Below are 144,179 nucleotides of genomic sequence, written 5' to 3'. Positions count from 1 at the left end.
GGGAGATGCGATACTGCGTGAAGAGTTTGACAGAGCACTGAAAGACCTGAGTCGAAACAAGGCCCCGGGAGTAGAAAACATTCCATTAGAACTACTTTTGGCCTTGGGAGAGCCAGTCCTGACAAAACTCTACCATCTGGTGAGCAAGATGTATGAGACAGGCGAAATACCCTCAGACTTCAAGAAGAATATAATAATTCCGGTCCCAAAGAAAGCAGGTGCTGACAGATGTGAAAATTACCGAACAATCAGTTTAATAAGTCACGGATGCAAAATTCTAACACGTATTCTCTACAGACGAATGGAAAAACTGGTAGAAGCCGACCTCAGGGAAGATCAGTTTGGATTCCGTAGAAATATTGGAATACATGAGGCAATACTGACCCTAAGACTTATCTTAGAAGCTAGGTTAAGGAAAGGCAAACCTACAGATCTAGCATTTGTATACTTAGAGAAAGCTTTTGACAATGTTGACTGGAATACTCTCTTTCAAATTCTGAAGGTGGCAGGGGTAAAACATAGGGAGCGAAAGGCTATTTACAATTTGTATAGAAACCAAATGGCAGTTATAAGAGTTGAGGGGCATGAAAGGGAAGCATTGATTGGGAATGGAGTGAGACAGGGTTGTAGCCTCTCCCCAATGTTATTCAATCTGTATATTGAGCAGGCAGTGAAGGAAACAAAAGAAAAGTTCGGAGTAGGTATTAAAATCCATGGGGAAGAAATAAAAACTTTGAGGTTCGCCGATGCCATTGGATTCTGTCAGAGACAGCAAAGGAATTGGAGGTGCAGTTGAACGGAATGGATAGTGTCTTGAAGCTAGGGTATAAGATGAGCATCAATAAAAGCAAAACAAGGGTAATGGAATGTAGTCGAATAAAGTCGGGTGATTCTGAGGGAATTAGATTAGGAAATGAGACACTTAAAGTAGTAAAGGAATTTTGCTATTTGGGGAGCAAAATAACTGATGATGGTCGAAGTAGAGTGGATATAAAAAGTAAACTGGCTATGGCAAGGAAATCGTTTCTGAAGAAGAGAAATTTGTTAACATCGAGTATAGATTTAAGTGTCAGGGAGTCATTTCTGAAAGTATTTGTGTGGAGTGAAGCCATGTATGGAAGTGAAACATGGACGATAACAAGAAGAGAATGGAAGCTTTCGAAATGTGGTGCTACAGAAGAATGCTGAAGATTATATGGGTAGATCATATAACCAATGAGGAGGTATTGAATAGGATTGGGGAGAAGAGGAGCTTGAGGCACAACTTAACTAGAAGAAGGAATCGGTTGGTAGGACATGTTCTGAGGCATCAAGTGATCACCAGTTTAGTATTGGAGGGCACCGTGGAGGGTAAAAATCGTAGAGGGAGACCAAAAGATGAATACGCTAAACAGGCTCAGAAGGATGTAGGTTGCAGTAGGTACTGGGAGATGAAGAAGCTTGCACAGGAGTGTAGCATGGAGAGCTGCATCAAACCAGCCTCAGGACTGAAGACCACAACAACAACAACAACAGCGACGCGCCACTGAGAACGCTACGTATCTTGACCACTTCCACTAGAACCGAGTACGGCTGCAGATAGAAGGCGACAGAAGTCGTTGACGCCGACGAAAAAGACGTTCTGAAGATAATTGGCACTTGTGAATTCGCTTACAGCCGGGATGGCATCTTCGATCTGACACCCTTTCCACTGCAGTGATTCTATTTTTCTACAAAGCGGTACTCGTGCAATAAGTTCGACCTACGTGCCTCTAGCAGCCTCTTATTTCCCTGAACTCGACGAAAGTAGGGCAGCCTTTTTTTTTTGTCATCAGTCTACTTTACTGTGCTAACCTCTTCTTCTCGGAGTAGCACTTGCAACCTATGTCCTCAATTATTTGCTTGACGTATTCCAATCTCTGTCTTCCTCTACAGTTTTTGCTCTCTACAGCTCCCTCTAGTACCATGGAAGTCATTCCCTCATGTCTTAGCAGATGTCCTATCATCCTGTCCCTTCTCCTTATCGGTGTTTTCCACATATTCCTTTCCTCTCCGATTCTGCGTAGAATCTCCTCATTCCTTACCTTATAAGTCCACCTAATTTTCAAAATTCGTCTGTAGCACCACATCTCAAATGCTTCGATTCTCTTCTGTTCTGGTTTTCCGACAGTCTATGTTTCACTACCATACAATGCTGTACTCCAGACGTACATCCTCAGAAATTTCTTCCTCAAATTAAGGCCGGTATTTGATATTAGTAGACTTCTCTTGGCCAGAAATGCCTTTTTTGCCATAGCGAGTCTGCTTTTGATGTCCTCCTTGCTCTGTCCGTCATTGGTTATTTTACTGCCTTGGTAGCAGAATTCCTTAACTTCCTTGACTTCGTGACCATCAATCCTGATGTTAAGTTTCTCGCTGTTCTCGTTTCTACTACTTCTCATTACCTTCGTCTTTCTCCAATTTACTCTCAAACCATACTGTGTACTCATTAGACTCTTCATTCCGTTCAACAGATCATTTAATTCTTCTTCACTTTCACTCAGGATAGCAATGTCATCAGCGAATCGTATCATTGATATCCTTTCACCTTGAATTTTAATTCCACTTCTGAACCTTTCTTTTATTTCCATCATTGCTTCCTCGATGTACAGATTGAAGAGTAGGGGCGAAAGGCTACAGCCTTGTCTTACACCCTTCTTAATACGAGCACTTCGTTCTTGATCACCCTCTCTTATTATTTCCTCTTGGTTGTTGTACGTATTGTATTTGACCCGTCTCTCCCTATAGCTTACCCCTCCTTTTTTTTAGAATAACAGCTTGCACCATTTTATACTGTCGAACGCTTTTTCTAGGTCGACAAATCCTATGAACGTGTCTTGATTTTTCTTTAGCCTTGCTTCCATTATTAGCCGTAACGTCACAATTGCCTCTCTCGTGCCTTTACTTTTCCTAAAGCCAAACTGATCGTCACCTAGCGCATTCTCCATTTTCTTTTCCATTCTTCTGTATATTATTCTTGTAAGCAGCTTCGATGCATGAGCTGTTAAGCTGATTGTGCGATAATTCTCGCACTTGTCAGCTCTTGCCGTCTTCGGAATTGTGTGGATGATGCTTTTCCGAAAGTCAGATGGTATGTCGCCAGACTCATATATTCTACACAACAACGTGAATAGTCGTTTTGTTGCCACTTCCCCTAATGATTTTAGAAATTCTGAGGGAATGTTATCTATCCCCTCTGCCTTATTTGACCGTAAGTCCTCCAAAGCTCTTTTAAATTCCGATTCTAATCCCCTATCTCTTCTAAATCGACTCCTGTTTCTTCTTCTATCACATCAGACAAATCTTCACCCTCATAGAGGCTTTCAATGTATTCGCAAACATTTTGGTGGAGGTATATTAAAATCCTTTGCGGCTATTTTCTTGCCCATAGCCGACTTCTGAAATATACCGTTATCAGACTCTTTTCCGTAAGCGCCGACATCAACGCTAATGAATTTACAATTTGCTTCTACAATAGCCAGGAGAACAACTGAAAAAAATCTTTGTAATTAAAAAACAGAGATCCACTTTTCTCTGGTGCCCTTATGCGAACATGTTTTCCATCTATAGCGCCTACACAATTAGGTATATTGCATTTAAGCCAAAATTCTTCTTCAATACGTCTGAAATCTGTTTCAGTAGAAGGTGGCATCAACATGGGCAGCAGCCTTATTCTTAATATCTTCAAAACATTTTTAACAACTATTGATATGTAAGATGGTGATATACGATAGGCAAATGATAAAGACCGGTAACTTTCGCCTTTGGCCAAGAATCTGAAACAAACGAAAACATACAGCTAATATAATTTCCATTTACAGGTGATGACTGAAAGAAGAAGTGGAAATTTTTAAGGTTACCAGAGGTTCAAGAAGAAAAGCTAATTAGGAACGGGATCTGCTGCCTCAAAAAATTCAAAAACAAAACGACACAAACAGCTATCGTTCCTTGACAGTGTTGCACAACACAGATCTGGAAGAACAAGTATTACATTGACATCATCACAGACAACAATACAAGGAAGCCGAGAAGACAGTGGAGATCGAACTCGTCAACTGGACCTTTCGGCATCACAGGAAGAAGATACGGCAGAAACACATACAATAGGAAATAGTGATGAAACATCTGTGGTAACAAACGATGAACGTTATGTGCCAGCACGGAAAAGAAAGCGCAGTAAAGTTCGTAGTAATGATGATACAATATTAAAAATGTGGAAAGAAAGGGACGAAATTAGGCAAAATTTACTAAAAACGTTTATGGAACACAAAGATGATGATATTGACTTATTTTTCTGTCACATCAGCACAGTTGTAAGGAGTTTACCTCCAGTTTATAAGGCAGAAGCCAAAAGAAAAATTAGTATGACCGTTTCTGATTATGAAATAATGGCTGCACAGTGCAACACACATCAGCCAAGTGATAACAGCAGCCCTTCAACCTCCACAACTCTCTCACAGTCTTGGAACTGCTTCACAATCTAATAATGTATAACATTTTGTAGAGTTACCTCAGCTTCAAATATAATTTCTCTTCTGCACTTATTGCGTTTCTTAGAAACTGTGGCATTATGTCATCTTTAATAAATCTTAGCACGTAATTAAACAGTCTTTTATTTAAACGACAGTAGCTCCTGCAGATATTGTCGTCACCTAACAAATGTCTTTTCATGTGTTGTGTAACTATCTTCTGCAGTTCTACTTTTATATAAAGGTATTACCAGCTTTCATCTTTTCCTGGAATTCAACAATAAAATCTCATCGTCTTCCTCTTCCAACAACAGCGCAATAACAGCGGTGGTGTTAACAGACATGTCGCCTCGCGCAGTTGTTCCCGGCAACTGCATACCTTGTCTGTCGCTGCCTTCCGCAACGCACCGACTGCTGCCGGCAGCGTTGCCATCTGTCTTCTGCAGCCGCGGTCGGTCGCTGTCGCCGTGTTCGGAATCGCATCTTTATACACTTCGTGTAACGCTGTTCTAATTTGTTGATCCCTTCCGAATAATAGGAATTGTGCAAGTCTCCAAAGTAGCTATTAGTTGCTGCAATCACCTCCTCATTTGAATGAAACCTTTGTCCCGCCAGCCATTTCTTCAAATTGGGGAACAAATAGTAGTCCGAGGGAGCCACGTCTGGAGAACAGAGGGGATTTTAACCAAGTTGGAAATCTATTTCCAATAATTTTGCGACCACAAGTGCTGAGGTGTGTGCTGGTGCATTGTCGTGGTGGAAAAGGACTTTTTTGCGGTCCAATCGCCGGCGGTTTTCTTGCAGCTCGGTTTTCAAACGGTCCAATAACGATGAATAATATGCACCTGTATTAGTTTTACACTTTTCCATATAGTCGATGAGGATTATCCCTTGCGAATCCCAAAAGACAGTCGCCATAACCTTTCCGGCCGAAGGAATGGTCTTTGCCTTTTTTGGTGCAGATTCTCACTTGGTAACCCATTATTTAGATTGCTGCTTGGTCTCAGGAATATAGTAACGTATCCATGTTTCATCCACAGTGACGAAACGACGCTTGAAGTCGTGCGGATTCTTCCTGAACAGCTGCAAACCATCCTTGCAACACTTCACACGATTCCGTTTTTGGTCGAGCGTGAACAATCGCGGAACCCATCTTGCATAAAGCTTTCTCATGTTCAAATGTTTATGCAAAATAGAGGGTGATTCAAAAAGAATACCACAACTTTAAAAATGTGTATTTAATGAAAGAAACATAATATAACCTTCTGTTATACATCATTACAAAGAGTATTTAAAAAGGTTTTTTTCACTCAAAAACAAGTTCAGAGATGTTCAATGTGGCCCCCTCCAGACACTCGAGCAATATCAACCCGATACTCCAACTCGTTCCACACCCTCTGTAGCATATCAGGCGTAACAGTTTGGATAGCTGCTGTTATTTCTCGTTTCAAATCATCAACGGTGGTCGGGAGAGGTGGCCGAAACACCATATCCTTAATATACCCCCATAAGAACAAATCGCAGGGGGTAAGATCAGGGCTTCTTGGAGGCCAGTGATGAAGTGCTCTGTCACGGGCTGCCTGGCAGCCGATCCATCGCCTCGGGTAGTTGACGTTCAGGTAGTTACGGACAGATAAGTGCCAATGTGGTGGCGCTCCATCCTGCTGAAATATGAATTGATGTGCTTCTTGTTCGAGCTGAGGGAACAGCCAATTCTCTAACATCTCCAGATCTGTAGTCCAGTTACAGTAGCACCTTCGAAGAAAAAGGGACCAAAAACTTTATTGGCTGAAATGACACAGAAAACGTTCACCTTAGGCGAGTAACGTTCATACTGAGTTGTTTCCCGCGGATTCTCAGTGCCCCATATACAGAAATTGTGACCGTTGACTTTCCCGTTAGTGTGGAAAGTTGCTTCATCACTAAACACAATCTTTGAAACGAAAGATTCATCTGTTTCCATTTGAGCAAGGATAAAATCACAGAAATCGATTCTTTTAATCGTATCAGCTGCAGACAGTGCTTGAACCAATTTCAGACGATAAGGTTTCATAACTAACCTTTTTATTAGGACTCTCCATACAGTTGACTGTGGAATTTGCAGCTCTCTGCTAGCTCTGCGAGTCGATTTTCCTGGGCTGCGAACAAATGCTTGCTAGATGCGTGCTACATTTTCATCACTCGTTCTCGGCCGTCCAGAACTTTTCCCTTTGCACAAACACCCATTCTCTGTAAACCGTTTATACCAACGTTTAATTAATACACCACCTATCAGGAGGTTTAACACCATACTTCGTTCGAAATGCACGCTGAACAACTGTCGTCGATTCACTTCTGCCGTACTCAATAACACAAAAAGCTTTCTGTTGAGCGGTCGCCATCTTAGCATCAACTGACGCTGACGCCTAGTCAACAGCGCCTCAAGCGAACAAATGTACAACTAAATGAAACTTTATAGCTCCCTTAATTCGCCGACAGATAGTGCTTATCCCTGCCTTTTGTCGTTGCAGAGTTTTAAATTCCTAAAGTTGTGGTATTCTTTTTGAATTACCCTGTATTATGTACCCGTTCATTCGAGGTGCCCACAGTGCTAGCAATCTCACGCACCGTAACTCTACTTTCATTCATCACCATATCATGGATTTCATCAATGATTTCTGGAGACGTAACCTCCACATGGCGTTAGAATGTTCAACATCATTTGTGCCCATATGGCCACTCCGAAAATTTTGAAACCACGTACAAACTGTTCTAATCGAAGTTGCAGAGTCACCGTAATGTTCATCAAGCTTCTCTCTAGTGTCCTGAGGCGTTTGCCTTTCATAAAGTAATGTTTAACCACCAAACGAAATTATTTTTCGTCCATTTTTTGACAATCACTCGACATCCTAGATTCACACGAATGCTAAACACAAAGAAATAGGCCAATATGGCTGAAACTTGATGTGCTTTTCTTTCCAAAGATGCTACTAACTCAACATGCCCTCGATACGCGCCGATGGTGCCATCTCTCGGACTTTGCACCGAATTTTCAAACGCCCCTCGTATATCTATTAGAGTTGTGGATTTGAGAGTCTATTGATAGGGGCTCGCTTTTTATGTGAGAATAGAAACAGAGACGTCGAAAAAGAGGACTTTATAGTGCACACCCGAAATAGGGGGTTTCAGGAAGGGAATCGGCTATGGTCTTATCAGTGGAACCATTCCGGCTTTTGCCTTTGCCGCTTTTTGGACTTGAAACATCTCTCTTCCTTAGTGCAAGTCCAGTATCTTACCGCTGGGTCTGCTAGCTCTGTTCTAACAGTTGAGACCTGGCCACTCGCCTGCGTTTTATACTCAGCGGGAGGTAATGCATCAGACCACCTGTTTGCTGGAAGCGTGGTGCCAGACTTCTTGCTTTTTTGCAGTATACCGGATCTGGGCACATCTGTCAACAGCCACTGCTAGATGATCGATTACTGGCACATTGGGGTTGTGTGCGGACAGCAGCAGTATTTGGAGAGCTTAGCAGTTTCCTCAATGAGACACGCAATTGCGATTAAGGGCGACCGCCTCACAACAACACCAACGGCACAACCCACAAACTGAGAATGCTTTTACAAACTGTTGGCAGAGAGCACTCAATTCAAGACACCGCAATGCCCACAATCTCAGCCATATACACTGGTGAAAGATTCATACGACTGTATCTCCTACGAATAAGAAAGTAAGCAAAGAAATTAAAAGCGCTAACCACTCCAAAAGCTAACTACGTTTCACTCCCACGCATAAGAACATAAGAAGTATCTAAACTAATCACGTCCACAATCTTAGTTCTGCTGTCATTGCACGTGTTCTGCAAAGTAACTAATGCCAACTTGTTGAGGGCTCACATGCTACAATTACTTCACAGTCAAAGGTTAAAAACTGGATCAGGTAACAATGGCGTTTATACAGAGACATTCGATTAAATCTTAAAGTCAAATACGTGTTAAACTACCTCCTGCTAATACAAAAAAATGGAACTGAAAAAAGTAATAACAACAGTAATAAACACGAGTCAAAAACTACTTGCTTTCATACTCAGAAGCAGGGTTCATATCTCATACAGGTATGCCAATTTATGTTTTTTTTTTTCTTGTTCTGTAGGTCACTGGAACAGAAAGTCAAAGAGCTGGTAGAAGAAAACCAGTTAAACTTTCGAGAAGGTAAAGACACCGGAGAGGCATTTAGAATACAGCGGCTGGCAATGACAAGAAGCCTTAAGAAAAATCAAGACATGTTCATCCGATTTGACGATCTGGAAAAGAGCGTTAAGCAATGTGACACAGTCCAAGAGGTCAGAAATTCTGAGAAAAATGGAAGTAAATTTTGAAGAGAGAGAAGAGTAATATCCAATATATACACGAACCAAGAGGTAAGAACAAGGACGGATTTAAAAGTGTGTAAGACAGGGATGTAGAATTTCGCCCAACTGTTCAGTCTGTGTGTCGATGATGATGATGTTTGGTTTATGGGGTGCTCAACTGCACAGTCATCAGCACCCATACAAAGTTCCAATTTTCACACAGTACTATTTTTTTCACATTCTAATCTACCCACTATCAGGAATGATGATGATGAAAGGATGAGAACAACACAAACACCCAGTACCCGGGCAGAGAAAGTCCCCAACCCGACTGGGAATCGAACCGCGAACAACGCGATTTAGAGGCAGCAAGGAATCTGTACGTCGAAGACGCAATGATGGAAATCCGGGGGAGGGGGCGGGGGAGGAGGGGGGGGGGGGGACAAAAACGCAGGCCGGCCGCTGTGATTCTAGGCGCTTCAGTCCGGAACTGCGGTGCTGCTACGGTCGCATGTTCGAATCCTGCCTCGGGCATGAATGTGCGTGATGTCCTTAGGTTAGTTAGGTTTAAGTAGTTCTAAGCTAGGAGACTGATGACCTCAAATGTTTAGTCCCATAGGAGCCACTTGAACCATTTTGAAAAACATAGAAACACCACAATCACAACTCATTGCCATGCTTCATACGGTGCAGGAAAATTGTTGGCATTCAAAACAGCTTCCAGTAGTGTAGGAATGGATAAACACAGGCGCTATATGGTTTTCAAGGGAATCGTATACCACTCTTCCTACAAGTAGTGGCAAGCTGAAGTAATGATGAAGGAGGTTGATAGCCATCACACACCCTTCTCTCCAAAGTATACCACAAACAGTAATATCGAGTGACACCTAAGTCTTTCGCGACGGCTTTGTATAAAAAGTTCTCTGACTTCTTGCCGAGTCATTTCAGGGTAAAATCTCGAGCTCTGGACGATTTCCACCATAGTCATCGCTGCTGTGGTGGCCTTGTATAGCCAAAAGAAGGCTTCTGATTGGACGGTAGTTCGTCGTGCTGTCGTAGACGAAGTCAGCGCGTGCGCTGGTGGCGCCACCGCTCCCCCCGTAGTGTAAACATTGCGATGAATATCTCTACCTCTTCTCTGCATGGAGAGCTCGCTTCCACGCGCAGCTAAGATTACATCAGCCGTCACGGTTGAAGATTTTCTCACTATTATTGGTACCTGGTGTGAATGTTACCGAACTATCAATTCAATAAGTCACGGCTGCAAAACACTGACACGAATTCTTTACAGACGAACGAAAAAACTGGTAGAAGCCAATGTCGGGAAAGATCAGTTTGGATTCCATAGAAATGTTGGAACACATTAGGCAATACTGACCCTACGACTTATCTTATAAGATAGATTAAGGAAAGGCAAATCTACGTTTCTAGCATCTGTATACTTAGAGAAAGCTTTTGACAATGTTGACTGGAATAACCTCTTTCAAATTCTGAAGGTGGCAGGGGTCAAATAAAGGGAGCGAATGGCTATTTACATTTTGTACAGGAACCAAATGACAGGTATAAGGTATGAAAGGGAAGCAGTGGTTGGGAATGGAGTGAGACAGGATTGTAGCCTACCCACGATGTATACATTGAGCAAGCTGTAAAGGAAACAAAAGAAAAATTTGGAGTAGGAATTAAAATCCCTATAGAAGAAATAAAAGATTTGAGGTTTGCCGATGACATTGTAATTCTATCACAGGCAGCAAAGGACTTGGAAGAGCAGTTGAACGGAATGGACAGTGTCTTGAAAGGAGGCTATAAGGCGAACATCAACAAAAGCAAAACAAAGATAATGGAATGTAGTCTAACTAAATCAAATGATGCTGTGGGAATTAGATTAAGAAATGAGACACTTGTATTATATCAGTTTCGCTATTTGGGGAGCAATATAACTGATGATGGTCGAAAGAGGGAGGATATGAAATGTAGACTGACAATGGCAGGGAAAGAGTTTCTGAAGAAGAGAAATTTGTTGACATCGAGTATAGATTTGTGTGCCAGGAAGTCTTTACTCAAAGCATTTGTATGGAGTGTAGCCATATGGATGTGAAATGTGGACGATAAATAGTTTATCTAAGCAGAGAATAGAAGCTTTCGAAATGTGCTACAGAATAATGTTAAAGATTAGATGGGTAGATCATATAACCAACGAGGAGGTAATAAATAGAACTGGGGAGAAGAGGAATTTATGACACAACTTGACTAAAAGAAGGGATCGGTTGGTAGAACATGTTCCGAGACCAAGAGATGAATACACTAAGCGGATTTAGATGGATGTAGGTTGCAGTAGTTACTTGGAAATGGAGAAGCTTGCACACGATAGAGTAGCATGGAGAGCTGCATCAAAAAGGTCTCGGACTGAAGATCACAACAACAACATTACTTCTATTCCCTCTTTAACTACACAGTCCCAGTATGTGGGAGGCTGGGACAAAACTTTTTGTTACATCAAACAGTATTTTATATTTGATTGTGAGGGTGTGCTCAGCAACTGCTTGTTACTCCAGATAAGGATTTTAAATGTATCATTGATGTTGTGTACAGCAGTCGGACAGGGTACAGATGGACTGACCGATGTTATTGCTTTCGAATTGACATAGGATGTTGTAAATTTCAGGAATCCTGAGCCCGAGATGCCCTTTTACGGGGCGTCGCATCTGCTGTATCTACTTAGGAGGTCGGAAAACAGAACTTCCCAGGACTCTGCCTTGTTTGCCGGATGTAGCGCCGCAGAAGGGAAGGAATGAAACTGGTGGCTCTTCACATGAATGTTCAACATTTTCACGCTTGCCTTTCTTGGGGAATGCTGACTAGATATCACGTGACCTACAGCCGTTCTTCCAGAACACATACTTCAGATGACTGATTTCGGAATCCAACTGGTCTTCCTCAGAAACGGTGTTTTCTGTGTGTACCAGTGTGCTTAAAACCGTTCTCTTCTATACTGGATGGTGAAAACTCTGAGCGCTCAAATACAAATCAGTGATCGTCGGCTTGCGGCACACAAAGTGGCCGAAACGTACACCCAATTTTCGTCGTACCAGAACATCTAACAACGGCAGCCTTCCCTGTTTCTCTGTCTCGACGTTGAAATGGATGTTTGGATGCATGCTGTTCATATGTTCCTGTAAGTGCTCAAGATCTCCTACACCGTGTCGTCAATAAACGATAAATTAAAGATCGTTACGCAACGGCTGGAGCGATGGCGCCACCAGTGCAGACGTTGACGCCATCTGTGACAGCATGTCGTAACTCCCGACCAATCAGAAGTCATCTTTGGGCTACATAAGTCCATCACAGAAGGGATTTTGACAATTAGTTGCTCCTGGTGATGACGGTGAAAATCGTCGAAAGCTCGAGATTTTATCTTGGACTGACGCGGGAAGAAGTCTGAGAATGTTTTGTACAACAATAATACTGAGATCCGCTGATTGTGGCGGCCGGGGATGGCATCACAATTCACACGCGTGTTCACAAAACCAGCCCTTGACTATGCGAGCTGTGTGAACAAGGGTCTTGTCGTCTCGGAAAACATCATTACCACTTGGGAACAAATATTCTACCATGGGATGGACCTGTTGCATAGAAATGGCCACCTAATCAATGGTAGTAATGCAGTCTTGCAGAGTAAGCATGGAACCCATGGAATAGCACGATATGACGCTCCAAATCATTACCGGAAGCTCGCCATGTTTCACTGTTCGCACCAAGCAGTGTGCATCGTAGGCTTGGGACAGTCTATGACAGACGTACACTCGGCCAGAAGATGGAAACAGTGTGAAAGAAGACTAATCCGACCAAATGACTCTCTTCAGTTGTTCCATGGTGCAGGTTTTGTGGCTTTGGCACTACGTTCTCCTGTTCCGGGCATCTGCAGCTGATGTGTGGTTTTGGAATTGCAATTCCAAGCTTATGGACTTCCCTTTGTACTATTATGGGGCTGACATGGTTCCTGAGCGCGACATTTAGTTCCACTTTGGCTTCTACAGCTTTCTTCCTGATTGCTTTTGCCATAATCCTCTTCCAGGAATATCTGTCACGATTATTAAATGCACATTTTCATTGGCATTGTGACTTAGCTACTTATAATTTCCGTTTCCTCTATATCTTTCTTCCTCTTAGTTTTTGCCATACCCTCTTCAATGACTATCTGCCACGATTAGTCAACGTACACTTTCGTTTACATTTGTATAGTCACTTGCATGATAACGGTCTTGTAACGTCCCTGCATAATGTAATATTATTGTAATATTCCAGCTGCGAGTACCAGCGACGATGCGCTACCGTAATTGAGACGACAACGCTCTTTGCGGTGAAAAAAGAGCATCTATGCTTTTTTGTAATTGGTGGAGGTAATGAATGCCGATTGAACATTGTTTTTTTTGGGGGGGGGGTCAGAAAAGCTTGCATATAGACGTATTTTGAAGTACAGAGGAAAAACTACTTGTAATCGTAGTTATCAAGAACAACAAATTTAGTTTGTGAAAAAGAAGGTAAATATCGTCTACGAATTTTTATTCTATGTTGCGTACTCGGACCTTCATAAAACGATTATTGTGTTTAGCAGTCCAATGCAGAACGATTTCTTCACAAAGTAACAATACTGGGCGAATCTGCTGCTGTCACGGTCCGAACGATGCGAAATATTTCGCCATCAGCTTGTTTGTTAAAGACGTTCCCTAAGCGACTAGTTTGTTAGTAAGAAGATATCATTCCGTTTTCTCCAACTGTGCCTGGCGTTCTCTGAGAACCGGAGAAGAGGAAACCTCCGACCGCCAACTCCTCCTGTACGTAAGCCGTGCTCTCCTTACGGCAGTCACGAAGAAACATATTTTATCTGTAGTCAAATTTTTTCACAGACTTTTTTATTAGACAGGTGAAATTTTTTAAAATCTATGCATCTAGGCAAAAAAATCAAAAGAGAGTAAACGCAGTATCCGTCTTACCTGTGTCAAAGACAAAGGTCAAGTTAATTAATTTTTCTTTACGACGTAGCAGTTCATTATACTGTGAGACCTGAGTTTCTTCTGGCGTATACAATTTCCAAATAACTACCGGGAATTCAGCCAGGTAACACTTTCAGTGACTTCACCCCGCCATTTTCAAGGCAAACTGCAACGGACAGGCGGCGTACATGCAAATTTAAAACCTCGGTTCTCGGACTGAAGCAGGAAAGGTGACACTGAACACGAGTGCCACCAAAGATGACCAAAGCCAGAGCTATCGATAGTGAGACTATGAATTCTCAGGTGAGGCAGCATTGACTCTGTCCCTCTGTTTTTGACAAGAGAGAGAGCCGGATTCCAAACAGAGTTTAACCAGAACCCTCCACCCCTATTAACGAGGTTGCTCGCTAATTTAATCTCAACTGCCTCACTAATAACACTGTCCAAATAGCTGGACGTGCATGCCAATATCTCGGTGTTATTATATAACATGGGGTGACTAGTATCCAAGCAATGTCCGGCAATAGCAAATCTACTTGGGTGCTGTAATCGTGTGTGCCGTTTATGCTCAGTACATCGGTCCTCCACGGTCCTGATAGTTTGACCAATATATGCCACGCCACAGCTACAAGGAATACGACGTACACCCGCCTTACGCAGTCCAAGATCATCCTTAACGGAACTCAAAAGTCATCTAATTTTAGACACTGACAAGAAGAAGAGACAAAATGATATTACACAGGGCACCAGGGAATAGCTTCCATGGTACTAGAGGGAACTGTAGAGGCTAAGAACTGCAACGGAAGACAGTGACTGAAATACTTACAACAAATAATTAAGTAAGCATTGTGCAGGTGCTACTCCGAGACGAAGAGTTTAGCACAAGAGGGGAATTCATGGCGGGAAGATGATTCAAAAAAGAGCTTAAGGTGAATACCGAGATAGTGCTTTAGAAGAGGTTATCGATGATTTACTCCCCTTTCGTTACCCTGAGCGCATTTGCGCTGTGTCTGTAAAAACAGCATCATCGGTAATTTCGTAATCTTCCTTCTTTCGTAACCACTGGCCGTAATCAAATTAGGGAGCTTCAGTAAATGGTTGGTTTCATCCACTAAACGAAAGTATGTGTGTTAAAAGAAGCAAAATAGTCTGATGATAAAATTTTACGCATGTAGAAAACTATATAAACAATTAGTTCATTCTGAGAGAAAGTGTTTGTATATCCTTGTGTCAGACACTAATAAAGGCTATTCGAAAATGACGCAGAGACATAACAGACAAATCATAACACGTTTTGTTTGGGAAACTATTCTAATAGTGACGCAACAGGCAATCAGTGACAAAGCGCGACGCGATAAAAAATTCAGAAATGCTGGCTACAATATTTTCAACGAAGTGAAGCTTTCAGCTTAATAGAACTAATGCAGCTCGTTCGATTTTTCACTGCCCCTGCGCAGTGTAATCTGCTGTAAAGTGAATAACACGATTTGTATTAAAAAATCGATTCTATTACAAATGAAGGACTTGCTGAGAAGAGGCCTACTAGAACTTAAATAATGTATGACACGTATACAAAAATTTACATGTCTTGCAGAAACGTATTATAGAAAGGTGACGAAGATCTCCATTTTATTGTCATTTCAATACTATCCTTAATACCAAAGTAAAACGACCAGAAACCGATTTTTTCTTATTATTTAAAGTTAAAACATCGTTTTAGTAGGGCTTGCAATTCTCAGCTTTGTAAGTGTATCTTTTATTAAAGCATTTTCTATTTTTCCTAGACTGTTCTTTTTTCAGATGTCTCAATGAATTTCAATTTTTTTCAGATTGACATGTCTCACGTTTGATGTGATGCACTACAACGCTGTAAAATCTGTCACGAGAAAAGCTGAGGGTATCCACTCTGAGTGGCGTATTTAGTGCATAAATCTGACATACAAGGAGTTTATTCGCAGTAAGTCAATAAACAAACATGTTTATGTTAGTTAAATTAGTCAAACTCAGAAATCAACACTAGTTGACTAGAACTACATCGTCAAAATCTGAAGTAATGCAAGACCTCTTCAGAGATGTATCATCATCATCACCATCATCATTTAAGACTGATTATGCCTTTCAGCGTTTAGTCTGGAGCATAGCCCGCCTTATAAAATTCCTCCATGATCCCCTATTCAGTGCTAACATTGGAGCCTGTTCTGATGTTAAACCTATTACTTCAAAATCATTCTTAACCGAATCCAGTTACCTTCTCCTTGGTCTGCCCCGACTCCTCCTACCCTCTACTGCTGAACCCATGAGTCTCTTGGGTAATCTTGCTTCTCCCATGCCTGTAACATGACCCCACCATCTAAGTCTGTTCGCCCTGACTGCTACATCTATAGAGTTCATTCCCAGTTTTTCTTTGAATTCCTCATTGTGGGCACCTTCCTGCCATTGTTCCCATCTACTGGTACCTGCAATCATCCTAGCTACTTTCATATCCGTAACCTCAACCTTGTTGATGTGGTAACCTGAATCTACCCAGCTTTCGCTCCCATACAACAAAGTTGGTCAGAGATGTGTGAGAGAGTCATTTCGGCTACCTGTAAGAGCCAGATACCGAACTTTTATTTAAATCAGGTCTTGTCCTCCTCAGTAACTTATAATTACCGTATTGGAAAAATGTTGACATGATTACAGGTCACGGCAATCCAACGTAATTTACAACAAAAGTAGCAGTGCAAATCAAAGTATATTATGTTTTTAATTCAGGCTCTCATGACATCTGCAATTTTTGTCTGAGAACGGTCTACAGGAGCGAAACAGGCAGCCAGAATGAAAAATAATGCTTACTGCGACCTGGACTGGTAGTTTTGTTAAATGAAAATAAACTGCTTATTTCATATTTCATATTATTTTGGCCTTCCAGTTTGAGAAACAGTTTTTAGACTCTCTTCAACTGCTGATTTATAAAATTATATATTTTTTATATCAGATTATTAATACGAAGTTTATAAGAAATATTTTTCAAAACTATGGGTGATAATTCCTCATAGCAAAACAAAAGTCCCGAGAAACTTCTGTCCTAAGATTCTTCCTTTTATTAGTTATTGGGCGAAATTTACATTCAACACATTTATAGATAAGCTACGCTCATAATAACTTCCATAACTGTTGTATAATACCTTGTTTCTTCATGCTACAAGCCACAGTTACGGTACACAAAAGATTCTCTTGACACCTATTCCTTATTTACGGCAACTTGCAAGTTCTCCTATATCTGCCAATTCCATGTCCAGTAGGAACTGAGTGACCGCGATCGCGGCTTACCTGTGACTGTAAATCTTTTACACTGTGGCACTTCGCGTCAGCTACTGCGTAACCCAAAACCAGAGGCAGAATCTAAGACAAGAATAGAAAGTACTTCAATCCAAACATGGAAGTTACGGTGGCGCAAGGTAAAAGTAGCCCTTGAAGACCCCAATGAGTTTACAACGTTTCCACCTACTCTACTAAATATGCAACGAGGACCTATTTCGTCAATTCAAAAAAACACACTGGCACATTAAAAATTTCCCTCGCCACCATCCCATTCCGCTATTCACACGAACGCCTGCCACTACTGGCCAGTGGCTATACTTACCAGAAGCACAAACCAGTAGTTACAGAACTTCCATGTGCATTTTGCGCATGCATGCTGCCATGTAGTCTGCTATATGTGGAGCTCAGAAGTGTTCACTCTCTCTCTCCCGATGGCTCCACCTGACCACAATTCTCACACAGTGACGCTTTGCAATCATGATGTGGTACTGCTCGCAAGTCACTTCAGATTCAAACCAACTCCTCTGTTCTCAGAGCCGTGTGATAGGTTATCTCCCTGCCAGATTAATGATGGAAGTTGTGGCTATCTGCCAGATGTTGGGGTAACCATTCTCTCTTTCCTCGACATCTCACCGGGTAGTCTACATAGGAATGTGTCCAGAGCGTGTCGCTCGCATTCTTGGACTGCTATCTGATCCACTTATACATTTCCTCATAAGGAGTGTATTTATTAGCTTTGCGAATATGGCCTGCAAATTCGGTATCCTTTCCTATGATTTATCAAGATGTTTAAGTAATTGCCTGTGTAGCTTAGTGTTGCATTTTGATTGATAGTGTCCAGGCAATCCACTTTTTAAATCCACGGTAGTTTCCACATCACTTAGCTATTCTAGATACTACACGTACACACGCGCATCGCCTATAGAGTTTAACCATAGTAGACTTTGTAATTGGTCCTCCAACCATTTAACCAAGATCTCAGCTCCTTTCAAAGAAAAAGCCCGATGTCTTCTCTGGGTTTCTTACGAAACAGTGAGACCAAAATTGACACAGGAAGGTCCAGTAGTGGAGTAGATGGACTAGCAGCGATGAGGTTTCTGCCCTTCTGGCAACCCTCAACTCATTTTGTTCTTCGCTCAAACTAAAATTATCCTCTCACAACCGTACGATAGTAGAGGGAGCTGAGTGCTTTCTGTCAGAAACAGTCGAGTATTTTTCTCATGTACGCAATGACAAGGCATTAGGCCTTATGTAAGGAAATCAGGCACATGTTCTCTTCCTGATATAAATAGTGACATCCCCCCTATGTTTATGCAAGTGTAATTTATGACTCCAATGTAAATAAACCATCCACCAGTGGTCTAGTTATTTTTTTTATTTTACTAGCGGATGTATATCCGTCTTACCTCTTTCTGTTGACACCTCGAGCCTCCCCTCCAACGGGTCTTCTCCATTTCTCTTTTCTTATTGGTTGAAAAAAAAATTAAGGGAAATTCAAAGGCGGAATTATCCTATGGCCTAACGCCTAAGGTGGTCACCTATAATTTACGACCCACTTAGCTAATGATTATAATTTATGTTATCTGTATATTAATTAATATTACTTATAAAACAGAATATTTTCCCACTTACCTTAATTAATACACTGATGGAAAAAAGATCGTAACACCAAGAAGTTGCGTGACATAAACGACAGTTGGCAGGGGTGTTTCTACATCTGAAAAATGATGTTTAATCAAATTTCGCGCCAGTAGCATAAGAGTGGTGCCTCTGTGAGGATGTGAATTAGTTTTCCTTTAAATACACGCTGTAACGGTCGTTATCATTAGTTACCTCTGAGGTTCGACTTAAGAGTTGATGTTAGTGGAGAATGCCTGTAAGGCGACAAAGGCAGCATTATCAACGCCTCACCAAGTTTGAACGAGGTTGCGTAATAGAGCTACGAGAAGCTGAATGTTCCTTCTGTGACACTGCAGAAAGACTTAACAGGACTGAAGCTACTGTAGATTACTGCTGGCAGCGGTGGTCACGTGAAGGCATTGTCAGAAGAAGAGGGCTCGATGGCCACGTGACACTATCAAGAAGGATGACCACAGGTTTTGCGTATGGCTCTAACCCATCATATTGCATCTACAACAGCAATAACAGCGGCAGTTGGCATCACACTGATACAACGAACTGTTACAAATCGGTTACCTCAAAGACAGCTCTGAGCCAGAAGCCTTGTAGCCTTCATTCCACTGACCCCAAACCACCGCCATTTGCGATTTCAGTGGTGTCAAGCAAGAGCTCATTATAGGGTAGGGTGGAGGTCTGTTGCGTTTTCTGATTAAATCTAGTTCTGCTTCGGTGCCACTCACGGTCGTGTGTTAGCTAGAAGGAGGTCAATTGAGGACCTGCAACTAACCTGTTTCTGTGCTAGACACATTGGACCTACACTTGGAGTTATGATGTGGGGTGCGAATTCTTGTGACAGCAGGGGCACTCTTGTGGTTAACCCACGCACCCTGGCTGCAAAACTATATGTTAATCTGGCGATTCGACCTCTTGAGCTGCCATTTCTGAACAGCTTTCCACTGGGTGTTTCCCAACAGGACACCGCTCGCCCGCATAGTTCTGTTGTAACTCAGCATCCTATACAGTGTGTCAATATGTTGCGTTGGCCTGCTTGATCACCAGATATCTCTTCAATCGAGCACACACGGGACATCATCGGACGAAAACTCCAGTGTCATCTCAACCTGCATTGGCCATCCCTGTATTGACCGACAAAGTGCAACGGGCATGGAACTCCATCCCACAAACTGGCAGCCGTCAGGTGTACAACACAAAGCACGCACTCTTGCGTGTTTGCACTGAACGTTCTGTCAGTTTCATGGATTATTAATGTACCAGCATTCCATATTTGCAATGGCTTGACTCGCACTTACATTAACCTGTGATTTTACAATGTTAATCATTTAAATATGTTGCTTAGACTATTATATTCCCAAAATTTTCTTGCTCCACATTAACTGTTTTTTTATGTTGCTATTTTTTTCTGTCAGTGATTAACTTTATGACCACTATCAAAACACAGCTGCTTCTATATTTACATCACTCATATTATTAAACATGATTTATTACCCACTGTCAAAATATGGCTGCGCCTATATTAATTACTATAGTTGATATCCCAAAAACGAGGTCTTGGTTGCCCAGGACTTTAACTTTGAAACTTGATTGCACGTCCAAGTCCCATTGCTATTTGTGGCAATGTTTCACAGTTTTGGGGCCAATTTGATACAATTTTGTCACTTTTCTTCTAATATTCTAACTGCCCACATTTCTAGACCATCATTATGACTGTGTTAAAAACAATGGCTGACGCACTATGACATCGCCTAAAAGGAATTCAACACTTTGACATTACTATGGAACGTGTAAAAGCAGCAGGAAATCAGTGTAGGGGTGTTACTACAGACATTTATGCACACATATAAAACTTCACAAAGTCCGCTAATATCCAACCCTTGCGCTGTCTAACACCACTACACACAAAAAAGCCAAGCAGATGTGCTGTGGCTGCAAGGTCGACCCTCCCGGTAGTGGCCACAGGGTTTCCAGAGCTGCAAAATGATTCAAATGGCTCTGAGCACTATGGGGACATAACATCTGAGGTCATCAGTCCCCTAGAACGTAGAACTATTTTAACCTAACTAACTTAAGGACATCACACACATCCATGCCCGAGGCAGGATTCGAACCTGCGACCATAGCAGTTGCGCGTTTCCGAACTGAAGCGCCTAGAACCTCTCGGCCACAACGGCAGGCGCGTGAACCATTCAACGAAACATCATCGATATGGGCTTTCGGAGCCGAAGGCCCACTCGTGTACCCTTGATGACTGCACGACTCAAACCTTTACGACTTGCCTGGGTCTGTCGACGCCGACATTGGACTGGTGATGACTAGAAATATGTTACCTGTTCGGACGAATCACGTTTCAAATTGTATCTACCGGATGGACGAGTATGGATATGGAGACAACCTCATGAATCAATGGACCCCGCATGTCGGCAGGAGACTTCAAGCTGGTGGAGGCTCTGTAATGGGGTGGGGCGTGTGCAGCTGGATTGGACTGAATTGGGGGAAGACACCAAACAGCGAGGTAATCGGTCTCATTGGATTAGGGAAGGATGGTGAAGGAAGTCGGCCGTGCCCTGCCAAAGTAATCATCCCGGCATGTGGCTGAAACGATTTAGGGAAATCATGGTAAACCTAAATTAGGATGGCCGGACGCGGGATTGAACATCCGTCCTCCAGAATGCGAGTCCAGTGTGCTAACCAGTGCGACACCTCGCCTGGCGTGCAGCTGGAGTGATAGGGAACCCCTGACACGTCTAGATACAACTCTGACAGGTGACACGTCCGTAACCATCCTGTCTGATCAGTTGCATCCAACTCTTCTGAGTTTAAACACTTCCACTGACCACCAAACATTATTGAACATGACTGGGATGCCTTGCAACATACTGTTCAAAAGAGATTTTCGCCCCCTCGTACTGATACTGATTTAAGGACAGCCTTGCAGGATTCATTGTGTCAGTTCCATCCAGCACTACTCCAGACATTGGTTGAGTCCATGTCACGTCTTGTTGTGGCTCTTCTGCTTGCTCGTGGAGGCTCTCCACGTTATTAGGCAGGTGTACCAGTTTCTTGGGTTTTTCAGTGTATTTTAAGAAACCTTTCCACTGACAATAAATCGGTTTCCGCACATCTTACAGTCTGATATGTTCTCTTGGTATAGGACTGATTTTATTTTTCCTATTAATCGTAGTTACAGCGCTGCATCACATTAATTAGTGCATTGCACACTCTTTTAAAGGGTTTACAGAGGTAAAAACGCATTGCGTAAACGTTACGTATGGTTCATTGTATCTCATACATTGAAGTATATAAAATGTGGGTAAGCTATCGCAATTTTATTTAAAATTGAGAAAAGAATGTTACCTCATTTCGTTCTAGAGACATTGATTTTTATACCCGATGAACAGTGGCACGCAACGCGTCCGTATCCGTCCCTGGGAATGACGAGTTATGTGGTCGTGACAATCGTCAAATTTCATGAACGGTTCAAGATATCGAAACCAGGTTTCTTGCAAATTATAACACGCAAAGAGACCCAGACGTTGTATAATAAATGCTCGAAACTTCCTTGTTCACCATGGTATGGAAGTGATTCGTCAGCAGCATTGAGAGGTCGGCGGCTCAGGACACAGACAGACGTCAACAGCACTGTAGAAAAACCCAAGCGGTGCATCTATCCACGTCGACCGAACCTGGAGAAAGTCGGAGCAGGATGTATATACACTCCTGGAAATGGAAAAAAGAACACATTGACACCGGTGTGTCAGACCCACCATACTTGCTCCGGACACTGCGAGAGCGCTGTACAAGCAATGATCACACGCATGGCACAGCGGACACACCAGGAACCGCGGTGTTGGCCGTCGAATGGCGCTAGCTGCGCAGCATTTGTGCACCGCCGCCGTCAGTGTCAGCCAGTTTGCCGTGGCATACGGAGCTGCATCGCAGTCTTTAACACTGGTAGCATGCCGCGACAGCGTGGACGTGAACCGTATGTGCAGTTGACGGACTTTGAGCGAGGGCGTATAGTGGGCATGCGGGAGGCCGGGTGGACATACCGCCGAATTGCTCAACACGTGGGGCGTGAGGTCTCCACAGTACATCGATGTTGTCGCCAGTGGTCGGCGGAAGGTGCACGTGCCCGTCGACCTGGGACCGGACCGCAGCGACGCACGGATGCACGCCAAGACCGTAGGATCCTACGCAGTGCCGTAGGGGACCGCACCGCCACTTCCCAGCAAATTAGGGACACTGTTGCTCCTGGGGTATCGGCGAGGACCATTCGCAACCGTCTCCACGAAGCTGGGCTACAGTCCCGCACACCGTTAGGCCGTCTTCCGCTCACGCCCCAACATCGTGCAGCCCGTCTCCAGTGGTGTCGCGACAGGCATGAATGGAGGGACGGATGGAGACGTGTCGTCTTCAGCGATGAGAGTCGCATCTGCCTTGGTGCCAATGATGGTCGTATGCGTGTTTGGCGCCGTGCAGGTGAGTGCCACAATCAGGACTGCATACGACCGAGGAACACAAGGCCAACACCCGGCATCATGGTGTGGGGAGCGATCTCCTACACTGGCCGTACACCTCTGGTGATCGTCGAGGGGACACTGAATAGTGCACGGTACATCCAAACCGTCATCGAACCCATCGTTCTACCATTCCTAGACCGGCAAGGGAACTTGCTGTTCCAACAGGACAATGCACGTCCGCATGTATCCCATGCCACCCAACGTGCTCTAGAAGGTGTAAGTCAACTACCCTGGCCAGCAAGATCTCCGGATCTGTCCCCCATTGAGCATGTTTGGGACTGGATGAAGCGTCGTCTCACGCGGTCTGCACGTTCAGCACGAACGCTGGTCCAAGTGAGGCGCCAGGTGGAAATGGCATGGCAAGCCGTTCCACAGGACTACATCCAGCATCTATACGATCGTCTCCATGGGAGAATAGCAGCCTGCATTGCTGCGAAAGGTGGATATACACTGTACTAGTGCCGACATTGTGCATGCTCTGTTGCCTGTGTCTATGTGCCTGTGGTTCTGTCAGTGTGATCATGTGATGTATCTGACCCCAGGAATGTGTCAATAAAGTTTCCCCTTCCTGGGACAATGAATTCACGGTGTTCTTATTTCAATTTCCAGGAGTGTAGACGTACACGTGACCAGTTGACTGCAACATAATATAGTGTTCACGATAAAATAATCCGTTTTTATTGCTGAGTGCCACGCGAAGCACAATTCGCGGCAAACTTGCTCTGAGCTGCTTGCACGAGTATTTAAGACTGTTTTGGCAAAACCTACAGAAAACTCTGCAACGCAAGACTTAGTGGGAAAATGGTGCAAAATGGGATCTGTAGCGGCTAAAACGGGTGATATGCATTAGCAAAGGACGATCGCACTCACTCTTGTTGTAAACCATTATCACAGCTAGTTTAATTTTGCCCACCAAGTATAATTATATTTTTATGTTGGTGACCAGGTGCTGGTCTTAGTAGCAAGTGGTGGTCATACACTGAAGCGTCAAAGAAACTGGTACGCATACTCAAATACAGAGATATGTAAACAGGCAGAATACGGCACTGCAGCCGGCAACTTCTATAATAAAACAAATGTCTGGAGCAGTTGTTAGATCGGTTGCTGCTACAATGGCAGGTTGTCCCACTCATCTACGGCGATTCGGACTAGATACCTCAGAGAGGTTAGTGGGTCACGTCGTCCACAAACAGACCTGTTCAATCTATCCCAGGCATGTTCGACAGGGGTCATACCTGCAGAACATCCAGGCCACTCTAGTCGAGTGGTGTCGTTATCCTGAAGGAAGTCATTCACAGGGTGTGCACGATGGGGGCGCGAATTGTCGTCCGTGAAGACATATGCCTAGACATTTTTTTTTTTTTTTGGTCATCAGTCTACTGACTGGTTTGATGCGGCCCGCCACGAATTCCTTTCCTGTGCTAACCTCTTCATCTCAGAGTAGCACTTGCAACCTAAGTCCTCAATTATTTGCTTGACGTATTCCAATCTCTGTCTTCCTCTACAGTTTTTGCCCTCTGCAGCTCCCTCTAGTACCATGGAAGTCATTCCCTCATGTCTTAGCAGATGTCCTATCATCCTGTCCCTTCTCCTTATCAGTGTTTTCCCCTTATTCTTTTCCTCTCCGATTCTGCGTAGAATCTCCTCATTCCTTACCTTATCAGTCCACCTAATTTTCAACATTCGTCTATAGCACCACATCTCAAATGCTTCGATTCTATTCTGTTCCAGTTTTCCCACAGTACATGTTTCACTACCATACAATGCTGTACTCCAGACGTACATCCTCAGAAATTTCTTCCTCAAATTAAGGGCGGTATTTGATATTATTAGACTTCTCTTGGGCAGAAATGCCTTTTTTGCCACAGCGAGTCTGCTTTTGATGTCCTCCTTGCTCCGTCTGTCATTGGTTATTTTACTGCCTAGGTAGCAGAATTCCTTAACTTCATTGACTTCGTGACCATCAATCCTGATGTTAAGTTTCTCGCTGTTCTCATTTCTACTACTTCTCATTACCTTCGTGTTTCTCCAATTTACTCTCAAACCATACTGTGTACTCGTTAGACTGTTTATTCCGTTCAGCAGATCATTTAATTCTTCTTCACTTTCACTCAGGATAGCAATGTCATCAGCGAATCGTATCATTGATATCCTTTCACCTTGAATTTTAATTCCACTCCTGAACCTTTCTTTTATTTCCATATTTGCTTCCGCGATGTACAGATTGAAGAGTAGGGGCGAAAGGCTACAGCCTTGTATTACACCCTTGTTAATACGAGCACTTCGTTCTTGATCGTCCACTCTTATTATTCCCTCTCGGTTGTTGTATATGACCCGTCTCTCCCTATAGCTTACCCCTACTTTTTTCAGTATTACGAACAGCTTGCACCATTTTATATTGTCGAACGCTTTTTCCAGGTCGACAAACCCTATGAACGTGTCTTGATTTTTGTTTAGCCTTGCTTGCATTATTAGCCGTAACGTCAGAATTGCCTCTCTCGTGCCTTTACTTTTCCTAAAGCCAAACTGATCGTCACCTAGCGCATTCTCAATTTTCTTTTCCATTCTTCTGTATATTATTCTTGTAAGCAGCTTCGATGCATGAGCTGTTAAGCTGATTGTGCGATAATTCTCGCATTTGTCAGCTCTTGCCGTCTTCGGAATTGTGTGGATGATGCTTTTCCGAAAGTCAGATGGCATGTCGCCAGACTCATATATTCTACACACCAACGTGAATAGTCGTTTTGTTGCCACTTCCCCTAATGATTTTAGAAATTCTGATGGAATGTTATCTATCCCTTCTGCCTTATTTGACCGTAAGTTCTCCAAAGCTCTTTTAAATTCCGATTCTAATACTGGATCCCCAATCTCTTCTAAATCGACACCTGTTTCTTCTTCTATCACATCAGACAAATCTTCACCCTCATAGAGGCTTTCAATGTATTCTTTCCACCTATCGGCTCTCTCCTCTGCATTTAACAGTGGTATTCCCGTTGCACTCTTAATGTTACCACCGTTGCTTTTAATGTCACCAAAGGTTGTTTTGACTTTCTTGTATGCTGAGTCTGTCCTTCCGACAATCATATCTTTTTCGATGTCTTCTCATTTTTCCTGCAGCCAGGTTAACAAGATTTAAGTGAGCCTGAACGTTGTGTTATAGTATGCTAACGAGCGATGGCACTCAGTATCGCTGACGTAGCGATGAAGTGGGGATTTTTCCGTACGTCCATTTCACGAGTGCACCGAGATTCAAGGCTCCGGTAAAACATCAGATATCCGACATCGCTGCGGCCGGAAAAGGTCCTGCAAGAACGGGACCAACGACTATTGGAGCAATCGTGCAACCTGACAGAAGTGCAACCCTTCCGCAAATTGCTGCCGATTTCAGTGCTGGGCCATCAGAAAATGTCAGCGTGCGAACCATTCAACGAAACATCATCGATACGGGATTTCGGAGCTGGAAGCCCACTCGTGGACCCTTGATGACTGTACAACATAGAGCTTTAGGCCCCACCTGTGCTAGTCAACACTTACATCGGACTGCTGATGACTGGAAACATGTTGCCTGGTCGGACGAGTCTCGTTTCGAATTGTATCGAATGGATGGACGTGTATGGGTATGGAGATAACCTCATGAATCCATGGACCCTTCATGTCAGCAGTGGATTGTTCGACCTGGTGTAGGCTCTTTAATAGTTGGTGTGATATAAGAACACTAACATATCTAGATATGACTGACAGGGGACACGTACGACACCTGCATTCATTCATGTCCATTGTGCATTCCGACGAACTAGGACATTTCCAGCATGACCCCACACGCAGACTAGCTGCAGTGTGGCTCCAGGAACACTCTTCTGAGTTTAAACACTTCCGATGGCCACCAAACTCCAGATATATGTGAAAATATCTGGGATGCCTTGCAACGTTCTGTTCAGAAGAGATCTCCATCCTCTCGTACTCCTACGGATTTATGGACAACCCTGCAGGATTCATGGTGTCAGTTCCTCCCAGCACTACTTCGGACATTAGTTGAGTCCATGCACTTCTGCGTGCTCGCGGTGGCCCTACACGATATTAGGCAGGTGTACCCGCTGCTTTGGCTCGTTAGTGTATTTACGTCCTCAGTCTGGTAAGAGTTTCATATTAATTGGATCTACCTTTGTACAGTTGCATCACATGCAGGAAGGTCAAGGAGCTACTAACATAGTCCAGCAGGTCAATGTGTAATGTAAACAGTAATGGCCTATTTACAGATTGTCAAGAATGTTGCCCACTGCGTCTGTTTGTAATGATGTCTCTCAATCAAGAAAGGCGTACTGGGTTCTGTTTTCCAGTCTGCAGACTAATTCTATCGATAGACTTCTGTCCCTCATGAACGACCAGAGCTTGGTGAGTTTCACACTATCGGTACTTGCATCAGACGAGACATTATCCAACCTGGTTGAACACAAATGAGCTTAACGGGCTACGACGACGTCATAGCAGAGACTTCTTGCAACAATAAAACTTTCTTCCCAGCTTTATTCTGTTTGGGGTTGAACTTTCTTTTAGTGTGGACGATTACTTGTGTAACAGAAACTGCGCCATATTACTATACACTGTGATGTTTTTCTATTGTTGTTGGTGCAATATGTAAGTGTATTGCATCATTACATGCGTCAAACAATTCGGTCTGTCTGCGCCACTAGCTTCTCAGTGGACGTGCCTCTGAAGGTCTCACCTCACAGATCAATTATCTATCGTTGCCTCATAATTGCGATACAGTGTCTCACTTATCTTATTTCACCAAATGAGGTGGCAGAGTAGTTAGAATATTGCACTCGTATTCGGGAGGACGATTGTTCAAATCCCTGTCTGGCCACCCAGACTTAGGTTTTCCGTGATTTCTTAAGTCGCATAACGCGAATGCCGTGATTCTTTCGTTGAAAGGGCACAGCCAGTTACCTTCTCTGTCCTTCCATTACTGTACTTCATCTCTGGTGACGTTGTCGACGTCCTGTTTTACTCTAACCTTCCTTTCGTCTTATCTATGCCCTAGAGGTACTTGCACATAAAAGAAAAACAATCTTAAACTTCCACTCTGTGGCTGCTGTCATCTTCTATAATGCTTATTATTTTTATATTTTACATGTTTAGTGTATTCTTCTTTTAATTTCCCCTTTTATTACGTGTATGCAATACAGACATATTTACATCCGTTGATATTATTGTAGTTCGTTCACAACGTCCTGAACGAATTCTCAGGGGGTTGTGGCGCGACACCCAGCACATCAGTAGCTGAAGGGGTAAAGAGTTGCAACGGGAAGAAGACACACTTCCGTCGGATAGAGCTGGTACTATGCATGTGCTTAGTGCTTTGGCAATGTGTGACTCGACAGCCACCTCGTAACGGCTATGGTGTGCATGGGTACTTATTAAATCGCCAATGTTGGCAACGGAGGGACACGAAACGTTAGCGACCGAAGGCGACCGACTTCTGCCGATCCAGAACCAGTAATCCCTGTTCACGACGTTGTGAACAAATAGCGGTAATACACAATGTTTGTATTATTATGTAATCATGTTGTTGTCGCATTATTATCACTAGAAGCCCACTAGTGAAACAGAACCTTGTTACCAGTCAGACCACGTAACAAAGTTTAAACATCTTGCAAACATGATCTGTAATGTGAATAACAGGCCCACAGACAGCAAACAAATACAAGTCTGCCTCAGATTGAAACTACCCGGCTCCAGACGTTTGTGTCAATACACAGTAGATGTTAAGAAAAAGAGACTTCCTTTTGTTATTGTTAATATTTTTCTCTGAAAATTAACGTGAACGGCTCGCCATTTTACTCTCTCAAACGGTGAGGCACAATCTGGTTACTTTTCCCAGTTACGCTTCGTTATATATCTCAGTGTTTCTGTTAGTGGCGACAGATAATTTTTTTCTTCGTTTCTTCGTAAGTTGTTTTCTGCGTATTTCCTATCTGTATCTGCCTCACTCCCACCTCTTCTCTTATATCTATTACCGCCACGACTTACCGCTATCGTCTAACTCTTACTTCCTGTGGATTATCTCTCTTATTTTCCTTCACAAGCAAATATAACTGTTTACTCCATTAGATCTATTCCAATTTTCCTGTTTATATCATAAATATTTGTAAGATTAGATCTCATACTAAATGTAAGGCAGCTTGTACCATGTGTCTTGATGAATGTAGTAATAAATTATGAAGTATCGTTAGGTACATATGAGGAAAGCATTAATCTTGTCAGCATAAATACACAAAGCAATCCAACTGCACAACTCGGTAAATGTGCATTATAAGCGGCAGGCTTTGTGTGTATTCCGTTGTGAAGTTTAATGGTGTTATTTCTTTCTCTTCTTTAACAGGGCATGCAGACTATAGGAAGAATCATGATTGCTGGAGTTTTTCTGCTTTCTGCACCATCGCTGATCGAAGCCAAAATATTCTGGCCCCCACGCGCACACTTCATGGAACTGGAACACGGAAGAAGTACAACGCAACTATTATTGCAGACAGTGAAAAAAATTTCTACGAGATTCTTCAACAAACACAGTCACGTTCTTTTAATGAGACAAGGCTTGAACAATAGCCAGATAGCTAGCCGTATCATTTCTCATATTACTAACGGTTTCAACAGCAATGCGTCATTGACAGTTACGTATTTACCGCCGGATTCAGAAATTATTCCTTTGGTGAACTCCAGCGAAAACCAAGCTAATTATTCAAAGCCAGATGTTTACATATTAACTGCTGAAGATTTTTCGGAAAGTGTGTTCAATGAATGTTTCCAATTATTACAACATATGTCACTTTGGAACCCAGCTGCAAAGTTCCTTCTGGTTGGTGACGATGTATGTTCTCTTAACTTTAAGGAAGACATTGCAGAAATTTTTAAACTCTGCTGGAAAAAGAAAATTTTAAACGTCGTCGCGGCAGTCACATGTAGAGAAATGAACTATTCATCTACAAGTGTTCTGACTTATGATCCCTTTTTGGTTAAAGACAGCATATGGAGCGACTCTTACACCCCAACACTACTAGAGATCGAAGACATGGATGACATTTATTACGAAAAATTCATGAATCTTAATGGAAACGATGTACGCGCCTCAATGTTTACTGTAAACCCCAGCGCGATAGAAGACAATACCACCGTTTCTAAATTTCGTGGCTGCGACGCCCAGATGACAGAAACGTTGGCGAAATATATGAATGCAACTCTTGTTATGTTGCCAAATGACGGGTCAGGCTTTGGGAAATGGAACGGTACTGTTAATACCGGAACGGATGGCGACGTCATGTTTGAAAGAGCAGATATAGCACCAAATACTCGGTACATAATTGTTGAGAGACTGAAAGTCCACGGGTACACTTATCCTCACGACAAAGAAGACCTGTGCATTCTTGTGAATAAGTCATCTCGTATTCCTCAGTACCTCAACATTATTCTGCCGTTTGCCATAATAGCCTGGATGACAATTCTTTTAAGTATGCCATTTACAGCTTTCTTCTGGAGTTTAATTCGTCGCTTTGGCAAAGGCTCATCAAGGGCGGAAAAGTTCGCGTGCGTGTACATTACTAGCTTTCTTAAAATATTTTCTGTGTTTCTGTCAGTAGCTGTGCCATCGCTTCCATCCGTTGGTCGTGAGCGCATACTGTTCGTCATGTGGACGTTCTTCAGTCTTATAATCACTAACACGTTTCAGGGATCGCTGACGAGCTACCTCACAATTCCAAAGTACATGCCAGACATCGATACGATGGAACAGTTGTCCAGATCGGGCTTAAAGATCCTCATACACCCGGAGCTGCTGCCCGTTTTCAAACTAGACACGGGCAACCCCGTGATAGACGCCCTCAACAGGAATCTCATACCAGACATTGACATGGAAGGATACCCAGAGAAAATCCAGAGTGATGGCGGCACGTGTGCTTTGGTAAACGCATACGTCGGCCAATTTTTGATACGAAGTAGACATTACGTGAGAAACGGTTTCCCTTTACTGCATTTGACGAAGGAGTGTCCCCTGCCTGCAGTTGTCGCTTTTGCTACTCAGAAGTATTCCCCGCTACAGCCTAGATTCGACTCGCTGATAAGGCGCATCGTAGAAGCCGGGCTTTACAAAAAATGGCAGAAAAATACGCTGGACGAATCGATAGCAGCGGGAGACCTCCTCCTCATTAGTAACCGTGAAGGTAAAGCTGATACGGAACGCATTACTATGTCCCATCTTCAGATGCCATTTTACTTACTGTTCCTTGGTTACTTCCTAAGTTCTGCCCTCTTCTTCACCGAGTACGTAAGAATGAAAGTGAACATTGATAGCACAAAAAATGAAGGAAACAGAAAACTTGGGAGACGTAGGAGTTATCAAACTTCGGAACACGGCAGTGGCAGTTCATTTCAAGATCCGTAGAAGAGACTTTCGACTTTCACGTGCAAATTGTTAAATTGTTATTGCAGCATTTTATTTTTCATTTCTTTATGGTAATAATTTGGAGAATCTAATTGCAACTGCTTTAATATTTAGAATCACTGCAGAGTCTCTAATTATTTGAATTTACATGTACGGAAAAAAAACTGAAAACATGCAGAACAACACGAACGTTTCGCAGGAATGTAACAAATGCTCTGTGATGATCCTATGACAAGAATTTACATAAAGAAAAGTTTTGCAGAAAAGTAACAAATGCCCTTCGATGATCCTATGACAAGAACTTACGTAAAGAAACGCAGAATGAGCGCAATTTAGTATGTGAGAAAATACAAATTATTCTGTCAGACACTTTTAAAAAAACCTTAAGAGACGCTAAAATAATAATGATTACTTGACCCAAAAGCAAATATATTTGTAATTATTCTAAAAGTAATGGATTATATGAACAATTTTTGCGTGTCTTCCGTGATATTGTACCCTCTGTATTTCCGACATTCCTTTGGATCATATCCCGCTTGCATTAAAAATGATAACAAATTGATTTAATGTTTCACTAAAGTTATAAACAAGCTAAGAAATATGAAAAAAATTGTATGTAAAGGAATATATTATGTAGTGCGTGTCTTCTCTGAAATAGTTTGCTGCAATTTTTAACACCTTTATAGGAGGCTCAAATAGCTACCGTAAGATTATGCTTCTCTCTCACTTTAAGTGCTCGTGTACGTGTATATATACAGATTTGTCATCCATTATTGCTGTAATAACTGTAGTATTTTGCCAGGAATTCATGAAACTTATCGTTACATACCAGATCAAGAAGAAATTATTGCATTTGTATTCAAGTAAAGCAACAAATAATGTAAAACACAATGTAATCGACAGATTGCGATGCTTCATTATTGTGTAATAAATCGAATAAAATTGAGTGTGACACTGAACATTGTTTTATTTATATAACTTTGTCTAAAACTGAAAATTTACTCAGTTTAGTACCAGCTAAATGAAGTGTAATTTGTGTTACATGATTTGTATAAAAATGAATTACCTAACTGAGTACTGTGGATGAGAATGGTAGTGTAGAGCTTCTTGAAAACGAAGTGTAACCCTGCTTCATTAGAGGCATATTTTTAAAACTCTGATTCCTGGACTACAACAAACGCCTCTAGACGATGATATGATCTGTCAGTCAATATCGTAAGTAAAAGGAACCTCTTCAACTACTGATGACGAGTTACTGGACTTTAATTTGATAATACGTTATCGCCATATGGCATGGAACATGCCAGTTACTTCCCGCAGAGTCTTATAGAAGATAGAAGCTGCACCGTGAAAGGATTGCGTAAGGGGAAAGCCACCTACTTTAAATGCTATAGGAACATTTTATAGGTAAATTTGGCACTTATTATAGAGGAATCTCAGAGAAACGCACTTTTTGTAACATTGCAAAGAAATTTTATTTATAAAAATAATTTTCCACAGTACTAGATTAGATACTTTAAGTGGTCTGTTGTCGTTGACTATTAAACGAATCGATGAGTAAAATAATACATGGCAGATAGAACAGCAATAGTGGGGAGAGCCAGCTGTAGTCGTGTCTTGGACAAAATGTGACGGTGATCGGTTGGCTTGCCTGAGGAAGTCTGGGTCAGAGCAAGTGGTCCCCTTTTGAAAATAAGAAATTTTGAGGAAGAATAGCTAAGAATTTAAACTTTATTGGAGGGAAGATTTTTGGAATTTGATTCTGAAGCAGAAACGACTCATCGACCGAAATATATTTGTCGCATTGATTTGCGAGCATTAAGCGAATATTGTAATTTACTGATTTTTAAAGTTCCGTGATTGCGACTGTTAGGTAAAGCAGACGATTTATTACTCACATGTCCAATGCATGTCTCTTAGCCAAAAGGAGATTTGCATTTTATAATTTAAAAGTAAAACTGATAGCAATTTCATACTTCAGTAATACTTGGTATCTATGATAGGGTTAAAAGGGATAAGTATTTTTTTTAAATGAATTTAAATGCTAGATTTGCTATTTTGAGAAAATTAAATAAATTCCGTTTCCATTTTATGTTTCATTTGTAATCTCTCTCTCCATTTTCTTAAATGACATACATTTTGAAGACATCCAATGAGAACTAAGTGCATCGTTAACAAGTGAGTATAATGACAAGTGGATAGGGTGTTCTTTTCCTTGATAAACGTTAAATTATACCACGCATCGCAGCGCTTTTCTCTTTCAGCTTCTTACGTCGCAACAGCATTGCCATTGGCTGTCACACCGACACAGAACAGAAAAGAACGTCCATTGCAGGTAAGACATCATTACGGCCTAATTGCAGAACTCATCAGGAAAGAGATTTATTTGCTGCATGCAGTGAAATAAATTGGACGTGAACACGTTCTCGACACGTAATGATAGCCACCATGAGTGAGCATTTCTGTCACAAGGTTATTTTCATTTAATATTGTCAACGTTCAAAGTTCCTTTCATAGAAAATTTCCAGAATAAATAATTTTCTTTTTATTAAATACTTTCGCAATTTTACGCAATTAAACATTAATCACTAGATATTTTCAACCAAAGAACCTTGCACTTTGCTCCAATACACAGAAACCTCTTCATTGACACTGCACCGGTGTATGGCGTATGCGTTATGGATTTAAAATGCTGTTGTTGTAATGTACTTGCACTGTGGAAACCAGCAGTCGGAGATCTTATTTGTACTGCTCAGACACAACTGACCTCTACCTGTCTCTTCACCTCTGTGCCCTGTAGCAGAGCGTATACACCCAATACTCTGCATACAGAATGTGCAACAATATCATCATAAGAACGCAAAGTTCACTATCTAGTTCCAGCCCCCGAAGAAACACAGCTGTGCCAGGATAAGACTGTTTTTCTAATTATCACACCCTGAATACAATACATTTTGATTAACTTTCCGGAAGCACTATTTGCACTTTGAAACAGAATTAAAGGACAAACTTTATCGGAGCCCCATAATCGTCACCCTCGCAAAATCATAAATTTGAAATTTTGCTGAAAGGTGCGTACAACCTTACTCTGTATTGTCCAAAAGCGTGGCTCATTGCGACGTCACCATTGAGTTCGTCAAAGCATCAGACAACAAGATACACGCAGAGAAAAGAACATAACTCAGAAGTTTATGTGTAGTGCGAAGTGAAATAGTGAAGTAAAAACGGCAAACATGTTCATCACAGTTCTGTCAGACAGTAACGCAGCTAGCGTTTCTCTACATGCCCAGTTATAAATCCAAAGTTGTACACATAACAAGCAAACAGTGGTCGCTCTAAGCCACACCCAGGCTTACTCAAACTGCTGAACTCAGTATCTGAGTCAGCTTGGCACCGCTTGCGACTGTGTCAGTAGGTCCTTATAACAAACTATGCCTGCTCTTGCAGACACTAGCCATAACTTAAAATCAAATGCACTGTAATAGTAAAGTGCGCTATAAGCTACTTCAGTCACCACCAGGTGAGTATAATTCTTGGAATAGGACTTCACAGCAGAAACGCAAGGTTCGCCACTGAGAGACGAGGACGACAGCGACAACAAATATATGTACGTTGTTTCTTAGTGTTACACAAGGTCATCTAAATAACTGTGGAGACGCCCGCAAAAAACAACACGAACGAGCGTAAAACACGTTCATGCAATGGGCCACATAGTCAGTGCATTTTTAAAAGCAGTCAACATGCACAACAACTCTGAGATCACACGTCAATCAAAAACAAGTCAGCCTCAATTTACAACGGGGCCACACCAATGTAAAGAAACACGAAGACGACACCCTTAAACATACCATCGTACTTATAAGCATTAAAAACAAGATCATAGCAAACAAAAAATCCAACCATACAAAGAGAGTAGTGTGCTGGACAAAGCTCTCACAAACCCGTTCACAGATCCCGTCACTAAGTGGACATCTGACCAACAGTGATATCTCCAGTCTTAATTTAGTGACTGGTATTGTGCTTAGAGGGGTTGGGTTGGGTTGTTCAGGGCAGGAGACCAGACAGCGAGGTCATGGGTGTCATCGGATCATCGGTCTCATCGGACTAGGGAAGGACGGGGAAGGAAGTCAGCCGTGCCCTTTCAAAGAAACCATCCCGGCATTTGCCTGGAGCGATTTAGGGAAATTACGGAAAACCTAAATCAGGGTGGCCAGACACGAGATTGAACCGTCGTCCTCCCGAATGCGAGTCCACTGTGCTAGTCACTGCGCCACCTTGCTCGGTATATTGTGCTTAGACCCACACGCGATACCTCCAGGTCATCCTCTCGGGAAGGAGCAAATTATTTCGCCTTAAATAAACACAACTCGTTTCCTGTCACTAAGAGACTGATTAAACCAGATTTCAGAGAGTAGCTACACTATCTTAAATTAATACAGCACAGCAGACAGTGAAATCACATGATACTATCTCCCACATGGTTGAAATAGCAAACACATATGACATACACTCCTGGAAATGGAAAAAAGAACACATTGACACCGGTGTGTCAGACCCACCATAATTGCTCCGGACACTGCGAGAGGGCTGTACAAGCAATGATCACACGCACGGCACAGCGGACACACCAGGAACCGCGGTGTTGGCCGTCGAATGGCGCTAGCTGCGCAGCATTTGTGCACCGCCGCCGTCAGTGTCAGCCAGTTTGCCGTGGCATACGGAGCTCCATCGCAGTCTTTGACACAGGTAGCATGCCGCGACAGCGTGGACGTGAACCGTATGTGCAGTTGACGGACTTTGAGCGAGGGCGTATAGTGGGCATGCGGGAGGCCGGGTGGACGTACCGCCGAATTGCTCAACACGTGGGGCGTGAGGTCTCCACAGTACATCGATGTTGTCGCCAGTGGTCGGCGGAAGGTGCACGTGCCCGTCGACCTGGGACCGGACCGCAGCGACGCACGGATGCACGCCAAGACCGTAGGATCCTACGCAGTGCCGTAGGGGACCGCACCGCCACTTCCCAGCAAATTAGGGACACTGTTGCTCCTGGGGTATCGGAGAGGACCATTCGCAACCGTCTCCATGAAGCTGGGCTACGGTCCCGCACACCGTTAGGCCGTCTTCCGCTCACGCCCCAACATCGTGCAGCCCGCCTCCAGTGGTGTCGCGACAGGCGTGAATGGAGGGACGAATGGAGACGTGTCGTCTTCAGCGATGAGAGTCGCTCCTGCCTTGGTGCCAATGATGGTCGTATGCGTGTATGGCGCCGTGCAGGTGAGCGCCACAATCAGGACTGCATACGACCGAGGCACACAGGGCCAACACCCGGCAACATGGTGTGGGGAGCGATCTCCTACACTGGCCGTACACCTCTGGTGATCGTCGAGGGGACACTGAATAGTGCACGGTACATCCAAACCGTCATCGTTCTACCATTCCTAGACCGGCAAGGGAACTTGCTGTTCCAACAGGACACTGCACGTCCGCATGTATCCCGTGCCACCCAATATGCTCTAGAAGGTGTAAGTCAACTACCCTGGCCAGCAAGATCTCCGGATCTGTCCCCCATTGAGCATGTTTGGGACTGGATGAAGCGTCGTCTCACGCGGTCTGCACGTCCAGCACGAACGCTGGTCCAACTGAGGCTCCAGGTGGATATGGCATGGCAAGCCGTTCCACAGGACTACATCCAGCATCTCTACGATCGTCTCCATGGGAGAATAGCAGCCTCCATTGCTGCGAAAGGTGGATATACACTGTACTAGTGCCGACATTGTGCATGCTGTGTTGCCTGTGTCTATGTGCCTGTGGTTCTGTCAGTGTGATCATGTGATGTATCTGACCCCAGGAATGTGTCAATAAAGTTTCCCCTTCCTGGGACAATGAATTCACGGTGTTCTTATTTCAATTTGCAGGAGTGTATGTACATAATCCCTGCTTGCAGGTCACAGCGGAACCACTCCTCATGGAGCTATGCTCGATTCTCGATTCACAACACGAAATAGACCAGGAACACATCAGCCCTTTACTCTTCCTGCATAAGCACACTGACAAGTGCATGTGACTTGCCAGCCACCAGCAACAACTGTAATCTGGTGCTGCTAGACGCTACCCAAAGCTACACAGTACTTCCAAATTTCGAAAGAAGTCAGCAGACATAGCAACTGAACATCACTTCCGCGCTACATTGCCCATAATGTTGTAATACTATTCCCGTCACACGAGCAGCTAAATTCAGCTCTACTGCCTCGACGACACTGCAAGAGGCGGCCAAGGCTACCAGATAGTTCCGTACTAAAACACGTTCCACACGAGAAGCCCCTATGGAAGGTTGTGGGATTTTTCAAATGGGCGCAAGGCGGGGTCTCACGGCACAGCAAGGCTGGGGGTCCTGACATCGCCACCCGACACCGTGTTCCAGCCGCGCACCTCGACTCTGCAGCGACGTGTTCCAGACGGCGTAGCAGAACACCTTCGACGACGAAGACGAACCACCGCAGTCTGCGACAAACACAAAAAACCACTAGCAAAATACGCAAGTAAAACTTAAATTCATAATTTCGCTTTTTTAAATTATTAGAGGTCACGTATCAGTTTTTGATCAGAAAAATTGTATTTTGTGTGACATGAATGACTGATTCAAAAATTTTTTCATTCTTGTACGAGCAAACTGATGTAAACGATTCTGCACGAACTAATAATGTAATCTAACTTCTGAACTCTGACCAAGACTGAACACTCTCGTATGAGAAAACTTATGTAAACGTTTATGTACGAACTAATAATGTAATCTAACTTCTGAACCCTGACCAAGACTGAACACTAAAGCCGGCTGAAGTGGCCGAGCGGTTATTGGCGCTTCAGTCTGGAACCGACGACCGCTGCGGTCGCAGTTTCAAATCCTGCCTCGGGCATGGATGTGTGTGATGTCCTTAGGTTAGCTGGGTTTAACTAGTTCTGTTCTAGGGGACTGATGACCTCAGAAGTTAAGTTCCATAGTGCACAGAGCTATTTGAACCTGAACACTAAAGCTGCGAAACTAATAGACATTTGTTTCTTCAATAGCACTGATTGTAATAACTGTTATAGCTATTTAAAAATGTAAAAATATTACGAAATATTACGTATTTCTAAATGTTGTGAATAACTGAAACATGTACAGTCTGAAAATTAAATTGGGGCAGCCTGTTGCTCGGTCCTTTTTTCACATTTGGTTTTCCTGTTTTCTAGCCCAACAAAGCCAACATCAAGCCCAACGAAGAATATGATGATGCAGACTATACCGGCAGTTGCTATAAAGCAAAGATAAGCTGCAAATAAGCGAAGCACATATGCAGCCAGCGTGTCAAGTAAATATGATGAAAAAACTTATAAATGTATATTTGTGTAATGATGCCATTATCTACACTGAAGGAAAAAAAAATCGCCCCACCAAAATATAGAGCACCCCAGACCATAACTTCAGGTGTAGGTTCAGTACGTATAGGGCACAGACAGGTTAGTTAAAAGCGCTCACCTGGCTTCATAACTAACACACAGCCATTACTGGCTTCGAGACAGAATCAGCTTTCATCAGAAAACACAAATCTCCATTCCGCCCTCCAACGAGCTCTCGCTTAACACCACTGAAGTAGAAATGGCCGTGGTTTATGGTCAGTGGAATAAACGCAACAGAACATCTGGTTCGGAGCTGTACTTAAAATAACAAACGTGTAACAGTTCATTGAGTTACAATGTGCCAACTGGCGCTCAAATTGCTGCTTTAGATGCACCAGATGCGCCACACTCATATACCGAACACGCTGGTCTTCCCCCTCGGTAGTGCCACGTGGCCGCCCTTTTTCTTTTCTTTTTTATATAGAGGTGGAGCCCCTCCACGCCCACACCGGCATAATGGCCAGCTCACAAGGTCTACTGCCATCTCTGCATAAGGGTTAGTTTTCACTAAAGTGAGGTTACGCAGGATGTGGGTACTGCGATGTTTGAGTACGTCTGGTTAAGATTAACCATTAATACGCGCTCATCTGCAGATAGTTTGGGTCTAAGTCGAACGGGTTTGAAGGGCAGAGGAAAAACAGTGCCAAGGCAAGAGCCAGGGGAAAGAAACCTCTGCGATAGTTAGGTCGGGTGGTAAGAGCAGTAGCGGATGTCTTGCTGCCTGCGATAGGTCGTGCAAGGGTAGGCTTTGTTAGTCGTGGGTATCATGCATGTCGATAGCTTTGGCGTTGTGCGGTGGTGTTGCTCGGAGACTGCCGCTGGGTGCCGGTGTAGCTCTTGTTCAGCGTCAGCAACCTGCAACAGTTACGTTTACTATCGTTTTTGTGTCCTTCAGTGGGCGAACTCGTCGGTGTCCCTGCTGGTGGCCTGTTGGTCGGCTGTAATAGCAGCTGGTAATTACCAGTCAGTGTTGCTGATATGCAGGGGCTTGCCGACGTTTGTCGCTTGTTAGTGTATGTTAGTTTACCATATGCCGTAGCTAGCAGTGTCTTTGGCCGCTTGTGCTTCCACCTATGGTTGTGATCGTAGTTTCCCAGAGTGAGGGTGAAAGGATTGTTCGAGTGTCTCGAGTTCCTGTGTAGTCGTGTGGCGTGTTTTTTGAATACTTCCTTGAGGGTTTCAAGGCCTTATTCTTGGTGAAGATCCACGGTGCGTGTGTAGCGTGGAGAGTTGCTAATGATTCGTCACACTTCGTTCTGTATGATCTGCAGGCGGCGCAGTCGTGCAGGAGCTGCATATCCCCAGACGGGAGCTGCATACGTCATTAGAGGTCTATTCAGTGTCATGTATATGGACCTCGACACCCTCCTGTTCAGTGTGCTTTCCCTGTTGAGCATTGGGTAGAGCTGTTAGAGCCTACCGTGCACTCGGTTGTCAACGTACTCAATGTGGTCCCCCATGTAAGTTTCCGGTCCAGCTAGACACCAAGGTACCTGAATTTCCCTCGGAAACGTATTGGGCGTCTATGTAGTGCTATTGGTCTACAGTGTTGATGTTTTCGCAGTAGTTTCGGTCTACGTGTGAGCAGAACTGCTTCGCACTTGTCGACGTTTACTTTAATACGCCATCGCTCCAACCAAGGCTCAGCTGTTCTGAGTGCTGTCTGTTATCGTGAATTAATATTCGACGGTTTCCAATCTTGCGCAAGGATGACGGGTCAGCCACGTAGATGGCTAACGTCGTTTTTTGTGTTGCTGGTAAGTCGTTAAGGTACCGGTTGAACAAGATGGTCCCTAGGATGCTTCCTTGGGATACTCCAGCTTGGATAGAATGTAGTGTTGATTGTTTACATTGCACGTTAGTGTTGAAACACCTGTTCGTGAGATATGAGTGTATGAGACGTACGAGTCCGTCCGGGAAACCAGCTTCGCTTAGTTTGCGTGTGAGGCCCTTGTGCCTGAGACGGTCGAAAGCTTTTTCGATGTCCAGGAACACGGCCCCTGTGGCTTTGTTCATGTTGTAACCGTGTGTTGTATGTTCGATTACGCGGAGGAGTTGTTTTCTTGTCGAGCGGTGATTCCTAAAGTTGAATTGTTCCGGTCTTAGGGTGTCATTGGCAATGCAGTGCCTTGTGATACGTTTTAATATTACCTTCGCAATAATCTTGCTGAGCGAACACAGCAGACTGATGGGTCGGTAATTTTGTGGGAGGGAGTGGTCTTTCCCTGGCTTCCTGAACATCAGGACCTTGGCAGCCTTCCAAAAGTCAGGGAAGTGTTTGTGTTTCAGGATGGCATTCGTTAAGTGTGTAAGGTATTCTACGGCTTTATCCGTGAACTCCTGGAGGACACGGATTTGAATGACATCAGGCCCAGCGGCTTTCGTAGTGTTGGTGTGCTTGATAGCCCATGTGATTTCATTAGTGCTAGTGCGTTTAATTTCGTTGCGCGAGGGCTGGGCTACAAGTCGTGGCTTATGAATGAAAATGTAATAGATACGCTAGAGGGGAATGCTAGTAACAAACATTATTAATATTTGATCCTACATACGAATGTAAGTCTGCAGTAATATAATATTTTGTAGTAGAGACAGCCCAGCGGTTGCAAAGAATTTTATAGCCGAATTGACCATGGTATAGACTCCTAAAGTAGGGGAGTCTTCATCAGAATTTATATTACGTACGTAAAAAGTCGAGCATCACGTGGCCTTTTTCGTTTTAAAATCGCTGTAATGCTCAACCTTTTACGTATGTAATATAAATTCTGATGAAGACTTCCTTAGTTTAGGAGTCGAAACGATGGTCAGTTCGACTATAAAATCCATTGCAGCCAGTGGGCTGTCTTTACTACAAAAATATTTTCACGGTTGGTGCACACAGCTATGTTTAAAGTTGCAATAATATAATATCCTAAACGCAGAACAGTGAGAAACATGGGTCGCATATGAATATTTTTTTTCAATACGTGTTACGACAAGACTGCAATAAACGCAATTTATCTCAGAATAATTGAAAATAAATTGTAATTAAGCAGGTAAAGAATAAATAGTATGTCGTAATGTCTGTGGATAGTAAATTGTGCAATGAATTCTGATGTATTTTTATTACAATGCTGAACAAGAGCGGATGTTAGAGTAATACTTCTTCTTTGGATGTACGTGGCTGAGGCTTAACATTAGCGCTGCTGTATACAGGTCTGTATTGTAAGAATATTTGCATTAAGCATTACTTTTCTGGCTGTTTGTGTAGTAATAGTATCCTCCATGTCAAATATATATGCATTTTCAGATTTTACTTAACACTGCAGGTTCGACAAATAACATCGCCGGTGCGCAACAATACGGCACCACTACGCTGCAGATTAAATTGTTACACAGGCGCGCACTCCCACGGAAAGTAAATTATACATTCAGATTTTGAGCGTATTAACGAATGAGAGTAACATAAGCAAAAGTCAGTTTTTAGTTTATTCATGAGTGTTTCTGCAGTAGGCTGTGGCCTGTAGTTACACAGCTATAGAAATAATTTCATTAAGAATTTTGTTCATTAACCTTATTCGAGGGTCTACGGTATTAAATGTAAGACAGAAAAAAACTGAAATGCAAAGATTTTGAATACAATTATTTCTTTTCGTTTTCGCTATTGCTTAAACGTCTCTCTATTAAGTATGTGCACATACATAAGGCATGAAAAGTCATTTTAAAACGTAAAAGCAAAAGGATTTAAATAGTTGATAATAGTAGAGGGATAATACACAAGTGCGAATCGAATGTGAGCCTTCAGACTGCCTCGAATTACCTGCGATCAGCTACCGATCGCTCCGATATGCCCACACAAGTGCGATCTACGAAGCAATCGATCGCCCATGCGACGGATTTCTGCCATCCGTCGCTCGTGTGTGGAGGTTCTTAGCGATGGACGTCTCTTCGGTAGTGGTCGTTTCGTCATGATGATACGTGGATGACACTGCAGGAATGACACTGGGACAACATCTTACGTTTACAGTCACGGGCTGGGGGAAAGAATCAGTATTGTAGGCGCAAAATACGAAAGCGAGGAGTCGGAGAACTCACTTATCTTCGCCGTTAATTCTTAAATAGCCTTACTTTTTTTCACTTTTTGTCTTCGCTCTTGGCCCGTGCCGTAAGTAGCGGCGTATTTCGGCAGCACATCTCAATGGTCCTGCTTACAAGTTCTTAAGTATGAAACGAGTCGAGGTGGTTAGTAACTGCTGATGTGAAACTGTCGTAGTTAGGAATCTCTGAAATACTTGCTGCTTCCAAGTCGCACTGGCCGTGCAAGAGTTGCAGTTGTTTGTCTGGCTAGAGCCTCGTGGGGAGCAATTTGATTTTCGGTTCACTACCTAAAAATACCCAGTGGTGGAATGGGGTACAACCGGCAGGGGAGAACAATTAAAACATTTGAATGAGCTCCGGCAGCCGTTTTTACCTATCTGGCCCTTCAAAGTGATTGTGCCACAATATGTCTACGAATATGCTACGAGTTTTTTGTAAAATGCGAATAACCTAGACCGCTTCTTTTTTCTCATCATCACGATACTTTAACGTAGGAACGCACCCACACAATCAGTAGCGGTCTTGCGGTATACCGCCAAACCACCTGTCTGACAAACGAGAGGTCGTGAGGTCAAAATCTGCTTGGAACACGGATTTGTCAGTGTGCGTTATTACCTAACATTCGCCTTTCAAGAATATGGAGAATCATCTAAAACGACGCTTGGTTCGGATTCCGCGTTAAACTGTAGGTCTCCTTTACCCGGTTGGATAAGAGACACGGATGTAGCCGAAGTGTCGTCAAGTTCAAAGACTTACACCCGGATACTGAGTCACACGAAATACAGTAATTATAATGATTATGCCGTCTGTAAAGCGGAGAGGTTTTCTGCGGCTGCACGCCAATCTGTGAAGACGTAATCCTCGCAGGTTTATCCCATTCATGCCGCACGTCACAGGTGGCGCCGTTCCCAAGGCCCTCAGTGACGTCATCTTTACGAGCAGCTACAATGCCACACAGCGTCTCCAGCGCTTTACCTGCAGCCTCTTGTCAAATTTCCATGTTCCCTGGACTGACTACTGCGTACAGACTGACAGGTTACAGTTACACTTGTAAGTAGGCTGTTTAGGTTTTCTTATTGGTAACGCCACGTAGCGCTCCGTATGAAAATCACTGCCTGTGCTGTGTGCAGTCAGTGGCTGGTTGGCATTGTTGTAATACTCGCCATTGTAGTGTTGGGCAGCACGTAGGGTTGCGCAGTTGGAGGTGAGCAGCCAGCAGTGGTGGACATGGGGAGAGAGATGGCGGAGTTTTCAAATTTGTAAGAATTGATGTCATGAACTGACATATATATTATGACTATTAAGGTAAATACATTGTTTGTTCTCTATTAAAATCTTTCATTTGCTAACTGTGCCTATCACTAGTTAGTGACTTCCGTAGTTAGAATCTTTTAGTTAGTTGACAGTAGTGGGGATCGCTGTATTGCAGTAGTTCGAGTAACGAAGATTTTTGGATAGGTAAGTGATTTGTGAAAAGTATAGGTTAATGTTAGTCAGGGCCATTCTGTTGTAGGGATTATTGAAAGTCAGATTGCGTTGCGCTAAAAATATTGCGTGTCAGTTTAAGCACAGTCGTGTATAATTGTTTTAAGGGGACGTTTCATATGGCGACCCTGCCACGTTACGAACCTGGAATCTAAGGGAAATGTCTATTTGTGCTCTCTTTTCTAAGAAAGTACATCATAAAATGATTCTTTACTGGGTCTGTAGACAGAAAATAGTGATATTAGTACATCTATTAAATTTTATTTTAACCAATGCTGCAGTGCAGATAGAAACTGGATATTAAACAAAATGAGCAATCTCTCAGCTAGAAAGACAATAGATATAAAATGTTTCTCATCATTTCATTTAAGTAAATATCATAAATTAAGAGCTTCACAGTGTAATCGTATGTTTTCAAGTTTGGGTGTGTCGTATTTGCGATGCTTTCTACAAAGGAATGTCAATAGCGAGGTTAATGGCCTCCTTTTTTCTCCACCTGTGCCTCTGAAAGACATACACTAATGACTTTTTCTCAAGGTGGCTCGCACACCTGGCTGCTCACAATGCATTACGTCACAGTCACTTACCTTTTTTACCGAAATATTTACGACAGCAGTTTCCGCTACAGTGACAGTCTCATGTACAAATATTTTCACAGGTTGAGAATTTGCGTTACAAACGAGTAGAAAATAAAATCCTATAAATATAAAAGTGTCCAAAAAATTTTCGACAGCATTGTAATACATTCACGCATGTACACACATTTCATAACTCTTAAAGTACGATTCTTGATTTCCAACACCCTTTTTCACAAACCAGAGTCCCTAACCACTACTCATTATTCCTTACCTTATTCGTCGACACTTCTTCAATATTTCATTATAACAGATACGTAGCATAATCAAATAACTCATATAGCATCAGCTTATTGATAATAAACATACCGCAACAGCATAATACACATAGTCATCGTAATAATAACATCATAACACCTCAGTCAACTCTCAGAATAGTCGTAGCTTCCTCCAATAATTTCAAAACCTAAAAAAATTCTCTGCTCATGTCAAAAGTGTCATCTGCCTCAAACGTACTTTAAAAATCATGATCCCATACCAAATACATCATTCAAAGCTCTCATAGTATCACAGTGGTTTCGAAAAAATATGAACATTTCACAAAGTACAGACAAAATACAATGTCGTAAGTGTGAAGTTATTCAACTGTGTAATTACGTAAACATCTGTCACTGATGTAGTAAAATGAATGTTTGTCACTCCCAGTTAAATGATCAGATAGCTGTGTAATTAATGTGTTAGAGAAATATGGTACCGCTGTTAAAGTTGTATAAGCAAATACCATATTAGCTAGGGCTCCTTGTGCTTGCCAGGCACATGGTACACAAAGTGAGCGTGTACCCCCCGGACGTTTCACACTGATCAGCCAAAACATTGTGACCAGCTAACTAATACACGGTATGTGCACCTTTGGAACGGATAACAGCGGCAGTTGTCTTGGCGTGGAAGTAGTGAGACCTTGATAGGTCGCTGGAGGGAGTTGGCACCACATCTGCACACACAACTCACCCAATTCTTGTAAATTCCAGGGAGGGGGACAATTAGCTCTGACGCTACGTTCAGTCACATTCCAGATGTGTTCGATCGGGTTCAAATCTGACGAGCTGGGGGACCAGCACATTAACTGTACCTATATTTAGCTACAAAATAGCAGGTCAGCAGCTGGAAGTCGTTAATTCCATAAATTATCTGGGAGTACGCATTAGGAGTGATTTAAAATGGAATGATCATATAAAGTTGATCGTCGGTAAAGCAGATGCCAGACTGAGATTCATTGGAAGAATCCTAAGGAAATGCAATACGAAAACAAAGGAAGTAGGTTACAGTACGCTTGCTCGAAGACTGCTTGAATACTGCTCGGCAGTGTGGGATCCGTACCATATAGGGTTGATAGAAGAGATGGAGAAGTTCCAACGGAGAGTAGCGCGCTTCGTTACAGTATCATTTAGGAATCGCGAAAGCGTTACGGAGATGATAGATAAACTCCAGTGGAAGACTCTGCAGGAGAGAGGCTCAGTAGCTCGGTACCTTCACCGAGGAGTCAACCAGTATATTGCTCTCCCCTAGGTATATCTCGCGAAAAGACCATGAGGATAAAATCAGAGAGATTAGAGCCCACAAGAGGCATACCGACAAACCTTCTTTCCACTAACAATACGAGACTGGAATAGAAGGGAGAACCGATAGAGGTACTCAAGGTACCCTCCACCACACACCGTCAGGTGGCTTGCGGAGTGTAAATGTAGATGTAGAACTCGCCACTGTGTTCCTTGAACCATTCCGTCACACTCCTAGCCTTGTGACATGGCGCATTATCTTGTTACAAAATGCCACATGACCTTCAATGAAGGGGTGTACGTGGTCTGCTACCAGTGTACGATACTCCTTGGCTGTCATAGCGCTTTGTACGAGCTCCACTAGAGCTATGGATGCCGACGTGTATGTTCCCCGGAGCACAATGGAGCCACTGCCAGTTTGTCTCCGTCCCGCAGTACAGGTGTCAAGGATCTTGAAACACCCCCGTTATGGTCCGTTACTGGGTTATGCGTGATGTACCAAAGACGCCAAACAGGTAATTATTATTGTTATATGACCGTGTGCTTAATGGATGAAGGCTATCGGTTTTTCTGCTGCGGTTTCGGGGGCATTTCAAGCGAGTGCGGCTGTTCTGAGACTGAATAGTGGAATGATTGAAAGTGTATTATTAAGGACCACAAAGGTTGCGCTGCAGAAACTGATATGAATTTTCTACTAATACACAAATTCTGAGGCAGTTGCTACCTTAATTACTGTTATATCTTTTAATTGGTTGCTGATTTCAAGTACTTTGTCACAGACAATGATGATGGTTAACATTCACAACAATCCTCACTGCTATCCATGGTTGCTGCTGGCCGATGCGGTTGACGCGAAGCACCTGATTGGGCGCTTGTCACTTTTGGTTTTATATCACTTGCGAATCGGTATCGATGAGGGTCAACCCCACGACGATCAGGGGGAACCGCTCATTTGTCATACTCCGGTGAATTAACCGTTTACTACTCACTCTACCACCGTTCTTGCCCGTCTCTCCAGAATTACTTCGCACTCAACACTCTCCAGTACTACTGCTCCTCACTCGACACTAGTCTCACTGCCTCCTGCAGCGCTCGACAATCGACTCCTGTGCACTATCGACCTGGACATCTGACACTAATATCTATGTTCGCGGGATCACGGATCCCTTAACAATCTGTTCCCCTGAAAGGCGACGGATTCACGCCCTCCTATCGGCATGTTGAAGAAGATATCGGGATTCATCAGACCATGGAACGCTCTGCCACTGCACAAACGTCGAACGGTCAGATGTCCATTTCAGTCCTAGCTGCCGATGTCGTGATGTTGACATTCGCACTTGCGTGGGCCGTCGGCAGCGGAGGACCATCGTTAGGAGTTTCCAGTGTGCTCTTTGTTCAGACAGACTTGTACTGTGAACAGCAGTAAAGTCTACTGTTAGTTCCGCCACTGTTCGCCGCCTGTCCTGTTTTACCAGTCTGTCCAGGCTACGACGTCCGATGTCTGTAATGAGGTGTGGCCGCCCAACCCCGCGACGTCTGGAAGTGGTTGGTGTCGTCACGTGTTGAGCACACTGACCGCAGCACTCCTCGAACACCCGACAAGTCGTGATGTTTCTGACATGCCCGCGCCGAGCCTCCGGGCATTCTACACACAGACAGAACACTCACTGATATACTTTGCACCTTGCTTGCGCCTGACTAGCAGTCATTCCTTGCCAGATGACGCTGCTGTCACCTGGGCGGATTTATATCGATAGTAGGTCGGTGGTTATAATTTTTTGGCTGATCAGTGTACTTCCCGTTGTAATAGCGAAGTAGCAAGACTTCCCCCGGTATTTCGGCTCCACTGTTATTATTAAATACAATTACTGCTTGGCCAGATGTATGATGAGGTCAAAATTGAAATAAGAGAAGAAAAGAAAAATATTCATGGTGTTTTCCCAAATTCGAAGGATAAGAATGACACTGTAATTTAGTAAAAGTCTCTCAGAAACACGATTTAAATACATAGAGTTTGTTCCCACCAACTGCAGCATTAGAGTGGAATGACGATAACGAAAATTTGTGTCTGGCTGGCATTCGAACCCTAATTTCCCGCTTTACGCGGGTGGTTACCTGAACTGCTTCCTCTCATTGTCTCTCTTCTCTCTCTCTCTATTTCCCGCTTATGGAGAGCGGTCGACTTAACCACATTGTTTCATATTTTTTATAAGTTAGTGGACTCGAGCAGTCCTAAGAATAGTGAACATAGCAAAATTACTGTACAAAATGCAACCTCTGTGATTTTATTTTATTCCTAAGCAATGCAAAGGACAATACAATGAAATTGAGAATACCCTACCGGTAATACAACAAAAACACGGCGACTGCTCGAAAACGTCAGAAAGTAAAGGCTGCCCGTTCCCAACTTTCTGCAGTGGAGGATCGAGTTCATCTTAAATACCCTCTTGTTCAACGGTCCATTTCGAGATTTAGATCAGTGTTCCACTACAATCAACTTATCTTATGCTGAACTTCCTCGGGAGGGGGTCCCTGAATAAACTGTTTAAGTTATTAGCAAAAGTCTGACGATGTCTGGAACAATACTGCAGTGAATCCTGTCATTCCTGAAATAAATTCCAAAAGTCAAGTAAATATTATAGATTCTTCCGAAAAATGTACAGAAAGTCCTTTTTTCCACCGCTTCGATTATCCGAGAACGACTAATGGTTGGATCCAAACAACGATATCTCGTCGTCCATGTATCATACCTGTACTCGTAAACATCATTAATGCTAATCCCAGACATGAGAGACATCTTATTTCAGAATGAGATTTTCACGCTGCAGCGGAGTGTGCGCTGATATGAAACTTTCTGGCAGATTAAAACTTTGTGTCGGACCGAGGCTTCTTTCTTTCAGGAGTGCAAATTCTGCATGGTTCGCAGGAGAGCTTCTGTAAAGTTTGGAAGGTAAGAGACGAGGTACTGTCAGAAGTAAAGCTGTGAGGACGGGACGTGAGTCGTGTTTGGGTAGCTCAGCTGGTGGAGCACTTTCCCGCGAAAGGCAAAGGTCCCGAGCTCGAGTCTCGGCCCGGCACACAGTTTTAATCTATCAGAAAGTTTGACATCTTATCTGTTAGTCGCAGGCCCGGTATTGGCTAATAAATACGAAACTGTAGTGCTGGTGTTGTGAGGAAATACAATGCAGTTTTCTTCGGACATGCATGCATTTCGTGTTAACAAAATCTACTCGGATCTAAAGACGTGTCTTATAGTTAAAACCAGTAACCCCATCTCCTATTTTCTAAGGGATCGAATTCTCATGTTTTAACAAGAGCTAGTTTTTCACTACTTCAATATTTGTATCATGATACCTTCTGAAATGTGTGCTGTACAATGTTGTAATTAATACAGATGCGTTCAGTGGTAGATAACATCTGCAAAATCTGTTGCGAAAACAGTTAGTATCATTGAAGTAAGATCAAAACGTCATGCCTGATTATTAAGTTTTACTAAATGAACAGCGAAAATGCAATAAGGGATAAAATTATTTCCTTTCAATCTTTTACCTGGCCTGTCTGAAAGAAAAAGTTTCGCAAATGTTGCAAATTATGTGTAAAGTTCGTTGGGAGTCGCTAAGTGCTGTCATTCCCAAATATTTGACGAATACCAGTGTGGGTAATTTGCGCACCATGACTTACCTTGCCTCAAGCCGTGTACACAGTTTCTAACTTTAATATTTGATTTACCATGTTAAACCTGTAACCTAAGGTACGATTATACATCGTAATGAAAAGCAAGTATGTTAATTTTTTAAATATGGTCAATAATCACATGACAAACTGAAAATCAATTTTTTTTTGCCCTTGGAATCCGTTACTGAGGCAACCTGGAACTGGAACTGTATGACTGTTTCCCACATTTACTAATACAGAGCAAAGAGCCTTTGGCACAGTCCATCCAAGCAGTTCTCGTGTAATGAAGTAATTGTTCTTGTACACCAGATGCGAATTATGAAAAACTAATTAAAAAAGCAGAGTATATCTCATGAGAAGAATGTCGGAAAATTTGCGTAACAAGACATGACATTTGGCACGTAGGGCTTACAGTGTCCAAGAAAAGGAACTAGGAAAGTTCCCAAATCCAAGATGGACCCAAAAGAAAGAAATAAAGAAGAAAGAAAAAAATCGGTGCAACACAAAGGAATTATCCGAACGGGGTGGAATCAGCAAATGTGAAGTTCATATACAAACAAAAAATAGTTGCTATTTCAGAGCAATTTGATAATATATTCTAGAGAAAGAGCTTCATAAACTGGACATGGCACTGATTGACACAGGTGTTCGATGTCATCCTAATGAATATCGTGTTAGATCTCCAGTTGGAGAGCCCTGCTCATAACGCTCCAAACGTTCTCAACTCTCAACTGGAGAGAGATTCGGTGACCTTGCTGGCTGAGGCAGGGTTTGGCAAGTACGAGGATAATCAGTAGAAACTCTCGCCTTCGGCAGGTGGACAGTGAGATACGAATATCAGCGCAGGAGGGCTTACTGTGAAAGGCAACACAACGGGGCATAGAATATTATCACGTACCTCTGTGTTAAGAATGGAAAAGAAGATTGAGAATGCGCTAGGCGACGGTCAGTTTGGCTTTAGGAAAAGTAAAGGCACGAGAGAGGCAATTCTGACGTTACGGCTAATAATGGAAGCAAGGCTGAAGAAAAATCAAGACACGTTCATAGTATTTGTCGACCTGGAAAAAGCGTTCGACAATATAAAATGGTGCAAGCTGTTCGAGATTCTGAAAAAAGTAGGGGAAAGTTATAGGGAGAGACGAGTCATATACAATATGTACAACTACCAAGAGGGAATAATAAGAGTGGACGATCAAGAACAAAGTGCTCGTATTAAGAAGGGTGTAAGACAAGGCTTTAGCCTTTCGCCCCTACTCTTCAATTTGTATGTCGAGGAAGCAATGATGGAAATAAAAGAAAGGTTCAGGAGTTGAATTAAAATACAAGGTGAAAGGATATCAATGATACGATTCGCTGATGACATTGCTATCCTGAGTAACAGTGAAGAAGAATTAAATGATCTGCTGAACGGAATGAACAGTCTAATGAGTACACAACATGGTTTGAGAGTAAATCGGAAAAAGACGAAGGTAATGAGAAGTAGTAGAAATGAGAACAGCAAGAAACTTAACATCAGGATTGATGGTCACGAAGTCAATGAAGTTAAGGAATTCTGCTACCTAGGGAGTAAAATAACCAATGACGGACGGAGCAAGGAGGACATCAAAAGCAGACTCGCTATGGCAAAAAAGACATTTCTGGCCAAGAGAAGTCTACTAATATCAAATACCGCCCTTAATTTGAGGAAGAAATTTCTGAGGATGTACGTCTGGAGTACAGCATTCTATGGTAGTGAAACATGGACTGTGGGAAAACCGGAACAGGAGAGAATCGAAGCATTTGAGATGTGGTGCTATAGACGAATGTTGAAAATTAGGTGGACTGATAAGGTAAGGAATGAGGAGGTTCTACGCAGAATCGGAGAGGAAAGGAATATGTGGAAAACACTGATAAGGAGAAGGGACAGGATGATAGGACATCTGCTAAGACATGAGGGAATGACTTCCATGGTACTAGAGGGAGCTGTAGAGGGCAAAAACTGTAGAGGAAGACAGAGATTGGAATACGTCAAGCAAATTATTGAGGACTTAGGTTGCAAATGCTACTCTGAGATAAAGAGGTTGGCACAGGGGAGGAATTCGTGGCGGGTCGCATCAAACCAGTCAGTAGACTGAAGGAAAAAAAACCCTCTGTGTTGTGAGAGTGCTGCACATGTCTACCAAACGGAGCCTGCTATGAAAAAAAATCCCTTGATCGTCACTCCTGGTTGTTGGGTCATATTGCAGGCCAAAGTAAGTTTGGTATCCCACCAGTGTCTGAGGAATCTCCAGATACATCCTTGTTCGGTTGTAGGGTTCATTTCGAAGGGGCACTCATTGTTGAAGACAATTCTACTCCAGTCAGAGAGATTCCTGGCCGAAGACGAGTCTGGAGTCTCCCTGACGCCCGCCATAAGGCCCAACAATCAGGAGTGATGGTCTGCAGTGCCATTTCTTATCATAGCAGAACAGTGGTACGTCGATGATATTCTACGCCCAATTTTGTTGCCATTAATGGCAAACCATCCTAGGTTCGCACTTCAGGAAGAAAACTCCCAGCCGCATACGGCGAGGGTTTGTACTACTTGTCATCTTGCTTGCAAAACCCTGCCTTGACCCGCAAGGTCGGCTGTTGAGTAAGTTTGGAGCATTATGGGCAGGGTCCTCCAACCAGCTCGGAATTTTGGTAATCTAGCGTACCAACTGAACAGAACTTGGCACAATACCACTTATATCAATTCCATGCCGAATAACTGCTTACATAAGAACCAAAGGTGGACCAGCGCATTGTTGACTTGCTCGACTTTCTTTTTATTACATCATCTAATTTTTCTGAAATTGTAGTCATGTGTTTATCTGTACATGTAAATCATAGCTGCTGACTTCCGTTCCTCTCGGATAATTCCTTCGTGGTCCGTCGTATATTGTGTAAGGTGTACATCACATTTTTCAAAAACAGTAACAGAAGCGCAGAAAATTTCTTCCACAACAGAAAAACCTTTAATATGGTGACGTAATCTCTAGGAAAATTTAAGCAGGTGTCCGATGTCATTCCTGACAAGGCTGTGAGGGGCCTTGGAAACGTGATGGGTGGTAGCTTATGAGCTGTAGTACGCCTGCACAATGCATGTGTACTAGCTTAGAAGTCTACATCCACACCAAGTATTCACCTTTATTCCACGAGACACATTATACGCTGTGCGGCGCAGTTTACATTAACCATCCCTCTACCACAACTCAACCCGCTCTCCTTCCATTTCATCACCGCCTCCCTGCCACTCTCTTTCCACTCTTGGCTCTCTCCTGAACTAAATGCTCCTCCCACTGCCCCATCTCCCCCCCCCCCCCCCCCCCATATGGCGCAGGCTAGAAACGTTTTCGGTACACCCCAGTGTACCGAGTCAAAGAGATTTCGAGACTCATCAATAAAAAATAGAAAAATTTTAATTTGGTAAACCCTCGTCGCCAGTTTTGTAAGGGCCTCTGCGCTACTGCTGTGGGGGACCGAGGTGCCACTGTTGTTACGAAAACCGAGTTTGTGCTTCTGGTGTAGTCCACCGCTAAGACAATTTCTGCCTGCCACTACTGCACAGCTACCCCGCAGGGTCAGGTAACAGGATAGGACATCGAAGACTCTACAACATTCCAACTAATTAGTAACAAAGTCACACAAACGAGTTAAAAAGGTTTACTTATCTTTGTGACTTGTTGAGTAATGAAGTCTGCAACATTGCATGAAATGTAACACAAAAAGGCCCTGCAAATAAGCGTAGGTAAACTTCACAGGACATAGCAAATGCAGTTTACTATAACTGTCTGTTCACTTGTAAGAGTTCACTAAACCACGTTCCCTATCTAAGTCAGCCCTGTACGATGATCGATAACCAAGCAGGCGAGAGCTGCTCTTGTGTCTTCCGAGTAGGCTTCTCTCCGTTGTCGTCCGGTCATTGGTGGATTGTACTCGTCTGGTAATTGGCCGAGGCGAAGTCGATGTCTCCATCCTCAGCGCCGCCCGTGGCGCTAGTGGAACTCTATGGCACTGGTATCAACTCGCATCTTTGCGCCTGGCTGTGCAATTACGATGGTGGTTTTAATGCTTCGGTTGTTCTACACAATCCCCCTCACTTGAGTACAATGCACAGGACGTTCATACAGCCACGTGAAATTGTCGAAAAGTTCTTCTTTTGGCTGTTGCTCACCTCGCGCATCAAATTGTCATGAATATCAGTTATGTATCCAAAGGGTTGGACCCTTCACATTAATTTCCGTACTTTGTCGTTCTGTGGACGGTTCGTCTTGCTAATACCAAATCTAGTCACCAGCGATGGTTTTTACGACAAAAGAACTGTCCGCTGTTTGCACTTCAATCAAGTCACGGTTAAGTGTCCACGCATCGTTGGGTTCGGAAGTCAAGGTGTGCAGGACAAACCTTGCAAACAATTTTCTCTTTTTAAAAACATTCTGGAGAACATCTTGACGAACTGATTTAGAGATGTTGCTGCAGTGCGATATGTGACCAACATCGCTGATACGAACGGCCTTGCCGTCCGTTGTGGCCGAGCGGTTCTAGGCGCTTCAGTCCGGAACCGCACTGCTGCTACGGTCGCAGGTTCGAATCCTGCCTCCGGCATGGATGTGTGTGATGTTCTTAGATTAGTTAGGTTTAAGTAGCTGTAAGTCTAGGAGACTGAAGACCTCAGATGCTAAGTCGCACAATTCTCAGAGGCATTTGAACCGTCGAACACTACTCACAGCTAACTGGTCGGATGCACATCTGTTGTTTGTTTACATTTGTTAGTTCAAGCTGCCACCGTAGATGCTTAACTGACCGGTTGGTCCCGGAGGAGGTTCGACTCCTCCCTCGGGCATGGTTGTGTGTGTTTGTCCTTAGGATAATTTAGGTTCAGTAGTGTGCAAGCTTAGAGACTGATGACCTTAACTGTTAAGTCCCATAGATTTCACACACACATGAACACTTAACTGACGGCGCTTATACGCTCGGAGTAATGTGGACTCTGGACTTTCTGGACGGACGGTGTATGCATGTATTTTCAAAATTCGGAAACGTGTTATTAGAAACTTTAGAGTTTCGAGACTGGTTTGGAATGTCAGCTCTTGGAATTCTGAGAGGAAACTTTCCTGCGGTGCACAACGCTTGTTCTCAAGGTGATTCATACGAAAGGGTTTCCGAGGTGATTACGGCCGCACGACGGGAACAGCCGAATAATAGTTGAAGCTAGACGCATGGGACACTCCGTTTCAGAAACCGTTGGGGAATTCAGCATTTCGAGATCCACAGTGTCAATAGTGTACTCAGTATACTAAATTTCAAGCATTACGTCTCATCGCAGACAACGCAGTGGCCGACGGTCTTCAATTAACGACCAAGAACAATGCAGTTTGCGTGGAGTTATCAGTGCTAACAGGAAAGCAACAATGCGTGTCAAAACCGCTTAAATCAGTGTGGGATGTTCGACGACTACGGAAGTGTGCGGCGAAATTTGTCTGTAAAGGGCTATGGCAGCAGATGACTGACGCGAGTGCCTTTGCTAACAGCACATCGCCCGCAGCGGCTCTTCTTGGCTCATGACCAGATCGGTTGGACGTTAGACGACTAGAATGTAAGATGAGTGCCGAGTTCATTTGGTAAAAGCTGATGGTAGGTTTCGAATGTGGCGCAGACCCCAAGAAGCCATGGATTTAAGTTGTCAACAAGACACTGTACTAGCTGTTGGTGGCTTCATTATGGTGTGGGCTGTGTTTACATGGGAAAGACTGGGTCCTTTGGTCCATCTGAACCGATCATTAACTGGAAATGGCTATGTTCTGCTACTTGGAGACCATTGTCATCCATTCACAGACTTCAAGTTCCCAAACAGAGATGGAATATTTATGGATGAGAGTGCGTCATGTCACCAGGCCACAATTGTTCGCGACTGGTTTGAAGAACATTCTGGACAGTTCGAGCGAATGATTGGGCCACCCAGTTCGCGGGTCTTGGATCCAGTCGAAAATTTATGGGACATAAACATGAGTTCGTTTACAAACTCCTGCATAGGCAACACTTTCATAATTACGGATGACTATAGAGTCAGCATAGCTCAATATTTCTGCAGGGGACTTCAAGCGACTTGTTGCGTCCATGTCAAGTCGAGTAGCTTCAGTACACGAGGCAAAAGGAGGTCCGAAACGAAATTAGGAGGTACCGTATGACTCAGTGTGTGTGCGGTTGCGGTTGCGTATCCGAGCATGCCAATTTGATGTTTGTTACATGCCCCTTGATGATTATACACTCATGCTCACAAATTAAGGATAATGCTGGTACATGGTGAAACAGCGCTCTGGTGATCGGTTTGCGGGCTTAAATCACCTCGGGGTATGGCCATGTGGCACATTTGACGTGCGGTCGTCGCACGGTGGCGCTGGCAGCAGTCCACATACGCAGAGGTGTGTTGTGCATGTCAGAGTACGGTGCAGCGAGTGAGTGTGCAGACCTTTTCGCACGTGCTAGTGGTGACCGTGTTGAAAATGGCGCTAAGAACACATACATATCGATGACGTTATGAGGGGTAGAATACTAGGCCGACTGGGGGTTGGCCAAACACAGCAGGTCGTAGCACGGAACCTCCGTCTGTCACAAAGTGTGAAGATTGTGGCAACGATTCCAGCAGACAGGAAACGTGTCCAGGCGCTACAGTACGGGACGTCCACAGTGTGCAACACCACAAGAAGACCGATATCTCACCATCAGTGCCCGCAGACGACCACGGAGTGCTGCAGGTAGCCTTGATCGGGACCTTACCACAGCCACAGGAACAGTTGTCCCCCGGCACACGGTCTACAGACGACAGAACATACATGGTTTATTCGCCCGGTGACCTGCAAGCTCCATTCCACTGACCCCTGGTCACAGGAGAGCCCGTAAAGCCTGGTGTCAAGGACACAATACATGGTCATTCGAGCAATGGTCCCACGCCACATTCACGGACGAGTCCAGGTATAATCTGAACAGTGTTTGTCGTCGGGTTTTCACCTGGCGTGAACCAGGAACTAGATACCAATCCCTTAATGTCCTTTAAAGGGACCTGTATGGAGGTCGTGGTTTGATGGTGTGGTGTGGGATCATGATTAGTGCACGTACGGCCCTGCATGTCTTTGACAGAGGAACTGTAACAGGTCAGGTGTATCGGGATGTCATTTTGCAGCAGTATGTCCGCCTTTTCAGGGGTGCATTGGGTCTCACTTTCTCCTGTTGGATGACAACGCAAGGCCCCACCGAGCTGCCACCGTGGAGGACTATCTTGAAACAGAAGATATCAGGTGAATGGAGTGGCCTGCCTGTTCTCCAGACCTAAACTCCATTGAGCATGTCTAGGATACCCTCGGTCGACGTATCGCCGCACCTCTTCAAACCCCTACGACACTTCAGGAGCTCCGACAGGCACAGGTGCAAGAATGGAAGGCATCACCCCAGCAGCTGCTCGACCACCTGAATCAGAGCATGCCAACCCGTTGTGCGGCCTGTGTACGTGTGCATAGTGACCATATCCCATACTGATGTCGGGGTACATGCGCAGGAAACAGTGGCGTTTTGTAGCACGCGTGTTTCGGGACGGTTTTCTCAACTTATCACCAATACCGTGGACTTACAGATCTATGTCGTGTGTGTTCACTATGTGCCTATGCTATCAGCGCCAGTTTTGTTTAGTGTCACGTTGTGTGGCAGCACATTCTGCAATTATCCTTAATTTATAGCCGGCGGTTGGTGGCCGAGTGGTTCTAGGTGCTACAGTCTGGAACTGCGCGACTGCTACGGTCGCTGGTTCGAATCCTGCCTCGGGCATGGATGTGTGTGCTGTCCTTAGGCTAATTAGGTTTAAGTAGTTCTATGTTCTGATGACCTTAGAATTTAAGTCCCACAGTGCTCAGAGCCATTTGAACCACTTGAACCTTAATTTATGAGCATGAGTGTATTTTAATGGCCGGTAGTGTAGATCGTGAATCTGTGAAAAAATGTTCAATTCAGTCATAAGCTTCTGTTATAAGTGCTAGAAGAACAATTAATTACTGTTAGCAGTGATAAAAGACGACTGAGGAGTAGACCAAACCACGTTATGGATTATGTGCTAGGAAAAACATAATCTAAGAAACAGAGTGATTTAGTATTGTAGTGACTTCGCAAGACAAGATTAATCACGTTTTGAATGTGCCGACGCCCTTCAAGTGTCCTAACACCCAGTGACGGTCGGCGACAACGTCAACTCGTAACTACGCAAACAGACAAACAGAGAAGACGCAGATCAACATCGAAAAGAACAGTCGAAGCCAGACTGGTAACTGAGCTACGGAGAACCCCAGTGGGTACATAGTGCGCAGCAGGAGGAGCTAGTGTCCTGAAGTAACCTTGGAAAGCGACGCAGTGGGAGGAGAAAGAGCCGGTGCATCCAAACACCGCGCGGCGTGCCAATCAGTGAAGTTTGCCAAGGTCGGCGGCGTGTGATGCTGCAGCGGGAGGCGAGAAGAAAGCAGCGGCGACGCGCCGCGGGCCAACCAGGCGACAGAGTCCCACAGCCGATCACGCCTCCCACGCCAGGTCCGGCTGCCGCTCTCACCCTGCAGCTGGCATAATAACTCGCCTTGCTCCCTGCTGCCACTATGACAAACTCTCTCTCCAGATTCATAATGTCAGGGGACAATCAAGGAGATACATGACTATTTTTACTTTTGGCGGTCACAGAACATGCTTTTAATCATTGTCATATTTCGCCATACATAGATAATCTTCAGACACTGAAAATCTTTCAGATCTTTAAAACGCTTAAAATTTAGCACGTAATATTTAAGGGAGCCTTAAAGTAAGGTTCAAAAGCATGCTATTCGTAAGCACACTGGACAAAAGAATTAGTCTACCCCAGGAGACACCAAATCTAGTCTCAACAGTGAGGGAGGATGTCATCAACTTTCATAGCGTATGCCATATCCAGCTCAAACTACTTATTGACATATCCCATAGAAAAACGACAGTGCAAAGATGTTTACACCTACATTTCACCTGTTGTTTCAATTAGTACCATGCACGTTCTATGGTGATTTAGCGGTAGAATCGAGTTGCTACAGAGGAGTAATGGCCCACCCCAATCAGTCCCGTATGCATGCAGACCTTGTGAACACCTGAATGTTGAAACTTACTGGCAGACAAACACTTTGTTTGACCAGGACTCAAGCCTCCGACCTTTACATTTCGTGGGCAAGTGCAGTACTGACTGAGCTGTCGAAGTCCTTACTTCCATCAGTACCTCTTTTCCTGCCTTCCAGATCAACAGAAGTTCCCTGAATACCTTAGTTAATAAATTAAGTAAGGCTGTGAGGAGGGTTGTGAGTCGTGTTTGGATAGATCAAACATTTCCGCGGATAGCAAAGTCTCAAGTACGAATTCTAGTAAGGCAAACAGTTTTAATCAGCCGGAAAGCTTTAAATTAGCGCACATTCCACTGTAGAGTGAAAATTCATTCAGGAAACAATTTCCTAGGCTGTGGCTAAGTCATTTCTCCGCAACATACTTTCGACCAGAGTGCTAGTCCAACAAAATATTCAGAAGAGCTGTGAAGTTTGGAAAGTAAGAGATGAGGTACTGCTGGAAGTATGGCTGTGACGGTGCATTGCGAGTCGTGCTTGCACAGCTTAGTCACTTGGCCAAAAAGCCAGACAACCCAGTTTTTTTATTTGCTAGGAAGTTTCATATCAGCAAACAATCCTTTGCAGAGTAAATATTTAAATCTGACACTTCTGTGTTTCTGAAAACCCAAAAATGTCCAGACATACATCATGAGGTTGTCGGAAAAACGCTACCCTTCAATCGTGTTCATGGTAATCTCAAGAAGTGGGTCCAAGTCGCAAAAAAAAGAAAAAAAATCACAAAGAGACACTTCCAGTCTGAACTACACCCTAAACATACTGCAGGTTAAATGCTCCAATAGGGCCAATAATGCACTCGATGCCCTGAATCATTTGGGAAGAGGCAAAATTACGACTCGTAATTCCACTCTAATAACTCCAGTCAGTGTACTGCTGCGCCCCAGAATAGTACCCCAGGAGAACACTAAAAACTGGTTAAACTCCTTCACTGGCGGCGCCAGAAGTCAAGCATCCTGCGTCAATGATTAACAGACTGCCCACTAGAGGAGGACAACGTGACTGCGGAGGCAATTGTGACATGTAGGTCTGCCCATGTAGCAAAATCTAAACGAAGCACAAAGGCATCGTGACAAGAGAAAGATGCCACCATAATCGCGCCAGAATAGAGTGACCAGATACGACGCAACAGTGACCCTTGAGTCACTGACACAGCAGAAAAGAGCGTCTGAAGAATGAAGTTACTAAAGCCTGAAGCTACCAGGAGAGCTCACCAAACAGGGGAATTATTACACACGATTTCATTACCGCAACCACCACACTAGATACTATACCTTTCTTAATCAATGATATCAGCTGAAGCTGTCCTTCGTGACTCGACCCTCTGCTAGTCTCCCTCGTTGAGCTGGTGTTCATCATTGTCCAGTGTGGGCAGAGCCAGCTACGATACCAGAGGACATACGCATCTGCCCATTACGTAATTGCTATGACATGAGTCATCCACTGCAACAGCAGTACTTTTAGACATGTCCTGGCTACTGCTGAATTGGTCCACATACCAAGGGCCGAGTGAGCTGCCAGCATTGTGGGAAGACAATTCTGTATTTTTGAACAACAAATATATTACTGTGAATAAGATTTTTTTGGTTCTCTCAAGCGCAGATTCTGGGATCCCTATATCTGGTGTCGGTAAGCAGTTGCCAGCGGTATAGACATTTATACCTGGTGCCACACCCATTTGTCCCCAGTTGCCAGCATTGTGGGAAGATAATTCTGTATTTTTGAACAACAAATATATTACTGTGAATAAGATTTTTTTGGTTCTCTGAAGGACAGATTCTGGGACCCCTATATCTGGTATCAGTAAGCAGTTGCTAGCGGCAGAGACATTTATACCTGGTGCCACACTCATCTGTCTGCAGCAGGAGCAGCTGACATCGTAAGCCACTCACTTTAGTCAGTAGCTATTGATTGAACTTCGGGACAATGCAATGTAGTATGGTGAGTGACTGACATTTGTTGGCTTGTTCAAACTATTTTAATAGTGTCGTTTGACAGACTGCAAGAACCTGCGCATTTGTCTTACTGTGGGAATACTGTGGTGGTTTAGGTTTTTTTTTTTTTGGGTTGTGCAACTGCTGGTCGGCTGATGGAGCTTACACAAATACACAGACACTCGGGCAGCAACTTTGAAAAAAACAGTGGAAGCTCTTACGGCGAAGATTGCCATGTTGTTTGAGACTTGAGATCAGCATAAGCAAGACATTGATGTAGTGCGTAAGAGGGGAGAGGAATTGGAAGCCGCTTGTTGACAAGTATGTTCTGATTCAGGGGAGACCAAAACCGCCTTCAGTGAACCTACCCTTTCCGTTGATCCCACAGCAGCTAACCTTATACCGCCATTTTCTGGAGAAGCAACCGAGAATGTATTTGTATTTACGTGAAGCCTGCCGCCGATTTGAGGAAATGATCAGAGAAAACGACCTTAAATATGACTAATTGCTGTTAGTAGGCGACGCGAAAACATACGTGATGGGCCACAAGACTCATAGTAAGGCTTCAAAATTTGATGAGCTGACTGATGGTCGCTATCGTAAGCAGAATAGCGCAAGATCTTTCAGAGAGAAACTCAGTGTACTGTTGCAGGAAGACGGCGAATCAGTAGAGCCTTCTCTGACAGAATTAGGAAAAGGAATGTACAAACATGCAAGCTAATGAAAGGTGCAGAGGCTGGCAATCATCCTCCATGAGGTAGAGAATAGTGCTGTGGGTGTGTTTATAAGGAGTATTTCTGCTGGCATGTCGAGTAGAGTCGGAATGAAGAACCCAAGTGATTTATCTGCCGCTGTTAGGATCGGCACACAACTAGAGGATATTGACACGGTTACAAGGCGGAAGAGTGCCTCTGGTGTTTTCTCATCAGAGTTGATTGTTGGGGGTCAGGCCACATAAGGAAGCTATGTCTTCAGCGATATTGCTACGGATGTGGGGAGACAGCCCATAAAAATGTGATTTCTGGAAGAAAATATGGGACTACCAACACCTGAATAACTGGACATTAAACGGGAACGCGGCAAAGTGGACCGTAAGCAAAACAGCTCGTGTGGTGGGCGTCAGTCTCGATCTCTTTGACTGAGGTCCCCACAGTACAGGATGCATATGGAGTGGTTGACAATGACGTGAGGTCATTGGGGACGACACTGCTGTTTTCGTGTGGGAACTAAGCATTTTTGGCAGCATATGGAAGTGTTGTCACATGTTGGTGAAGGGCCATGAGCGAACTCGGGACTCTCTTGTCGAATATCACTCAAATGTTGACTTTTCACAGTGTACAAGTGTAGTTGGACGTTGTTTCCTCTAGGGACAACAGCTGCAAGTGTTACAATGTCGCAAAATTCACAATTTATGAAGGAGGCACCAGGTAAACTATGGACACAGACATTAAAGACCAGTTCCCGTGATACAAAACTGCAAGATACAGGGTTCAAATGGTTCAAATGGCGCTGAGCACTATGGGACTTAACATCTGAGGTCAGCAGTCCCCTAGAACTTAGAACTACTTCAACGTAACTAACCTAAGGACATCACACACATCCATACCCAAGGCATGATTCAAACCTTCGACCGTAGCGGTCGCGCCTTGAACCGCACGGCCACAGCGGCCGGCCAAGATAGAGGGATTAGCATAAGTCTGGTCTTACTCAAGCGTTTGTTGTGCACTGTATAGCCACTGGATACAAAGGACGAATTGGATAAGTCACACTGTTTTGTATGCAGAAGTACAGTACACGTCATTGATATGGCTGGAGATTTTATGGTTCGAGTCAGTCTCGATGATTTTGGCATTGATGAAGTGAGTCTGAGAAGGGTTTGTTGATTTCTAGTTTTGATGTTTTAGTGGAAGACGACATAGGTTATTGGGGACCTCTGCCGCAAGCAAACTATCAACATATCTACATTATGGGAAAAAGTAAAACATTTACAAGGGAATGACGGTAAGTGATGGAAACCTTGTTACTGCAGTTCACGGATTTATTTAAAATGAGTAATCCATTGCCAGCAACGCCAGTTACGCAGCACAGGATGCCAAATGGGAATAGTGCTCCAGTGTATCAGAAACGACACAGAAGTCCGAAGTGCATGCAGCCAATAAGGGAAGAATTTAGCGAGTAACAGCTAGCAGATGGTATTACTGAGTGCAGTGACAGCCTATGGCCAGCACCTCTCATTTTGGTCCCAAAGACGTAATGCAATGGCACTAGAAAATACAGATTTTGCTCTGACTACCAAGACCAAGGAAGTACAAAAATGTCCAAGGAAATTCAGGACCCCGGAAATACAAGCTACGTAGGAACCAAATAAGTGAGAAGTGTAGGAAAGCTAAGGCGAAATGGTTGCATGAAAAATGTGAAGAAATGATTTTCGGAAGGACTGGCTCAGCAAACAGCAAAATCAAAACAACCTTCACTGAAGCTAAAAGCAAAGGCGGTAAGCGGTAACATTATGAGTGCCATGGGAATTCCACTGTTGAAATGCAGAAGAGAGAGCAGATAGGTGGAAAGAACGCCCTGACACCTCGATGAGGGGGAGGACTTGTCAGTTGACGTAATGGAAGAAGGTGGAGGAGAAGGCTATGTAGAAGAGACAGGTGACCAGTATAAGAATTTGAAAGAGCTTTGGGAAACTCAAGGTCGAATAAGGCATAAGGGATCAATAACATTGAATCCGAATTTCTGAAATCATTGGGGAAAGTGGCAACAAAAAGATTATTCACGCTGGTGTGTATAATATATGAGTCTGGCGACATAACATCTGACTTTCGAAGAAACATTAACCACACAATTCCGAAGATAGTAAGAGCGGACCAGTGCGAGAATTATAGCACAATCAGATTAACAGCTCATGCATCCAGGCTGTTGACAAAAATAATATACAGAAGAATACAAAATAACACTGAGGATCTCTTCAGGAAACTTAAAGGCACCTGAGAAAAAGCGTTCGACAATTTTAAATGCTGCAAGATGATCGAAATTCTGAGAAAAATGGGCATAACCTACAGGGAAAGACGGTTACTGTACAATATGTACAAGAACGAAGAGGGAACAGTAAGAGTGGAAGACCAAGAAAGAAGCACTCGGATTAAAATGAGTGGAAGAGAGCTGTGTAGTCTTCCGCCGCTACTGTTCAACCTATATTTCGACGATGGAGTGATGTAAATAAAAGAAAGTTTCAAGAGTGGAATTAAAACTTAAGGTGACAGGATTTCAATGATAAGATTCTCTGATGACATTGCTATCCTCAGGGAAAGTGAAGAAGAATTACAGGATCTGCTGAATGGAAAGAACAGTCTGATGAGTGTAGAATATGGACTGAGAGTAAATCAAAAAGCGACGAAAGTAATGAGAAGTAGTAGAAATGGGAACAGGAGAAACTAAACATTAGGATTGTTGATCACGAAGTTGATGAAGTTAAGTAATTCTGCTACCTAGGCAGTGCAACAACGCATGACGAACGCAACAAGGACGGCATGAAAAGCAGTGTAGACCCGCTGGCAAAAAGGGCAGTCCTGGCCAAGGGAAATCTACTAGTGTCAAATACAGGTCTTAATTTGAGGAAGAGCTTTCTGAGAATATACGTCTGAACCACAGCATTGTATGGTAGTGAGACAAGAACTGTGTTAGAACTGGAAAAGAAGAGATAAGAAGCATTTCAGCTGCAGAGGAATTTTAAAAGTTAGGCGGGCTGATACGGTAAGAAATGGAGATGTTCTCTGAAGAGTCAGCGAGGAAAGGAATATGTGGAAAACATTGACAAGAAGAAGGGACAGGGTGGTAGGACACCAGTTAAGAAATCAGAAAGCAACTCTCTCGGTACTAGAGAGTAGGTAAAAATTGTAGAGGATGACAGAGAGTGCAATATATCCAGGAAATAATTGAAGATATAGGTTGCAAATGCTACTCCGCGATGAAGAGTCTGGTACAGGAGAGAAATTTGTAGCAGGCCGGATTAAACGAGTCAGAAGACTGATGGCACAGTTCTCTGGAGCCATTTTCAGTACTGTCGAATACCGTTCGGCTCAAGAAACAACCACCTCTCTGGAGTGAGTTTTTGAGGACTGATGCGAACGCTGTGTATGGCCTACCTTAATGGCATCATTGTGTTCTCAAAGGATATGGAAGGACATGTACGTGGTGCAAGTGTTTCCGTCAGCCGAAGACGTACACAACTGTGTTCACGTTCGCTTTCTGCCATACTTTGCATCACCGACGGCACGCGCTCTGTCGTTGCGTCCTATGGCGGCAGATGTTTTCTCCTGCGGCATTCGCCTTTGTGCTGTTGATGTCACCTTATATTGCGCATCGAAACGTCGTAATGTATGCACTTCTCTCCTTCCCTGATCATGCGGAAGTGCAGCCGTACCAGACCGTGATTCTAATAGAGCAATCCGCTGATGCTTGCTGGACATCTTTTGCCAGCTTATTCTGCTGTGAGGTGATCCGAGTCTACTCTTCTTTAACCTCTGATATTTCTACCTGTTTGTTCTCCATCTGTTCGATGCGCTTTATGTTGTCGCTAATTTTTTTTTGTGGTTCCTGGACGATCCTCCTTCACCGTTTTTAGAACGTGACAAGAACCTTTATGGTTTCGCACATTTCGGTTTTGGCCTGATTTACTTGTTCTTTAGCTAACAAAGCTTCCTACTAGTCTTGCCACCCTGTCATCGCGTTTTGCCTCGTTCGCCACCTCCCGCGCCTCTGTCGATGTTTTCTCGACGGCTCTCTACCTCTAACACCTATGACTTCCTTCTCAACCTGTTCTATACTTCCAATAAGCTGTTTACCTAATATCCGTATGTCCTTCATTTCATTAGTGCTTAATTCTCTCATCTTTTCGGTGCCTATCTTCTCTCTCTCCTGCCTTTTCTGGTCCGCTTGAATAGCGTAAGACCCTCAGACTGAGATTCTCCTCTAGTACCTCCATCCCATTGCTCTGCGACGTTCTGTTCGTGACTCTGCTCCCCCACTCTCACTAACGGTGCATCGTACCACGCCTGCATATTCTACATGGCATTCTGGTGCGGGTTCACCTTCGCTCTCGTTCACTGGCTGAATTACCTCGTCGTAATCAGAAAATCTTGCGCTCGACATATCCGCAAGGTCAGCTACTACATTCGACTGAGAATTCTCCACAACTTTCACTTTATCAATGCTACCAGTCTGACACTGAAGTATTCGTGACGAGATTCGAATATTCTAACTACTCTGGAGCAAAAGTGCCTTGGTTCTAGTGAGCGTGCATTCGGGTTTGTACTCCCGAGAGATTTCAATTGCTCCTCATCGCAGTGCCACACAATTCTACTCTGTATGCTGTTCTGGAGCCCCACTGGTTCTAAACTACTGACAACGCATATCACATAAAAACAACTCTGATCAACGATAACATGACAAACCACAAAGAATCTACCATTCCACACGTTAACACAACGCCGTTCTCCGTTAGGAACAATCAACAAGTGACACAAAAATCTGAACAACAAATAAATCAAAATACAAACAAACAACTCACACAAATTTACACATCATCAAGGTATTCAGCGCCAGCAATTTTTATGGTTATGCAAAAATAATTTATCTCAGTCCACCAACTGAATTTCAGCATGGAAAAACAGAGACCCTGTAGCGATAATCGCATCTGACAGCCACAGAAGGTGTCATAAATTCTGCCAGCCGTCGCCAAACTGCAAGACTACTCTGATCTTGCTGCAGGCGATTACGTTTCTACACCTTGACAGCAATCGCACTAACTAGTTAGTCTTCCACTTGCCTACCTGGCCCATGCGCCTATTAAATTGATTTTGGCAGCAGCTGTTGGTGTCAGCTGCATTGGAAGTTATCAGTTTCATCAGAATCTAATGAAACTGAAACAATTTAATGAAATGGTGGCCCTGTCGTTATTGTAGTCAATTATTTATGGTTGATTAATATATCAACATGAGATTGATCTTTTATTAAAAAAAATTATGCCAAAGTTTATTGATCATAAAACTGGACAAGCAACACAAGATAAGCGAGACGAAAAACGATTTGCTGGCAATTGTTGGCAACACACAAAGACGCAACAAATCGTTAGCACTCTACTAGGAGGTCGTTGTTTGGCGAAGACTTAAGTTTGTCTGATTAATCTATTTAGACTGTCTCAAAACAAAGGTAACGCAATCAGAAATTGTCTAAATCTGAATGGACTTGGATAGATTCATTCTACACAGAAGTTTTGTACTACTTTGGTGCAGCTGAGAACAAGTGGCAAGACCATGATACTGTTTGCCCTAACAATACTATACCCCTTTCTCAATGAGTAGCGCTGTCTCAGCCGACAGTTGAGGTGCAAGCTTCTGCAGAGAGTCGACGTACGGCGCCTGTAATTCGTTATCGCGAGCACTAGACATGAAAAGTCATAGCTGGTGATCTGTTAGTCGGATCGCTGTTAATCTCTAATGGAGCCCTGAAGTCTTGGCAGATTCCAGCGTGTGACACTTCTGTTCGCCAGTCACACCATCGACCAATTTGACTCAAAGAGAGGGGATTAAACGCAAGGTGGCAGATCTGACACAAGTAAGATTGTCCTCAGTACAGCGAGATATCCAAGGTGACTGAGGTCCAAACTGTCGGCAGAGGTAAGTCTTCGCCATAGACTCCCCAATAAAGACCAATGTCAGTGCTTAATCACACTCAGGACGAGTGTCCCAAGCACAACCCTCTCATTACAAGAATGAAGACCAGAATCCTCTTTCCATCAAACCTTGGTAAACTTTCCAAATGCACTCACTCCACCGCCCCCATAAGGGTTTTTTGCCAATCACAAGACTCCACGAGCTCCACGTCTCCCTTCTGGTTCATATCTTCTGCTTACTGGCCAATCCTAACCAAAGTTCTTTTCTTTTCTGGAGAAGCAGCCAGTCCCTGATTCATACGTTCTCGGACAGAGAGGAGAAGACGTTTCGTTTTTCCCATGACTGTTTCAGGCAGAAGGCAGAATATATTGATTTTTCTGTTTAGGCCTAAAGTGAAGAACACATTTGTCACAGAGATAATTGTTTGGACAGGCTGAACATTACAGAGCATCTGACTAGCGATCTAGGCTAAAGTGAGAGCTTTTCTGTTGCAACATGGCGACTTCCGAGTCGCCGTAAGTGTTGCATTCTGTTGTAAAGTTCCAAAAGAACTAGGCGTGCAGAGGAACAATACGATCTGATAGCTGCGTCGATAGTGCCCGGTTCATGGTGAACATGGAAATTCGTGAATTTTTATGGCCGCCATCCTCTTCTCACAGGGCATTTACGATACTATCGAAATTCCTTGCTGGGGATACCCACATTTTATTTATGTCCCTGCCCCTGCTGTTGCCAGAGAATCTAACAGGTAGCTCCAGGTAGGCAGTTTTTTCATCTGTTCAGCTGAAAGCATTGTCTGCACACTGGTGCGAGAAATTCCTGGGACCAACGTTCTGTTTCCAGTGAATGCTTCGAGATGTTCCTTCCCCTAGTTGTTGCACATGCCTCTCAAGCCGAAAATGTTCACTGTGAGATATATTGTTAAATGATCAAACTGCCTGCTTGTTGTCAACTCCAGAAAATACTATTCGAAGGAGAACCACCATAAATACCCAGCACGCGTGCATTAACAATCTACATCCTCCCCTCAATGCCTGCTCAAGTTGATAACTTCCTGTTGTCTTACAAAAATCATGTAATGCGTGTAAAATCAACATTAAAGAGTAGCCTGGGATATGAAAAATAGTGAGTGACTTGTCCACTCTCAATGGTACTGGATAATGTCAGAGCCACACATGTCTTTAGCAGGGTATAGATGTAGAAGATTCTGCAGTGACCAAACGGCATGACCTTTAAAAGCATACTTCGAAGAATGCAGGGTGAAAATTACTCGTGGAACGGAAATTACATCCTTATCATACAGTCTGTCAGGAGTACTATACCATCAAGCTACCTACACTTTGTACTGTACACAGGTCGATTGCCGTTTTCAGTCTCTGCAATAGCAGCATGGGATACTTGCATCTCATTTCACTAGCGACAATTCTCATTGAACTTGTGATCTAGAACTGTACAGAAACAACAAATAGGACAGTATTGCCCAGCACCCAGTTTCACTGGGGCACATGGCCTTCTGATCGTTCGAGATGTGCAACCACAATTGTTCGAGACTGTGTCTTTTGTTCGTGGGAGGATGTGGTTTCAGTACAACAGTGTACCAACCCACTTCGGTATTAATGTGCATGAACATGTAAACATCATATGCTATCATCATTGCATTGGAAGCAAAGGTATGCAACCAAGATCGGCGCAGTCGCTATATTCTGTGGACTTTTCACTACAGGTTACGTAAAGAGGGTAGCGTATGAAATCCCAATTAACGAGCGAAGGACAACTGGTTCCTAGGGTTACACATACTTATTTCATTGCAAAACAAATAAATAATTACTTGACAGTATCACAGAATTTTATTCGTCGTTGTAATGCATGCAGTGAGAAGGGCGCTCATCGTCTGGAATGCTGTTACAAGATTGTGCTGTCACTGTAATGTGTAAGTTTACATCAATGAAAAACTAAATATTTTGTGGCATGCTGCATATTGCAAGTGATTATCTGGCGAGTGATTATAAGCTGTTATTAGCATTTAATATGCGTATTGCTGCTCATGGTATTGCACTTATCAACAATATTACAGACGGTATAATGTATTTGTCTGTTACTCAAGCTACAACTAAGAAGTCAGAAAGCTGCGGTGTTATCTTCCTTTTGTACACCTCCAGTAACGTCTGTGCCGGCCTGTGTGGCCGAGCGGTTCTAGGCGCTACAGTCTGGAGCCGCGCGACCCCTCCGGTCGCAGGTTCGAATCCTGCCTCGGGCATGGATGTGTGTGATGTCCTTAGGTTAGTTAGGTTTAAGTAGTTCTAAGTTCTAGGGGACTGATGACCTTAGAGGTTAAGTCCCATAGGGCTCAGAGCCATCTGAACTATTTTTGTAACGTCTGTCATCTGCGCGCACCTCTTTCCATTGGGCAGTAAGCGTCTACTACCATCATGTGATTACTCTTCTTGCCAGCTGACGTGCATCCGCAACAGTGATGATTCTTTGATTTTCTTCAAATAGAGCAAGTTCCCTCCGCTGTCATGGCTAATTATATGAAACCTTACCACTCATTCTCCAAAGGGATGATATACCGTACTTGCAATACCACACTGCTATGTCCGGTAACGTCATCCAACGACCCATCAGGGCGCCGAACTTGCACGGGAAATCGCCTGCTATTAAGCCGCTCTCTCGGCAAAAAACATGAACTGTGGAAGGCCCCGACTCGAGCTAACCAACCTCTTGGTCGTGTTAGTAATGTCCTGGCTGGACCGACCGAGAGACCGATTGCTTCACATGAACTCAAACAATTAAATTGATTGGATAATGAAAAAATGGCCCTCGGTTCTTTTAAAATCATAAATTACTAAACTGAAAGTCGCGGTCCGAAATAAATCCAAATTTATTTGCTCTTCATGAACAAGTGAGCAAGTGAAGAAAGGGAAAGACCACGTGAAAAAAAGGATAAACCAAACATTAATAGGAATAACAATTTGCTCTTCATGAGCAAGTGAGCAAGTGAAAAAAGGGAAAGACCACGTGAAAAAAGGGAAAAACCTCACATTAACAGGAATAACAAAGATACGAAACATACATAAAGGACGACAAACATTGAATGTAAGTACGATTTAACTGAATATATACTACATTGGCTTGGTGAGGCCCACCACAGATAGGTAGGATGTGATTGACCGCCATGTCAATAACTCATCCTCTAAAATTCATAATAATAGCTGGACGTACAATAACTGCTCTGATAAAACCAGGAAACACAGTGTGGATTACACATGCAAATGCCTAAACCTGCTCGGTTATGGATGTGAGCTATCACACTAGATTTAACGCCGCTGCCTAACCTTATTTAGTGTGAAACAAAACTTAAGCACCTGATTATGACCCTCCAGCGATAACGCATGCTACAAGCTACTGTCACGGAATCAACGAATCAAGGAGACATGACCTGCATCTGCTGCAACTTGCGATTGGCAACAACTCATCAGTGACAGAGAGCAGACTGCGGCTCACGAAGCGGCTCTCAGTCAATGCCATCCGCTTCCACGTCCCTATCCAGACTCTCCAAGCCTCGAGCCGCAATGTCGTCTTCCACATTATTATTCAGACCAACAATTTCCACACGTCCTCTCTGCTCCGCAGAAAACGGCACGAATGAGCTTCCAGAAAGAGGAACAGCTCGGCCAATGATTAACTAAGATTTTTTAAAATGCACTATAACACTCCATCTCCCAGATATCTTTTTAGTTGCTCAAAGGCTGCCTTCCCAGATATGTAACTTTGAGAACCAGAGTTCGAAACTCCCACCTAGCTGATGTTTTTTAAGTCAACCAATGAGCTGCCTTGCTGTGTTGCGAGAGAGTGAAATTTGCGGTCTACATGGTGGGCGTTTAGGCGTCGCCAAACGTCCTCCCCCCCTTCCACCGCCCCCGCCCCCCCAAAGGTTGGAGAAGAAAGCGTTTTCAATATTGTCTGCCACATAGCTTCCCACGTGAAGGTAATGGGATGCTTGTCTTTCAGCCAGCCCAGCTTCCGACATTCTTGGAAAAGCTGGTTAGCGATAAACATGGGACCTGAGTATGCTTTGAGCAGAGATTCCCACTCATAAAATAACATATTTAGCGTTGACTCAGACACATGTCACTGTCCAACAGAGTGAGAATTTTAGAAGAAACGCCCAACCGTACGCCACAGTGGCTCCAGTTATTGAATAATTTGCGTGCATGCGTCTGGCTTGAACCGTAGCTGACAATATCGCACACTGTGCACCTTACATGTCTGAAATGGCTTACCCATAGCTCCAGAGAGTCACGCAACTCGTTAAGTAGAGGATGGGGAACTAAATAGAGAGAATGACGAACTGAGATGCTTGTTAACAAGACCTTTGCAGTCACTAACAGCGTGGTTTGAGGTGCCTTGTCACGGATTGCGCGGCCCCTCCCGCCAGAGGTTCGAGTAGTCCCTCGGGCATGGGTGTGTGTGTGTTGTTCTACGCATAAGTTAGTTTAAACTAGTGTAAGTAGTGTGTAACTCTAAGGATCGATGACATCAGCAGTTTGGTCCCTTAGGAATTCACACACATCTGAATATTTTTTTGGCTGTCCCTGAGATTCTGCGCGATATCAGCATGGATAATTACCAGTCGTTCCAGTGGTTTAAAAAAAACGGAATAACAGCAATTATATACGAACAGTATCATTCCAAAAACCTAGTTACATGTCTCAGTCGTAACGTAGCGCCTCTGTCGCCACTGCCACTAGATGCATCGTCTAACATCATAGGTACTGCCGGATATATAGCGACGAATTTGGCCTAGAGTCCATCATTGGTACAACTCACGCTATGTGCCAGTGTAATTTCAGTGAGCGACCCTTTCCAGGTTTGCATGGGTGACACGGCCGGACGATCTGCCCGGCATTGTCGACCCGTAACTCCAGCGCATATCCTTGGATCACGCTGGTTTATCCGCGAGATTGTAGAAGATTGATGGCAACCGCTGCGGCTGGATGGCGGTGGCTTAAAGAGAAGCCCCGGCGGCTTGCGAGGGAGGCAGCCGGTACCGAGCATTGGGCAGTGAGCGGCACGGCGGTAAGTTTGGCAGCACGGGTCTACGGGACGACGAGGTGTGGCGTCGTCCTGACAGCGGAACTATTGTTTGGCTGGGGGCGTGAAACAGACGTGGTTGCTGCCGACGTCTGTTAGTGCTCAACCAGTCGGGGGAAGAGGCGGAGTTGCTCGCTTGCTGCGCTGCTCGAATTTATATTAAACGGTGAGCCACATTCACTGCTCCACATCTGACTACCCAGTGGGCTCGTGCTCCACGCAGTTAGCGCGTCAATCCCATTGTTTGCAACATTAATACACTACTGGCCGTTAAAATTGTTACACAAAGAAGAAATGCAGGTGACAAACGGGTATTCATTGGACAAATAGATTATACTAGAACTGACATGTGATTACATTTTCACGCAATTTCGGTGCATAGATTCTGAGAAATCAGTACCCCGAACAACCACCTCTGGCCGTAATAAAGGCCATGATACGCCTGGGCATTGAGTCAAACAGAGCTTGGTTGGCGTGAACAGGTACAGCTGCCCATGCAGCTTCAACACGATACCAGAGTTCGTCAAGAGTAGTGACTGGCGTATTGTGACGAGACAGTTGCTTCGCCACCATTGACCAGACGTTTTCAATTGGTGAGAGATCTGGAGAACGTGCTGGCCAGTACAGCAGTTGAACATTTTCTGTATCAAGGAAGGCCCGTACAGGACCTGCAACATGCAGTTGTGCATTATCCTGCTCAAATGTAGGGTTTTGCAAGGATGTAATGAAGGGTAGAGCCATGGGTCGCGGAACATCTGAAATGTAACGTCCACTGTTCAAAGTGCCGCCAATGTGAACAAGAGGTGACCGAGGCGTGTAACCAATGTTACTCCATACCATCACGCCGGGTGATACGCCAGTATGGCGATGACGAATACACGCTTCCAATGTGCGTTCACCGCGATGTCGCCAAACACGGATGCGACCATCACGATGCTGTAAACAGAACCTGGATTCATCCGAAAAAATGACTTTTTGCCATTCGCGCAGCCAGGTTCGTCGTTGAGTACACCATCGCAGGCGCTCGTGTTTTTGCGTCAAGGGTAACCGCAGCTATGGTCTCCGAGCTGATAGTCCATGCTGCTGCAAACGTCGTCGAACTGTTCGTTCAGATGGCTGTTGTCTTGTCAAACGTCCCCATCTGTTGTCTCAAGGATCGAGAGGTGGTTGCAGGATCCGTTACAGCCATGCGGACAAAATGCCTGTCATCTCGACTGCCAGTGATACGAGGCCGTTGGGATCCAGCACGGCGTTCCGTATTACCCTCCTGAACCCACCGATTGAATATTCTGCCAACAGTCATTGGATCTCGACCAACGCGAGCAGCAATGTCGCGATACGATAAACCGCAATCGTGATAGGCTTCAATCCGACCTTTATCAAAGTCGGAAACGTGATGGTACGCATTTCTCCTCCTTACACGAGGCATCACAACAACGTTTCACCAGGCAACGCCGGTCGACTGCTTTTTGTGTATGAGAAATTTATTGGATTGGTCATGTAGCACGTTGTATATGTGGACACCGGCGCCAAACTTGTGTGAATGCTCTGAAACGCTAATCATTTGCATATCACAGCATGTTCTTCCTGTCGGTTAAATTTCGCGTCTGTAGCAGGTGACCTAGTAGATAGTGTCGGAAGTTCCATGCGGCTTTTCGCGGATGATGATGTAGTATACAGAGAAGTTGCAGCATTAGAAAATTGTAGCGAAATGCAGGAAGGTCTGCAGCGGATAGGCACTTGGTGCACGGAGTGGCAACTGACCCTTAACATAGACAAATGTAATGTTTTGCGAATACATGGAAAGAAGGATCCTTTATTGTATGATTATATGATAGCGGAACAAACACTGATAGCAGTTACTTCTGTAAAATATCTGAGAGGATGCGTGCTGAACGATTTGAAGTGGAATAATCATATAAGATTAATTGTTGGTAAGGCGGGTACCAGGTTGAGATTCATTGGGAGAGTCCTTAGAAAATGTAATCCACCAACAAAGGAGGTGGCTTACAAAACACTCGTTCGACCTATACTTCAGTATTTCTCATCAGTGTGAGATCCGTACCGGGTCGGGTTGACGGAGGAGACAGAGAAGATGAGCGGCGCGTTTCGTCACAGGGTTATTTGGTAAGCGTGATAGCGTTACGGCGATGTTTAGCAAACTCAAGTGGCAGACTCAGCAAGAGAGGCGCTCTGCATCGCGGTGTAGCTTGTTGTCCAGGTATCGAGAGGGTGCGTTTCTGGATGAGGTATCGAATATATTGCTTTCCCCTACTTATACCTCCCGGGGAGATTACGAGTGTAAAATTAGAGAAATTCGAGAGCGCACGGACGCTTTCCGGCAGTCGTTCTACCCGCGAACCATACGCGACTGGAACAAGAAAGGGAGGTGCTGACAGTGAAACGTAAAGTGCCCGCCGCCACACTCCGTTGGGTGGCTTGCGGAGTATAAATGTAGATGTAGGTCATCTTCGTTGTGTACCAAATTTAATTGCCAGTAGTGTAAATCTGGGGTGAATTGGAAACCTGTAAAAGGGTGTACTATTTTTTCTTCCGGAAGTCTATTTTAATAAGTGATTTCAGCTGGAGTTCCACGGCTAGAAAAACTCCCACACGCGGAGCTCAGTGGTTCGATTCTGCATCACGTAAACAATGCCAGGAATAGTGGTTCCCCATCGTTCCATAACGCCCGCGCCTGTCCTCCGCCAGCAGACGCGACGTAATTCAGGCTGACGTAAGGCGGTGGAAGCTCTCACGGCGCAGTGGCGCAACCGCGGTGACCGCTGCTGCCTGAACCCGAGGCATGCAGGGCGCTGGAGGCTGGGGTATGCACGGCGGGGCGCTGCGCCACTGGAAGTCCTTGAGCGGGCGGGGAACCCAGAGCCCAGGGCGGACGACCGCGGCGCGCTTCGCAGGCTACATACATCCCGCGACGGCCGCCCCGCTGGAGCAGTCAGACACAGACAGCCGCCGCGAGGACACCCGCAGGACGCACCGGCACTTCCAGCGACGTCTCTCGCCATGGACGCGACTTCTCCGCTCAGAGCGCTGACACTTGTAAGTAGTGCTCCCGTCTACATCTGCACGCCGACACAGGAGATTATGTGCCGGAAGAGTCTTCTGACACTGATGTCAGTTCACCTTTTCCGTGTTCCATTCGCGAATGGAATCTTGGAGCAATGTCGGTATATAAACTCCCTTACGAGCTACAGCTTCGCTGAGTTTCATATATATCATTTCTACATCTACATTTATACTCCACAATCCACCCAACGGTGTGTAGCGGAGGGCACTTTACACTGTCATTACCTCCCTTTCCTGTTCCAGTCGCGTATGGTTCGCGGGAAGAACGACTGCCGGAAAGCCTCCGTGCGTGATCGAATCTCTCTAATTTTACATTCATGATCTCCTCGGGAGGTATAAGTTGTTGATGCTGTTGTGGTCTTCAGTCCTGAGGCTGGTTTGATGCAGCTCTCCATGCTACTCTATCCTGTGCAAACTTCTTCATCTGCTAGTACTTACTGCAACCTACACCCTTCTGAATCTGCTTAGTGTATTCATCTCTTGGTCTCCCCCTGCGATTTTTACCCTCCACGCTGACCTGCAATGCTAAATTTGTGATCCCCTGATGCCTTAGAACATGTCCTAACAACCGGTCCCTTCTTCTTGCCAAGTTGTGCCACAAACTACTCTTCTCCCCAATTCTATTCAATAACTCCTCATTAGTTATGCGATCTACCCATCTAATCTTCAGCATTCTTCTGTAGCACCACATTTCGAAAGCTTCTATTCTCTTCTTGTCCAAATTAGTTATCGTCCATGTTTCACTTCCCTACATGGCTACACTTTATACAAATACTTTCAGAAACGACTTCCCGACATTTAAATCTTTACTTGATGTTAACATATTTCACTTCTTCAGAAACGCTTTCCTTGCCATTGCCAGACTAGATTTTATTTCCTCTCTACTTCGACCATCATCAGTTATTTCGCTCCACAAATAGCAAAACTTCTTTTCTACTTTAAATGTGTCTCATTTCCTAATCTAATTCTCTCAGCATCACCCGCGATAATTCGACTACATTCCATGATCCTCGTTTTGCTTTTGTTGATGTTCATCTTATCGCCTCCTATCAAGACACAATCCATTCCGTTCAACTGCTCTTCCAGGTCCTTTTCTGTCTCTGACCGAATTACAATGTCATCGGCGAACCTCAAAGTTTTTATTTCTTCTCCATGGATTTTAATACCTAATCCGAACTATTCTTATGTTTCCTTTACTGCTTGCTTAATATACAGACTGAATAACATCGGGGAGAGGCTACAACCCTGTCTCACTCCCTTCCCAACCACTGCTTCCCTTTCATGCCCCTCGACTCTTATAACTTCCATTTGGTTTCTGTACAAATTGAAAATAGCCTTTCGCTCCCTGTATTTTACCCCTGCCGCCTTCAGAATTTGAAAGAGAGTATTCCAGTCAACATTGTCAAAAGCTTTCTCTAAGTCTACAAATGCCAGAAACGTGGGTATGCCTTTCCTTAATCTATTTTCTAAGATAAGTCGTAGGGTCACGTGTTCCAATATTTCTACGGAATCCAAACTGATCTTCCCCGAGGTCGGCTTCTACCAGTTTTTCCATTTTGTCTGTAAAGAATTCGTGTTAGTATTTTGCAGCTGCGACTAATTAAACTGATAATTCGGTAATTTTCACATCTGTCAATACCTGCTTTCTTAGGGATTGGAATTATTATATTCTTCTTGAAGTATGAGAGAATTTCGCCTGTCTCATACATCTTGCTCACCAGATGGTAGAGTTTTATCAGGACTGGCTCTCCCAAGGCCGTCAGTCGTTCTAATGGAATGTTGTCTACTCCCGGGGCCTTGTTTTGACTCAGGTCTTTCAGTGCTCTGTCAAACTCTTCACGCAGTATCGTATCTCCCATTTCATCTTCATCTACATTCTCTTCCATTTCCATAATATTGTCCTCAAGTACATCGCCCATGCATAGACCCTCTAAATACTCCTTCCACCTTTCTGCTTTCCCTTCTTTGCTTAGAACTGGGTTTCCATCTGAGCTCTTAATATTCATACAAGTGGTTCTATTTTCTCCAAAGATCTCTTTCATTTTCCTGTAGGCAATATCCATCTTGTCCTTAGTAAGATAAGCCTCTACATCCTTACATTTGTCCTCAACCCATTCCTGCTTAGCCATTTTGCACTTCCTGTCGATCTCATTTTTGAGACGTTTGTATTCCTTTTTGCATGCTTCATTTACTGCGTTTTTATATTTTCGCCTTTCATTGATTAAATTCAATATATCTTCTGTTACCCAAGGATTTCTACTAACCATCGGGTTTTTACCTACTTGATCCTCTGCTGCCGTCACTATTTCATCCCTCAAAGCTACCCATTCTTCTTCTACTGTATTTCTTTCTCCCATTCCTGACAATTGTTCCCTTATGCTCTCTCTGAAAATTTGTACAATCTCTGGTTTAGTCAGTTTATCCAGGTCCCATCTCCTTAAATTCCCACCTTTTTTGCAGTATAAATAGGGGGAAGCAATGTATTCGATACCTCATCCAGAAACGCACCCTCTCGAAACCTACACAGCAAGCTACAGAGCGATGCAGAGCGCCTCTCTTGCAGAGTCTGCCACTTGAGTTTGCTAAACATCTCCATAACGCTGTCACGCTTACCAAATAACCCTGTGACGAACGCGCCGCTCTTCTTTGGATCTTCTCTATCTCCTCCGTCAACCCGACCTGGTACGGATCCCACACTGATGAGCAATACTGAAGTATAGGTCGAACGAGTGTTTTGTAAGCCACCTCCTTTGTTGATGGAGGAAGTAATACGTTACTGGCTCATTTTGAAACGTACGCTCTCGGAAATGCAACAGTAACCCTCTCTGTGATACGCAACACCTCTCTTGTAGCGTCTGCCACTGGACTTCTTTGAGCTTCTTCGTAACGTTGTCGCGCAAAGTAAACGATCCGACGATGAAAAGCGTCACTTTTCGACGCATCTTTACTATATCTACCACCAATCCAAAAGTGTCAGGCATCCACACCATTGAGGAATACTGAAGAGTCCCTCTTACAAATATCTTGTAATCCCCTTCTTTCATGAATGAATTAAGTTTCCTTAACGATCTTCCTGTGAATTTTTGCCTTGCATCTGGATTTCCAACAGTAAGCTTTAAGCGGTCATTCCACTTCAGATCGTTCTGGAGGGGTACCCCGAGGTTTCTTACGCCAACAGTGTAATCGAACAGTACGGGGCCTTTCAGAATGGTTCAAATGGCTCTGAGCACTATGGAACTTAACATCCGAGGTCATCAGTCCCCTAGAACTTACAACTACTTAAACCTAACCAACCTACATCCATGCCCGAGGCAAGATTCGAACCTGCGACCGTAGTAGTCGCGCGGTTCCGGACTGAAACGCTTAGAACTGCTCGGCCACCGCAGCCGGCCACGGGGCCTCCTCACTTATTTATGAGCAACATATTTATACTGCAATAAAAAACAAAACAAAAAAAAGGACGGGTCTGGAATGCTGCAACACTGTTGAAAGAACGTATCATCTCAACCCTTGCGTGTTAAAAGCGCACTTCCTAAGAAGATATGATTACGGTTCAAGATCCCGTTACCGACCTGATCACGAACTAGGACTGGGAAAGGATGGAGAACGAAATCAGTCGTGTCCTTCGTAACGGAATTTTCTCGTCCTTAGGCGATTTAGGTAAACCACGGGAAGCTTACGTTTTGGTAACAGGAAGGGGGGTTGAACCTCCGTCCTCCCAAAAGCGGGTCTTATGCCGTATTACAGCGTCCCTTCGCTCCGTCTGGCGGGCAGAAACCTAATGTCATTGCCCTGTACTGGCTGCATTCCGGCCGCCACCAATTTCAGTTAGCAAACAAGTGTTTACCGCGTATAGTGTACATCGATCAGCTATGCTGCTCTGGCAGCTGTAATGTGCTTTCGAAATGTATGGAACAAACAGTGCTCGGCAGAGTCAGAACGTGTCAGATTTCATACAACATTAACGGTAATCTTTTGGAGCACGCCATATCGTTTAAATTCGTTCGGCTAACACTTTGAAGCAATACGAAATGGAACGAAGAACTGGAATCGGTAGTAGGAATTTCTCTTTTTTAGAATTAGTAGTAAATGCTGTGTGTGTGTGTGTGTGTGTGTGGTTGGGTTGGTGGATGGGTGGATGTGTGCGTTGAGGAAACCGCATACAGAACTACAGTGTGAACTAGGATTTCCTATATGGCAATCACTTTAGACGCATTTTATATGGTCGGAAGAAAATCGCAACATGTCCGTCCCCGGTAGCTGAGTGGTCAGCGCGACAGAATGTCAATCCTAGAGATCTAGGTTCGATTCCCGGCTGAGTTCGAGATTTTCTCCGCTCAGGGACTGGGTGTTGTGTTGTCCTAATCATCATCATTTCATCCCCCTCGACGCGCAGGTCGCCCAAGTGGCGCCAAATCGAACGACTTGCACCCGGCGAACGGTCTACCCGACGAGAGGCCCTAGTCACACGATATTTATTTATTTATCGCAACATCAATAAATAATTAATGTAGAGTAATGAAATTTCAAGAATATATTTGTCCAGGTAACACACCGCAGTGATTAACTTCGCAAGATCACAGATTAATACTAGCGCGAGAAAAGCCACTGCAAATGTGAGGTGCTGTACATGAAAAACCGGTTTAACCGTGAATATGCCAAATGCAAACGTGCAAAAATGTATGCATTGTGTAGTACAGGTGCCAGATGTCAGTCTGTGAGATGCAGTTCAATGCCGGTTCTACTTAGTCGATCAATGCAAGGACGCTTAATGCAGTCTTGGGATGACGCACAAACTGGCATCCGATGATGTCCCATATTTTCTGGATTGGAGACAGATCTGGTGATCTAGCAGGCCAAGTCAACATGTCGATACTTTACAGCGCATGTTGAGTGACAACAGCGGCAAGTGGACGAGCGTTAGCCTGTAGGGAAACATCTCCTCCAATGTAGTTCATGAATGGCAGCAGATCAAGTCGAACCACCAGAATGACTTTACAAATTTGCTGCAAGAGTATGTGGGGTAGCCCCGAGTGTTCCTACTGTCGTACGAAATTGAACCCCAGATGATACCTCCAGATTTAGGTCCAGTATATCAAGCACACAGACAGGTTGGTTACAGGCCTCCTAACCAACACACGGCCATCAGTGACAAAATCAGCATTCATCAGGAAACACAACAGAACTGCAATCTCTCCTCCAATAAGTTCTCGTTTGAGACCAGCGAATTTGCGGCGGTTTAGGGTCAGTGGAATGCACGCTACAGGAAATCTGGCTCGGAGCTGTTCTTGACCGATCTGTAACAGTTCATTGTGTCGCTGTGTTACCAACTGCTACTCAAGTTTTTGCTGTAGTTGCAGCTGCGCCACAGAAGTACGCCGAACGTGATGGTCTTCCCTCTTGGTAGTACTCCGAAGCCGCCTGGAGGCTGGTCTTCTTGGAAGAGTGTCATCATTGCCAGCCTGTAAAGTGGCTACTTTCCTGCAAAGTCTTTCTTGCAGTATCGCAGAAGGAACATCCTATTACACGACCTCGTCCAAACTCAATGAGATGTTGATAATGGCGTTTCTGACGCCTTAAAGAGGTTCATGACCACGTCAAGTGTCAGAGATAACTAACGCTCATGACTGTCATATCGTGTATTTAAAGTAAACCTAGTTTGCATTCTCATAGTGACGCTAGTGGCGTTGTTGTTATGCGAATGGCCCGAAACTTGAATAGACATCGTCTTTCAGATGCAGAAACACGATTACCTATTTTCGTTTGTGTCGAACACCCCCATCTTGGTGTTGCAATTTTTCTCCAGCAGTGTATTTATAACAAGATATATCCTTTTCGACAGATGGCTGAAAGCAATAACACATCCATTTTATTCCACCCACGATTAAGCTACTTATGCAATTACGAGGCGATTTTCAAACTCCTCATCAGATGTCGTCATCTAAAATCGAACCACGATTTGCCATGGTATTGGACACTGTCAAAGTTCATGGAAGTACACAAATTCGTCTCAAGAGGCTTCCATTTATCGATTCTGTGTACAGCCAGGAATTTTGGCACTGTCAGGTAGTTTGGCCATTGCGTTGGATATCAGATTATGAGATGTGCTAATACGGTTCTGATTCCCCTCAGGATGGTACACATGCCGAAATGGTATGAAGTGGACATAAGTTACGTTCATGAGAATATTAATGGCTCAGCCACGCTTTTAATCTGCCTACACTAAAACATGCGTTTTGGTAGAGCATACTCGCACTATCAGACACAAACCATCACAAGAATTAGAATATTGCATCGAACAAAATCTGTAGATCGATTCATAAACATGAAAAATTCGGAACGTGGTTGTGTGCGTTTACTTTTGGCACGTGTCTTGTCGGCCACTACCTTCGCCGCACAATACAGTGTGTTGAACTGTGCAGCGTCGTTCGTCAAGGCTATCACAAGTTTGTCATCCTACACGATCAAAAACCATGTCCGACTTGTACAGGCTGGTTATAATTAAACGTCCGCTAACTGAGCCAGTATGGGCACAAAACTGTTTACCATATGAGTACCCAATTTTATAGGATGCTTAGACTGTGCGCTGTTAGTAGTGTTTGTCTCATTTCTCGCCGTTAGGGACCAGTAATGGTGCGACGATGCAGGGCTGAAACAAATGAATCGGAGTGCAATACAGTTGCAGACAGTCAACATGGTTCTGTACGGGGCGAGAGTGGCTTTACTCGTAAAGCAATTTTATCAAAACAGCATCAAAAGTGATTTTTCTCTCCCCGAGTGTCGACACATTAACGATATACGTCCTCTTTCCGCACTGCGGTTGAAGAACATGACTCGGAAGTTCTAATTAACTGGCGATTTGAGAATTGCTCCTGCGCCAGAAGTTGTTGAAGAAGTTACTATAGCCATGGCTGAGCATGCTGGATGCAAGTGTGATCTCCAAGCAGTGCGCGGCGTCCTTCACATCAGCTGAACATTCCATGGTCCACCGTTCGAAAACTACTGCGAACAACTGTGAAATGGAATCAGCACAAATGAGATCCATAAAAAATTCTAGGCTCTCGTCGATGCAGATGGGCATCAAATTGAGAACGTTTGTAACATGGGGCGTAACAACGATGCGCAGTTAACTAATGTTACCTTGTCATGTGGAAATTAAAATGTATTTCTTTCAATGGGTTACTCGTTATTTTGTCAGTATGTCTTCAAAAACGTTCTCACAAAGTTTCATTGTCCTACGATCACCAGTATTTCATGAGCACTCGCTCAAATAGCGAAAGTCTAATTACGAGTATAACCACCCTGTACATTACAAATCCACCTGTGTAGCTCTTCAAATCGTCTGAGCAACATATTTGTTGTTGTTGTTGTGCTCTTCATTCCGAAAACTGGTTTGAAGCAGTTCTCTCCATGCATCGCTATCCTGTGCGGGCTTTTTCATCTGAAAACTACCGCAAATTACTAGTACAGCCTTCTGAATTTGCTTATTGTATTCATCTCTTAGTCTCCTTCTGAATTTTTACTTCCCACACTTCCCTCCAGTATTGATTTGTAATCTCTTGATGTCTGAGAATTTGTCCCATCAACAGATCCCTTGTTTTAATTAGTTCTGACACAAATTTGTCTCCCAAATTCTATTCAATACTTCCTTATTTATTAAGTGGTTTACCCATCTAATCTTCCACGTTCACCTCTTGCACTACGTTTCGAAAACTTCTGCTCTATTCTTCTCTAAACTGTTATCGGCTATGTTTCACTTCCTTACCTGGCTACATTTCATAGAAATATTTTCAGAGAAAACTTCCTAAAACTTAGATCTGTATTCCATGTTAACAAATTTCTCTTCTTCAGAAGTGCTTTACTTGCCACTGCCTGCCTCCGTTTTATACTCTCTCAACGTCGGCCATTATCAGTTATTTTGCTGCCCAAATAACAGAACTCGCTTAGTGTCTCGTTTCCTAATTCCTTCAGCAGCACCCGATTTAATTCGACTACAAGTTGACGATTTTCTTTTTTTATATTCTCCTCTGAAGAAACTCTCCTATCGTTTAAGATGCTCTTCAAAGTTCTTTCGCTGTCTCTGGCACAATTACAATGTCATCGGCAAACTACAAAGTTTTGTTTCTTCTCACTGAACATCAATTCCCACCCTAGACTTTTCTGGCATGTGTTTTACCTGCCATTTGTTTTATGCGGTCGTTTGACTTTAAATCGCCCCGTACGCACACACGTAGACATTTTGTGGATGCGACCGCTTCCATTGATTGTTGTGCAGTCGTGTAATCATATAATAATGGGTCTTCCTGCCCAATACGTTACATTTATGTTGAGGACTTACTGCCAATCGCTGCACCAAGCATCGATCTCTTGCAGGTTTTCTTGCATTTTGCTACAATTTTCTAGCGTCGCGACTTCTATGTATACAACAGCAGCATTCGCGAAGAACCTTTTGGAACTTTCAACCTTATTCATTAGGTAATACTTTGTAAAAGTATTGGTTCTCTAACACTTCCAAGGGGTACTCCTGAAGTTACTTTAACGTCTAAACATTTCTCTCTGTTGAGAATGATATCCAGTGTTCATTCTGCTACAAACTCTTCAGTCCGATCACACAGGTGGCCTGACATTTCATTCGTCTGTATTTTGTTCATTATATGGGAGTAGCGATAGAAGACTGCAGAGATAGGGAAGATCCAACGCAGAGCGGCGTGTTTCGTCACGGAATCGTTTATTCGGAGTGAGAGCATTACAGAGATGCTCAACAAACTCCCAACACTAGACTGTTTCACTTAATACTCTCAAATACTGCACAGGCAACGACAGTGCTGCTGCCAGCCAAAGACCACATTGCTTGTACTCAGAACCAGTGTGGTGAAACATATCGACTATTAAAAACTTCCGTCTGAAAAATATCCAGTATACATGAGGGAAGTATGAATCATAGAATAAAACTAGAAATCACATCGCTCTTATCGAATACAAAGAATAATCTAGAGATCTTACAATTAAACAGTACTAAAGTGACAATATTGCTTCTTACATGATGTAGTGCAATAACCTGGACCAAACTATATTTGACTAATTGCTGGTTCTTCCCGGTGTCCACAGATGTTGGCGATTTTGCTGTTTGTCGTGTTATTGTCGTTTGCATCCGATGCTGAAGCGTACACGGAAGTGGCAGCTACTAGGATTAGGTAAGTAAATCATTCAGTAGCTATATCTATCTCAAAAACCTACAGTACCGTTCAATATTACAATTATGCCTATATCGGTAAACCCAGTATATAAATCACCTGCAAGGGCTACAAACTGAAACTAAAGATTACGTGTGCTGTGATTTAAGATAATAACAGATAGACACTTTGCATTTAATAGTGGAATCACACCACAATCAGTAACATGCATACTTCGGATACTGAGCGTCAGATAGTGACATTAGGGCTAAAGTATGAGTCACAACGCAAAGCACACATAGACAGAGCTGAAGAATATAGTTTCTCTTATTTGTTTCCCCTCAGAAAACGACTGTTTCTCTGGGTGCCCCCCCCCCCCCCCCCCCCCACACACACACACACCAAAAGAGTGGCCTCTCTTATCATAACATAGACGTTTGCAAGTACTTCGAGCTCTGTCCCCTCACCAGTTAAGTAGCATGTGTAGGCAATGATGCATGTCTTGCAGCAACTCTTAAATAAACTACTCTATTTTAACGTTACAACGCGGACAGACTCATCCACTGTATACACCTTTTTTTCGTGAACGTGAGTCGTTCCTACCGTCTCTGTATCGGAGCTCCCATGGCGTTGTAGCCGCGGCCAAAACCTTCACGTACTATTGAAGATGTGCGGCTCTCGTGACATTACGCGACTGAACGTGTGGGTGGATACTTGTCTTGCTCTGAAAAAGCCAATTTCTTTGAGACAAGATATCTGACACGGCTGTTCCACCTTGCAGGGATGAGCAAAAAACGTCAGTCCTATAGGGCGTTAATCAGGTAGGGCCTTTGAGACCCCGGATGGCGTTGTCTATGCCCCCAGCGAACCCACCGATTCCATATTCACATTAAAGTCGTGAGACATGGACGAACGCGAGCACCAGGACCGCGGATGATAAACCGAAGTCTGCATAACTTTTGTACTGAACAACAAATTATCTCGCTCATTTGTGTATACCTGATTATAGATCGTTGATTGATATCATGAAACACGTTGCATGTTCCGGCTTCCCTTGGGCATCTACTCTTCCTCCTTTCACAACAGTGGGTGCACTCATTACACACCCGATTTTGGGGCAAGGACGAGAAGAAATTCGTCTGTCGACATACTGTATGAGATTTTTCTGAACGATTCCCAAACTTTTTATCTCTTTTATTAATCAGGGAAGTAATAGACGTACTGTACCTTAGTTCAATCACAGTCTCGTTTCTGCAGAACTGGCACGGAGGCAGCAAATTACTTTCTCCTGCTAACCTTACCTGAGTAACAAGATCACACACACACACACACACACACACACACACACACACAAACTATACACATGCGCACGCCCATGGCCATATGAGAATCCCTGTGATCAAGGTTAATGGGAGCCGTTATGTAATTTTGTTTTTACAAAGCCTACTAAGAGGAAGGAATGACGCTCTTTCATTAGATCCCACTGTCAATTTCCGTCTTACCACTGCACGGAAACACGGTTTCTACGCAATGGAAACGGCTTCGGGTTTATTTTGTATGGAATCGTCTCTACAGCGAGATATTCGTTAAGACGATATAAAAGCGGTGGGAAATTCGTCCTTCGTTCTCTTCCAGACATAACAACGCTATCGCGTCATTAGCTCCAGGAAGCACTCTGGCCTTTTTTTACTACGCCTTTCATTAACGCCAGGCCAGGCGTTAAGGTCAGCCACAGGTGTTGTAAGGTGCCAGCGGCACTGTAGCATACACCTTGAATGACGACAGAATGCGAAGAAAATTATGAACCAAATTAATTCTCATTTGTGAAGAACAGCAAAGTGCATAAAGTGGGAGATAATGACCTTTGAATGAGATCCAGGAAGAACCTTTCGCTTTAGAGTTGAGTGTACGCTGTTTTGAAACTGTCCAGTAGTAGAACATTGAGTGCCTGACTGGAACTCAAACCCAGAGACTTACCTTCTCTAGTCAATACTCTTACCAGCTGAGCTATCCTGACACGTCTCATAGACCAGCTGTAAAACTCGTCGTACCGATTTCTCACACGATATTCGTCAACCATGAATGAAGCGCAACAGGTAGATTCCGTCTTCGTAGATTTCAGGAAAACATTTCACACAGTGCCACACTACAAACTGTCAACCATGGTTCGAGTATATGGAAAAGATTCTCATATGTATGAGTCGCCTGAAGACTTTGTAAGTAATGAAGCCCAGTACTTTACCCTGGATGGAGAGTGTACATCAGAGACAAAGTTATCAGCAGGAGTGCCCGAGGGAAGAAGGGACCACTCTTGTTCATTACACAGAATAATTTTGCTAAATGGGAACAAACTGCAGGAAACTATTCCTGACAGGATAAGCAACAAAAAAGGTCATATGGACATGTGTTCAGAAATGTGTTACAATGGAAACACCCATTTTAGAATGCAGATAAGAGATCTTTGAAAGTGATCCCATTATCAGCACCAGGCAGGCGGCTAGCCAGCATAGGTAATCCAGACGACTGTAAAGGTCATTCACCAAGACAACAGCCACTATTTGTATCACATAAAGAAATGTGATCAAAAAGTCAGTATAAATTTGAAAACTTAATAAACCACGGAATAACGTAGATAGAGAGGTAAAAATTGACACACATGCTTAAAACAAAGTTCACAAAATGTGCGACAGATGGAGCTGGACAGCAAAACGTCAGTGACTGCGCTTGACAATCGTGTTACAGAATCGCATCATTCCCAGCCTGGCTGATAAGCACCTGCTGGAACGTACGATGTTGATGCAGGAAGACGTTCCACCCCATATTGCTAGACGCGCGAAAGATCTCTTGCGCGCGTCGTTCGGTGATGATCGCGTGCTCAGCCGCCACTTTCGTCATGCTTGGCCTCCCAAGTCCCCAGACCTCAGTCTGTGCAATAATTGGCTTTGGGGTTACCGGACGTCACAAGTGTATCGTGATCGACCGACATCTCTAGGGATGCTGAAAATCAACATCCGACGCCAATTCGCCGGCCGGAGTGACCGTGCGGTTCTAAGCGCTACGGCCTGGCACCGCGTGACCGCTACGGTCGCAGGTACGAATCCTGCCTCGGGTATGGATGTGTGTGATGTCCTTAGGTTAGTTAGGTTTAAGTATTTCTAAGTTCTAGGGGACTGATGACCAATGCAATTAAGTCCCATAGTGCTCAGAACCAACCAACCAACGCCAATTCCTCACCATTACTTTGGACATGCTTTACAGTGCTGTTCACAACATTATTCCTCGACTACAGCTATTGTTGAGGAATTATGGTTGACATATTGAGCATTTCCTGTAAAGAACATCATCGTTGCTTTGTCTTACTTGGTTATGCTAATTATTACTATTCTGATCAGATGAAGCGCCATCTGTCGGACATTTTTTGAAAGTTTGTATTTTTTTGGTTCTAATAAAACCCCATGTCATTCCAAACATGTGTGCCAATTTGTACCTCTCTATCTACATTATTCCGTGATTTATTCAGTTTTCAAATTTATACTGACTTTTTGATCACCCGGTATTTTAGTGGTGTGTGTTCTGTCGTGTATGTCCGTCAGTCTGCCTTTGGCACTGAAGTAGTGCGGACGTCTTCTTTATGTTCTCACCGCAATAGGTTGGAAATTTGGGTCTGTCAGGGACCGTGTCAGGGTGGCCAAAGTAGTTAATGCAAGTGCCCATGAGAAGTGGCAAATCAGGATTCGAGTCCTCGTCCAGCACAAACTTTTTAACTCTCGCTATTGCATTACCATAGTGCTCTATGTGGCTAGTGGTTCCTGTGCTGCCCTTATTATATATAATAGTTGTGTTGCTGGTTCACTGCACAGGCCACCATGATGCTACGATTGGTCTTACCCAGCCTATCCACAGACGAGACTACCTTTATATGGGATGTATCGTCACCTTCACAACAATCACATGTGAGCTACAGAGAATTCCAGAGCCCTGGATCAGTCTCAATGTGGGGGTGGAGATTATTGGCGACTGCCTTGTGGGGCCAGTCATGCTACCATAATGTGTCACAGGTGAGGCATGTCTACAGTTTCTGTAGCTGAACTTGCCTCCCCTGCTGGAAGACATGTATCTGGTGGTACAGAGGGTACTGTAGCTGTAACATGATGGAGTGTTCCAGTTCCCTAGCTTCTTTAATGTGGAAGTAAAACAATACTAACAGCATAACCCCTCTTGTCTGTGGTTTTCACATGTGCTACAGATCATTGTAACACAGATCTTTTAGGACCAGCTTCAAATGGGTGTACCTCCCTTGCAGTGCATTTTCGAACAAAACAGTTCCTTCGACCACGACAGTACAGCCCGGAAGACCGGAGGACTCATCAGCAACGACTGAGAAAGTTTAGAGAACAGACGTTTGCAACAGACTGCAGTACGATCCTACTGCCACCAGCATATATTTCATATTAGGACCACGCCACCAAGATAAAAGAGAGCAGGGCTTGTATGGAAGTAAGAGGACGTGATGAAAAGTAATACATACGAATTATCATGTGAAAAGTATTAAGGCTTTTTAGATAAAACAAGCATTACTAACATTCTACAGCTTTATTCTTCATATCTAGATATATATTGTTCAATACAGTTATTATGGAGACGAAAACCCTTATCCAAAGGGTAGACCAGTTTATTGACACCGTCGCTAGAGAGTAACTGGTTTGGTTGATGGAGTCATAACCTTACCTTCGCTTACACTGCTTAATCACTGTCAGAGTGAAGTTCTAGAAGGTATTCTTTAAGTTTTGGAAACAGATGAAACTCGGATGCAGCGAAGTTGAGACTGAGCGGAGATAATTTATGACACTGAACCCCAGGCGTCGGATTGTTACAGATGTCTCAGCGCTCGTGTGCTGTGTGGCCTTTGCATGCTGAAGGAGAGGGTGTTCTACGTTTGGTCGAATATTTCGCATTCGCAACACGATTACAGCCCCTGTTTCTCACTGTCCGACACAGTTACGTTACACACCACCATGCTACTACTCGGAGCCGTCTTTCGGCACAGAGTTGCAACTGGCGTCAGGGGAAAAGTAGGCTGTGTAATATGCATGACATGTAATATCTCAACCGATATCGAGAACAGACTAAAAAATTCTGAAGCATTACTTTTCAGCACATCCTCGTATAAGGGGTGACCCAAAAGTTTCTGTTTGAGGGCGTCGGTGCAGCATATATGCAACACCACTAATCCAATTCGCTGTGTAAAAGCATCGACACGTAAGCAAGGGGTTGGTGCGGCATTCGAACAAAAACATTTTGATCGTCGCTTATATGGGGTAATTCAGCTGCTCCTACCGATGGCCTTTATGCTACGTGCAATGCCTTCAAAAACCATGAGCACGATTTTCATATTCTCTCGCTCGCTTTTAGTCCTACGGAAAAGTGAAGAGGACATTTTTCTACGAAATAAATGCTGTTAAATTTTGTACTAGGATACGTTTGCGCCAGAGGCCTCAGTTTTCGAGTTATTTAAGAAAAACGTGTCTGAAGGTCATTTCTTTCTTGTACAATTCGAAAATTATGTGTTCTAGAGAGAACATGGAAGAGCAGTTGAACGGAATGAACAGTGTCTTGAAAGGAGGATATTAGCTGAACATCAACAAAAGCAAAACGAGGATAATGGAATGTAGTCGAATTAACTCAGGTGATGCTGACGGAATTAGATTAGGAAATGAGACACTTAAAGTAGTAAAGGGGTTTTCCTATTTGGGGAACACAGTAACTGATGATGGTCGAAGTAGACAGGATATAATATGTAGATTGGCAATGGCAAGGAAAGCGTTTCTGAAAGTATTTGTATGGAGTGTAGCCATGTATGGAAGTGAAACATGGACGATAAGTAGTTTGGACAAGAAGACAATAGAAGCTTTTGAAATGTGCTGCTACAGAAGAATGCTGAAGATTAGATAGAGAGAATTTACGACAGTACAAAATTTAACTATATTAAATTTCTTGCAAAATGAATCCTGTTCATTTTTCCTTGTAGGACTAATAGCTTACAGGTAGCAAGTGAGACATCTTTCGGAAGAAATTGCGGATTGCATAAAACCTGTCGGTAGAGGCAAGTGATTCACCCTGTATACAGACGGTTGTCTTTCCTTCGGTGCATTTGCAAGTGGAACAGGAAAGAGAATGGCTAGCAGCGTTACACTGTATGGTGACTTGTCGAGTATGTGTGTACAGTGGATGTGAACCGGCCTTCACAGCTTCACGTCTGCCAGTGCTCATCCTAAGAAAACTGGAGTGGGGCACTAGCAGAAGTGGTGAAGCTCTGCAAATAGGAGAGACGTACTGTTGGAGGGGAAGCTATAACTGTGAGGACAGCTCGTAAGGCGTCACTAGACCGGGTAGGCTTGCGGTTCCAGTGTTCGTTCAGAACATGTTTTTAAGAAGCCTGTGAACTGATACCTGTGCACATAGCTCACTAAGTTTCGCGTCAGTATTGAATTATTAAAGTCATTACTGACAGCCTTTCATTTCTAAGGACGTAGCAATGGTCACTTGCAAGAAGAAATACGGTTCTCCTCAATATCAATTTAAAAATATATGAGAAATGTAACTAAATTGAAAGCCCAATATCATGAAAAGGGTAGATTGCTACTCACTGGATAGTGGAGATGCTGAGTCGCAAGATAGGCACAACAAAAAGACTGCTAAGCAAGTAAACATTTAGCCTAAACTCCCTCCTCTGAAATGGACAAGACACACACACATTGACGCAAACATGGCTCACACACACATGACCACCGTTTAGACTCCGATCTGGTCTTGGCGGCCAGAGACAACATAAGTATATGAGCCGTGATTTTATCAATGTTTGTGTGTGTGTGTTCTGTCTATTTCAGAAGAAGGGGTTTGGTTTAAGGCGTATTTTGCTTTGCGGGTGTTCATTTTCTCCGCGATTTCCCAAAATTACTAGGATGGTTACGTTGAAAACATTACGGCCAATTTCTCGCCCTATCCTTGGTCAATGCGATTTTCCACTTAGTCTCCAATGATCGCGATAGAACGCAAAAGTTTATTTTCCCTTTGTTCTGTAACGGCCGTTCTGTGTTCCATCGAATGTGTTGTCATGATGACACATACCTGTCACATTTTTCAGAGACTGATCATCGAATGAATCAATTTGAAATCTATATTTATTCATTTAATTTAATTTTAAGCAGTTACTTATTTATTCCATATGCTGACATTGTAGCCTCTGTATTTGGGAATACGACTAGGCCGGTTATCGACTCCCAATCAGAGATTATTTCAGTAGGGGCAAGTTGTAACGGCACAGAAGTCACCTGGACACACTGAGGAAATTTTGGGGAAGCTATCTCAGTTACGCATCAGTGAAACCAGGAACTTGATTAGGAGCCGCAGACAGTTTCATCATTAAAATAATAGACTCATACTTAGATACTGCTTCATATCTCTGTCTATGGCCTAACGGCATAGGAATATTTCAAAGCCTGAAGATGACATAAAAGGAAGATAGAGCCATCAAACTTCAGTCGCTCCAGAAGTCCAACAGCGTGAAACAAATTTTTCGCAGAAGTAATGAACTCTAAAGTTAATAAACAGCTAATCATTCGAAAACGTACGTACAGAAGACATAGCAAAAAATAGATTGAGAAAATAAACCGAAAATGTGGGTAAGACATAGATAAATGGCGGCCAGTGTTTACGTAGCAGACGAGAAGTAATAAATACCTTTTACCAGTCCAGATCGAGTGAAATGGCATGCTGTCATATGACCTGGAAAGAGAAGGCCAATAAAATATAGTGTTTATCCTTTATAAAAAGCTCTTTGTCAACTCTGTAGGAATTATGAATAGAATCTTAACTATCACTTGCCAACGTCACATGCCAGCCAATTCCAGTAGGTAATTTAACAATGTTGCCACACATAGACGGATGGTAGAAACGTCGTTGCGGATTTCAGACAAGGAGTAAAACGAGAATTTAGTGAAGAATGTGACAAAAATTTATCATAGTACTAGAATCATTGTAACAATAATACTAATAATAGTAATAATAACAACGTTAAATGAGAACCTGTTACTTTGCTGTATGGTGCACTGCTGTAAAGAATCTTGGAAAGATAAAGCTTAGAATAATTAAAAACAGGTTTCTTCTCGTTTCCCGAGGGGTAGTGAGACATTTAACAGTTTATCATTTATTTCACAAGAATATTTTTTTATGTTATGTACTAATGGATATAAAAGAGAACCGTTGCTCTGTGTGGAGAAGTGAAATATAAACTGTCTAGCCTTTTAAGTAATTCTGTCTTTTAACTGGAGAACGACAGGGACATGCCAGATCATAGCGACACTGTGTAGTACATAGTGCTGCGCTACTCTTGGAAATAACATGTTCATGAAGTAAAATACCATCTACCTGCGTTAAGCGAGGAAATGCGTCAAAACGTTATCTGGAGTAACACAGCAGGTTATAGACTATGTAAGCTAAATAATTTTTCTTCTGGAGCTCTCAAAATAACAAGAAGTCTGCATTTCTTATAACGAGACATTATAAAGATGTTTTCTTATGTTGTTGCTCACTATTTATTTGAATGGGTGTCTGTTTGCATTGTACAGAAAGTTAACACTAAGCGGTCATTAACTTTTAGTAAAAATGTGGAAACTAGGACGATGAATGTCTGAGGGGTTTTAAGACCCTGCGCTGTAGTACTTTCGTTTTCGTAGTTATTTCTTTGCACTAAAAGCACATTATTTTAAGTCTGCTTTCTCGCGGCTAATGTTAGAACGACCACTATTACCCGCCGGGCACTACAGAATATGCAGTCTCTGAGCACTCAGACATACATAAATTGTAAGGGAAACTGCGATAAATAAAATAAAATTGCCTCATTGATCATTGCAGTTGTGAGGATACAAAGATGCTTTAAGCTTTGTTAGGTATCTCCTTACGCTGAAAATAGGACTTCTGATTCACATACTTCCAGCTGTAGCAAACTCCACAAATCAACAAGAGGACTATAGCCCACACTACAGTTTGTGCCCATTTCGTTTCCGGTAAAGTGTCTAGATGCCGTCTCAAGGCATATAGTCTTACATTCAGAGAGGTAGGTAGGTAGGTAGGTATCTATCTAGGTAGATAGATAGATAGATTGAGATAGAGGAAAAAAGAAAAGGAAGAAATTATAGTTAACAGCTAAACAAACGACATTCGGTAATCTCAGCACCAGTCTTTGGAATTTCTCTTCTTTTCTTTATCAGATATACGGGTCTCAGGGAATACTTGCTTGGTTCTCGGTTCGATTTAACTATTGTAGTGACGCAGTGGTTAGCACAATGGACTCGTATTCAAGAAGATGGCGGTTCAAACCCGCTTCCGCCCATCCAGATTTAGGTTTTCCGTGATTTTACTAAATCGCTCCAGGAAAAAGTCAGCATGGTCCCATAGAAAAGGTACAGCCTATTTTCTTCCCAATCCTGGCAGCTGGTACTTCATCCCTAACGACCTAGTTGTCGTATTGTAGGGAAATCTACACCTAATCTGCCTTACTTTCTTCGGTTGGATTTCATCGGATCCCGTGAGATAGTATGATTGTGATTCGATGAATACTCTGCCAAGCACTTAAATGTGAATTGCAGAGTAATCATGTAGATGTAGATGTAGATCTGCCCCGACCTGTTTTCCTCTTTACTGAGCTATCCTAGCATGACTCATGACCCGCCAGTACCTCATCCCCTACCTTCCAAACTTCACAGAATTTCTCCTGCATACCTTAGCACATCTAGAAGGAAGGATACTGTGGAGACATGGCTTAGCCAGAGTATGGAGGCTTATTTTCATAATGAATTTTCACTCTGCAGCGCAGTGTACGCTAATGGGAGCATTTGCCCTCGAAAGACAAAGATTCCTGGTCAGAGACCAGGTTTGACGCCCAATTTTGATCTGACAGGAAGTTTCACGCATGCCTTAGGATTAAGCGGGATTTCTCATTTATTACCAATGTTTTAAACACGAGGGAAAGGATGGTAAATGAATAGCATTCTGTTATAAACATAAAGGGAAATAAAGTCGTCAAGGTACTGCTAGCAAACCATTTACAAGGTAGCCTATGTGTTCTCCTGTTGCTACATCCACGCTACACATACAGCCGCACTTACGAGGTGCGTTGAACTGTGCATGTGAACGTCACTCATGTTCCCAGTACAAAGTCTGACAGTATTACAGTCAAGTTTCACGTTGACATATCTCATTTAGTTGCCAATATTAAAAGAGCACTAAGTCCAAAGTGGCAACAATCTGTACGGTTTTTATATTTCTGCCAAGATTAAGGTTTAATAACATTACTCAATAAAGCAAACGTATTTCAGTTGCTGCAAAATGCAGATGCCAATTTAATAGCTGTATAGCGGCAAAAATATGTGATACTCCTATTTCTCTAGGCAGGCAAAATGTATGATTATAAGACACATTAAAACCGCGAATGGAGGGAATTTTCGAGTCCTATACTTCGCTTACTGACCCCCTTAAGGAAACTGGGATCAGAAAATAATATATTTTTCCAGAATAAATATAGGAAATGAGGTAGTGTTGGAAGTACAGTTGTGAGAGTGGGTCGAGAGTCGTGCGTTTATAACTTAGTCTGCTGCAGGCACCGTAGCTCGATACGTTCAGTCACGGGGCTGACCACCGTCTTAAAAACAAACAAAAAAGTGAATTTCTCGTCGATGAGATTTGATATCTTGCCACATCTGCACAGAACCACTGACGCAAAAACGACGACGAGAAACAGATCGAAAAAAAATCAAAAAGTCGCTGGAGCACTTATCGGCGACAACTAAGATCTGAAGTTCGAGTTCAGTTCCGAGACACAGCCTGCTAGGAAGTGTCCCAAGTTCCAACGTATTTTCGTTTCTGAGTTTTCTGTTACTAAAATAGCGGAAAAATTCCATATATACAGGGTGGTCCATTGATCGTGACCGGGCCAAATATCTCACGAAACAAGCGTGAAACGAAAAAACTACAACGAACGAAACTCGTCTATCTTGAAGGGGGAAACCTGATGGCGATATGGTTGGTCCGCTAGATGGCACTGCCATAGGTCAAACGGATGTTAACCGAGTTTTTTTTACATAGATGGCCAACCGGATAAACTCACTTCTCAGAGAAAGTACACTTACATTTACATAACATCGAATATTGCAGTCAATACTTACCCAACACTGTAGTCGAGAGCGCTACCGCGCTGCTTCCTGGACTCGGGTAGGCGCGCCGGCCCCGTATCGAATCCCCCCGGTGGATTCACGACGACAGCCGGTGTGCCGGCCAGCCTTGATGTGGTTTTTAAGCAGTTTTCCACATCCTACTAAGTGAATACCGGGATGGTCCCCACGTCCCGCCTCAGTTACACGACTCGCAGACATCTGAAACACATTCACACTATTTCACGATTCTCACAAGACGCAGACAGCTGGGGTAAACTAATACGGACCTGGGGGGTACGGGGTGGCGGCAGGACGGGCATCCGGCCATCCCTTCAAATTAACCACGCCACATCCGTACTTAACCCTGCCAACCCTGCGCACAAAGCGGGATAATGGCAGTAGCAAAAGTAGAAGAAGAGACTGTAGTCAATTCTTCTGTTGAAACAATAAGAAAGTGTCAGAAGCGATTAACAAACTCGAAGGTGAGTAAAATAATATTTTGACCCATTGGAACGCGAACCAGCACCACATCACCTACAACACTTTACAGCACTGCGCCTCCACTGGTTGTGTTATGCTGACCATTACTGAAATGCGGACGTACTTCGCATCTTACCAATTTTAAACGTAGACGTATTATTAACTGACATTGGACTATAGCAACTTGAACCAAGTACAATACGTTTTTTATGGATCCTCAGCGTGCCGTTGCCTTGAAACCGCATACTGTCCTAACTTTGTTACAGTAATTCTTTAACCACAAATATGACGTTTCCCGTCATTTTATTACAATAAATCACACAACTGACGATGAGTTTTCGAGAGTTTATCAGTTTTTTGGTGTTTAGGAGCGGCGTGTATATCACATACACAGGTGGAAAATATCACAACACTGGACTCGCATTCGAGAGGACGACGGTTCAAACCCGCGTTCGTTCATCATGATTTAGGTTTTCCGTGATTTTCTTAAATCACTTGAGGCAAATACCGGGATCATTCTTGTGAAAGGACATAGACGACTTCTTTTCCCATCCTTCTCTAATCCGATGCAACCGATGACCTCGCTGTTTGGTCCCCTCCCACGAATCAACAAACCAGCCAACCAAAATATCGCACCCCGCGAGTCTGTACTGAAGAGAGGTGGCGTCATGTGACATAGATGGTGTCCTTGCATCTCACTGATTTACGTTCAAACGAGTGTTCAGAATGTCTGCCTTGCTAGATATTGCGCCGCACGTTCGGAAAGACTCTTCAAAGTGCTTTATCCAAGCTACGAAGTCAAAACCTCCACACGCTCAATGCTCACATTCGAAAGCACTATACGTGTGCCGACTGCTTTAGAGATGACGAAGTAAAATATTACGTGTTTGCAGAAAATATTAGTTTACATACTTATGGTACCATTTCCATAAGTCTGAAAAAATTATCAGTGCCAATAGGAACTGGTTAAAAAGTTGTTTTAATTTTTTGACATACACTACTGGTCATTAAAATTGCTACACCACGAAGATGACTTGGTACACACGCGAAATTTAACCGACAGGAAGAAGATGCTGTGATATGCAAATGATTAGCTTTTCAGAGCATTCACACAAGGTTGGCGCCGGTGGTGACACCTCAACGTGCTGACATGAGCAAAGTTTCCAACCGATTTCTCATACACAAGTAGCAGTTGACCGGCGTTTTCTGGCGAAACATTGTTCTGATGACTCCTGTAAGGAGGAGAAATGCGTATCATCACGTTTCTCACTCTGATAAAGGTCGGATTGTAGCCTATCGCGATTGCGGTTTATCGTATCGCGACATTGCTGCTCGCGTTGGTCGAGATCCAATGAGTGGTAGCAGAGTATGGAATCGGTCGGTTCAGGAGGGTAATACGGAACGCCGTGATGGATCCCAACGGCATCGTATCAGTGGCAGTCCAGATGACAGGCATCTTATCCGCATGGATGTAACGGATTCTGCAGCCACGTCTCTATTACTGAGTCAACAGATGGGAACGTTTACAAGACAACAACCATCTGCACGAACAATTCGACGACGTTTGCATGGACTATCAGCTCGGAGACCATGGCTGCGGTTACCCTTGACGCTACATCACAGACAGGAACGCCTGCGATGGTGTACTTAACGACGAACCTGGGTGCACCAATGGCACTACGTCACTTTTTCGGATGAATCCAGGTTCTGTTTACAGTATCATGATGGTCGCATCAGTGTTTGGCGACATCGCGATGAACGCACACTGGAAGCGTGTATTCGTTATCGCCATACTGGCGTATCACCCGGCGTGATAGTATAGGGTGCCATTGGTTAAATCCGTCTCGGTCACCTCTTGTTCTCATTCACGGCACTTTGAACAGCGGACGTTACAAATGGTTCAAATAGCTCTGAGAACTATGGGACGTAACTGCTGTGGTCATCAGTCCCGTAGAACTTAGAACTACTTAAACCTAACTAACCTAAGGACATCACACACATCCATGCCAGAGGCAGGATTCGAATCTGCCACCGTAGAGGTCACGCATTTCCAGACTGCAGCGCCTAGAACCGCACGGCCACCACGGCCGGCGCGGACTTTACATTTCAGATGTGTTACGACCGGTGGCTCTACCCTTCATTCGATCCTTGTGAAACCATACATTTCAGCAGAATAATGCACGACCGCACGTTGCAGGTCCTGTACGGGCCTTTCTGGATACTGCAAATGTTTGACTGCTGTCCTGGGCAGCATATTCTCCAGATCTCTCAACAATTGGAAACGTCTGGTCAATGGTGGCCGCGCAACTGGCTCGTCACAATACGCCAGTCACTACTCTTGATGAGCTGTGGTATCGTGTTGAAGCTGCATGGGCAGCTGTACTTGTACACACCATCCAAGCTCTGTTTGACTCAATGCCCAGGCGTATCAAGGCTGTTATTACGACCAGAGGTGGTTGTTCTGGGTACTGATTTCTCAGGAGCTAGGGACCCAATTGCGTGAAAATATAATCACAAATCAGTTCTAGTATAATATCTTTGTCCAATGAATACCCGTTTATCATCTGCATTTCTTCATAGTGTAGCAATTTTAATAGCCAGTAATGTATTAAGAAATTATTACATGAAGAACCAATGTGACAGTATTTAAATTCCTTTGGGAAAATCTGTTAAACATGCTCACCGTGGTACTGCGTTGGTATGTCAGGTGCTTTACTCGGAGTCTGGAAAAAAAACAATGTGGCGCATCATGGAGAATCCACTATGTGCTAGGTCTTATTTCGAGAACAGTCTTTCGCTTGCGGTAGACTGGGAGATTGAGCATGCAGTTGTGAGATAATACCCGGCAAAAATGAGCAACAAATGGAGTGGCTGCCGGCGCTGTTTGCCGTTACGTGGCAGGTTTCCAGCGGCGGCTGGGCTGGGAAAACCAAGCAAGTAATCTGCGGATGCGCTGACGTAGGCGAGAGGAACGCCGGGTAATGACCAGGATCTGCCGCTAGCCAAACAAGCCGTGTTGTGTTGCGGGCGAATTTACGCAGCTGACCTTCGGGCTGTGGAAAACTACTCCCTGCATAACGTTTTTTTTTCTGTTGCACGAGTAATTCAAAGTGCTTCAGTTTCCTTGAGCAGTCTGCCTTCATCCATCGTCATGCCAACGCAGACCTTGGCAGTGTTCGCGCATACCACTCCTTTCGTTTTTTGTTTCCTTTTCACGTTAGACCAGTCAGGCTTCCGGCCTGCAACTGTTCTTTTGTGTTTGTGTCGCTAATGGTCGCTCTTGTCATCTTCATATTAAGCTGTTTCAGGAGAGAGTGCAGGCAGTATACAGACCAATGACGTATCGATCTGATTATTGTTAGTGACCTTTTTTTACCCCAGTCGTGTTTCATCCGTACTTCAGCTTGTAGTGTTACATTCAGCTGTCTACGAGCGAAGAATTTATGTTAAAAACATCCTCCATAGATTTTCACAATCTGTAATCGCGTCAACGCTGGCAAAAGCTTCCTCTAAGTCTACAAATGCTATAAATGTTGGTTTGCCTTTCCTTAACCTTTCTTCTAAGATAAGTCACTAATTTCTCACGTGTTCCTATGTTTCTTCGGAATTCAAAGTGATCTTCTTCGAGGTTAATCTCTGTCGTAGTATTATACACACATCAAAAGAACTTTGCATCACCATGGTTCCAGAACGTTGACTGTGGATATTGTATCACCGACACAGTCCCTTTGACTGTTCAGAGATGTCACTAAACGCACCCAAAGACGTAAACAACCATGCATGAGAAGCGCCTATTATACGGAGGAAATCCGTCAGCCGATCAGTTTCAGTCATCCCACCTACTAGGAGGTACACAGCTCGCGTTGTCTTAGTTCAACCATGTCTAGACATTCAATACCGCGGTTCGACGGCGTCCGCATTGTTGCTTTGTGCCAGGAAGGGCTCTCAACAAGGGAAGTGTCCAGGCGCCTCGGAGTGAACCAACGCGATGTTGTTCGGACAGGGAGGAGATACAGAGAGACAGGAACTGTCGATGACATGCCTCGCTCAAGCCGCCCAAGGGCTACTACCGCAATGGACGACCGCTACCTTCGGATTATGGCTCGGAGGAACCCTGACAGGAACACAGCCATGTTGAATAATGCTTTCCGTGCAGGCACAGGACTTCATGTTACGACTCAAATGTACACAATAGGCTGCATGATCCGCAACTTAACTCCCGAAGTCCATGGCGAGGTCCATCTTTGCAACCACGACACCATGCAATGCGGCACAGATGGGCCCATCAACTTACCGAATGGACCGCTCAGGATTGGCATCACGTTCTCTTCACAGATGAGTGTCGCGTATGCCATCAACCAGACAATCGTCGGAGATGTATCTGGAGACAAACCGATCAGGATGAACGCCTTAGACACACTGTCCTGCGAGTGCAGCAAGGTGGAGGTCCCTGATGTTTTGGGGTGTCATTACGTCGGGCCGACGTAAGCCGCTGGTGGTCATGGAAGGCGCCGTAACGGCTGATCGAAACGTCAACGCCGTCCTCCGACCGATAGTTTAACCATATTGGCAGCATATTGGCGAGGTCATATACAATATGTACAACAACCAAGAGGGAATAATAAGAGTGGACGATTAAGAACGAAGTGCTCGTATTAAGAAGGGTGTAAGACAAGGCTGTAGCCTTTCGCCCCTACTCTTCAGTCTGTACATCGCGGAAGCAAAGATGGAAATAAAAGAAAGGTTCAGGAGTAGAATTAAAATTCAAGGTGAAAGGATATAAATGATACGATTCGCTGATGACATTGCTATCCTGAGTGAAAGTGAAGAAGAATTAAATGATCTGCTGAACGGGATGAACAGTCGAATGAGTACACAGTATGGTTTGAGAGTAAATCGGAAAAAGACGAAGGTAATGAGAAGTACTAGAAATGAGAACAGCGAGAAACTTAACATCACGATTGATGGTCACGAAGTCAATGAAATTAAGGAATTCTGCTACCTAGGCAGTAAAATAACCAATGACGGACGGAGCAAGGAGGACATCAAAAGCAGACTCGCTATGGCAAAAAAGGCATTTCTGGCCAAGAAAAGTCTACTAATATCAAATACCGGCCTTAATTTGAGGAAGAAATTTCTGAGGATGTACGTCTGGAGTACAGCATTGTATGGTAGTGAAACATGGACTATGGGAAAACGGGAAGAGAAGAGCATCGTAGCATTTGAGATGTGGTGCTATAGACGAATGTTGGAAATTAGGTGGACTGATAAGGTAAGGAATGAGGAGATTCTACGCAGAATCGGAGAGGAAAGGAATATGTGGAAAACACCGATAAGGAGAAGGGACAGGATGATAGGACGTCTGCTAAGACATGAGGGAATGACTTCCATGGTACTAGAGGGAGCTGTAGAGGGCAAAAACTGTAGAGGAAGACAGAGATTGGAATACGTCAAGCAAATAATTGAGGACGTAGGTTGCAAGTGCTACTCTGAGATGAAGAAGTTATCACAGGAAAGTAATTCGTGGCGGGCCGCATCAAACCAGTCAGTAGACTGATGACCAGAAAAAAAAAAAAAATGGCGAGGCATTTGTCTTCACGGACGACAATTCGCGCCCCCATCGTGCACACCCTTTGAATGACTTCCTTCAGGATAACGACACCACTCGACTAGAGTGGCCTGGATGTTCTGCAGGTATGAACCCTATCGAACATGCCTGGGATAGATTGAACAGGGCTGTCTGTGGACGACGTGACCCACTAACCTCTCTGAGGTATCTAGTCCGAATCGCCATTGAGGAGTGGGACAATCTGGACCAACAGTGCCTTAATGAACTTGTGGATAGTATGCCACGACGGATACAGTTGTGCGCAGCGGGTGGTCGTGCGGTAGTGTTCTCGCTTCCCACGCCCGTGTTCCCGGGTTCGATTGCCGGCGGGGTCAGGGATTTTCTCTGCCTCGTGATGACTGGGTGTTGTGTGATGTGCTTAGGTTAGTTAGGTTTAAGTAGTTCTAAGTTATAGGGGACTGATGACCATAGATGTTGAGTCCCATAGTGCTCAGAGCCATTTGAACCATTTTTTGGATACAGGTATGCATGCATGCAAGAGGAAGTGCTATTGGGTATTACAAGTACTGGTGTGTACAACAATGTGGACCACCATCTCTGAAGGTCTCACTCTTTGGCGGCGTAACATTCAATGTGTGGTTTTCGTGAGCAGTGAAAAGGGCAGAAATGCTCTTTTGTTGATCTCTATTCAGATTTTCTGTACAGGTTCCGGATCTCTAGGAACCGACGTGACGCAAAACTTATTTTTGATGTGTATATAATCAATCTAAAAATTTCCGGTGTGAGCAGGTCTCTTTCATTTATACAATCTTCTTATATGATTCTTAAACAAAGTGTTTGCGATAGTTAAATTATGCTCTCTGCAACAAGGTGGCTTCCTATTTCATTCATTTCCCCCAGGCCTTATTGATCAATTGTTTTTCGTTCTCTCCCTTTTCCTACTGACAGCCATCACAATTAAACCTTCGTCTCCCTTAACTGTCTGCATAATTTCTTTTATCGTATATTTCTTCGACCTCTTCATCAGATGCGGAGCTATTTTGTGGATGAACTTATACTAATGTGGTGTGTACTGGATGCATGCCTCCCTGCAATAATGCGTTCACTATGTTGTTCACAGCAGCTACCGACTTTCGTATTTTCTTATTCATTATTAGACCTATTCCGGAATTACCCCTAACTGAGGTTCTAATCATAACTCTGTATTCACCTGCCCAGAAGTCTTTTGCTACTGTCATCGAAATTTGCAAGTTCCCACTACGTCCAGTTTTAACCTATCAATTCAATTCTTTTTTTAAATTGTCTAACCTCTCTGCCTCCGACCACTTTTGTTTCCTAACAACAACATCCTCCTGCGTTGTCCCCGACTGGAGATCCGTTTGGGAGATTATTCGACCTCCCAAAAATTTTACTCAAGAGGATGCCATGATCATTCAACAATCCAGCAGAGCTGCAATGCCCTCGGAAAAATTAAGCTTGTAGTTTCCCCTTACTTTCAACCTTTCGCAGTACCAGCACAGCAAGGCTTTGATAGTCGTTGATTGGTATTGAACGGCCATATCAGTCAGCCACCGAGATCATTTTCCCTGCAAGTATTGCAAAGGCTGCTGCCCCTCTTCAGGAACCATACATTTGGCTGACCTCTCGTCAGATACCCCTCCATTGAGTTTGCACCTATGGTACAGTCGTCTGTACCGTTGAAGCACAAAAGCTACACTACCACGACGAGATCCATGGTTCGTGGGGGAGAATATTCGTTTTATCGATTTGCGTTAACAGAGACAGTAAAATAGAAAGAATAACCAGTAATCCAGCAGCGACTCGCAAGCCAACCTTCCCCGTGTTGTCTGCTACCGCCATTCGACACTGCTTATCATTATTCAATTGCTGCTGAAGTATTGGTTATTGTTTCTGTTTTACTGCCCTTGTTAATACATATCGATAAAACGAATATCGCGCTAGATTAATTTGGGACCGTTTTGTCGAATGGAAACATACGAGGCTTGGAATTTTGATAGTGGTTTGTTTGTTTGTGGGGGTTGAAGGGACGAGACTCCAAAGGCCATCGGTTCCGAACTTTGATAGTGGTAACTATTTATTTACAGATCGTACAAAATAGATCCGTGTTTCAAAGTTTTACTGATCTTCAAAGTAGTCACCGGCATTGTGTATAACCCGTTGCCAGCGATGTGGAAGTCGTAGGATACCCTTAGCAGTGCCAGTTGTGTTGACAGTTCGAGCGGCGCGGTCTATTGCCTGACGAATTCGTAGCAGTTCTGAAGCGAATGCCGTGAAGTGTTTCCTTCAGTTTAGAAATCGAGTTGAACTCACTAGGGTTTAAGTCAGGGAAGTGCAATAGGTGGTACAGCACTTAGCGGCTCCATCAGTCAAACAAATCAGTAACAGCTTGCACTGTATGTGTTTGAGCATTGTCCTGCAAAATGATGGTCAAGCCCTGCAGAAAGTGTCATCACTTCTAAGCTGGTCGTAGGTTGTGTTCCAAAAATGAACAGCATAGAGACAGAAGTGATGACACTTTCTGCAGGACCTGACCATTTTGCAGGACAATGCTCAACACGTACAGTGCGAGCTGTTAGTGATCTGTTTGACTAATGGAGCTGCTGAGTGCTATAGCACCTGCTGCACTCCCCTGATTTATCGGGCATTAGACCGCGCCACTCGAATTGTCAACACAACTGGTACTGCTAAGAGTATCCTACGACTTCCACATCGCTGGCAACGGGTTGTACACAATGCTGGTGACTACTTTGAAGGTCAGTAAAACTTTGAAACACGTATCTATTTTGTACGAGCTGTAAATAAATAGTTGCCACTATTACAGCTCCAACCGTCGAAAAATTCGTCTTTAAAAATCTTTCATTTGTCACGAGAAAGAAACCAACGCTTTTCAGTGACACTAGTTGTCACACGAAATATCTGATGAACAGTATATGTTTGGATCTGCTCCAGTTACGCATTGCATAAGCAAAATTGTAAATGTTTGCCCAAGCACTAGAGAAAAAGCACCTGATGACTCTTAGGGGAGACCGTATGTACATTGCGTACATCATTATTCGAGGTATCCCATATGACTGACTATCACAGCTGTCTTAAGCTACAGATTTAGTCTAATTATTTATGTAACGTCTACGGCTGAATCCTGAATACGCTAAGAAATGCCGAGATTTTAATGGAGAAATCAATAATAATATAAACTATTTGGTAGCTCTTACAGAAAAACGTGTACAAAAATCTCAGTTTCGTTCGAAACCTCGAAGGAATACAGTAACTCAAGGTAGAAATGGGAAACATACTGAGAGCTCAGATTAAATGCAAATATATTCGCCATCGATTTCTGTTATGTAATTCAAGTAAAGCCTGAAGGCTGTTTATTACCTATCCGTCACTGTACTCCACTCAATCTATGATACTTTCTTATCTAATTAAGCAGAAGTTGCAAAGAACAGTGCACTAGCAACACTAAAAAAATAAATTCTCGGAACTTTCCTTGATTTTAAGAGTGTGAGAGCAAAAGTAATAATGCTTTTTCGCGCCGAATGACGAAAGAAAGGTATATAAAATTGCGAAGACGTGTTTTATATTATCTGAAAAACGATAGCTCTTCTGACGTGCTCAGCTAAAGTTGGCACTACATTCTAGACACTTTAACATTATTAAATGGTCAAATCACTATTCCAAAGCCCAATCTCGGAACACGGGTATCTTCTAAACAGCTACGTCACAGAATGCGTGATGTAAAATCACAAATGAGGTAGCATTATACTTATCATTTCAAAGGAATAGTTGCATAACTACGCAACACACCATAGGTAGTTTATGCTGAGTAGTTTGTTTAACATCACATTCCTGTTTGAGATTCGCTTACAACAGGAAGGAGTATATAAACAATAAGTACATGGAACATCACTCATTAGCTGTACCACACTACTCAAACCAAATTATTAACACTTCCTAAAGATGCCTTTTTGATGTGTTTCAGGGACCGTCTAAAAGTGCACGTTGGCTTTCCGTCGAGGTAGTTGGAGGCGTGGCTCACCAACCATGGAACCTCTCACCAACCACCAGCCAACCACTGACGCCAGACATCTGTCCACTGTCCAGTACAGACAACAGTGAATCAACTGACGCTTCACACACATTATCCAATGAACTGGACTTCATTACATGTTTTACAACATGTCAGAATAATATTTAAGTTCCTGAGTTTTCTTCAGAACCTGAAATACTGGACGAACCATTGATTTCAGGTGGATGGATTTTGTCATCGATGTTTCGCTGTGTGTTAGTAATAGCGCTGATTTCAATGTGAAAATTTAGCGTTTCATTTCCTGTTATCTAACAGAAAACTCGAAAAGAAGCGCTTAGTTAATGTGCCTTATAGTTCCTCAATGGCGAAAGGCCAGTAGTATCAAATAATCAAGTAATTAGGTCACGATTCACAGTCGTAAAAAAACTGATCTCATTGCATATCTTCATCGGTGTCTCGCTCACAGTATAAGCTTTCTAAGTGGTCAAGTAACTGAATATTAAGTATCCTGTAGAGGGTGGGATGGTGCAAGCTGAAGATTACGAATCTATACTTGTTCACTATAATCTCAAATACTGAAAAAATATGACACTATGAATACAAGGAAATGTGGATGGCTGTCAACATAGAGAAAATAACATGATTCACGAATTAATTAATTACCTTAGTGTTTAGCTGTAGAATATTACATTCCTTTACAAAAAGAAGAAAAGTACTATTACCTAGAAACCTCTATCGCAGAGTAAAAATTCCTATCTCCAAATGCAGAAACTATGATTCCAGTTACTTTTTGGATGCGTTTTTCTTATCAATTCAAGCAAGAATAAGAGTTGTTTAGGAATGATACCTACAGTTCATCGCTTCTAGCTTTTCTAGCTGCACCAAGAATATTTTCCCGCATGTCGCACCTTATGTAATGGCAATAATTCCGCTTCCTGATTTCAATAGTTATTTTTCAGTAATTAACGACAGACATTGGTATTAAAGCTCCGAAATAAGCTTTGAAATAAAACGAGCCGTGCAAGAGTGGTAAGAAGATTGGAGGAACTTGTGAAACTTGATGAATATTAAGTGATACTAATGACTGTATTTTATGTTCTGCTGTTATGTTACCTCCACACACGTTAGCTCTTTCACAATTTTATCATCATTACAAATTTCAGTATATGTTTTACAAATGAATCAAGTTTTTCAGTTTGAGTGAAGTACTTTACAGTTGATAGTAACGTAAGAGTGACTGATAAAAAATATAAATATTTTAAAATCTTTAAATATTTGTAGAATATGCTTTGCATCTACCTGAAAATAATAGGAAATTTATGTCACATTATTATTTATTCAGAATTCTTGAAGCATTTATAATGTAGCGTGTTTATGTGTTGGTGATAACTTTCCTATATCTAAATGCTTATTTTGTACTTTTCTAATAAAAATATTTCATATCAGCCTCTGTGTATGTTTCTTTTGTATCTATTTGATCCCTTCTAGAATATAGCCAAATGAAAATACTGCAAAAGAGGCACAAATTGCTCGTTAATCCAAAACAAATTATATTTTCCATGAAAAAGTAGACCACAAAAACCATTTTTTCTTTCACTTCCACTGTTAACTCTAAGAGAATCAATTTGAATTTTGTCATAGCATTTCATTTGCCACTCGAAATGCGATTCAGACTAAATATTCACGTTTTGGTAAACGTCTGCAAACAGAATATCAAAGACATCAAAAAGGTAAGGGTTAATATGGTAACTAACTGCCTGTATTTTATTAGTCTAAATGACTCACCTTTGTCTACTTATCCTGGGTGTAGCTACAGCATCGTAAGACTATGGTTAACTGTTTGGATTAGATTAGATTCAGTTTACGTTTCATAGACCCAAAAAATGAGATTATTCTCGTGGGGGTGGAACGTGTCAGAAAGTATGACATAAAATCATAGAACATTTGAATATAATACTTACTACACTGATTATTTGCCAGGAGACAGTCAAAAATAAGCTAATACAATGCAGTAAACTGGGACACCTAATATTTACAGAATTAACACACTGTCAGAATGAAATACTATTATCTACTATTAACAAATTTATCATATGCAAAATACCTAATCTTGACTGTTGTGACAAAGTGTTCTCAGAACTGAAATCTAACAGATATTTTTACTTAAGCTGACTTAACAGTCTCTGTTACGATATTCATCTATGGAGTAGAAGGAGTTGCCTATAAAAAAGTCTTTCAAACTCTGTTTGAATCCTGCTTTATCTGAAACCAAGATTTTAATGGTTGCTGGCAATTTAATAAAAATGCTTGTTCCTGGATATTGGACCCCTTTTTGGACCAAGGTAAGTGTTTTAGGCCTTGTGTAGATTCTTCGTATTCCTAGTATTGATATTGTGTGCTTAGCTATTGGTTGGAAATAGAGATATATTACTTGCAAAAAATTTCATTAAGGAATAAATATACTGAGAAGCAGTGGTTAGAATAGAAAGTGCCTTGAACAGGTTTCTGCAACATGTTCTTGAATTTATGCCATAAATGATTCTTATCACACGCTTTTGCACACTAAAAAATTTTGCGCGGTTTGATTAGTTGCCCCAGAATATGATCCCATACGACGTAATAGAATGAAAGTAAGCAACGTATGCATGTTTTTTTTTATATTTATATCTCCTGCATCAGACATCATTCCACGGCAAGTACAGACTTGTTTAGGCGTTTAAGCAATTCTGTAGTATGCCCTTCCCAACTGAATTTATTACCGACTTGTAATCCTGTGTCATATTTATCCAAAAATTATACGTATGAATTATATTTCCACATCCAAAATACGTAACAGACACACACACACACACACACACACACACACACACACACACACACACATACACACACAGACACTACATTTACCCAGACATATTTCGACACCTATGTGTCATGTCCTGTGGGTCAATCACTGGATTAACAGGTGAGCAGAGACAATAACAGTACCTCCCCCTGAGTATGTTGTCAGAAGTGTCTGCTCAGATCACATTTCGCCACCTTTTGCGAAAGTACGTGTGAGATGAAGTTGTAGTGTGTGAAAAACTGGGTGAAAACAGTACAATAAATAGCAGTTGATCGAGACACCAAACATAAACGCGAAACAGGACGAAAAGTTTTGAACGTGACATGCTGTCAAAAAACGACGAAAACGATACTAATGACGGTGTATAACAATACAGTTCAGTCAGCGATGCAATTTTAAGAAATATAAATTTGACCCACGGAATATGACACAAAGGTGTCGAAAGATGACTAGGTAAATATAAAAATAAATCAATTGTATTTGCATAAGGCTGATTTTCAAAACAACCCAGTTTTTAAATCGCAAACAGAGGAGCATCAGGCCTTAGTAAAATGAGTAAAACATACACACATATATGCAATACGTTTATGAAATGAGCTTATAGATTAAATAGTACTGTGAAGTGTTTTTTGTTGCTTGTTTAGTGTTGCAAACTTAATTCAACGACTGAACTGTCTGCAAAAAATGTCGGTAGCACAATGTTATTTTCTTATCTTGCCAAATTACATAAATATGTCAGAGCACATAAAAAATTTACGTTAGGAGCTATAACGGTATCTCGTCATCTAAAACACGCAAAAGATGTTGATATTTCAACATCACCTGAGTTTTTACAACTTTTCAGTAATGCTTCATCTTATCAAGCACTATTTTATGGATGAAAAAGATAATGCATCATGCTCTACATTAGAAAAACATGATCGATGTTATTAGAAGACTGTTACTGCTTTTTATTTTGCATTAGAATTATGCCTACGTGAATCTATACACAAAACTTACTTCTGAGGAAACCTGCACTACTTATCGACTGGAGCTAAGGTATAAGGCTCTCTGAAACATTTACAAAGTGTATTTGCGTAATCAACAACTACATGTTACCAAAAATGGAGTCAAAAGCTGTGATGTAAAAACACATAAAATAGCCATCACAATAAAAACCGTTTTAGGAAGGAAGAAAGAAGGTGTTTTGACGAGATCTTTATTACAATGTGCTGCTTACACTTCATATTTTTGTAATAAGAGGGATAGGTTCGTAATACGGAAAGTTTACATACTACACGTTGGAAGATAATGGTGGAACAAGACAGAGATGATGAACATGGCAAAAGAAGATGGTTTATCAAGGCAGAGCTGAAAGTTCGATAACACTAAAATGTTATATTTGGCACCAAAATGAAGTTATTTAAATAAGTAATGGTTCTTATCATAAACGCACGCTCGCACACTCTTAATGCGAATGAAAATTCGAGTTGTGTATCAAAATAAAATTTGATTCTTTCTCATTTTTTTAAAACTTCGAGTGAAAAATATATCTGTCATTACCATTGTAACGTAATTTTTGTGTAATATAAAAAACAATATACATGGCCTGCATGTTGGCATTACTCATTGCACTAACAAGATAAGCAGCGCTTATGGATTCGTAGTTTGACCTTTTTACTACACTTTTCAAGCACTATAAACCGTCAAATTAAATATTTCCACATCTAAATTGTCTCTATTACTTATCAAAATACACTTGGTTCACTCACTGGCATTACTGAAATAAATTATACTTAGCAACGAGCACAGTTGAATCTTTGTACCCTGCATTAAATTTATTAAAACAAATAAAATTGGTTATATAACTTTACAAAATACACAGGATACTACTGCTGATCCAATTTACAGATTAATGTACATCTGTTGACGCGAATTGACAAAGAAAAAAATAATGTTAGTCTCATGGCTATGGAATTGACAGTATTTTATGCTTACAAAAAGCACTTCATCGTTACATCTTTCCATGAGTGGAATAGGATCAGAAATCCTGCCACCACCAAATGCTTTTTTATTGATGTGTGAACTGGTGATGCGTCGAGATGACTGATTGTTTGTGTTGTCCTTATCATTTCATTACCGTTCATGAAAGTGGCGAGATTGGACTGAGCAAAGTTTGGGCCTTGGTACGGACGCTGATGACCACGCAGTTGAGCACCCCACAAACCAAACATCATCATCATCATCATCATCATCATCAAAAAGGCGGTTGCTCATACCAGCAACAAAAACTTCTGGGAAGGTAGAGATGCTGAAACGTGATTCACTTCATCTCGCCAAGTCAGCAACTTAACAATAAAATGAAATGATCGTATGGCATTTATTGGCAGGGATATCCGCTTCGGGGTTCGACCGCCGTAATGCAAGTCTTTTTAGTTGACGCCACTTCGGCGACTTACGTGACATTGATGATGTAAATGGTAATGAAGGAGACACAACACCCAGTCCCTTGCCGGGAATCGAACCCGGGCCTCTTTGTGTGGTAGGCGGTAACGCTACCGCTGTGCTAAGAAGGCGGACAACTTCACAAGAACCATCTCAACGGAGTAATTTCATCGTAATTTATCTGGGCACTTCATTTATCTTAGTAAGAGTTCAGCGAAATAACATATTGAACAGTAGTAATACATATTTATGTAGGAATGAAATAAAGATTACTGTACTTGCAACTACTTACGTTCAAAATCGGACATTGTGGTGACCCTGTGTTAATGTATTGACTGTATGTCGCAGTAAAAGACGTTTGGTATCATCTATTAATAATGCTAACTCATGTTATCGTAGGGCGGGAACTACAATGTTAAGCAGGCAAGGCAGTAATAGTTGACACAAACAATTTTGCGTTAAGAATTGCAGTAGTAATCTAAAATCAGAAGATAAGTGGATATGTTCTGTAACTCGGCGGTGTATGTGCCATAACGTGATAGTGTGTGCGAGCTACTGGGTATTCAAAATATTTTGTACAGTGCGTATAATATGCACTGAGTGTCAGCTACGTACGCAAACCATTCTTCATCTGAAAGAACGCCTTTTTTCTGCACTGAAAGTAGTGAAAAAAGCTTGCTTAATGAGGAAATATACATTGACACACCCCACAGGCATTAAGTTTTTGTAGCATCGGTCTGGCGGCATTCGGTCAAGGTGTTGATGGTGTAACTCTTCCCAGTGTACTACTTACCATTGAAATAGAACCAGTGTCAGTTCCCACACTCCTGCATTCATTTCTTCTCTGGACAAAACTTATCTGTAAGTCTTCCTCGGTGAGTTTGCATCAAACCCTCTTTGGTTTCCGATGCTGCGTGAGAACACATTTGATTTCATCTGCTCGTGCACAACCACATAGGTAAAGAAACTAGTCGTAGTGGAAGGACCACAATCCAAGCCCGAAAAACATTCACGCGCTAGTAGTCGCCGAGAAGACGTTGCATAGTAAAACTCGTGCAATGAACCAAAGATCTTGGAGCAGGTACCCTTCTTGTCATTTGCTAATCCCATCTCTACTTCGTAATGGATTATATACGAGCTCCTAATTTTGCTTACGTTACTGTAGATTTTCTATTTTCGGAGCAATGTAAATGGAGCAATGCTGATATCTGCTTCATACTGCATCTCATGCACAACCTCCAACCTGCTGAACCGTACAGCTTTCTTAAGTCGCAGGATATTAGAATGGAAACGAATAATGTTAACAATAGTGAAAACCAGACTGAAGTGTTATGATGATTTTGCCCTTAGGACTTTCAACTGCAAGGCCTTCAATGATCTTTCTGGACGATCTCCGACCTAGGAGTACGGATTAGCAGATTTCTTTGAACGTTTGGCTATATCGACATGAATATGTGGTTCGTATTGTAATTATGTAATAGGCGTATTTAAACTGTTTTAGCATGTAATTATCTGAACTGTTTCTTATTTAAATTGTTTTGTTAATTAAATTGCATTGTGTATTATTGAGAAAGAGCGGGAAACCGCGCATAGATACATTTTGAGAAAGAGCGGGAAACAGCGCGCAGTAATACATCTGTAATGGTAGCAGGGATTGTCTGCACCAAAAACCATTGTTGGCGGCGAGACCGCACTTTTGTAGCATTGAGCGTTGGAAGCGAGCAGTTGCGAGTAAGATGTGAGACGAGGCAGTCGTAGCTAGCGAGACATGAGAGGAGGTCGCTGTAAGCGAGGTATGAATTAACACTTTGAAAGAAGCGGTGTGCTCGCCAGCCACTCGCTATATGTAGCGCAATGCTAGTTTTTAAGAATTTTTGTAAAGAACTATGCCCCTTGTAATTGTTTGTCAAGATCGTTCTCAGAATATAGTTAACTTCTACCAGATTAAATGCATTAAGAATTTTCTATCCCAAAATCATTCACGTAAATGCTTTACGGAATTTATTGTTATCTTAAAAGAAAAGTCTAAACTGAGCTTCAGCTTTTATCAAATCTAAATTAACTTCAACTTAAAGAATTCCAGTAACAAAGTATTATGAAACTCCACCAGCAGCTTATAATTATGTTAAAGAGAAGTAAGTATATTCATTCCACAGTTTGCTGTAGCAGTCAGATGGCGATCCAGTATAAATAATTAAAGGTAAGAATCAGTCTTAATAATTTCAGGTAACGACTGAGGGCCACGGCGACAACACATTTTATGTTTCGTCGTAATAATCAGCAGGTAGTCTTGACAGAGCAGCAGTTAAAAGATTTTAAGAGACGCAGCGTTCAGTCAGCAAGCAAACGTTCATCCAATATTAGACGGGAAGGTTTCAGTATGTATTATAATCCTCCTTTCGTTTGGGGAAAGGTACTAATGTCACACTGTCTGTTATGTGGATGGATGACTACCTAAACAAAACGGAGGGGTCGAGTCATCCACCCAAGGTCACTGAATTACTGTCCCCAACACTTTAGACAGGAGGCATAACACTCCACAAAATTTTAAAATGTGTGTTCTACTGCTGTCGTTGTCGGACAGAGTGGGTTAAGTGGTTCAGAGGGTTAAACTTGTATGTCTTCTGGTCCTGCAAAACACTAGTCCACTTTATTCTTCAAATTGTCCATATGTCCCTCATTCTAACTTCAATGTGTATTCAAGGACATGAGTGGATGAAACTGATTTGTTGACACATTTAGATACACAGACTTCTTAAAGGATCTCAAGCGACTAATTTTCCCTCCTATCCAAACGGCAGTCTTATTCTTTTGTTCAACATTGTTAACATTTTTCCACAGAAAACTTTTGCTTGAAATATTCCGTGGAGCGATGAATGGCGTTGGGGTCTCTGATACACCTTTGTAGACGTCAGAGCATCTGTCGCTGCGTCCACTGCACCTGTCGAAGTCCAACGAATACCTCAAGCAGAAATTAAGAAGCACAAGCAGAAACTTAGTCTAGTACGTGTGACGTAAATAAATCAGTGACTATCACAATCGAAACCTTACTTAATGGTTACACATGTTACTTCAAAATTTCTATACAGAAAGTTTAATCCTTCACATTTAATGGCGAGAGTACCGAAATTTTAAATCAAAGAAGATATTCATGGGAATCTTCAGAAACGAAAAATCCGAAACTTCTGTTTCCTCACATGGTGCACATGACTCCAACCATACATTTACCCTCATACCAGCATATGAAACACATGTAGCTGTAATGTATACTATCGAAAGTGGTATCACACAGGGTTCACGTATTGATGGATCATCCCAACGAAGGAGGAAATATTTTCTCTAAACAGTGTCCTGGTCTTAATCGGAGCATCACTTACTTAAATCGATATGGATGGCATGAAGTTCACCACATTTGGGTAGAAAGTCTAACATATACTTACCCTCATACAAACTATTCCTTACATTTGAACACATGACAAATTGCTTACAACATCTGGAAGTCTCATCCCAGTATGCACACGGAGTGCACACTGGCTTCCTTCCCCTCCTTGGCAGTCATGTTTCTAAGAGGCCTCATTACACCTTGGAGCCCCCAACTATCAGCAAACCTACCCTCTGTGAATGCCCAGACCTTGTGGCTGAGGAGCGTCCCCTGGAACCAGATGGACGACTGCAACTGGCACAGATAACGCCCGAAACATGTTAGTCAAATGAACTGGAGAGGCCCTATGATCAGCCCCTTAGAAAGTCTTTTGCTGCCTGTCAGGCTTTGCAATGATCTTCCTCTCGACCACTGGTGAAGGGTCAACACCAGTGCAGGCAGTACCTGGGGCAGCCACAGCAGTGTACCGATTGGGGGGGACATGTGGGATATGTTCGACGTCCTTTGTATCTCTGAGTGTGGCGCCACACAGTGATGCCCCTTGGCAGCAGCCTGAAGCTGTGAGACAGATGTCAACACTGTCTGGACCTGTGAGGGAAGGTCACCTACTCAGCTCACATCTGCACTCAGCTATCACAGTTTCTATCCATTACAGAAGTCACTCCTGTTTGCAGTTCGTAAAAATATGTAAGAGACGAATGGTGTACTCGGCTTATTAGCAGCAGGAACTGGAGGTGCTCTCGAACTGATAGTCTAACCGACACGTCGATCTATGATGCAACAGCCAGCCCAATCTGAAGAAATTGGCCATCTTTGCCTTCGGTGATAAGACTTCAGGCCCCTTGGAGGCCTATCAGATTGTACCTGGTGAGTTGTTGATTTGTCATAATCCCAGAATAGCCCAGTAGATGCCTCCCCTCAGTAAGCATCTACGAACACTTACGTCGCTGGCTATTCTCCCATTGAGACATGACGACCTCGACGAGAGTGTCACGGTAACAAGCTAAGTGAGCTTCTGGCCAATGGGACACGTGAGGCAGAGCATCCGGGCAATAACCATCTGTAATGTAGCTGACAGCTGCATATGCAGTGCTGTCAATGTAGCAGCCGAAACTGCGGGTCGTGCAGGCGTCGTTTCACGCCGGCGTGGCTACCACTTTTGAACTCTCCCAGTTACTGGCAGCCACGAAAGGAGACAACTTTGTACCATTAAGTAATAATCATGTATTAACAATGTCTTACTAGTGGCTTCTGGCGTTCAACAGATCCTCACCACTGCACCCCAATCCATGCCACTGTGGCAGTCACAGAAGCCACAGCTCTCGCCCTCTATAATCCTGATCTATACAGAACTGGCCTAAATTAAAATATTAGTGAAATATTTATCACATGTATACTAATGATCATTTAGATCTACAGGAGCACTGTTCTTATGCTTCAACCATAGCAAATTTGGCTTTCAATAATCTACTTCGAAGACTTCATGGGTCACACAATATCGTTTGCATAAGGGCCAGAGGTGGAGCAACGCATTACTGACTGGCTCAATTTGTGAAGCCTGATCCTTTCAATAACTGAACCAATTTTTCTGAATTGTAATTGTAATCACATTTAATAATTTTTGTCCCACTCAGATCATTCATTCATGGTGTGCATTTTGTCGTAGACTTCATGATTTTACAGCATCCACATAGAAGTACACTTATTGTTGTCTTGGGACATGTACTCCACTAGCATAGGACACCACTGCAGTTGGCGCCCGAAGCATGGATTCGTAAGTGCCTCGGCATTGTGAACCAGGCACAAACAACAGCTTGTTACACGGGAAAATACGACTGCCGTTGCTCCAAGCAGAGGCGCCCACTTCACCAGCACGTCGTGTCCACTTCGCTAATACGAGGTGCGGCCATTGTGACACTACTTGTATTTGTAATGTGACATGGCGACAAGCACATCGTGCCGTATCCATTCGCCGACATTGTATTTAGAGCGCCACACTTCCACAGCAGGGACAGTGGCCAGCCAGTGCACCATCCTGGACACCATCGCCTCCAGAGTTTTTCTATGAGCTACCAGCAGTTTACAAGGAGCCACGCTCACCAACCTCCATCTCTCAGGCGTCGCCACCAGATCTTCGTATCCATGGGTTCTGAAAGTTTCTTGTGGTTATGATTCCCGGAATGCCATCCAAACTGTGATCCATTTGGACTTTATGCTATCAGGTTCACAAAGATACTGTTAGACTACGTATCTTTATTTCAGACTTGCCATTGACTCTCAGACTCGTATGCGACAGTTTTACAATTCTTTTGAACAAAGAAATCTTGTTCTATTTATGGGACTCAATAACTGCTATCCTTCTGGTTTTGTGAGAAGTGACTCTCCTATTTTATACAGAATGAAGTGTTCTTCCATACAAAACCGAAGCGCCTCTGTTATTAAGAAGTACTATGCAGTTTGCCTAAGGACATGAATGCATGTGACACACGGGAAATGAGATTTGGGAGTTTGGGTGTAGCCGTGTTGCGTGCTCGTATGGGTGCGGCGCTTAAGGGCCTGTTCTTGTAAAGGTGAAACCTGGAACCGAGTCCCCGTTTGGCAAAAATTTCACTGTCGTCATTCCAACATGGGTCACATATGCAGCTGCGAATACATTTCGTGTTATTGCTTAGTGAGCCCTTTCAGGCCACTTCACTTATATATAGGGAATGTTAACATAATACCAACTGTTGACAAAACAGATTATGAAAAATAACTCGTCAGGGACTGAGAAGCATGCAGTTGTTAGTGTACCCACTGAGAGTGCACTGAGTTTCAAGAAAACATGTTACTATCTCATATAAAATTAAAAAGGTGTTTTATAAGGTTCAGTATCTTCATGACAAACTATGACCGGAGCACTTACTGGAAATAGCATCTTAATTTTCATGAGGTTTTGCAGGAAGAGATTATGATGTGCTTCGAAAAAATCTGCGGTGTATAGCGAGTAACTGGTATGGATATTATAGAAATTCTGAAGGTTTGTAATCCTTATATTTTGAGACATATTTTTGTTTTCTATTGTTCCTGCACGTGTTTCAATTTTAGGTAAAGTGGGACCTCATTCATCTGGCGTAAGTGGGACCACGTGTGATCTGGATTATCAAAAATCTGGATGGTCCGAAAATTCAGAAAAACTGAGTGAAATGAGTTGAAAAGAAATAAACACACAAATATTTATTTTTACGTGAACTACAAATTATACACTATTTTCATATAAATTTTGAACAAATACTGCAAAAGTAAATCACAGTCAGTTTTACACACTAAAGTTGTTGGTTAAGTTTCTTTTTAATCAGAGTGGTATGTCGTTTAGATGCATCACCATCAGTCAGGTGTTTCACAAGCATTAGTTCGACACACGTTATTTCCATCCATGTTCCAAATAAGCCATAATTTTTGCCTTTGTATGTTTCATAATCTCTTCACATTGAGCGTCAGCTTCGTCAGATGATACACTATCCTACCATCGTTGTCTGCAGATGAAGATACTGCAATAATTTTAACATCATCATACCATCGTTGTCTGCAGATGAAGATAGTGCAATAATTTTACCATCAGAAATAATAGCGCAGCCAGCGTCACTGTCATTTTGTATCCAGTGATTTGCGTCATCAACACATATGAGCATCCATGTTATCAAATGCTTCAACGAACTCTATCCTATGCAATGAACAATCTCTTTGTCCATGGAAACTACCACCGTCTTTGTCTTTAATATCACTTTACACTCGCAACAGACGGGGACAATACAGTAATATACAACTCCATGTTAAATGACATCAAAAATTCATGAGTGTCACATAAACGAGGTTCCACTGCATAGTGAAATGGGGGCGTATGGTACGACTTGAACTTATATACACTATCCTACTAGAATGGCCGGAACTCTGGGCTACATGACGTGACAACGAGATCACATCCGCTGAAATGTATGGTTAAAGATGACATCGACCAATCTATACTCCCAAACAAGAAGTCAATTTCTGAAAACACGTGTGCGCAAATATTTATTACCAGCTTGTAACGCTTGTAAATATCTAAAACAATGAAAATCCCACTGACGGCACTTGAACTACTAACTTGACAACAATTTAAGCCATTGAAATAGAACTGAACCAGTCTCAGTTACCCTACATTTCTTTGTGACGCAAGAGTTATGAGCTACGATTAAGAGATGTAGACCGTTGATTACAAAATTCACGTACCTTCGTGTACATAGGAATAAATGACTGACAAGGTTTTTCTGGTAAAGATACTGCACGTAAGTGCTGGGTAAACGTTTCACAAGTGAGTCAAATGCAATAAAATGGGTTTTAAACCACTTCTGATCACGCAATATTATTCTAGAAAACCGTTGCAGAAACAGTAGTGGAAATGTTAATATGAAATCCCTTTAGACTTCGTTACTAGTTATGAACAAATGATTAATACACTGACAGAAACAAACGTTCTGGCAAATAGAGTGTATAGTGTTCTAATTGTAGGCTATACAGCATCATAAAGATGTGAATTTACTGAGGAAGTATGATAAAATCTAAGGATTATACGAGAGCGTTACATACAGCTTGACTACAGAAGGCAGTATGAAGCTAATATACTGAAAAGCCAAAAAAATTGTATACCTGCCAAGTATTGTGTAGGGCCCCTGCGAGCACGCAGAAGTGCCACAACACGATGTGGCATGGACTCAGCGAGTGCTGAAGGGAATTGCACAGTGAATCCTGCAGGGCTGTCCATAAATGTGTAAGAGTACAAGGGGGTGGAGTTTTATTCTGAACAGCAAATTGCAAGGCATCTCAGATATGATAAATAATGTTCATGTATGGAGAGTTTGGTGGCCAGCAGAAGTGCTTAAACTCAGACGTGTGGGGTGTCGCATTGTCCTGCTAGAACTGCGCAAGTCCGTCGGAAAGCACAATGGAAATGAATGGATGCAGGTGATCAGACATGATGCTTACATACACTCATGGAAATTGAAATAAGAACACCGTGAATTCATTGTCCCAGGAACGGGAAACTTTATTGACACATTCCTGGGGTCAGATACATCACATGATCACACTGACAGAACCACAGGCACATAGACACAGGCAACAGAGCATGCACAATGTCGGAACTAGTACAGTGTATATCCACCTTTCGCAGCAATGCAGGCTGCTATTCTCCCATGGAGACGATTGTAGAGATGCTGGATGTAGTCCTATGTTCACAGCTTGCCATGCCATTTCCACCTGGCGCCTCAGTTGGACCAGCGTTCGTGCTGGACGTGCAGACCGTGTGAGACGACGCTTCATCCAGTCCCAAACATGCTCAATGGGGGACAGATCCGGAGATCTTGATGGCCAGGGTAGTTGACTTACACCTTCTAGAGCACGTTGGGTGGCACGGGATACATGCGGACGTGCATTGTCCTGTTGGAACAGAAAGTTCCCTTGCCGGTCTAGGAATGGTAGAACGATGGGTTCGATGACGGTTTGGATGTACCGTGCACTATTCAGTGTCCCCTCGATGATCCCAGAGGTGTACAGCCAGTGTAGGAGATCGCTCCCCACACCATGATGCCGGGTGTTGGCCCTGTGTGCCTCAGTCGTATGCAGTCCTGATTGTGGCGTTCACCTGCACGGCGCCAAACACGCATACGACCATCATTGGCACCAAGGCAGAAGCGACTCACATCGCTGAAAACGACACGTCTCCATTTGTCCCTCCATTCACGCCTGTCGCGACACCACTGGACGCGGGCTCCACGATGTTGGGGCGTGAGCGGAAGACGGCCTAACGGTGTGCGGGACCGTAGCCCAGCTTCATGGAGACGGTTGCGAATGGTCCTCGCCGATACCCCAGGAGCAACAGTGTCCCTAATTTGCTGGGAAGTGGCGGTGCGGTCCCCTACGGCACTGCGTAGGATCCTACGGTCTTGGCGTGCATCCGTGCGTCGCTGCGGTCCGGTCCCAGGTCGACGGGCACGTGCACCTTCCGCCGACCACTGGCGACAACATCGATGTACTGTGGAGACCTCACGCCCCACGTGTTGAGCAATTCGGCGGTACGTACACCCGGCTTCCCGCATGCCCACTATACGCCCTCGCTTAAAGTCCGTCAACTGCACATACGGTTCACGTCCAAGCTGTCGCGGCATGCTACCAGTGTTAAAGACTGCGATGGAGCTCCGTATGCCAGGGTAAACTGGCTGACACTGACGGCGGCGGTGCACAAATGCTGCGCAGCTAGCGCCATTCGACGGCCAACACCGCGGTTCCTGGTGTGTCCGCTGTGCCGTGCGTGTGATCAATGCTTGTACAGCCCTCTCGCAGTGTCCGGAGCAAGTATGGTGGGTCTGACACACTGGTGTCAATGTGTTCTTTTTTCCACTTCCAGGAGTGTATGTGTCACCGGTCAGAATCATATCTATACGTATCACTCTAACTGCACACGTCCCCATACAATTACAGATCCTCCACCAGTTTGAACAGTTACCTGCTGAAATGCAGGGTCCATGGATTCATGAGGTTGTCTCCATACCTGTAGACAACCATCCACTCGATACAATTTGAAACGAGACACGTCCTTCCAGGCACCATGTTTCCAGTCAACAACACTCCAGTGTCAGTGTTGACGGGCCCAGTCAAAGCGTAAACCTCTGTGTCGTGCAGCCATCAAGTGTACACGAGTGGGCCTTCGTTGAATGGTTCGCATGCTGACACTTGTTGACGGCCCAGCACTGAAATCTGTAGCAATTTGCAGAAGGGTTGCACTTCTGTCACACTGAATCATTCTCTTCAGTAGTCGTTTGTCCCACTCTCGCAGAATCTCTTTCTGGCCACAGCGTCGTCGGATGTTTGATCTTTTACCGGACTGCTGATAGTCACGTTACGCTTGTGAAATGGTGATACGGGAAAATGCCCACTTCATCGCTACCCCGGAGACCCTGTATCCCATCGTGCTGACTATAACACCACGTTCAAACTCACTTAACAGCAGTAACCAGTCTAGCCATTGCACCAGACATTTGACGTAATTGTAAGTAGGCTGCTTGGGTTTTCTTATTGGTAACGCCACGTAGCGCTCTGTATGAAAATCACTGGCTGTGCTGTGTGCAGTCTGGCTAGTTTGCATTGTTGTCTGCCATTGTAGTGTTGGGCAGCTGGATGTTAGCGGCTCGTAGCGTTGCGCAGTTGGAAGTGAGATGCCAGCAGTGTAGGATGTGGGGAGAGAAATGGCGGAGTTTTGAAATTTGTAAGACTGGATGTCATGAACTGCTATATATATTATCACTTTTGAACACTAATAAGGTAAATACATTGTTTGTTCTCTATCAAAATCTTTCATTTGCTAACTATGCCCATCAGTAGTTAGTGCCTTCAGTAGTTTGAGTCTTTTATTTAGCTGGCAGTATTGGCGCTCGCTGTATTGCAGTAGTTCGAGAACGAAGATTTTTGTGAGGTAAGTTATTCATGAAAGGTATAGGTTAATGTTAGTCAGGGCCATTGTTTTGTAGGGATTATTGAAAGTCAGACTGCGTTGCGCTAAAAATATTGTGTGTCAGTTGAGTGTTGATCAGAGTAGGTAAAGAGCGAAATGTCTGAGTGCGTCCAGTTCTGCTCAGCTGTTAGAAAATCAAATAATGTTAAGAGGTTTATCAGCACAGTAATTCATAAATTTTTCTAAGGAGACGTTTCAATATAGGCGTTGCTGACCGCAGTAGCGTGTTGTACCTGTTTACATCTCTCTGTATTTGAATGCGTATGCCGATATCAGTTTCGTTGGCGCTACAGTGTATGTTAAACGTACATTAATGATAAGTACTTGGGTGGAGGGAGACCTCCATGGAAGACAGTAGAAACGATTATCTGTGTCACTTCAGCCACGCCTGAACTAATTTACCGAAAAATTTAACTTTTCAGTGAACAGTTCTGTGGAACAGAATATGCAGGCTCAGTAACGAGGGGTGACACAACCATTCATGAATTCTAATGTCGGTGTGCAAGAATGGGATCATGAAAATTCATTTTCTCTAGCTGTGCAGTCTCCTGCGTTAGTATTTAATTACGATAAATGACCACAGACAGCCATTATTGTGTCTAACGCGGCTTATGAAAGGAATGAAGACTTCATAGTCTGTGCAAAGTCCACAAACATAAAATTAACTTTTTTCAAACTATACCAGCAAGGCGGTAGCCACAAGCCCCCGCCTCCCCTTAGCACCCCAAAAACTAATTTTCTTTCGCTCTCACTTTTAACGGCCTACGGATAACTGTGATAATAACAATGATAATAAAAACAGTAAAATGTATATAAACTATTTTATTGTTTTTGTTGTTGTTGTTGTTGTCTTCAGTCCTGAGACTGGTTTGATGCAGCTCTCCATGCTACTCTATCCTGTGCAAGCTGCCTCATCTCCCAGTACCTACTGCAACCTACATCCTTCTGAATCTGCTTAGTGTACTCATCTCTCAGTCTCCCTCTACGATTTTTACCCTCCACGCTGCCCTCCAATGCTAAATTTGTGATCCCTTGATGCCTCAAAACATGTCCTACCAACCGATCCCTTCTTCTAGTCAAGTTGTGCCACAAAATTCTCTTCTCCCCAATCCTATTCAATACCTCCTCATTAGTTGCGTGATCTATCCACCTTATCTTCAGTATTCTTCTGTAGCACCACATTTCGAAAGCTTCTATTCTCTTCTTGTCCGAACTAGTTATCGTCCATGTTTCACTTCCATACATGGCTACACTCCAAACAAATACTTTCAGAAACGACTTCCTGATACATAAATCTATATTCGATGTTAACAAATTTCTCTTCTTCAGAAACGCTTTCCTTGCTATTGGCAGTCTACATTTTATATCCTCTCTACTTCGACCATCATCAGTTATTTTGCTCCCAAATAACAAAACCCCTTTACTACTTTAAGTGTCTCATTTCCTAATCTAATTCCCTCAGCATCACTAGATTTAATTTGACTACATTCCATTATCCTCGTTTTGCTTTTGTTGATGTTCATCTTATACCCTCCTTTCAAGACACAGTCCATTCCGTTCAATTGCTCTTCCAAGTCCTTTGCCGTCTCTGACAGAATTACAATATCATCGGCGAACCTCAAAGTTTTTACTTCTTCTCCATGAATTTTAATACCTACTCCAAATTTTTCTTTTGTTTCCTTTACAGCTTGCTCAATATACAGATTGAATAACATCGGGGAGAGGCTACAACCCTGTTTAACTCCTTTCCAAACCACTGCTTCCCTTTCATGCCCCTCGACTCTTATGACTGCCATCTGGTTTCTGTACAAATTGTAAATAGTCTTTCGCTCCCTGTATTTTACCCCTGCCACGTTTAGAATCTGAAAAAGAGTATTCCAGTCAACATTTTCAAAAGCTTTCTCTAAGTCTACAAATGCTAGAAACGTAGGTTTGCCTTTTCTTAATCTTCCTTCTAAGATAAGTCGTAAGGTCAGTATTGCCTCACGTGTTGCAACATTTCTACGAAATCCAAACTGATCCTCCCCAAGGTCCGCATCTACCAGTTTTTCCATTCGTCTGTAAAGAATTCGCGTTAGTATTTTGCAGCTGTGACTTATTAAACTGATAGTTCGGTAATTTTCACATCTGTCAGCACCTGCTTTCTTTGGGATTGGAATTATTATATTCTTGTTGAAGTCTGAGGGTATTTCGCCTGTCTCATACATCTTGCTCACCAGCCGGTTGAGTTTTGTCATGACTGGCTCTCCCAAGGCAATGCTGTCTACTCCGGGGGCCTTGTTTCGACTCAGGTCTTTCAGTGCTCTGTCAAACTCTTCACGCAGTATCGTATCTCCCATTTCCCATTTTATCGTTACAATGATTATTTGTTTACATCACTGCTTCGTAAATCGCTTTCGCGTAACTTTTAAGAAGTTTGCAGTTAAAAAAAAATACATCATTTGAACAGTATTCATAGGAAAGTATAAGAAACACCGCACGTGTGTCATTCAATTGCTGTAAGAAACTAAACAGCTGAAAAAGTTCGCTTTTATAAGATTGAAATGTACCCATTATAAGAACGAAATGTGCAACCACCATTACATGTTCTTCACTGGGCACTACGACTGTAAAGACAGATCTGTGCACTTAGCCAATGCGTGACTCTAAATGTTTCTTACAGATTCACTTTCACAAAGTAATTTTTTTTCGTTATTTCTTCTTCTTAATGGAGAATCTCTTCCTATCCCTCTCCCTTACTCAACTTTCTGTGATTTGATACTCCTGTGTGTGAATCCACAAGCCGTGTCGTATTTCTTGTCGGTGAGAGGTGCGGTCAGCCTGTCAGTGGTTGCCTAGAATGGTCTGATGGTCTGCGCACGCAAAGCTATCCATGTGGGCTAGAACCTGAGAAGTATCCTGTGTTTAAATACAGTTTGCAGTTTTCTGGAATTATTTTCCAGTCCTCAGTTTATTGGATTCCATGCGACTTTATTCCCCATACGTTATCTGAGAAATTCGGAAATTCTTCTTCCTGTTTAAGTGCCTCATCCTCCAAACGTTTGGCGATCGTTAACATGACCTGTTGTTCAGTCATTCTTTTCTGACCAACGATTCTGTGCGCAGTCCAGATCACTGACTTAGTTCTTCAGCCAGGGCAATCCTCTACCCTCTGGGCTACGTCTGCCTTCAGTCTTTCCTTGAAGCTTTAGTTGTAAAATGTTCTATTTCACGCATTACATGGCCAAACTGTTAGACTTTTCTTCTCTAAACGGCATTGGGAGTTTGTAGATCTTTGCTCATATGTTGCCTTATTGCCACATTTGTGAGTTTATCTATCCAGGGCATCCATAATATCCTTCGATACGCCCACATTTCAAATGACTGCAGTTTGTTACCTACTACTGCAGTGAATGTTCTTGACCATGACTCAACTTCACAGAGTAGGGTACAGAACACGTAGTATCGAAGCAATTGAGTAGAAAGCGTTATCATTACGGCGACTCAGAACTCCTATTTTCTGGAAAGAACTTAGGCCTTTTCAATTCTGCAGATAATTTCTTTAGAGAAATCCGAGTTATTATTGATTTGACAACCAAAATATTTACATGATGAAACCCTTTCCATAATATCATTACTGGATGCGAGGGTGCCCTGTTTGCTGCAGAAGCCTTGAACTTATTCATAGTTCGAATATAATAAATTTTCTTGAGATTGAGAAGCTTATGTCCACGAATCAGCATGGTTTCAAGGCATCGCTCGTGTGAAATTCAGCTTGCCCTTTTTCTCACATCATATACTGAGAACTACGGATGTAGGGCAACAGGCTGATTTCATATTTCTAGATTTCCGGTAAGCATAGAACACGGTGCCCCACTGCAGGGTGTTAACGAAGATAGGAGCATATAAAATAAGTTCACAGTTATCTGACTCGAAGACTTCTTGAATAATAGAACCCAGTAAGTTGTCCTCGACTGCGAGTGTTCATCAGAGACATCGATATCGCCAGGAGTGCCCCAGGGAAGAGTGACAGGACCGCTGTTGTTCTCGATCTGGCGGACAGGGTGCGCAACAATCTGAGGTTGTTTCCTGCTTATGCCGTGGTGAACGGTAAGGTCCCCAAGTTGAGTGATTGTAGGAAGACACAAGACGACTTAGACCAAATTTCCAGTTGGTGAGAGGGATGGGAGCTAGCCCTAGACGTGGAAAACTGTAAGTTAATGCGAATAAGTAGGGAGATCAAACATGTAACGTTCTGATACAGTATTACTAGTGTCCTGCTTGATACATTACAGTCGTTTAAATACCTGGGCGTAACGTTGAAAAGGGATATGAGATGGAACGAGCATGTGACAACTGCGGTAGGAAAGGCGAGAGGTCGATTTCTGCTTATTTGCACAATTTTAGGAAAGAGTCGTTCACTTGTAAAGGACACCGCATGTAGGACGCCGGGGCGACCTGTTCTTGAGGGCTGTTCGTGTGTTTTGAATCCGTAACAGTTCGGATTGAAGGAAGACATCAGCAATTCAGAGACAGGCTACTACATTTCTTACTGGTTGGTTCGAACAAGACATAAGTGTTACGGAGATGCTTCAGGAAATCAAATGGGAAACCCTGGAGGGAAAGCGACGTTCTTTTCGAGAAATGCTATTGAGAAAATACATAGAACCGGCAATTGAAGGTGACTGTCGAACGATTCTGCTGCCGCCAACATACACAGCGCGCAAGGACCACGGAGATAAGATACGAGAAATTAGGGCTCATACGGAGGCATATAGACAGTCGTTTTTCCCTCCATCTATTTGCGAGCGGAACATGAAAGAAATACGCGCGGGATAGCCTGGCGGTCTGAGGCGTCTTGTGACGGTCCGCTCGGCTCTCCCCGTCGGAGGTTCGAGTCCTCCCTCGGGCGTGGGTGTGTCTGTTGTCCTGAGCGTAAGTTTGTTTAAGTTAGGTTAAATAGTGTGTAAGCTTAGGGGCCGATGACCTCAGCAGTTTAGTCCCATAAGACCTTGCCACAAATTTCAATTTTCGTGAAAGAAAATGACTAATAATAGCACAGGATACCCACCACCACGCAGCGTACGGCGGCTTGAGGAGGATCTGTGTAGATGTAGATGTAGATATGTGATTCTGCTGACAACCATCCATTTTGTCTTCTTGACGTTTAAACGTAACGCGCTAGCAGTGCTCTATTCAGTAAGTGTTCAATAGTTACATGTCGTGCAGGTCGTTCAGCCTGTTGCAAGTAAGACAGTGTCATCAGCGTATCTGATGTCACTGACGATAACTCCATTAACAACCACTCTTTGATGATTTACATCAAAAGTTCGTTCGCAATTTTTTCGAGAGGAGATGGTGAAAAATAAAAGGGAGAGAGTGTAGCCCTTTCATAATGGACTCTTCTCCTGACGGTTGATCACTGAGAGGCACACCAGCACTTTGGTTCCGGTACAGATTTCCAATCAGTCAGGTGTCACAACCATCCATATGTTGTTAATCTAAGACATATATCAGCTTGTCATGGTGGAAAACGTCAAAGGTTTGTTCATAATCGATGAAATAAGCGACATCAGCGTCACAACATCGTAGAATTAATACCTGAAAACTAAGTACCGCCTCCCGAGCCCTGACACCATTACTGAATTCAAAGAGAGTATCCAATTCTCTCCTTAGATGGAAAATTAACACATGTAAAAATACAGGGTATCCCAGGAGAAACAGTCAGTATTCAGGGATTTGACAGGAGCAATCAGCTGAAGTAAAAAGCTTGGTATGGACAGTCACCATATGGTTTCCAAGCCAGAACACATTTAATGTTAATTGTTATTTATTTTCTATATTTTAAAGTTTCCCACTCATCTTTTAAAGTCTTTGTGACTGTATCTAGCTAGGAACATTTAAACGATAACAGATAAAGACTTTACACAGGATAGTATGAATGTGTCACACGAATTTCTTTTTGGTAGAATTGTCTACAAATTTTCTGTAAATTTAATCAGACCAAGAGAGGGAACAACTTTCTGTCGATGAGAGCCTAAAATGTGCCTCCTCTTTATCAGTTCCTGATACTCCCAGAGAAGGTCAGTGGACAAGTATACTGATATGGGACTGATAAAATTAAAAGACAGGTCTATAGCAGACTTAAATTTATTAGCATTTCTGATCAGCACATATAATTCGCTTGCCTTTTGGGGTGCGCAACTCTGAATAACACAGTGTAAGATTAAATTCACCCTACGGTGCTACTAAAATTAATTGAATAAATGTGAACGTGATTTCATGGGCAACAAATATATGGAACTCTCATGATTAAAGGATTATCTAATTTCATAAGCACAAGTCGACACTGATGTTCACTATGAGACGTGAACATTGTTTCCATAATACAGGAGGAGGAATCGCAAATGCGCTAGCAGGCAATTGGCACCACGAGAACAGATAAATAACGTGCAAGGAGAACAATACGAAAAGTATCAGGCAACTGAGCATACTACAAATTAGTAACAAATCAATGAAGACTCGTCTTATTCAGCACTACGTGGTGATCATTACAGTTTGCAGAAAAATAATCAAAATGACAGTTCCTGTCCAGGTACGTTGCTGCACTACAGATGAACAAACCCCCAAAATAACTAATTACAACGTCTCACGATGCCCGCATCTCACTTTGTTGTGGAGGCCAGTTTAATTTGATCTACACATGCTATGGTAATCTCTCCACTTTTTATACTGCCTCATTACATATTTTACTCACCATCATTGAGTGGTGGGGAGACACATTCTTATCATCTATACACATGGCGGCCGGTCGAAGTGATCACCAGATAATGAATATTGATCCCAAGAGAATGTAACTTGATATCAAACATGGCTGGTGCATCTCAGTATTCAATACGTTGGCTACCCACTTCTTACAGACTACACCCGCGATGGCAGTATACCACCAATCTTATAAATTCCACCTTGAAGTATTTTTACGATAATATCGTATTAAATCAACACAGGCTTTCGTAAATTATTAATTTAACTGAAACGTATAAAGACAACATCATGAAATAGCTCTAAAGTAGGATCGGAACCCACATGGGTCAACAGTCAGCCCTGAACAAAGTGAGTGCATAAGTCCATCTGAAATTTTCTTAAAATAACTCAACGATAGAAACTGAACATGAATACGTGAATAACATCACCGATACCTTTACTCGCAATATAATCTAGGAACTTATGACCCATTTGTAAAGTGAAGGTACGCAAGTCAAATGGAGCACCAAGCATGCGTCACTCACCTTCGAAACTATGGAACATTCTGACCTCTCTTCTTGTATGTCCTGTCCTAGCCTTGCTTCCCCAAGGGGAGAGGAGGAAATTCTTTCCTGTTACCAACGATGGAGTCCGCCCCCGGTAGCTGAGTGGTCAGCGCCACAGAATGTCAGTTCTAAGAGCCCGGGTTCGATTCCCGCATGGGTAGAAGATTTTTTCAGCTCAGAGACTAAATATTGTGTTGTCCTAATCATCATCATTGCATCCCCATCGTCGCTCAAGTCGCCGAAGAGGCGTCAAATCGAAAGACTGGCACCGGTGAACGGTCTACCCGACGGGAAGCCCTAGTCATACGACCAACCATGAAGTAGGTCACCTGTTTCTGCGGTGTCACAGATTCCTCCTGCAGCGGTAAAGCTACTAAACTGGTAGCACAACCTACCACCTTTCCACTCTGCCTCAGAAGGAGCGATCTGTGTATTAGTCAGACTTCTGTAAGTCCTCAAGATCTATGCCAAGAGGAAAAAGATAAGGTAAGGGAACAAACCTGCTGCATGGTTGAATAAATAACACAACATTTGCATTCTTCCTTATCCGAGGCTCTACGTTTTCAGTAATGCGTGAAGGAAAATCCCGAGGGCATGCAGCTTTACTGTATGGTGAAATGATGATGGCATCCTCTTGGGTAAAATATTCCTGAGGTAAAATAGTCCCCCATTCTGATCTGTGGGCGGGGACTACTCAGGAGGACGTCGTTATCAGGAGAAAGAAAACTGGCATTCTACAGATTGGAGCATGGATTGTCAAATCCCTTAATCGAGCAGATAAGTTAGAAAATTTAAAAAGGGAATTGGATAGGTTAAAGTTAGATATTGTAGGAATTAGTGAAGTTCGGTGGCAGGAGGAACAAGACTTGGCCAGGAAAATACAGGGTTATAAATACAAAATCAAATAGGGGTAATGCAGGAGCCGGTTTAATAATGAATAAAAAATAGGAGTGCGGGTAAACTATTACAAACAGCATAGTGAACGCATTATTGTGGCCAAGATAGGCACGAAGCCCAAGCCTACTACAGTAGTACAAGTTTATATGCATACTAGCTGTGCAGATGACGAAGAAATTGAAGAAATGTATGATGAAATAAAAGAAATTATTCAGATAGCGAAGGGAGACGAAAATTTAATAGTCATGGGTGACTGGAATTCGGTAGTAGGAAAAGGGAGACAAGGAAACGTAGTGGGTGAATATGGATTTGGGCTAAGAAATGAAAGAGGAAGCTGCCTGGTAGAATTTTACACAGAGCATAACTTAATCATAGTTAACACTTGGTTCAAGAATCATGAAAGAAGGTTATATACATGGAAGAACCCTGGAGATACGAGAAGGTTTCAGATAGATTATATAGGGTGATTCAAAAAGAATACCACAACTTTAAAAATGTGTATTTAATGAAAGAAACATAATATAACCTTCTGTTATACATAATTACAAAGAGTATTTAAAAAGGTTTTTTTCACTCAAAAACAAGTTCAGAGATGTTCAATATGGCCCCCTCCAGAAACTTGAGCAATATCAACGCCATACTCCAACTCGTACCACACTCTCTGTAGCATATCAGGCGTAACAGTTTGGATAGCTGCTGTTATTTCTCGTTTCAAATAATCAATGGTGGCTGGGAGAGGTGGCCAAAACACCATATCCTTAACATACCCCCATAAGAAAAAATCGCAGGGGGTAAGATCAGTGCATCTTGGAGGCCAGTGATGAATTGCTCTGTCACGGGCTGCCTGGCGGCCGATCCATCGCCTCGGGTAGTTGACGTTCAGGTAGTTACGGACAGATAAGTGCCATTGTGGTGGCGCTCCATCCTGCTGAAATATTAATTGTTGTGCTTCTTGTTCGAGCTGAAGGAATAGCCAATTCTCTAACTTCTCCAGATCTGTAGTCCAGTTACAGTAGCACCTTCGAAGAAAAAGGGACCAAAAACTTGGCTGAAATGGCACAGAAAACGTTCACCTTAGGCGAGTCATGTTCATACTGAGTTGTTTCCCGCGGATTCTCAGTGCCCCATATACAGACTTGTGACGGTTGACTTCCCCATTAGTGCTTCATCACTAAACACAATCTTTGAAACGAAAGATTCATCTCTTTCCCTTTGAGCAAGGATCAAATCACAGAAATCAATTCTTTTAATCTTATCAGCTGCAGACAGTGCTTGAACCAATTTGAGACGATAAAGTTTCATAACTAACCTTTTTCGTAGGACTCTCCATACAGTTGATTGTGGAATTTGCACCTCTCTGCTAGCTCTGCGAGTCGATTTGCCTGGGCTGCGAACAAATGCTTGCTGGATGCGTGCTACATTTTCATCACTCGTTCTCGGCCATCCAGAACTTTTGCCTTTGCACAAACACCCATTCTCTGTAAACTGTTTAAACCAACATTTAATAAACCACCTATCAGGAGGTTTAACACCATACTTCGTTCGAAATGCACGCTGAACAACTGTCGTCGATTAACTTCTGTTGTACTCAATAACACAAAAAGCTTTCTGTTGAGCGGTAGCCATCTTAGCATCAACTGACTCTGACGCCTAGTCAACAGCGCCTCAAGCGAACAAATGTACAACTAAATGAAACTTTATAGCTCCCTTAATTCGCCGACAGATAGTGCTTAGCTCTGCCTTTTGTCGTTGCAGAGTTTTAAATTCCTAAAGTTGTGGTATTCTTTTTGAATCACCCTGTATAATGGTAGGACAGAGTTTTAGGAACCACGTTTTAAATTGTAAGACATTTCCACGGGCAGATGTGGACTCTGACCACAATCTATTGGTTATAAACTGTAGATTAAAACTGAAGAAACTGCAAAAAGGTGGGACTTTAAGGAGATGGGACCTGGATAAACTAACTAAACCAGAGGTTGTACAGAATTTCAGGGAGAGCATAAGGAAACAGTTGACAGGAATGGGGGAACGAAATACAGTAGAAGAAGAATAGTTAGCTTTTAGAGATGAAGTAGTGAAGGCAGCAGAGGATGAAGTAGGTAAAAAAACGAGGGCTAGTAGAAAGCCTTGGGTAACAGAAGAAATATTGAATTTAATTGATGGAAGGAGAAAATATAAAAATGCAGTAAATGAAGCAGGCAAAAAGGAATACAAACGTCTCAAAAATGAGATTGACAGGAAGTTCAAAATGGCTAAGCAGAGATGCCTACAGGATAAATGTAATGATTTAGAGGCTTATCTCACTAGGGGTAAGATAGATATCACCTACACGAAAATTAAAGAGACCTTTGGACGAAAGAGAAGCATTTGTATGAATATCAAGAGCTCAGATGGAAACCCAGTTTTAAGCAAAGAAGGGAAAGCAGAAAAGCGGAAGGAGTATATAGAGGGTCTATACAAGGGCGATGTACTTGAGGACAGTATTATGGAAATGGAAGAGGATGTAGATGAAGATGCAATGGGAGATACGATACTGCGTGAAGAGTTTGATTGAGCACTGAAAGACCTGAGTCGAAACAAGGCCCCGGGATTAGACAACATTCCATCAGAATTACTGACGGCCTTGGGAGAGCCAGTCCTGACAAAACTCTGCCATCTAGTGAGCAAGACGTATGAGAGGGGAAATACCCTTAGACTTCAAGAAGAATATAATAATTCCCATCCCAAAGAAAGGAGGTGCCAACAGATGTAAAAATTACCGAACAATCAATTTAATAAGTCACGGATGCCAAATACTAACGCGAATTCTTTACAGACGAATGGAAAAACTGCTAGAAGCCAACCTCGGGGACGATCAGTTTAGATTCCGTAGAAACGTTGGAACACGAGAGGTAATACTGACCCTACAACTTATCTTAGAAGAAAGATTAAGGAAAGGAAAACCTACGTTTCTAGCATTTGTAGACTTAGAGAAATCTTTTAACAATATTGACTGGAATACTCGCTTTTAAATTCTGGAGGTGGCAGGGGTAAAATACAGGGAGCGAAAGGCTATTTACAATTTGTACAGAAACCAGATGGCAGTTGTAAGAGTCGAAGGACATGAAAGGGAATCAGTGATTGGGAAGGGAGTGAGACAGAGTTGTAGCCTCTCCTCGATGTTATTCAGTCTGTATTTTGAGCAAGCAGTGAAGGAAACAAAAGAAAAATTCGGAGTAGGTATTAAAATCCATGGAGAAGAAATAAAAACTTTGAGGTTCACCGATGACATTGTAATTCTGTCAGAGACAGCAAAGGACTTAGAAGAGCAGTTGAACGGGATAGTGTCTTGAAAGGAAGATATAAGATGAACATCAACAAAAGTAAAACGTGGATAATGGAATGTAGTCGAATTAAGTTAGGTGATGCTGCGGGAATTAGATTAGGAAATGAGACACTTACAGCAGTAAAGGAGTTTTGCTATTTGGGGAGCAAAATAACTGATGATGGTCAAAGTAGACAGGATATAAAATGTAGACTGCCAATGGCAAGGAAAGCGTTTCTGAAGAAGAGAAATTTGTTAACATCACGTATAGAATTGTCAGGAAGTCGTTTCTGAAAGTATTTGTACGGAGTGTAGCCATGTATGGAATGAAACATGGACGATAACTAGTTTGGAAAAGAAGAGAATACAAGCTTTTGAAATATGGTGCTACAGAAGAATGCTGAAGATTGGATGGATAGGTGATATAACTAATGAGGAGGTATTGAATAGGATTGGGGAGAAGAGAAGTTTGTGGCACAACTTGACTAGAAGTAGGGTTCGGTTGGTAGGACATCTTCTGAGGCATCAAGGGATCACCAATTTTATATTGGAGGGCAGCGTGGATGGTAAAAATTGTAGAGGGAGACCAAGAGATGAATACACTAAACAGATACAGAAGGATGTAGGTTGCAGTAGGTACTAGGAGATGGAGAAGCTTGCACAGGATAGAGTAGCATGAAGAGCTCCATCAAACCAGTCTCAGGAGTGAAGACCACAACGACAGATGAAAGAAAGCACAGTTACGAAAGATATTCAACATCACTGATGGCTGTACGTTATATTGTTGTACAAATTAAACAATATATGAGACGACAAAGCCTACAGTTTAAATGAGAGCAGCTGCAATTGACCCCTTTCGTACTGTGTAATACGTTGTCACCATTACACATTTACACATGTATAACACACGTATTTTTAACATATTCTTCTATAAGTATGGTCCTATAAGTCATACTACTGCTGCTGTACAGTTCACAACAACCGTCGAATATCCCACGGTCAACTTAAATGCTTTTGAGCACTCTTGATACAATTTGTACGTGTTGTATTGCTTGTTGAGTGCCTTTGCATGTTCCCTTATGGAGGCAGTAGCGGTCATGATGCGACCACGCACTTCATCTCGCGTATAACGTTTTCGTTTGTTCACGTCAGTCTTTTTTCAACGCCTTAAATAAAAGGTTAATTTCGTACGGTCTGCTGATCTTGCTGGCCAGTTGACTAGTCCAGCGACTAAGGTAAAAGCGGCTGAGATACACTATGTGATCAAAAGTATTCAGACACCTGGTGAAAATGACTTACAAGTTCGTGGCGTCCTCCATCTGTAATTCTGGAATTCGGTATTGTGTTGGCCCACATATATCCTTGATGCCAGTGTCCACTCTCACAGGCATACGTTCGGCAGGTGCTGGAAGGTTTCTTAGGGAATGGCAGCCCATTCTTCACGGAGTGCTGCACTGAGGAGAGACATCGATGTCTGTCGGTGAGGTTAGGCACGAAGTTGGCGTTACAAAACGTCCCACAGTCGTTCCATAGGATTAAGTCCAGGACTCTGTGTAGGCCAGTCCATTACAGGGGGCCGGCCGGGGTGGCCAAGCGGTTCTAGGCGCTACAGTCTGGAACCGCTCGACCGCTACGGTCGCAGGTTCGAATTCTGCCTCGGCATGGATGTGTGTGATGTCCTTAGGTTAGTTAGGTTTAAATAGTTCTAAGTTCTAGGGGACTGATGACCTCATAAGTTTAGTCCCATAGTGCTCAGAGCCATTTGAACAGCCATTACAGGGATGTTATTGTCGTGTAACCGCTCTGTTACGGGCCGTGCATTATGAACAGGTGATTGATCGTGTTGAGCGCTGCAATCGCCATCCCCGAATTGCTCTTCAACAGTGTGAGGGAAGAAGGTGCTTAAAACATCAATGTAGGCGTGTGTTGCGATAGTGCCACGCAAAACAACAAGGGGTGCAACCAAGACCACACCATGACACCACCGCCTCCGAAATTTACTGTTCGCATTACACACGCGGACCGAGCGAGGTGGCGCAGTGGTTAGCACACTGGACTCGCATTCGGGAGGACGACGGTTCAATCCCGTCTCCGGCCATCCTGGTTTAGGTTTTCCGTGATTTCCCTAAATAGTTTCAGGCAAATGCCGGAATGGTTCCTTTGAAAAGGGCACGGCCCATTTCCTTCCCAATCCTTCCCTAACCCGAGCTTGCGCTCCGTCTCTAATGACCTCGTTGTCGACGGGACGTTAAACAGTAACCACCACCAACAATACACACGCGGACAGATAACTTTCACCGGGCATTCGCCACATCCACACCCTGCCATCGGATCGCCACATTGTGTGCCGTGAGTCGACACTCCACACAACGCTTCTCCACTGTTCAATCGTCCAGTGTTTACGCTACTTACACCAAGCGAGGCGTCGTTTGGCATTTACCGGCGTGATGTGTGGCTTATGAGCTCTCACTAGACCATGAAATGCAAATTTTGTCACCTCCCGCCTAGCTGTCATTGTACTTGTGGTTGACCCTGATGCAGCTTGAAATTCCTGTGAGATGGTCTGGATAGATGTCTGCTATTACACATGACGACGGTCTTCAACTATCGGCGGTCTGTCAGTTAACATGTGAGGTCGGCCTATATGTTCGCTTTTAGGCTGTTCGTGTCCCTTCAAGTTTACACTTCACTATCAAATCGGAAACAGTGGACCTATGGATATTTAGGAGTGTGGAAATGTCGCGTATAGATTAATGAGACAAGTAACATCCTATCACGTGACCACATTAGAAGTCCATGAGTTCCGCGGAACGCATCAGTATGCTGTCTCACGATGTGTAATGAATTCTGAGGTCGCTGATATGGTGTATCTGGCAGTAGGTGGCAGCACGATGCACCTAATATGAAAAACGTATGTTTTGGGGGATGTGCGAGTACTTTTGATCACATAGTGTATTCCTTCACGCGTGTGGTGAAATTTACATTAAATTTTTTTGTCTCGAAAGCCATTCGGAATAGGTCGTATGTCCGTATGAATTTTTTTTTTACTTCAAATGAGCGTTGCTATCATATTCCTGGGTACTGACTAATCCCCTGGGCACCCTGTATAAACACTTCTACTAAAATAGTGTTTGAATGAGTGTCTTAACACTAATAGCTGGGCTCCTGCACCCAAAATTTTAAATTTTTCTCAATCCAACATCGAGGTCGCAATCTGCTTTGTCGATATGAGCTCTCAGAAGCAATTACGTTGTTATCCCCCCTTCCCACCCCCCACCCCTCCCTGCTCACTAAGGCGCTGTTTCTGGAAATAAATCTTTTTTACACCATTACAACCTTACTGTAATTGGATAATGAAAGAGCCGTCCAGAGTGGCCGTGCGGTTCTAGGCGCTACAGTCTGGAGCCGAGCAATCGCTACTTTCGCAGGTTCGAATCCTGCCTCGGGCGTGGATGTGTGTGATGTCCTTAGGTTAGTTAGGTTTAATTGGTTCTAAGTTCTAGGCGACTGATGACCTCAGAAGTTAAGTCGCATAGTGGTCAGAGCCATTTGAACCAGCCATTTGATAATGTAAGACATAAACAGTTGTGAACATTGAGCCACACACTGATACGGAAGGGAAAGCCGTCTAATATAGTTTCCGCTACAGCACGCTCATACTCCCTGCTGGGACGGACTTGGCAACGCGTGGCGGTGTACGTACAAGAACGTCTTTGTCGATGCAGCGGCGAGTGCGAGCGGTTTCACTGCGAGCGGCGGCGTCCAGTGAAACCGCGACGCGGCGGGCTGTGCTCGCCGGCCGATCGCGAATTGCCCATACAGGGCAGGCGCGCCGCGAAAGCGAGCGCCGGCTTCCTTCCGGGTGCGTGAGGCGGCCGCGCGTGCACACGGCACACGCCGCCAGCGCGGGACGCCCTTCTGGCGCCTGCCACATTTTCGCAATCCGCTCTGCTCGGAACCCGCACCTGACAGCCACTGCACGCCGAGGTGGAAGTAGTTAAAGACATTGGGCTCGAGTTCTATGAACTGGGTTTCGGCACTTCTTCTGGCAATTAAGATTTCTCACATGACATCCTTGACATCCTGAAAGCCCCGGATTAAGGCACTCAAGAGCTGCAGTAGTTTTTGAGCTCAAAAAAGTATTTGACTCGGAACCACCAGTTGGGAAACGCGGCCTAAATTTGCTGGTTACTGCCGAGTTGCAATTTACAACTTCTTTATTGATTACTTGAACCAACTCATTTCTTTACCGCTTGACCAGGAACAGATCCAAAAAAGTTAGCAGCCGGCCGCGGTGGTCTAGCGGTTCTAGGCGCTCAGTCAGGAACCGCGCGACTGCTACGGTCGCAGGTTCGAATCCTGCCTCGGGCATGGATGTATGTGATGTCCTTAGGTTAGTTAGGATTAAGTAGTTCTAAGTTCTAGTGGACTGATGACCACAGATGTTAAGTCCCATAATGCTCAGAGCCATTTGAACCAAAAAAGCTAGCACACATGAGTGCCTTTTCAAAACGATTTACATTACACTTTACGGCCAAGCCATTTTACTTAAAACCAACTTTGATAAAACATTTGATAACAAATCAAAACTTTCCAAGTAATGAAATTAAACTTTACCGTTAATAGCCAAGCCATTTGCTTAAATAAGACTTTGATAAAGCATTTAATAACGGAATTACAACTTTCGAAGTAATGAAACAAAACACGAATTTCCATACAATTTCGCTACCGAAGATGTAGGGAGCCACCTATTTTAAATTTTGGCACAACAAGATATTAAATTACAAGGGCTCGCTAACAGAGAGGCAGAACTAGTATTTTCAAAGGATGCCAAGTAGATTGGTTCAGATGGCTCTGAACACTACGGGACTTAACTTCTGAGGTCATCAGTCCTCTAGAACTTAGAATTACTTAAACCTAACTAACCTAAGGACATCACACACATCCGTGCCCGAGGCAGGATTCGAACCTGCGACAGTAGCGGTCGCACGTTTCCAGGCTGTAGCGCCTAGAACCGCTCGGCCTTCTCGCCCGTCCCGAAGTAGATTAAAACAATCGAAGTAAAGATATAGTCATTCACCTTTTACAATAACTAACAATTTTAAAGCCACGTAATTTTAAAAACCCATCAATGAAAGGCGAACTTGTCGTTTTTAAACAAGGGCCAAAATCAATCACAGTAAAATACAATCATTTAACATTTTACGATAACTAACAACTTTAATACCATGTCCTGCCACCAAAATGTCCTGGGATAGAAATAATTAACCGACCGGGTGTAAGGGCGGCCACAATTGTCTCCCGAAGGATGCTCAGGCTGGAAGCGAACTAACAGACCCACAACGCCTCACATTCAGCAATCACATCGACCTCAGGCGAGGCCAGGGGAGGAGGAGGAAACAAATCAGGAACCATAATCCCTGCCCCAAAATACACTTTCTACCGGGCGGTACTAACAAGAAGTGGAAAAGATCACTGTCTATAATTACACCATCGACAGGGACAGGAAACCCGAACGCAGGAGGCCACAAGGCAGAAAAGACGCTGGTTGCACAAACCAAAACTCTTCAATTAGCATCTAAATCTTTAACGAACTTAACTCGCAGTTTATCAGAGAAACAGCAGAGGAATTCCGATGCACAGGTTCCTCACACCCGACCGTGTCTACGTCGCCAGCGTACCCAACTGGGTACAATCACGCAGCCACAGGTTCTGTCACCGGAACCCTCGTCTTCTCTGCACCCACGGCGGCGAAATACCACTCCTCAGGTTAGTCGAGTTACTAGTCCATCATTCCTGCCTCCAGATGGAAAATTTAAAGACACCCGTTGCCGCTTCCACCAAGTAGTGTCTCGGAACCACAGCCGTGGCCCCCGGGTATTCACAGCAAGAGCTTACAGTCTTGTCCCGTCAACTCGTCCTACACGTCTCGCACCGCCAGGATAGACCATGCGGCTTCTCCGAACAACAGCCACACTACGCCGCGTCTTCTCGTACGACATTATCTAATTCCCGATTTTAAAGACCGACCGACCGACTCGTCACCGCTAGGCAACCAACCAGCCATCCCCCCAAAGATCTTATGCCCTTACACAAGGCAAACAGGAAGCAACAACTTGAAGATCGATAAGACCAGACACGCCACAAGAGGGGAAACTCAACAGAATCGTTCGCAGCGTAACGATAAAAATGAAAGAATCAATTACCGATGGAATGGAAAGACTCACAACAATCTTAACAGAGCGATATATGTTGAGAGCCGACACACGGCTCAGCCAAAACAGTGCTTGCTAATGACGCTGCTATTATGCAGAATGATTCAGCTACCCCTACCAAAGTGTTTTATACAACCCGCAACGCCTTCAGAAACCATACGCGAGATTTTAATATTCTCTCGCTCACTACCCACAGTCTATTACTCCCACAGAAGAAAAGGAACGGGACCTTTTTGTAGGATATTTAATGTAGTTAAGGAACTGCACGACAGTTACATTATGCGGGCTGCATCAAATCAGGCGAAATGTCTTGGCAGGCATCCATACTTGTCGGGAGACACTGTTTTTAGATATATTTACTTGCTCACTATGCGCTGAGAACTGCAAATAATTACGTGACACTATAGGCTGGCATACTCGAAACATTCTCTAACACATCTGTGCAAAGCATCATCGGAGTTTCAGTGTGGTTTCCATTTTGCTCCCGATTGGACATTACTTTGCGAAGAGCCCTTGTAGGTAACATACGAGCGCAGCTTGTGACACATGGACGACGAGATATGAAAATTTGAGTCTGGCTGTGACTAGTGCATGGATAACAGAAATGATTAAGACGACTATTCACGTAAAGCGGTAAATCTGTGTTCGAGTCCAGGTGCACACATTTTCGGTGTCGTCATTCCAATATACAGCCTAAGGTGGTTAATATGCGCAGCTGCTAATACATTTTCTGTACTCAGTAACTGTTGCTGCATTATATGCTGGTTTGTTTGACCCATGATAGAGCGTAAGACAGCGAAGCCTACTTCAAAAGTCTGAAAAACCAGCACTCACAGAGAAATGTAGCAATGTTGAACAACCTACGTGACGGTTCCATAGGCAGCGCGTAGCAAGATTAGAGTAATTGCAGCTCGCACAGAGAGTTGTAAGCAACTCTTCTTCGCACTCTCTGTATCTGAGAGGAATGGGGCGAAGCACTAAAAATGGTGCAGTGGGAAGTACCCCTTACCACGTAATTCGCAATTTTTTGCTGAGTGTAGGTGTAGATGTTCACTGTGTCAGTAGTGTCGGCTGGACATAATCGCTTGTGTCTGGAATTAAATTAACTTTTAGAGCTTTACCCAGTTTTTGATGCTAAACACCATCGACTACCCGGTTTAAAGAAATTATCACTGAATCACGTATCTAACTTAGTTTATGTTAGTTTTATGTCCCTGTTGTCCGCCTGTAGCAGTCTTGGCGTGTTTCGTGTGGTTGTGGTTTTCTGTCGCACATGCAGTTGAAGTTTGCATACAAATGAACAAATCACCACAGAAACGTGAAACGAGCAATAAAGAAACAATTACGGTTTCAAACCTATAGATACTCGTTACAATTTAGAAGCTGACCTCAGCCTAGTTGTGCAAACGTACCACATCTAGGTTGTAGGTGTTCTCACCTTCAGTCTGCATACACATGCAGGCGACCCTGAACATAGCGTGTCAACAAGATATAGCCGTCTCTCACCAGCAGTTCAATTACAGAACGTCTGATTGTTGAAATTTAAAGTGGTATAGTGGCTGTAGCATGGCCTGTCTGTGCTTCCAGGTACATTTCATAAATACAAACAAGAAAGTGTTAAAACATTTTACTCTACGCCACACAGTTTATCCCATAAATTAAGGTGTATGTTTCGCCACTACATCGTATCACTGACGACAATGTAGGGACATGACGCTGATGGAATCATGCGTCGAGCGATTCTGCCTCGCAAATTCAATATAACACAGGTGCAAAACAGCTGATATGGTGTACCGTACTCAACATCTGATCACGAAATAAGCAAAACGGTTGATGATTATGGCGGTGTTTAACGTAAAAATAATTTAACCGTTTAGTAATGATTTGGTGTTGGCGCGCCGGCTACAGCGATGAATACTCGCTCCACGAAGTCAGAGAAACAACGCACTGGCCACATTGAATAAACCATCGCTCCTACACGAATATGTCAGAAAACGTTTGTTTTCCTCTAGATGAATACTATCAGCAAACAAAATTGCAGATCGCTATTGCCACTTTTAAACTGAAGCAATTAAACGTGTATTGTAAACAAACCCCTGGGAAACAGTTTGCAGCGACTCTTCATGGTCACGCACATGTATTTTTCTTCCTGCACGTTTCCAGTGCCATCGTTCAGACTGAGGCTCTCCTTTTTAGATATAGTAAGTACGGGGTGTTTCAAAAATGACCGGTATATTTGAAACGGCAATACAAACTAAACGAGCAGCGATAGAAGTACAGCGTTTGTTGCAATATGCTTGGGACAACAGTACATTTTCAGGCAGACAAACTTTCGAAATTACAGTAGTTACAATTGTCAACAACAGATGGCGCTGCGGTCTGGGAAACTCTATAGTACGATATTTTGCACATATCCACCATGCGTAGCAATAATATGGCGTAGTCTCTGAATGAAATTACCCAAAACCTTTGACAACGTGTCTGGCGGAATGGCTTCACATGCAGATGAGATGTACTGCTTCAGCTGTTCAATTGTTTCTGGATTCTGGCGGTACACCTGATCTTTCAAGTGTCCCCACAGAAAGAAGTCACAGGGGTTCATGTCTGGCGAATAGAGGCCAATCCACGCCGCCTCCTGTATGTTTCGGATAGCCCAAAGCAATCACACGATCATCGAAATATTCATTCAGGAAATTAAAGTCGTCGGCTGTGCGATGTGGCCGGGCACCATCTTGCATAAACCACGAGGTGTTCGCATTGTCGTCTAAGGCAGTTTGTACCGCCACAAATTCACGAAGAATGTCCAGATAGCGTGATGCAGTAATCGTTTCGGATCTGAAAAATGGGCCAATGATTCCTTTGGAAGAAATGGCAGCCCAGACCAGTACTTTTTGAGGATGCAGGGACGATGGGACGCCAACATGGGGCTTTTCGGTTCCCCATATGCGCCAGTTCTGTTTATTGACGAAGCTGTCCAGGTAAAAATAAGCTTCGTCACTAAACCAAATGCTGCCCACATGCATATCGCCGTCATCAATCCTGTGCACTATATCGTTAGCGAATGTCTCTCGTGCAGCAATGGTAGCTGCACTGAGGGGTTGCCGCGTTTGAATTTTGTATGGATAGAGATGTAAACTCTGGCGCATGAGACAATACGTGGACATTGGCGTCATTTGGACCGCAGCTGCAACATGGCGAACGGAAACCCGAGGCCGCTGTTGGATCACCTGCTGCACTAGCTGCGCGTTGCCCTCTGTGGTTGCCGTACGCGGTCGCCCTACCTTTCCAGCACGTTCATCCGTCACGTTCCCGGTCCATTGAAATTTTTCAAACAGATCCTTTATTGTATCGCTTTTC

The 144,179-nt window shown here is 43.3% G+C and overlaps 1 protein-coding gene across 1 annotated transcript; it reads left to right on the top strand.

Moving 5' to 3' along the window:
* The first annotated feature begins 30,335 nt into the window (after positions 1–30,335).
* On the top strand, positions 30,336–108,386 carry LOC126267732 (uncharacterized). Its single transcript, XM_049973034.1, has 5 exons — positions 30,336–31,220; positions 31,341–31,583; positions 76,141–76,434; positions 85,570–85,655; positions 106,894–108,386. The coding sequence occupies exons 1-5, from the start codon at positions 30,336–30,338 to the stop codon at positions 106,931–106,933; spliced, it is 1,548 nt and encodes a 515-aa protein (XP_049828991.1). The 3' UTR covers positions 106,934–108,386.
* Positions 108,387–144,179: the final 35,793 nt, after the last annotated feature.

This window comes from Schistocerca gregaria, chromosome 4 (assembly GCF_023897955.1).
Source record: "Schistocerca gregaria isolate iqSchGreg1 chromosome 4, iqSchGreg1.2, whole genome shotgun sequence".
NCBI lineage: Eukaryota > Metazoa > Arthropoda > Insecta > Orthoptera > Acrididae > Schistocerca > Schistocerca gregaria.
The sequence above is the reverse complement of the archived record's forward strand: the minus strand, read 5'-3'. Positions and strand labels throughout refer to the sequence as shown.

What these genes read in the sequence shown, in the direction of transcription:
- LOC126267732 (XM_049973034.1), top strand. Translation starts at nt 30,336, where the DNA reads ATGGATGACATTTATTACGAAAAATTCATGAATCTTAATGGAAACGAT. An exon ending in ATGGCGGCACGTGTGCTTTG is followed by an intron (nt 31,221 to 31,340) that starts GTAAACGCATAC and finishes TTTGCTACTCAG; the next exon opens with AAGTATTCCCCGCTACAGCC. An exon ending in CCCTCTTCTTCACCGAGTAC is followed by an intron (nt 31,584 to 76,140) that starts GTAAGAATGAAA and finishes CTCACGGCGCAG; the next exon opens with TGGCGCAACCGCGGTGACCG.